The following is a 126,312-nucleotide window of genomic DNA, read 5'->3' as shown; positions in this document are numbered from 1 at the left end:
TCTCTTCAAAAAATGTTATTCAAATATATAAACTTCAATTATGTTTTACCTTTCTTTTTCAAATATATGTTATCTATGTCTCTGGTTATCTGCTCAGATTTTCAACTTTTTATTTCTTTAAATGTATTAAACTTCTTTTATATTGTTTGCTGTCTCCAGTATCTGAAGAAGTCTTTGTGGATCTGTTACCACCTGCCTTGCATTCATTGTTTTTCACCCATGATGTCATCTTGATTTTATGTAACATCTAATTCCTGCCCATTTTCTTTAGAGCTTTATTTGGTTGAGAACATTTGATACCCGACTTAAACTGAATTCTTCCACGGGGCACTTGCATTTGCCTTTACTAGTGTCCTTGAGTGGAGGGGCAAGGGGAGGGGAAGTCTTACCAAGCTGGGACCACTGTAGATTAAATTCTCCACATGTGGATTTATAGACTACACAGGGACACCTTGAGGTTAAGATTCTCATAGATGCTCTCTCCCCACCAGCCCACTCACTCCTACCCAGCTGTTTGAAAGAAAGTATCCTCACTGCCTTCTTCAGTGTGGTGGGTTTATTTATTTATCCATACAAGTGGATTCCTTATTTTGTATCATTTAAGAGATACATCTAGAAAGATTTTATAAATTATATTCAGCATTTTATTTGCCCTTATTGGAGATTTACTCAGGTTATCTAATCTGACATGCTACTAGAAATAGAACTCCTGTTTGGTCATTTACTTCAAATCAGATATTCTTCACTTTTTTCATGTGTTTAGGAATCTCTTTGAAGCATAATGCTTTTTAATATGTAAAATATATAGGATTACGAGTGAAACCAATTATAGGATAAAGTTACCAACATTTTAAAAGACAAATTTGTGATATAGCAATAAGTGTGTTTCCTCGTGCTTTAAGTAACAAAATCTGGTGACAGGTACACAATCATGGTAATTTCACAGTAGTGAAAGTATTTTGAGATATTCATCACAAGTATAATGTGATGGCATATCTGATTTGTACGCATGACAAAATCCCAAGTAAGAGCTAAGACTACTGCAGTTTGTTGTTTATAATTAAAGAAAAGGCTAGTAAAGGGATAGTAACAAAATTTAATATATTTTCCCCATTCAAGTTCATGAAACTCTATTAAAAGGGATTTCCAGTCCAAATCCTACAGTATATTCAGAGTGAAAGTTCCTGATTTTCTTAGATTAAAGGTGAAAATACATGTGGAGTCGTAAGAGGTCTAGCCCCTGCCTCTCCCATTAGCCTTCTCCTGTCTTGCTCTGTGATTCAGCCACTCCAATCATTCAATCCCTTTAGCATGCCATCTACTCCCTCCTCTGGAAGGTTCTCTCTCCTTCTTTGCCTAGTTAACTCCCAGATTTTTTCAGGGTTCAGTGTTGTCATTTCCCCCTCCCTGGTTCTTCCAAGTCCACTTCCTCACACAGGCTGTGCTATAGTGCTGTGATTTAGCATTTCCTGAGAGAAAGTTATCATGTGGACCAGTATCTGACAGACTTCTTTCTCTGTTGCACTGTAATCTCCAGAAAGAGAGCATGATTATCTTTTGCTAATCACTGAATTCCCAGAGCCTAGCACAGAGCCCATCAGAGTAATTGCTCTTCCATGTGGGCTGGATGGAGCCTGACCACATTCTGGAAAGGAGAAGTTGATCTAGTCTCATTTTTACAAATGAGGAAAACAGCCGTAAGTGTTGGACGATAGACACCTCCTAAAATACAAAGTGAGTTAAGGAACAGAATAGGAATTATAACCCAGATTTGGGGGTCCTTCCCATATGGGGTAATCCCTCTCCTTCTTCCCCAGGATAAGGGCCACCTAATTTAGCTTATTCTTGTCTCTACCCCTATTTACCCATGGCAGTGTCCACCTCCTCCCTCCAAAGTGTATCTCATAGGCCTATAGTTTCCTGAACCTGGACTCAGACCGGAAATAACTAACTTTTTCCTCATTTAACTATTGCACTTACAGCCAGCTGCCTTCTGAGCAGAAGCTCAGGTGACCAAGGGTGAGAACTTGGTGAGAAGTTGAGGCCAGTCTGGGTGGGTCAGAGGCCCTTGATCAAGTGCTTTCCACATCATACCACCTAATTCTCTAAATGTCCCTGTTAAGATAAAGAAATACTGTCTTCTTTTATGGATCAGATTTACTCTCCAGGATTTTATAAACCAACTACTTTCTTTCTTTTTTTTTTAAACCAACTATTTTCATATAAAGCTTCAACAAAGGGCAAAAATTGCCATTTTAAAAAGATAAAAAGAATAAAAATGGAAGGATGGCCTGTGCCCAGACATTGCTATCCACCCCCACCCCACCCCATCTTTTTAAAGACTGAGTAGAGGGCATCAGGGGGGAGGATGATCAGGAATCTATGTTGTAGATGAGATGCCTGGAGTGACCAGACTGCTCATTTTCAAACATCTGAAGGGCTATTAGGAGAAAAAAGTCTTTGTCTTGTTCTTGGAGAGCCCCAAGGGCACAACCAGAACCCAATTTTAGCTCAAAATTCCAAACATGGAATGGGTTGCTTCACAAAGTTAAGTGTTTGTGAAGGGTGAGTGAACACTTTGTGAAGACTGTTTATTGAAAATTCTGCACTTGAAGATTAGTTTCTTAAAGTTTGAGATAATGGGATATCCAGTGGTGATTCTTCTACAACACTGACTCACTTTTCCATCCCTGCTGAGCCCTTGTGAGATCTAGCACCTGATTCCTCTGAAACTCTTGACTAAACTTCCTTCTCTCGTAAAACTAATAGCGTATATACAAAAGGAGCATAGGAAAGACTAGATAACAGTAGAAAAGTTAGAACTAAAAGAAATACACCCCATTCAGGCTCAGACCACTAAATAAACTTTCAAGGAAGTCTTGTTACTACTTTTCTAGTAGTATGTGATCTACTCTGCTTCTACAACATATTGTAGTAATTGGAGGGAAAAGCAAATATATCCAGGAAATCTGGATTTATAAAAGCTGTGTCTTTTCCTCGAAAGTCCATTTCTTTTCATGTAAATAAATACCCACCCTACCTAACATAAGACGGCCTGGGGAGAGGACAGAAACACCAAGAGGTGCTACTGCAGTGACCATCAGCATTAAAAAGAGGTGGAGAAGCAGTGGAAGATGCAGATGCAGTAATTCTGAACAAAATGTGTGGAGTCGACTGTTACAAAGGATGTGTGTATGCACTGGATGTAATTCATGGCTAGTTTTTTGTTTTAAATTTAGATCTCTCATCCTATTCCTGATTTCCAGTTCCTTTTCCTTCTTTGCTGAGAAACAAACTTTGTGCAAATAAACCAGGAAATGTGAAATAGAACATTGTAAATAAGCATCCAATACCAAAGAAGCCCAAATGCTGATAGAAACGCTGACAAAGTGTCCTTAAATTGTTCTGAGAACAGGTAAATTTTTCTCCTGCCATTTGATCTGTGAAACTAGGAGTGATGGGCAGCCCCGGTGGTGCAGCAGTTTAGCGCTGCCTGCAGCCCAGGGAATGATCCTGTAGACCCTGGATCGAGTCCCATGTCAGGCTCTCTGCGTGGTGCCTGCTTCTCCCTCTGTGTCTCTGCCTCTCTCTCTCTCTGCGTCTCTATGAATAAATAAATAAAATCTTAAAAAAAAAAAAAAAGAAACTAAGAGTGGTGATTTTGATTAATTGTCCATCCATGACCTTTCCAGCTGGCCAGTTGACTCAGTCATGGTTCTATAGTGGGAAGTATAAACACAATTATCTTCATTTCCTCCTCACATTCCTATATTGTATCACTGCAACCTCACCATCACCTTTAAAATAGGAAAATCAGGTGTTATCACCTTCACTTATATCTTTTCCATATACCTTCAACAAATTTTATTTCATGCATACTTGATTAATGAAATTCCATTTTTAGCTGATTCTTAATCCTTTTCAATGCTTATTAAAATTTTTATTTAAAAGTAATCTTTCAAATTCAAGTTTTGTCAGAAAGATAGCACACGGCATCAGACCATGATATAGCTGGAATACTTAACATCATTGGATTTTTGGCATCATGTAATCATCATGGGATTTTTTTTTCTTCCGCCTTTATAAGCATAATATATTGATCAGGGTTTTCAAATATGGTACCAGCTTTGTTTTCCTGAATAAGTTCCACTTGGTCATGGTACATAGTTCTTTTTATATGTTGTTGAATTTAATTTGCTAACATTTAAAATCTTTGCACTTAAATATTCAATAAAAATTTTGTACCTATATTTGTGAGGGATATTGGTCTATAGTTCTTTTTTTGTACTATCTTTTCCTGGTTCTGATGGCAGGGTAACACTGCCTCATAAATAATTGGGAAGTGTTCCTTCCTCTTCTAGTTTTTGGAAGAGATTGATGTGAATTCTAGAATTGATGTGAATTCTTCAAACATTTGGTAGGATTTTCCAGTGAAACCTTCTAGGCCGGAGGTATTTTAGGAGGTTATTATGAATTTTATGTAATTATTCAAATTATGCATTTCATATTGAATAAATTGTGTTAGTTTGGGGTTTTCCAGGAATTGGTCTAGTTCATCTAAGTTGTCAAATTTATGTACAAAATTGTACCTACTGTTTCCTACATTCTCTTGATGTCTCCTAATTGGTGTCATTGGCCACTTACACTTAATGTAATTATATAATTATCAATGTTAAGGCTTTGCCTTTATTTCTTGTTTTCTGTTTGTTGTGTTTTGTTTCCTTTTCCCCACTTTCTTGTGGGTTTGTTTTACAATTCTATTTGCACATTGGGGTATGTCTCTGTATAACTTTCAGTGGCCACTCTAGATCTTACATTATATATACACATGACTTCTCAAAACCTACTGGTATCAGCTTTTACCAGTTTGAGTGTAATATGGAAACGTTTTATCCTCCAACATTTATATACAGTTGCTTTCTTTAAATGCATTGAAAGCCACAAGAGTGTTAAAATTTTTGCTTCAATAAACAAACATAATTCAGAAAACTTAAGAGAAAGAAAACCTATTACATATACCCATATTTTTGCTCTTTCCATGTTTCTTCCTTCCTGATACTCCATGGTTCCACCTTTTATCATTTCCTTTTTGTTTAAATAATTTTACTTTAGTCATGCTTTTAGCATGAGTCAGCTGTTAAAACTTTCATAGTTTTCCTTCATAAGAGAGGAAGGAATGCTTTCCCCTCCATTTCTAAAGGATATTTTCACTGGATATAGAATTCTGGATTGACAGTTCTTTTCTTCCAGTACTTGGAAAATGTGCCATTTATTCATGGACTCCATGGTTTCTGATGAGGAACTCATGGCCATTCTAATTGTTTTGCCCCTAGAGGCGATGTGTCACTTCCCTTTGCCCTGGAGACTGTTTGCCTTGGGCTTTAGTTTTCAGTTTATTATGTATCTTGGCACGGATTCCTTTAGGTTTATCTTATTTAGGATTCACTTTGCATTTTTAAATCTGTTGGTTTATGTTGCTTTGGAAACTTTAGGAAATTGTGCATTCTTTTTCTTGGAATATTTTTTTCAGTTCCACCTTCCTCTCCTCTTCTGGCCCTCCAATGACATGACCCATTTTTTCGTTATAGTTCCACACACCTTTTTTTCAGTCTACTTCTTCAGACTGGGTAATTTCTATTGTTTCATCTACAAGTTCATAGAGTCTTCCCTTTGTTGTCTCCACTCTGCTGTTGAATTCATCCACAGAGTTTTTTATTTTGGTTATTTTTCACTTCTAAAATTCCATATAATTTTTTTATACTTCCTCTTTGCTGAATTTTTGTTTTTCATGTTTCAAGCAGGTTTATGATTTCTCACTCAAGTGTTTTAATGATGCCTGCTTAAAATATTTGTCAGGTGGGGATGAGAAAGGTACAGCATCCGTAATATAGTCAATGGTACTGAAGTAGCGTCCACTGAATGGTGACACACGGGATGGTAGCTACACTTGTGAGCATAGTGTAATGTACAGAATTGCCAAATCAGGGATCCCTGGGTGGCGCAGCGGTTTGGCGCCTGCCTTTGGCCCAGGGCGCGATCCTGGAGACCCGGGATCGAGTCCCACCTCTGGCTCCCGGTGCATGGAGCCTGCTTCTCCCTCTGCCTATGTCTCTGCCTCTATCATAAATAAATAAAAATTAAAAAAAAAGAATTACCAAATCATTATGCTGTACACCCAAAACTATAGAAGTGTTTCAACAATAATTCAATATAAAAAATTAAAAATAAAGTATTTGTCAGATAATTCTAACATCTGTTGTCTCTTCTTACTCCACTTGAGATCATCTTGGTTCTTAGTATGACATGCAACCTGGCTGAATGTTGTAAGATAAAACTGGGCCTTGGCAGGCCTTGCCTGACATCACTCCTGAGTGAGAGGGAGTACTGCTCTTTATTGTCTGCTGGGGGAAGTCCAGGCTCCTCACTGGGTCACCACTAATGACAATCAGGCTGGAAGGGGATAGAGGCATCTCATTACTACTGCAAAGCAGTCCCCACTGGGGTTGCTTTGTAACTACTGATCAAAGTGCTGAAAGTCCTGACTCTTCACTAGGGTTCCCCTGATACCACCCCAGTGGAAAGTGAAAGGGGCATGTCAATACTGCTGGTGGGGGTGGAGGTCCAGGACCCTCACATGGTCAGACATCATGGAGATGGGGCCATTGCCACTCACTGGAGATGCAAGTCCCAGATCAGGCTGTCTGGTTCCTAGCTCCCGCTTGGTCCTTCCCGGATACTACCAGGGAGAGTGGTGGGGAGGAGGTTGACACATCTTGTTACAGCCAGGCAAGGGGAACTTCAGGCCCCACTTGGCCTTTGCTGGCAGGAAGGGGGGTGGGGTATGCTGTAATTTTTTCACATGGTGTTTGGCTGGAGTAGACCCATTACTGTTGGAAGCCTTCTGCCTTACTAGGCTGCCCCTCTCCTGGTACATTTGCTACAGTGAACAGGTTTCAGGCACATTGGCTGTGCCCATTGGCATTTCTAAATTGCCAGCTTCTCAAATCTGGGATATATGACACAAAAAGAAAACCCAGGGAACTCACCACCACTCAGTTTCCTCAGGCTGCCATAACAAAATACAGGAGACCAGCAGCTAAACAACAGCAACTCATTTTCTCACAGAACCAGAAACTGAAAATCCAAGATCAAGATGTCAGCAGATTTGGTTTCTCATGAGGTCTCTCTCCTCCACTTTCAGATGGCCACCTGCTTGCCGTGTCCTCACATGGTCTTTCCTGTGTGCGTGCACACATACGCTGTCTGAATTTCCACTTTATAAGGACACCAGTCACACGATTAGGGTCCACCCTAAAGGCCGCCTTTTTAACTTAATAAACTCTTTAAAGACCTTATCTCTAAATATAGCCTACATTTCAAGGTGGAGGGTCTTAGGAATCCAACATGTGAATTCTGGGTGGGACACGAGTCCACCCATGACACCACTGTATCCCTCCTCAGGTCCTGAGACACCTAGTCACTTCTCAAGTCCTCCTACATGTGTTTTACATATAATGTCCAGGATTTTAAATTGTACTTAGTGGGAAGAAAAGGGAGTCTGTCTACTCCATCTTCTTGGAAATAGAAGTCTCCTCCTTGCATTTTTCTTTAACTCTATTTCTTTACAAACTGACCTTCCTTGGTTGGTAAATGGTAGAGCCAGCTATTCTGACTCCTGCATCCTGGGTCTTTATGCCACAACATATTGGTTTCACTTCAAATAAAATGTTTAAAAAATACAGAAACACAAAATTCAAAATGCACCCAAACAGCAAGACTTTTAAAAAGCATTAAAGTTCTTGAATGAACCCTTTCGCCAACACTGAAGGAGCTTACAAGTCATCCCTCTGTCCTAACTGCTAAAAAGCAGAACTGAAAAAACCAACATCTCTTCTTAGGTGCAAGAAGAGGCACGGGGCAAACTGCCATCCCTCACATTGAAGACTGATAAGCAAAAATACAGAATTACAACTTACTGGAATAGTCGGCTCTGAGTGAACAAGGGCTGAAGGAGGAAAATCTGAACTGTAATTGTCAAACTGCTGGAGGCTCGGTGCAGACAAGTCTTAGTTGTCTAAAATCCAGGGGGAACCCATCATAGGGGGACCCCACAATTTTGTGAGTTTTATCTTTAGGAACTAAGCCCAGTATTCACAGCAAAGAGCAGAGAAAAATGTCATGCTTAGTATGCTCAGGAGAGAAAACGGAACTGTTTTGAATCACAGCAGGAGTACTCTGTTCTGCCTGCCAACACCTGCCCTCAGGAGGCATGAGTCAACCGGTCTAACCGCTGTGGTTTTATCAGAGCCTAACTAATCTGGGGAGAGGGAAATCATGCCAGTCCTACCAAATGTGTCCCACCCAAAAGCAGAAAAAAAAATTAAGATTTCTGATAATGAAATCCCTACGTTTCCTGCCCACAACACAGCTGTAGATAAAAATGACCCTGGTTCCCCAGTGTGCCTAAGGTACAAACAGGCCACAGTCAAGAATTTTTACTACAGAGAAAATAAGCAGGTTAATCTTGATAATTAGAACAAAGCTCCCCCAGGGTCTTTGAAGCAGTGTGCATCTCCACCTCAGATACTGTGGTCAACAGTTCTCAGGGCAACGCAATGTTTCAATTCCCTATCAAATATAACAATCTGCCACAGAGAGTCTACCTGACACACACAAATCACCTGAAACATTAAACTGAAACATTAAAACTCAGAGCTCCTCTGCCCCAGGAAGTCACTGAGGACTTCCCAGATTTCCCACAGCCTCCCTTATGAGGCCAAATTGTCACTCACTGCCAGGACCAGACCAGCATTTCACTCAATAAAACGTCGACATTGAGAACAAGGTCAGGCTCACAGTACAACTCAGAACCGTGAGAGGGAGCCCATCCAGGGCCATGACTGGAGGCTCCAGCAGGGCCCATGGAGTAGCCAGGCTGCTGCAAGAGTCTCCTCAGGGCCAGTGGGCCGGGCTTTGTACTGAAATCCAGTATGTTCTGACTCTGTCATGTGCACCTTGCTTGAGCTCACTCACGGTCATTGAAGGAAGAGGAGTTGTACCCCCACAGTAACGTCCAGGTCAGGAGCCAATCCTGAAATGCAGGGGGCACTGTCATCTAAGCACTCACCTGCCCATCTCCAGGCTCTTCAATACCACTCTCCTCTCTCCCTGGACAGTTACATGCTCCATCTGAAGCTTACATTACTTCCCTGGATGCATAACCCTTATCCTTAGGGGAAATTAGATATGATCCCTCTTCCCCTTTTCCTTATCCCCGGAAAATCTTTATGAAAACCATGGGGATGAAAGTCAAAAGAATTCCAGAATTCTAGCCATGAGCAAATAACAAGCTAAAAGAATTCTGAACCCCAGGGCTTTTGGGTACCCCCGAAGTGCTCTGCCCAGCCTAGCTCTACAGAAGTTCCCTTCAGGTCTCTGCTCATTTTTCCATTTCTGGGGGTCACCAATAGCATGTCCCAAACTTCTCAGCTCTATTCACCTCTGCCCAGCAAAGTGGTGTATCACACAGTTTAGGCCAAAATAATGACAATTAAAATAAGAAACCTTCCTTGAATCCTCTTTCTCTTTTATACAATGTCTGGTCTAGCAATAATCTTGAGTTCCAGACTCTACTAGGGAATTTAGCATGACAAATCAAACAAAACCACAGCTTCCTTGGCCTGGCCTCAGAGATTCTAATAGGAAAGACATGTCCAATTAAAAAAAAGTAAATCCCCAAGTGATTCTGAAAGGCAGGCAAGTCTGGCTTCCCTTGGTTGGCTATGGAAACAAGCATTTGGCCCAACCACAGAGCTCTCATGGTGGCAGGTCAGCTTTTTGTTGTTATTATGCAACAAAATGGAAAATGTAGCTGCTTTAACTCACTGCATTGCTCTCCCATTTATTATAAAAGGAATGAAAACATACTAACATTAGAGCTTGAATGAATTCTTAATGAAAGCAAAGGCTCTCAAAGTTTTCACTCAATGAGCCTAGTTTATAGATTTTATAAAAAATGGCACTTCTTTTTCTCCATCTGGTCTGTGCTGCCAGAGGAGGACACACATTAATTCAAACCCTGGGTGAGATTTGAAAAATCTCTCCACGCAGCAGTTAATATCGCATGCAGATTCAGCCCCAGTAGCAATGTGTTTAATATCTACTCCTCAAGTTACATCCACCAACCTGGAAGCTTTTGGATTTTTCCTTTAAAATTCTACAGTGCTTTTCTTAGCAATCCAACAACGTACCACGCAAAGCAGAAAGTCAGCCAATCCTTAAAACTGCAAATGTGTTTCAATATTTTATTAAAATAGCATATTTAACCACTGTTAACCAAGAATACGTTAACTTTGTCCCCCCGCCCCCACCCCAAATACGCAGCACAACACAGTAGTGATTTCAAATATCCTTGATCGTGATAACCAACAGAAGTATTTCAAAGTCAAGTTTGCAACTAAAAACTAGACCTTGGAAAAATTCTGAATTAAAAGAAACATAAAGCTCTCAAACAGAATTCTTTTATCCGCCTGAAGATTAGATGCCGGTGTGTCACCCACCTGACAATACTGCTAAGTTCACTTTTTTTTTTTTGTCCTTTATGCATAGTATAAGGTCTCATTTATAAGTACCCACTTTTATAAATAAAATTGGCATATTTCACCCCATTCAATGTTCCTTTTCAGCTTCACAAAGAAACCAGTAAATAAAACTGTCAACGACAGTCACGACATATGCTCTCATAGCAAGATAAAAAACGTGAAAATATGCAAAGATGCATCTACGCTATTTTACATAAAAAGACAAGATTTTAAAAAGTGCAAGGCAAAATTTGCAGTTTTCTGAGGGGAGTTTTTAGGCACATCCATTTCTTTAAAGCAAGCTTCAGAATGAAATTCCAGTTTGTTCTTCATGACACCTGTTTTAAGTCTTTCTTAAAAAAAAGAAAAAAAAAATACATCCCATCAAGTGTGACACAGGGAGTCTCCCGTCGTGAGAAGTGAGGTTTTCAGTTATGGCGTGTCCGTCCTTTTTTTATCCTTGCGGGCTTTGGTTTGGGGATGTACTGATTATTTGCCTGGTACTCAAGTTCTTTACGGAAGTAGTGGATTGCTTTGTTTAAACCTTCTTCTAGTGGGACCTGTTGAAAGAGAAGGTAAGAATAGGAGACCAGGTCAGTGTTGAGAGCAACAGCAGACACTCCTAGGGCTCTGCAGGAAGGAAATGCTGATGATGGGTGGCCTGCTCCATGGGGGTGTGTCAGAGGGCACCAGGGCTGACCAGGAAGAGCAGCAAAAGCTGCTTTCAGAGCGCACTGTGCAATTTGACAAATTACACCCACGACTGACAGAGAATGAGCTCTGATCCCCCAAAGACCCTGGACTCTTGCTGGTCTGGGGTCCACCCTGTTTGAATCAACCACAAAGCACCTGAAAACGACGCACGTGTGCGTCTGTGTGCTTTTCTTTTGGAAGTGTGTGATGGAGGGAGGGTGCCTTGGGAAGCACCTGGGTGTGAGCCACACACTCATTCTCCCATGAGACACTCACTCCCAGTGACCTAACAGGCTGAGTCTGAGGAGAATTCATGACAACACCATGGAAGCAATTTTAATTTAGAGCCTCCCTCCTGCAGCAAACAGAAAACAGAAATCTAACCAGCTGCCCAGGAGTAAAAACGGGCAGAAGTCGGAAAGGAAGCACGGCCAAGGGGCACCGGACACCACTGGGGGAGAAGACTATGCACCTGTTACCTTGACAGCAGTGATGGTTTCAGGGGCATAAAAATACACCAAAACTTACTAAGTTGTACTTCTTAAATACAGGCAGTTTGCTGTCTGCCAATTGTACCTCAACAGCGCTGTCAAAAAAGACACACATGGAGAAATTAAGATGGGTATATGACTAAATGCTTCTTTGGACAAGATCCCTCAAAAATTATTAATGAGATGAAACTAGTATGAAGAGAAACTAGTGGTAGGTACTTCATCTAAATATGTTAGAATATTATCCATTTAAACTCCAGAAAAATAAAAATACCTACATACCTTACCTACTATAAAAGCAAAAGTTACTATGTAGCGAATGTGCATTTAGCTTTTTAAAAAATATTTTAAGACATAGGTTCTACTTACAAAAGACCAATGGCAAATGTCTTCTAAAAACAGAGATCTACACTTGCTGCTTTGTGCAGCAGGAACTCTTATGTATTAAATTTTGTCTGGGCATGACCATATTTTTAGTGCTCTCAACAAATCCCTGTGACCTTCAGATCACTCAGACTTGTAGACCCTGGGATAAAATAAGATCGGACTGGAACTCTCAGGTCCCTTTAAGGCCCAACACTGGAGGATTCTTCTCACTTAGCTCTCTGGAGGGCAGCAGAAAAGGCCACCCCATAACAGGACTGTGGGAGCCCAGGAGCCCATCAGCCCCAAATCCACTACTTTGATACGCTGACCATGCTGAGTTGCAGGCACCTGAGCAAGTAGAGAGCGAGGCTTTCTCTGAACTCCTCCCAGAGCCCAAAGACAGGCCCTCCAACAGAAATTCAGCTGTCCCAAGTCCCCTCCCCAAGGTGTCATCAACCAGGGAGGACTGACTCTCACCACAGGAGAGAGGACTAGACATTGATACCACATAAATTGTCATAAGCTATCGTTATCTCCCAGGGGTTCTTCTAAGGGCCCATTCGCCTTTCTTAAAAATCACTTACTGTCCTCTAAGAGGCCTATGTGCCCCTCTTCTTTCCCTATGAAGATGGTATTTAAGCCTGAATTCTATGGCCGCCTCCTGAGTTCCTTATTTCTCCCCGGGTATCTCCCACATACACCTGTGGGATAGATGCTAACACACTTGCATAGTCCCGCAGGCCACAACGAGTCTCATCTAATCTAGGAACAACAGAAAGGCATGGAGGGTCACCTCTCCCTGGCCTTTGGTTTCTCATGCTTCCAATCTGGGGTTCCGCCTTCCTGGGAACTGAGTGGCTCTGCTCACCCCGATTCACGTAGCAACCTTGTCCAACCCTGCGCATCCAAGGACATCCTGAGCTGAGTGGAGACAGACAGGTCAGCCAGGCCTCCTAGGCCCAGAGTGCACGTGGCCACTGCCCTGGATGCTCCTTTCACAGACTGAGACACATGAAAGGAGAAGCCATGTAACAGCCCGGAACCCTATGTCTTATCCGCCCAAGCTTGCCAGTGCCTACAAGGACCCGCTGCGGGCCTCTGTTGATGGGGCAGCATAGAGCCACACACTCACCACGGGCTCCCATGCCAGCATCATCTTCGCTTTTCTGATATCTGGTTTTCTTTTCTGTGGGTCATCCTGGGCTTCGGAGAGAAACTGAATCTCACTTCCACTACCTGATGATTAAGAAAAAAGGAAGGTAAGAGAATCACAAACCAGTCCAGGTGGGACTTTTATTATACTCCTCAAAGTGAAATCCCCTCTGCATAGTGAATAAGGGTGCATAACATGTGCATGACAGAACACATTTCTCACAGAGTCACTGAGCCACATGGGGGACCGTACCTCTGGCCCCACGAGAACTGCGTGAGAAGCAGTTACCCCGTCTCTACAGGCCTGGGCTACCCCTGAGAGAAAGGACAGGGCCTACCCTAGCTGCTGGCTCCAAGGTGGACCACCTACCATCAGCTAATGCAGCACGGATGTCCACAGAACCAGACTCCAAAGTAAATAAAAGTGGCAAATGTGTGCATCCATCTGTGATGCCAATGGCCCCAGTGAGCCCTCCTGAGGCATTCACACACTACAGGAGACTCCGGCCTAGAAACAGGCTGGCTTTCAACTTGTTTAACCAAGTAGAGTGCAGGAGGAATGACTGTGGGCTAGTTCTGAGCTGATGCCTTAGAAAGACCTAACCATTTATGCACCTACAGGTGTGAGCCCTGCGCCAACACAGATGTCCAGCTACCCTGCTACAGAGACCACATGCAGAAGGACAAAGAGCCTGGCTTGTCTAGCACCCTAGCAGGGCCCAGACACTGGGGATCAACAGAATGAAGTCACATGAGGGGCCATCGGCAAGACTTGCAGAAGAATCATGCCCCCCCCCCCCAGTGGAAGCCAGTTCCAAAGAATCATAAACAAATACAACAGTCGCTGTTGTGAGCTTCCACAGTTTGGGGCAGTGTGCTATTCAGCCCTTCACAGAACCATACTGATTATAATGCCTGAGGATATTGTCAAAATGCAGATTCTGAGTCAGAAGATATGAGTGGGGTGTGTGATTCTGCATTTCTAACAAGCATCTGGACACTGAAGATGCTGGATCATGGGCCCCACTTAGGGTAGAGGTTCTGGATGGCCCAGATCCCAGACAACCTGTTACCTGAGCACATCCCTTCCTTATCTGAGTAGAGACAGGCAGACCTAGAGTCAGAAAGCAGATCTTGGGGAAGCTGCTGGGGCCATGAGATCCTGCAATTTATGACTGAGGAAGGCCAGCCCCCTCTGTCCAAGTATCCACAGTTGATAAGAACATGCTGGTAGATGATAGCTCCAAGTCAGAAAGGACAGCCCTGAAGACAACCCAGCTAAGTATGGGGCCTGGACAGGCACTTCAGAATATCCTACATCATGTTCACCCCAGTCTAGCCAGCCACACTCCATTCTAGTTATGGCCTGACTCAAATTTCTTCATCAACCATGGAAAACAGACCAACCCTCCAAACCCACCCCCACCCAGAGAGCCAGACTTCCCAGAGCTCTAGGAAGCCTGCTGATGTGACAAATGGCTCACCCAGTATACATCTGCAACACAAGGGCTGGCTGAAAATACAGAAGCTTGTAATAACTTTCAGAGCACGCCCCTGATTGGGTTTACTTCCAGTGTCTACACTGCCTCCAACATGTCATGGCCAGGTTGGCCAGAACTGCCAAGAACTCGAAAATCGTCAACAGATTCCATCAGAAACACACAAGCTGGTGTTATTCCTTCTCAGCTCTTCAAAATCCCATTCTCATCACTGTCCATGTTTGGAAATCAAACACTTGTTACCTGTGTGGAGTGATCTACCAGAATCACATCTCAAGCACTGGGAACATATCTCCTCCTCCCACTCCACCCCAACCTGCTGACAGACCTGTGAACAGGACCAACCTCCCTTCCCACCTTCATCTGTATCTTTCTATTACTTAATTAAAGAATCAGAAGACAATTAAGTGTTTCTGATAAAGTTCTGCTTTTTATCCAATTCAATTAGCTTGTATTAATTACACATTTTCTAGTCCGAATGTTATTAACTGATAGGGTAAGTGCAGCCAATTTCACTCAGCAATGTGTTTGTCTTACTTACCAACAAGGTTTTTAATTAACTGAGCAAACTCTAGGATTGTGTGTTCTTCCGGGTTCCCCTAGGGAAGAAACCGTTGCTAGTTATAAGTGTAATTACAACAGCAGAGACCACTTCCACCCAAATCATATACATGTCTTCAAAGTATTCACGGGCTAACTGGCTTCTTGGGAAGTCATGAGGCTCCTGCCTCTTCATGTTTCCTTGGGTGCTTCCCTGATCAGGATGATGACAAGTCCACCTAGCAAAGTGCTAAACTGTATCTGGCGCTGCTTTTGTCTGCTAGACTGACTGTTGACAAGAACGCCCCTCAGCTAGGTCAAGAGCATCTAATACAGACATACGTTACCTAGCCAACCAGGACAATTTCCATATATAAAGTTACTGTAACTGTATGGTCACTGTGCATACAAGTTTGGTTCTATAAAATGAGCTCTCATAAGATAAGACATTTCCCTCTAGGTGCATGGTGATAACAGCATAAGCAATAATGGACTTGCGAACTTGTACATGGAACTGCAATGGAACCAAAATGCACTCACAGATGAGGGCTCTGGGTAGCCAGAGGAAAAGCCTTTAAAAAAAGTGAGCTTGCCTTTAGGGACTGTCAAAGAAAATCATTTTCTCCTTTTCTTCCATCACACAAGACTGCAGGATTCCCTTCTCAATCCTACTACTCTTATTTGCCACCCCCTCCCCATTGTAAGAGACCACCACCAAGTCTGACCATTAGGTGTCCGAAATACCCTGCACTCCCAACTTCCTGGTCTGGCCTGGAGCTGGAAGGAAAGAGAGCAGGAAAGGACCCTAGTCCCACATCTAAGCACAAAGAAAGGGCTGACTAGCAAAGTGGTATGATGGGAACTTGGGAAGGAGAGGGCCCATCTTTGTCAGGGCTACTGGCAGACAGTCTTTAGACTTCAGGGAAGGCAGGTTTCTACAGGGGATGGGAGTTCTCAAACAGCCTGTGTAAAGGCCCCCTCAGAAAGAAAAGAAGGAACCTAGTATCTAAAGACTGTGCTTATGTGGAAAATGGGGGGCATCACCAACATCAGGCACATTTTAAAGTGCCTGGAGCAAAACCCAGGATGAAGGTGGCGTGGCCTTTGAAGTTATTAGGTAGGCAAATACTTGAAAGAAACTGAGGCTCACAAGACTCGTCTCAATCTGTTCTTAATTTCATCATGTTTCTTTAAAAGTGCACAAAAGCAGCCCTAGCTGGGTGCTGGCAGCCACTGGCACCCATGAATCGGTCTACACCCAGACAAGGGAGTGATGTCTCCACCTCTTCCTATGTGGTGAAAACTCCCTCCCAACTCAGTGAAAAATGAAGACAGGATATGCTTCAGATTGCTGGTTACAAAGACAAGCAAAAAGAAATGTTTCTGAATGAAGTAATTTTGAGGAATAGGCAGGCATGGGTACCCCTTTGAACCTTAAAACCTTGGAGGAAGCAGGAGAGGTAGTCTGGGGGAAGCACCTGAAGCAGACTCCAAGACCTGTCAAGGTGAGGCCACGACTACCCATAAACTAATGTCAGCAGCCATTGGCATCAGCAGAACATCCTGAATGACGGACAGTCTATACTGAACACTTCATATTTTAAACAGAATGAGACGGAGTTATCCAGGGGGACAGCAGGTGAGAGGGTAGGAGGACTCAGGACCTGAATGTGAACTCTGGCTGAGAGCTGGGGAGGAGACTCAGTGTGACCCTGCCCCTCAAATCCTTGGAGAGTCACCATGCTGTGGAGGGAGGCATTAGCTAGCTTTAATGGGCCCCACAATGAGAAGTAAGGCTAGTGGGCAACTCACAGAGCATGAGATTCTAGTTCTAAATAGAAGGAAACACTTCCTGCCAGTAAGAACTGGCCAGGGACAGAATGAAGTGCTTTGAAGAGAAGCATGTTCACCCAGTAGTAAAACCGCTTAAAAACATGGAGCAAGGGCACCCCAGGTGGCTCAGTGGTTTAACGCCGCCTGGAGACCCAGGATCGAGTCCCCCCACATCAGGCTCCCTGCATGGAGCCTGTTTCCCCCTCTGCCTGTGTCTCTGCCTCTCTCTCTTTCTCATGAGTAAATAAATAAAATCTTTAAAAAAAATTAAAAAAAAAAACACGGAGTGAGAGAACCTTAGGATCCCTCCAACAAGGAGACTCTGGGGCCATAGGAAGGAATGAAGGAAGAAGCAACAAAGGTGCTCAGTATAGCCAGGTGACCTACAGACATGATCAGAAACTGGGAAACTCCCTTAACCTCCATAATCTATAAAGCTCACTTAATCAAGTCTTACAGGGAGTAAATAATGTCAAATAGAGAAAGAAATGCACACAGAAAACTGTCCATCTACTGCCACCACAGCCTTTCACAACCTTTTAGTCCCAGGCCCTTCAGGATGACAGAGGTAGGTGAGTGCTTATCATACCACTCATACATGCCTTGCAGACATTTTACTCCTTTGCATATTCTTATTTTGTGTTTTTCCTTCCTCTAAAGTGCAGTAAGCAAACACATGCATGCCCTATGCGTGCTCTTGGCAAATAAAGCCATGGCTGCTGCTCTTCATGATTTCCTAAAAGCATGGAACTCTGACCTGTTCTAGGGGGCGTGGAGGAAGTGGACACACTCACCAGGTTGACTGGGCTGCTCACGTTGCTGTTCATGAGAGCCACAAGACCATTCACCAGGTCACTGGAACAGAAAGGAAAGCCAGGTCAGGCGCTGTCTGCTGTAGCGCGATGCCGAGCAGACCCATGTCACCTCCCGAAAGAAAACCAAAACCCAAATGGAAAACCAATGACAAAAAAAAAAAAAAAAAAAAAAAAAAAAAAAAATCCTGCAAAAAAGCAGTGTTGAGAATGCTAAAGTACTTGTGGATAATGATATGATGTCTGGGATTTGCTTTTAGCGCATGGTGTATAGGATGGCTAAACAGGAATGGAAGCGATCGATGGGCTTAAGTGCTCTACTATTGTCTATTTCTGAAACCCTTTAATGACTGAAAAATCAAAAATAGACAAACGCCCCAAAAAGATGGTGTTATTACAGTTTCTGATGGAAAGTGTCCATGTTTAAATGTGAGCCCACATAGCTGGTTCATATGAAAAAGCAATGATTAAAAAAAACACTAAGACCCACTGAAATGAAAGCTCTCCAGTATGTCACTCTCATACTGGCAAATCACAGATAAGCCAAACGACACAGCATTGAAATAGACCGGACCACTGCTCCCTACCCCCTCAGATTTCAATCCCCTCCCCATCCATGGTCCCCCCCCCCCCCCCGCCCAAGACTCTTCGCATGAACGGTCAGGACGATCTGGATGTTTCAGATGGATCGTAATCGACTGGGCCATGAAGGTGAAGAGAAGTAAGCAAACTTTAGCTTACCAAGGTTTGGTTCTTATTTTCAGAGGCTTTAAAGTGTGGCTCTGTTAAAAAAAAGTTACTTCGTAAAAATGACACCTCACTGCTGCACACGAGCACTTTCCTATGTCTACGTTCATCAGGTATACTTCTCAGAAGACTGTTAAAGCTGTTGTGGTGATCCAAATGCAGTCTGTGGTAAAACCTTCCCCTCCGCTGCCTCCTCCTCCATCATTACCAGCAAGGAACAGGTTGCTATGGTCAACTTCAAAACAAAACCTGTTTTTGCTTTCTTTTTCATCAGAAAAAAAATGGCGGGGGGGCGGGTATTTAGCTAAGTATTTTCTGAATTTTTGTTTTCAATGATTAGGTATCTTATGTGAACATGCCTAAGTCCGTTCCATTCTCATAGGTCAAGCATAAATGCAAATAACTGCTGACTTTGGATGACTTTCTAGAAATTGGCAAAAAGTCACTTCATCACGATGGCAGTAATTATTATTATATTACATCATAACACATCTCTCATGGCATAGGTCTCTGCATATTCATAAGAAGACGTTAAAAGCTGCCATTCACGAGCATCCACAATCAATTTTAATACTGAAACGGGGTGGAGGTCCACGTTAAGCTGGAAGACAACGGACTCATGCAATCATCCTCATGGTGGGGGGGGGTGCATCTTTTGTATAATAATCTGGCAACTTTTAAGGTCAAAATTGCATAGATCACACCCATTTAACCTGAAACTCTTTAAAAGTGTCATTTTGACAAAGTGACTTTTTTTTTTTTTTAAAGACAGCATGCCTTTGTTATGTGGATGAGGCCGTAACCGGACCAGGAAAACATCAGACAGTCATGCCAAGGTGTGAATGTGTATGGTATGATCATCTGGACCTCAGAAACCATGAAATGCTACTTCAAGGCAATTGTGGATTTTGGAGACAGTTAATTTAGTACAGTAACTATAGATTCAGACATGGAGCATTTTTAACTACAAAAAAATATTTCTCAAAAAACAGCTTATTAGAACTAGCAAAACTGTAACTCTTCTATCTCAGCTGAGTCTTGAATGCCAAAAATGGGAAATCAGGACAGTTGTTTGCCCTACTTTGGTTCGGTCATGGAAGTGCATCAGGGCAGGCCATACACTGTGGGAATGTATACTCCTGAGCTGGGATGGTATGTGGCATGTGCATTGCTGAATTCTTAACATATTTTAATTACCAGCAGAAAAAGTCTGAGACTCTTTTAAGTGAATTTTGTATGTGTTGCCTTTGAAGTAATGAGCAGTTAAGAAGAATGAGCTCTGACTGCTTTGCCCTTTACTGCTGTCTCCCTGACAGTTCATGCTCTCTCAGCTGGAGAAGTTTGGCGGCCAGTGGTGAGGGGTTCCAGGTCATGCCACATAACTGATGACATACGACTCCCTCCTGATGTGCACAACTGGGAAGTGGGTGGAGGCGAGTGGGATGGAAGGTCAGTTATTATGAAAAGACACTGCTCAATACACAAAGGTCCAATTAAGATGGTCCGGATATAGAAAAGTGGCATGATGCATTTTCTCTGCATGCATTTTCTCACATGGCTCCTGGGATAAGTGTTTTGAAATGAAAACAGTCCTGTAGGCATCTTGCTATTTCCTGGTTAAATCTCATCTCAGGTTATTTGGGCGAAAGTGTGCCAGTTATATTTTACTCCTAAGGTTTTTGTGCCCTGCTTGGCAAGACACTCATGGCTGGGGAGAAAAAGCATGGACTGTGATATGTATTTATTTGTAGCTTTCTTTTAGACTAAATGTGAAAACTGACTGATAGTTTCAGGGGAAAAAAACATCTACAGTGGTTTTTAATTTTTATTAATTTTTATTACTTTTTTTAATGAGCAGTTCTATTTCCCAAAGAGACTTCTACTCAGGATTCTCAAATAATCACACAAAAGTCTATGTGGCTGCTCTCGGTGAGGTGGCCCAGACCTGTACCCTCACTGCCACCCTGCCACCACTTCACTGCTTAGAGCACCCCCAGATGGCCTCAGGACACAACAGGAACAGCATTTCCCAGCTGATAGGCATTCCAGGGTATTTGCATCGCAAAGTGAAAATATATGGTACCAAAATATAGAACTGGATTTTACGATGATTCAGGATATCAGAAACTTAAACAGAATTTATAATAAATGTGTCATGTGTAGAAATATTTTGGTCTATGCAAATGTTTATAGGGTAACTCTTCTCTCAGAACCCAAACTGCATTTTAAAATGTCACCACCCAAACTGACCAACGAGAATACCAGCCTTACACGAATTAACAAGAAAATGGTAATAATTACCACATGCGACTACTTGACAAGGTTCTCGAATATATTTTCATCCGCATTCAGTTCCAATATAAAATTTGACATGAGAACAGTCTATCTTATCTTTCCCTTAATGAGGACAATTTCAACCTCCCCAGAAAGCCACGATTAAAATGGGTCTGATTTCAGCATCTGTAGGGTTTGCTGGATGATTAAGGCCAGCTCTCCAATTGGTATGATCTGAAATCAAGTTGCCCTCAGGAACTGGGTGAGTTTCCTTATGAAACACTAGGTGGCAGTAAAAGATTAGCACATGAGTCATAAATATCAGCCTTATATGTAAAATTTTAACTTTTTTTTTTAAAGATTCTTTAAGTAATGCCTACACCCAACATGGGGCTCAAACTCACAACCCTGAGATCAAGAGTTGCATGCTCCACCTATTGGGCCAGGCAGGCACCTGTAAAATTTTACCTTTTAAATGGAGAAGCTCAAGGGCTTTCCCATCTGAAAATTAAAATACTTTTATCCAAGCCATGTTAGAGATGTGAAAATAATGAACATACAAAACAGACACAGGCTGTTTAGTCTGCACCACTTCTGCTGGAAGCAGCACTAAGGCTGCATTGTGGGCAGCAGGCCCAGCTGCCTTACCTGACATACTGGAATGCCCTTGTCTGCGACCCGGACCCATACACCTAGGAGGAAAGCAACAGTTAGGCCTCCTGAGAAAACCACACTATCATGGGAAAACGGGGTTCCTTAAGCCTCCAGCGGCACAGTCTGACCCTAGATCCAGCACATAAGAGGCAGTGAGACCACAACTTACTCTGTACTTCAAGTTATGTCCCAACGGTGAGAAAGTGCACGCATACATGTATCAAGTCTGTCCTCTAAAGTCAGTAGTGGGAGGAGTCAGCTATTACTGTTTTGTGACGAGTCAGGGATTATGTGAGGCTCCCAGGTCTCTGAGTCCAGCAGGGTGATTGATGGACACATGCACAGGCAGGAGAGGTAGGTAGTGCCTGGGGCCTGCACCCTGGAACATTGTGCACATGCACAGGCAAGAGCGGCAGGTAGTGCCTGGGGGCCGCACATTGGAACAGCTGGGCGTTCAGTCAGACTAGTCCCAGAATCTCTGGGAAGGAGGAGGCGAGCCTCCTGATACTTTTACAGCCAGCTCCCCGGGTGATTCTAACATGCAGCCAAGTTTGGGAACAAACCAGGAAACTCCAGATAGGAGACAGAGGCAGAGGAAAGGAGGAAGGGGGAGGCCCTCGCACTCTTCTGTGCTCCCCATATGTTGCCGCGTCTCCAGGCCCCCACTCAGTTCCTCCCCTCCACCAGCTACAGACCCTCTTGTCCAAATGCTCCCTCTCCTTTTGCTACTTCTCTGGCTCGTTCCCCCAGCCACAATGAACAGCTCTGCCCTTCACGCTCAGCCTTCCTCTCCTATCCCTCTAACCTCTGCCACTCAGCCCACTTTCCCAAGCTATGAACTCCCCAGACACGGCACAGCACCAGCTCCCCTGCGCCCCACCTCAGCTGCAGACCACCAGGGCTCCACAAACATGTACGAACAATAACCTCGTGGGTCCTGCACTTTAGACACTTAGTGAGAATGGAGAGACGCAGGCTCTTTGAGGCAGTCCCTTACCCTACAGTCACAGAGAAGGAGCCACGGGCTTCTGTTTGCTTGCTGGTGGAGAAAGAAAGAGGGTAGCTAGGAGGAGGGACTGACTCCTGGAAAAGCCTGATCTCCGCACCTAAAGGGAACCACACTAGTATCTCCTGCCCTGATGCCAAAAAGGAGCGGAGGCCAACAGCCAACAGCCAACAGCCAACAGCCAACAGCCCACAGCCCACACTAGCTCCACACCAGCCTCATTGGCCTGCTTTTTTCCCAGAGGGCTTCCCTGGGCTCAGGTCACCAGACCTGAGAAGCAGATGGGGAGGACAATGGAAGGGAAGAAAAGCAAGCCTCACAGGCACCCAGTGCCTTTTCCTTTTTTTAAAAGCAGATTTAGAAGGCTGCTTTTGTTATCTTAATAAGTATTTGCATATACCAATGTCAAAAGGGCACCAGATTTACCTACTTAGGCAGAAGCCCTTCCAGTGAGGAAAGGTTAGAGAACCGATTTACAGAGGTTTCTGTCCAAAGGACACAAGTACAACAGCCAAACTCAGTAAAGGAACGTTGAAGAAAGATGAATGGGCCTCTTAGAAGCAGGCTCACCCTTCCTTGGCATCTCTGCCTGAACCCAATTCCCTGGTCCTGCGGACCCATCTGGTACATTTGGGCAATCAGAAAGGAAGCCATGGGCCCAGTAAATAGGAAGTAGGATGGCGAAGTCCATCTACGACTGCATCGCCGGCCCGTCATCCTGGAAATCCACCTGCACCTGAGGAGTCCCACAGGTGGGACACATCTGCATTATTTTTTATGCAACCTCATTACAGATGAGGTCGTGGAAGCTCTGAGCACTGCAGCGACGGGGATCCAGGACAGGAAAATCTACCCTGACTCTAGAAGTCTTTGTTTTACCCCACTGCATCAATAAGTTCAGAACTGCCTGTTAACTCCAGCTGTCAACTATGGGCCACAGTAAGCTGGCACTGAGCCATTCTCCCACATTATAAAGTGAGTATGAGAGTGGGGCAACACCTATCAATCAGAGTCATAGCACCCAGAACACAGAGGTTTGTGTGTTGAGCTGTATGTACAGTTTGTTTGTTTCAGTTGCCTGCATGTACCTACCGTTCCTGGGTTGGCCTAGTCAATGCTGATGGTCCAGACACCACTGCCTACATTCTTTGCACCCTCCCACCCACCTCGGTCAGGTCACTGCAACAGTGGGTCAGCCGGTCTGTTGCCTGCCGTGTGCCGGCAACATTCACAGGAAGCCCACAGCATGTGCAGAGCACCAAGGGCCTTCACCAAGTCTGGCTCAAGGCCTGGTCTTCACTCCCATCAGCCCTCCAAGCTGTGACGTACCAGAGCCGACCCCACAGAAAAACATGCAGGGGCAGGCTTTTGTCCTACCCAATGTGACTCAGCACTGCTGGCTGGCTGAGCCACAGCCAGAGGTTGGTGAAATGGGCCTCCAGGGTTCTGGAGAATCACACCAAACACCTTCTCAACAAAAGGAACAAGAGAATCATGATGGCAATGTTCTGTGGTTTGACAGTCACAAAACGACTTAACCCAAAGGTTTAGAGCCTTGTACTGCGAAGTCCATAAAAGCTCCTGAAGGTTGAAATAAATGGCATCTGCTGAAGTGTTTCACTGCCGCCTCAATCAGAGTGCCCTCCTGGAGGGGGTGCTGTTGCCCAGAATGCCAGGTTATCTTTAGGCACCCCTGCTACCTGACTCATCCCCATAAGGCTGGAGGGGCCTAGAGCTGAGCTGCAGGCACCAGTCAAGGGGCGCTCAGCTTGCTCCCTGAGAGGTTCAGTGACTAAAGCCTGCTCGGCACCACCCCCACGGCAGTCCCACTTGGTGCCCATGTGGGTGGCACCTGGGCCTCTGAGGAAAACTCCTCCTCACGGGGCGGGGCGGGGGGGGGGGGGCTGCACCGGGCTGTGGCAGGAACATGTGGTTCTCGGGGAACCCCATGCAAGACTGTCCTGGGTCCTGTCAATGGTGGAGAGGAGATGTGCTCCAGTGCATGCACACAGTTAAAATGCAATGTAAGTAGTGCCCCTGGACCCTTCTCCCTGGTATTCTGGTAAAGTCCTGTTGGGTTTGAGTTTCTGTAGTGTGTCCTACTGTTCATTTCTATTCTGGTTTAAATCAGCCTCCCTATATATACTACATACATCTTCAGTCTTTACCTTAATTGTTAACTCCTGTGTGTACTATTCATTCTACGCATGTGCGACGATGAATAAGTAAAATAAAAAACACTATGTGTGAGAGAGAAAATGCAATTCCACCTCCCCCTGCAAATATGCCCACCCTGGCCTCAGGAGCACCTGCAACCCCCGCACCCCCCACTCCCCGCCAGATGATAAGGCACACCAGGACAGAGACTGTATCTCACTTACAGACCTGGCCAAAAGTAGATAAGCAACAAATGCCAAAACATGATTAACACAGGGCCTGGTGCTGATGGTGAACACCCTGCAAGGCTCCCATGGCTGCCTTGTTTTCCTCTAAGAGAAGACAGACAGGTTTGTAGCAGCTCTGGTGGCATTTCCCAGAATGAGAGGTGCGAGGACACTCAGGTCTGGGGAACCAGGGCTGTGTGCAGGTCAAAGCAGCACAGTGATTCAGCATTCACCAACAGGGAGAGGCAAATGGGTGTGCAGACAGACAGGCAGCCAAGAGCACAAGGAGTACTATCATAAGGAAGCACTACAGCGGGGAGCACACAGCCCACCACAGGGAAGCCCTGCAGGGGAGGGGGGAGCACATAGACCACCACAGGGGAGCCCTGCAGGGGAGAACAACAAACGGGGGGAGGGGCAAGGGCAGCACCACAGTGGGGTACGAGGGACAGCACAGGGAGCCCTGCAGGGGAGCACAAAGAACATAGAGGGCATCAGGAGCACTGTGGGGCTGCATGGGGAGCACTCCCCATTTCCAATCCACTGCTGTGTCTCATGTGCCTCCATGAACAAAGGTCCAAAGTTAAGCATCACTTCCCGATGTCACACTGTAGATACAAAGGATAAAGAAAATGCAGACTTTGGTCTTAGAAGCATGGTTTCTCCAAAATTTCCCCTTAGAAAAAACAGCATGGCTTTTTAAAAAGATACATACCGGGGCCCAAACCCTAATTTTGCCACATCTGGAAAAATTCATCTCAATCAAGCTGTTCCCCGTCATCTGCAAACTGGAATCAATCACAGTAAGGGGACAAAACAGAATCAAACCCTAATACGAATATGCACATGCTCACAAGTGCAGATGTGCGAGGGCTTTGACTGACCTTCAGAGCAGACAATATGCTTGCTCTACCTGAACCTTACCATCTATTTTCTAAACTTTCTAAATTGAAACACAGTATCTTCTGAGCTTCCATATGCTCAAGCTAGAATTAGAAACAGCTTCTGCATGACTTGTAAAACTCAGCTAAGTCCTCCCTGAGTTACCCTGACAGACCTCTGACTCCAGACATGGGACAGGCCCAAAGAAGGAAATTTGCCCCAAGGTGAGATAACAAAGGGCTGTGGGTGAAAGTAGCTGGAAGGCAAGTGGTAAGGCAGCTCAGAAAAGGGAAGGCCAGACACCGAGCGGTCATGAAAAGAGGTCTTCAGTACTGGAAAGAACTTGTTGGAAATGGAGTAGGAAAGGAAAGGAAAGGATGGATGGGTCTCCTTACTCTGCTCTCTTGATAAATAAAATGTTCTCAAAGATGGGATGGAAGGAGAGCCATGAACCCCTCCAGAACCTCTCCACAGAGCCCTCTGACAAACACAAGAGATGTCGTCTCAATGGACGGCAAAGGATGAAGGGAAACAGAATCCTGCAGGATGAGGGGACCACACACTTCTGAAAGGCCTCCCAGAAGACTCCTGACACTGGAAGTGTCTAGAAAAGACAAACTGCTGCATGCTGGACTCACTGCCGTCGGGCATGGCACCAGCCACCCTGCTCCCCGCCCCAGAGTCCTGGTGGCCAAGCAACAGCACGTGAGTTATCACCTCTGCCCACAACAGGTGCTTCCTCGGGAGGGCCAGGGACTTCTCTCCCACCTGACACTTGGGCCCGAGCCACTGCCTGGGAGGCAATCGTTCAAACTGTTTCTCAGAAGGCTTTTACCAGTTTGCTCTGCAAACAAAGCAGCTCTGATCTCAGGGGTGAGGAGAGTTAGGGCAGGGGCTAAAAAAGCTCCAGGAGTGTCCCTGAGGGCAGCTGGACTAAGGGGTCCCGTCCCCATGGAGGTGCTCTTGGAATGCAAACAGCAGGCAGAAAGGGAGCGCGGATGTGAGGCAGTTTTGCCTGGCAGTAACACTACGATCACTACTTCCATAACAAGGTACAGGGCACGTGTGCTCAGCACAAAAGCAAACAGCCTCTGTAAACACAATCCTTAGCTTGACCAGCATTTATCATGGGCTGCCTAGGCACGGGGCACCCTTCTGGCAGCTGGGGACACAGCCATGAATGGAACCGGCTCCTGATTTCAGAGTTTACACTCGAGGTGGAATTGGGGCCTGGAAAAATAATACTTCAGTCTGTTCAGTGAAAACAACAGGTAGGGACGGGTAGAGAGGTGGCTGGGTGTCATCTCACGTAAAATGGTCCAGCGCTCCCCCAGTGAGAGGATGGCTGAAAAAGAAGATGCCCGGAAGGAATGTGCTCCTGGGACAGGTGGGAGCAAGGGACTGAGCTTGCAGAACAGCAGGGGTAAAGCTGGGGTACACGGCGAGGCCTGTGCATCACACTCTCATATGAAAGCCCCTGAGCTGCTACTTTTCTTGAAAGGCTCTCCTGACAGGGAGAATGAGCGTTAGGAGGCCAGGGCAATAAACAGGGAGTGCAGGGCAGTGAGGACCAGGAACAATGGGAGGAGAGGTGGATGGGGCCCGATTCTGGATCTTCTTAGGGCAAGACCACCAGGCTGTAGCAGCAGAGCACTATGTGTCGACAGGGCTAGAAGAGCAGAGACGTGTGGCAGCCAGGAGGAGGAGGAATGAGAAGAGCAGGACAGAGGAGAGAGAGAGAGCACTAAGGATTCAGCAAAACCAAAGAGAAAACCAACTGAACTGATTCAGCAAACCCCTCTAGAGCAATTGAGGGCCACTCTTCCTTGAGGAGGTGACAGGGGGCAGTGGGGACACATGTGGAATGAGCTGCCTACCTAATGCCCCAGGCACTGGTACTGCACCCTTGAACCACTGACCCTAGACCATCGAGCTCCAGAAGCCTCCCAGGTTGGGTGTGATCAGCAGAGGGCATGCTTCTGGACATCACTAAGGAAACCACTAAGACCTCATTTCTCAGCAACCCTGAGGGGCATCGAGAATACACATGGCCCTGGTTATAGCCTGTAGGCCGGGACAACATCTGGAGGGATCTTTGCAGACAGGCCATGCAGGCAGACACACTCTGAGACTGCGCAGCATGGACCAGGCTGCAGCCCACGCACTAGGCTATCTGTGTGCCTGGGTGTAACAACACCAAGGCTCCTTCATGCTTCTGGATTCAAGCCCCCACACTTCCCTCCTCCTTACTAAGGGCAGCAGGGGGTCCCCAAGGCAAAGGGGCAACCTTGGGAAAGTAATCCCCCAAGGCACGGCTCCTTGGTTGCTTGCTTGCAGATTGCCAGCTCCTTCTGCCACACCCTCACCTGCGACACCCCACCCCAAGGCCGGCACCTACCGTGAGTGGCTCGCCCTGCAGCGCCTGCAGGATGAAGTTGCTGACCACCCGGCCGTCATTCATGTGCATGCGTGGCCCAAAGGTGTTGAAGATCCTGGCCACCCGCACTTCAACGCCTTCCTAGAACAGGAGAAGAGGATATGGGATGCATTTCGCTTTGTGTTTCCAGTGTCTGGCCTATAAAGCAAGTCTGAAAACGTCCAGCTTTTCGCTCCTGTGTGAAAGTGGCTTTCTGGTTGTGTCTCTATAATACATTGACTAACAAGTCTGAAGACTGCACATTGTTCTAACAAACTCCAATGTGACCCCAGTTCCACTGCCATCAGGGCACTGGAATTGACCTTCTGGCAGAGAACCTCTGAGGTAGCAAACAGTACAAGGGGTAAAAATATTTACAGAATACTTTCTTCCCCAGTAAGTAAGTATATTTCCCAAATAGAGCCATGCTATGCCTACTCTTTTATAATCTTCTTCACATAGTATTTCACACAAGTTTATTGCTCAATAGTGATTTAAACGTCAATGAATGACAATGAATGATATGAAGGAAAACAAGCAAGTGCTTTATCCTGGAAAAGGCGGGACACACATGCATCCCTAAACAGGCACACTGCCCTACACCCCCAGTCTGTTCTGGAAGGAAACAGACTTGTTCTAGTGAAAAACCAAAGACAGCGCAGCGCCCCCTAGAGACTATTAGCTACAAGACCTGGACAGACTAGTACCAACATTATTGAGAACAGCTATCCCTACTTGGTGGGGTTACAGGTGTTCATTTTCTTGTTTTTTAAATCTTTCGGTTTGTTACAATGAGTGTGCATTACTTTTGTAACCAGGAAAGGTATATTTTCAAATACTTAATTAGGAAAGTATGCTTACTACTTTTATTTATTTATTTTTTAGATTATTTATTTATCATGAGAGACACAGAGAGAGACAGAGAGAGAGAGAGGGAGGGAGGGAGAGGGAAAGAGAGAGGGAGGCAGAGACACAGGGAGAGGGAGAAGCAGGCTCCATGCAGGGAGCCCGACATGGGACTCGATCCCGGGTCTCCAGCATCAGACCCTGGGCTGAAGGTGGTGCTAAACCGCTGAGCCACCCGGGCTGCCCACCAAGTGTGATTTTTAAACCCCAAGAGCCTTCTCAAATCTATCTCATGCAACTATTAATTTCACAGGCTGCTTCTTCATGAATCAAAAGTTAAAAGTTTTGGGGGCACCTGGGTGGCTCAGCGGTTGAGCGTCTGCCTTCAGCCCAGGGTGTGATCCCAGAGTCCCAGGACTGAGTCCCACGCTGGGCTCCCTGCATGGAGTCTGCTTCTCCCTCTGCCTGTGTCTCTGCCTCTCTCTCTGTGTCTCTCATGAATAAATAAATAAAATCTTTTAAAAAAAAAGTTAAATGTTTTTATCACACCCTGAATTAGCGGACTTTCACAGCGTCTGTGTCCCTCACCTGTTTTGCCCATTAGACTTCAGACCATCTGCGGGCAGTTGTGTGCCGTCCACCTCCACTTAACCTCGCTCAGCCATACTATACCCGGAGGGGGCAGTGCTCACCTTACAGGGGTGTACTAAGGGAAGCCAATCCCCACACAACTCTTGGCACGGGCCTGGAAGCAAAAAGCACAGGTTGCTACTGTTGTCTCTACTTGTCCAGAAGGTTTTCTAATTCTACCACCTTAGGTCTGGCACAGGTTGGGATCCAAAGGACCCTCAACTAACGGGGCTGATTTAGCACCAATTTCTCCAGCAGTGTGATGAGTGGGAGGTAAAGAGGTACAGTGTCCCAGGGGCTCATGTGGCCTCCCTGTGGCCGGAGCTCCCCGGGCTCGCCACCTCTGCCCACGTCTCTGGACCAGTTACTAGACAAACACGAGCAGTTTTTATGTGCACCGAGATTTGAAGCACATGAGAAGCATGGATCCATTCAGCACACAGCTCACTTCTAAAACCAGAGGGCTATATTTTTGCTAGTTCCTCCCAGCAATGCATTATAGCGCCCACACCAGCTACTCAGAGTTTTAGGATTAAGGTACGAGCTATAATCCTAGGTCCAGAAATAAATCAACTCTTTTCTCCACTGAACTAACCAGAGAATATTTCCAAAATGGGGAGTAGAGAAGAAAGCAGCAGAGATGTTGATCTCAATAGAAAAGAACTCAAAAAGTATCAACTTGCATTTAATTAGTAAAATGAAGAAAGAATCAGAAGTGAATCAATGTGGAGTTATTCTAGAAAAAGGCTGGAAAAACCTCATCAAATTTACAAAAGTCAAACCCACATACCCAGCAGGGGGAAGCTCACTGGGCTATGCAAGGTTGCAACAAATCAAATGCTTTCATCCTCTGGACTTCTCTGTCCTTGAGAATAACCTTCCAGAACACAGCCTAATAGAAGCTGTGTTCTGTAGACAGGAACTGGCCAGCACCTACACAGGTCTGTTTGTTTTGATTTTCCATTTCAACTGTAACCTTTGGTGCTACAGGGTAATACCTCTGACCAGGTAAACTTGCTGGGATAGCCACCATGCTTTTCTGGAAACTCCAGGTCTCAAACTCAACGAAAGAAACATAAACCCAAGGGCTCATTCAACTTAAGACCTGCTCTCCTCTCACATGCTGGCATCTTCTGGAGTTTGTGTTCCGCTTCATCACGACACAAAGACCACCTCCAACTCAGTCCATCAGCCCTCATCCCCTGGGATCCTGCCAAGACCCCAAGTGGGAGGGCGGACCTCAGCAGATACTGACACAGCTGTTTATGGTGGCAGTCCAGTTGAGTGTTCACATACACATGTTGGAGGAAAGTATAATTACTCTCCATCTCAGGCCTGTGTCTGATCCACAGCCTACTTCCCTGAATGCAAACCCAGAAGGTGCCCACCAGGCCATGATGCCTCTTCAGGGAGACTCTGCTCTGATGGACCAATGAGCAAACACATGCACAAACTCTAACTCACATTCAACGTTCCACCTGCCAGGGACAGAGTCCTGCCGACTACCGGTGCACCTGAGCTTCCACCATGGCACAAGGCAGGGTCTCTGCACATATGTGCATGCACACACACAACAGTGATTCAGGCAAGGAACTGCCCAGTCACTAAGAATGGCTGGTTTCAGACAGCCCAGGTGGCTCAGCAGTTTAGCGCCGCCTTCGGCCCAGGGCATGATCCTGGAGACCTGGGACTGAGTCCCATGTCGGGCTCCCTGCATGAGCCTGCTTCTCCCTCTGCCTGTGTCTGTGTCTCTGTCTCTGCCCCCCCTCTCTCTGTGTCTCTCGTGAAAAAATAAATAAAATCTTAAAAAAAAAAAAAAAAAGAATGGCTGGTTTCATAGTGTCCATAGTTTTGTCCCAGGTAGGGACCAAGAGTCATTCACTTATAATTCCAACTGTCAGGAAGTTTTTATCAAACATCAGAATGACTCCTCCAAGTTTGAGTTATAACAATATAAAACCAGTAGAAACTTTAGAGAAGGCAATGCTCAGGGCACCACGCAAGTGAGCATATATAAACATAAGCAGGGAAAGAGCACGTGGCTTGCTCTGATAACTGGGCTTTGCAAATAGTGGCCAGGCTACAATAAACATGGGTGAGCTGCCATCAGAATGTCTCCTTCCCTACCTCTACTTCCCGGGAGTGGTGAGTGGCTTGGTAGGCAGGCCTGTCTGATCAACCAGCAGTAACCCCAGAGATAGAGTGAAGGAACAAACCACTCTTCCCTCCTCAAATATCTCCAGAGGACAGAAAGGTTGCCAGGATTAAATGGGCTCTCCCCCAAAAGCTCTTTTTTTAAAATGCACTCATTCCTTGGTGAGTACTATCTCAAGCCACTGAACACAGGATCACAGTCACCGTCTTCACTGATGGCAGGCGCCAGAAGATGGAACACAGAAGCCCTGCGTAGGGAAGAGCAGCTGCTGAACAAGAGCTTTCCCTCTGCCACCCTCTCCATGCTACAGACCGCCTGCCCTGAAGGGGGACCTAGGGCAAGGATGGGAGAAATAGCAAAGTGCTTCCTGGTACCACGGGCCTGACTCTATGAAGCCTCCATGATTTTTCCCATGCTTCTGGGAGAAGTGCTTGCACATCACAAAAGCAACAGGGTCATGAGATGCTTAAACAGTGAACCGTGTAATTCCCCTGTGGCCTCTCCTAAATGCATCCTAATGGGGTCTGCCCCTACCTGGTGAGAGGATGAAGGCCATTACAGAACACAGAGCAATCCTGCGGAGCATGCCTCTCCCAGGTGCTAAGAAGCTGCAATTCACTGTTGATGGTGGCACAGGGACAAGGCCATAGAAAGTCAGGGGATAGCAGTGATGTGTCTGCCTGCCAATCTCCCTCAATAGCCCTGCTTTGGCCTTAACTATCAGTCCAGAGTGTTCTCTGTGCAGGTTAGGCCAATGCTCACAGTGAGGCCAGGAGGGGGCAAATACTACTCTGTTTCTAGATGTGGGAAGGGCTTGGTGAGCAAGCGGCAGAGCCAGGAGCCAAGGTGATGGTGGGCAAGTCCAAGCCCCAGGTCTTCACACCAAAGGGTGAACACTACCTTCAAACATTTGATTTGTTAGCTGCTTGTTGAATATCTATTTTTAAAAATATTTTCTTTATTTATCATGAGAGACACAGAGAGAGAGGCAGAGCCACAGGCAGAGTTGGAGAAGCAGGTTCCCTGCAGGGAGCCTGATGCGGAACTCAATCTCAGGACCCCGGAATAACCTGAGCCAAAGGCAGATGCTCACCCACTGAGCCACCCTGGTGCCCCCTGAGTATCAATTTATTATTATTATTTATTTTTAAAAATATTTTATTTATTTATTCCTGAGAAACACAGAGAGAAGAGAGAGAGAGAGAGGCAGAGACACAGGCAGAGGGAGAAGCAGGCTCCATGCAGGGAGCCTGGTGTGGGACTCGATCCTGGGTCTCGAGGATCACACCCTGGGCCGAAGGCGGTGCTAAACCGCTGAGCCACCCGGGCTGCCCTCAATTTTTTTTTTAAACTAAAATATACATATGAACCCTCTAATTTCTTAAAAGTTTCTGATGCCAGAGAATAAAACCCTCAAGGCTAGTGGACTTGGCCACTGGATGATTTCTGAGCTGCCTTTCTGCTCTGCCAATCTACAGCTTTACAAATGGTGGCTTGTTTTGCAGACCCAGCCCCAGCTGGTGGGCCACGGACTCCAGAGAGTCGTACCTGTGCAGGGCCGTGAGCTCCAATGCACACCAAGCACCAACCACAGCATGCAGACAAGTCCCCACATTTAAAGTCCCCACATTTACAAAAGGACTGCATCCAAGTGCACAAAGAAAATACACTTTAATTCGTCTCTGACAAGTTCAAAGGACAGGTTTCTCCCAGTATTTGAGCAATCCTATGAAACCCTACAGAAGCCAGGATGACGTAAAACAAAGAAGCAATTACCATGAATTTTTGAGCTTTCTCAGACCCCCCAAAATAACTTCTCTTAGGCTCTTCTGATACCCAAGGACACACCTTGCTAACATGAACAGAATAAATCAAGAGTAAGCTCACACGCTCCCACACAGGTCAGAGCCCAGGCATCCAGTGTGATGCTGAGTGTGGCTCCTGGGGAAGGGGCTCAGGGTGAGTACCACCTCTGGGATGCAAAACAAACTTTGAACACTATTTTCATTTTTCCCATATTTTTGTAAAGGTCAAAATCCTCTTTGGGTTCCATCTCATTCCACCTCCTGGAAGGAGACTCACAGGACTTGCATCTTCTCTTTCCCTGAAGGACGTGTTTTGAAATGTGTATGTGGAACAGATTTTTCTGGGAAATCAAGTTCTATTTCCAATACATTAGGGCATTTCCATATGTGAAAATGAACTCATTATTCTGAGAATCCTTTGGAAAAGAGAAAAATCTTCCTTTAGGAGATCCCTGGGTGGCGCAGTGGTTTGGCGCCTGCCTTTGGCCCAGGGCGCGATCCTGGAGACCCGGGATCGAATCCCACGTCGGGCTCCCGGTGCATGGAGCCTGCTTCTCCCTCTGCCTGTGTCTCTGCCTCTCTCTCTCTCTCTGTGACTATCATAAATAAATTAAAAAAATTTAAAAAAAAATCTTCCTTTAGATCTTTAGAAAAGTTCTTTAGGAACAGATCTTTAACATCTTTAGAAAAAGATTATTCATACCTCTATTTACCTTGACTATATTCTCAATCCTTATTCATTGGATTTACTCAGAGTAAGACAAAGCCGCCTACCATATGCAGTCTTCACAATGAAGTGACAATATATACTTAAGAAGGGATGGGTCACGTAAAAAAATAAGAGTTTGGGCAGTGCAGTTTAGTGCCACCTTCTGCCCAGGGCTTGATCCTGGAGACCCAGGATCAAGTCCCACATTGGGCTCCCTGAATAGGGCCTGCTTCTCCCTCTGCCTGTATCTCTGCCTGTCTCTCTCTCTCTCTCTCTCTCTCTCTCTCTCTCTCTCTCTCTTTCTCTCATGAATAAATAAATAAAATCTTTAAAAAAAAAAAGTTTAAGTTATTAAAATAATGAATTAAAAATATGCCAAAGGATGATGGTTTCCCCTTCTTTCTGGTCATTCTTTTCTCATGTCTCCAGAGAGACAGCATAAATTGTACACCTAAAGTCTTGAATCTACCATGCTATCCTGAAAGTCTGAATATTTAGAACTATGAACGGACCATGTCACAACACAGCCCCTTATTGGCTAACCACACTGCTCTAAGGAGCAGCAGGCAATTCCAGAGCAAAGCTGCGTGGACTGCTGGCTCTGGTGTCCTCACTGGGTGTGTGCTTCACCAGAGCACTGAGGCCCTTGGACTTGGAGCTGTATCTTCTTTTGCTGAGCCAAGCTTCCTCACCTGCAATGCCCCCTGCAGGGCCATCAGCAGCCAGGCAGCCAGGTGTGGGTTCAAACTCCACTTACAGGCCAAGGAGCTAAACACAAGTTTTGCAGCCACTTTCCCCTCTGTAAAATGGGCTACTCACCCCTACACCTCAAAGGTGTTAGGAGAATGAAGTGTGATTAAACAAATCTGCCTTACAGGCTGAGCCCTAAGAGAAGCCAACTCACCCCAGGCACTCCTAGCCCACAAGGGCCACCCTCCGACTCCCCCAGACCAGGCTGTGCGCCCAGAGGGGCCACCCCCCGATGCCCCCAGACCAGGCTGTGCCCAGAGAGGCCACCCAACTCTCCAAGACCAGGCCGCTCCCTGAGGGGCCTCTTCCGACTCTCCCAGACCAGGCCACACCCAGAGGGGCCACCTCTGACTCCTGCAGACCAGCCCACGCCCTCAGGGGCCACCCCTGACTCTCTCAGACCAGGCCACACCCAGAGGGGCCACTCCCAACTCCCCCAGACCAGGCCACCCCTGGATGGCCCCTGACCAGGCCGCACCGAGAGGGGCCACCCCTGACTCCCCCAGACCAGGCCACGCCCTGAAGGGCCACCCCCAACTCCCCCAGACCAGGCAGTACCCAGAGGGGCCAAAACCATATGGGCAGGAGGTGCTCTGACCCACTCTTTCTCATCACTACTATAAAATTCTGAGTAAAAGATTTGTTTTAATGTCTTAAATGTTTACATCTTTTACCATTTTCACATGGTGGTATCTATTTCACTTTGTTCTATCCTTATTTTTTCTCTGGATAGGATTATGGGTAACATTTCTTCCTTCATGCTTGTCTGTGTTCTCATAATTTCTGTTCCTGGCCACGCTTCCCACCAGGGCAGGAACACAAACACCTCTGAACTACAGGGTGCACCCATGTTTCTTTCTTCTCAGCATGGATCCTAAGGAGGGAGAGAGAACCCAAGGGGGTCTGGTCTTGGACCTGTGGCTCTCCTTGCAAGGGAGCAGAGTATTTGTAAGACAAGTAGGAGAGGGACGGTGGGAGACCCATGCTGTGCCTTCCTCACAGGCCTCTTAGAACTCCGGCAAGGCCACAGTGACCTCTGTCCCAGCCCACTGCCCTTGGCCACACTGTCCTCACATCAAGAGATATAATGTCCATTTGTCTGCTGTGCAGCCACCAGAACCAGATATGATCTTACCACCCACAGGGGCAGAGGCACAGTCACTTCCTGACCTAATGTCCATCCTGAAGGAGCAGGAGCAGTGCTACGGGAAGGTGGTTGCATCACACAGCTCACAAGTCCCAACTTGCAAAGAGAGGCAGGTGCTATTTCAGGCAGCAGTGACCATAACACCCACCCAGGCAGACAAGAGTCCTTGGGCAAAAGTGTGCTAAATAATGTGATGAGCCTGGATGAATCTACTGACTACTGGGTGCTATTAGCCAAGACCCCAAGCTTCTCAAAAACACAGAGCTTTTCTTCCACAAGGTCTTCTCAAACCTAGTACCAAGAGAGAAAGTAATCCACACACTGTTCCCACACGTAGAACTTGGCTCTACCAAGTATAGCCCTCAGTGTCCCAGGGAGAAGCACATTATTCACTTGACCACCAATGTGACTTTTCCATCCATGCAATAATCATCTGTTAGGGGCTCCTGTGGGTGAAGCACATGCCGGACATTCCATAGTAGAGGTATCACTCAAATAAGTGACTGTCCTTCACAATGACGGCCCCTGCTATGCAAGGGTACCTTCTCATCAGGGCTCTTAGGGACACAGGTACAGACCAACTGTATACACAAAGGGCTTCTAATGGGAAGATGACTTTACAGTTTTCAGAGCAATGCTACCTATGCCATTAACCTCCCAAGACCTATGTGGGCAAAAATGTAAATGCTGACAGATCCAGATTTATCTAGATGTTATATTCCTGAGCTCATGAGCCTGATGACATGTACAGATGCAGCGCTAGTCTGTGTTTGAAATGAATACCCTGGCTAGTGTCTGGATGTGTATCACAGTTCCTGGCATATAGTCAGTGCTCAATAAATGCTGGCTATATTATTACTACAATTATCATGAGGTCACATCTTGAGAAAATAGGTATCTCCTATAGACTCACCAGACTCATTTACAACATAACACAAGAATGAAAATACAAGAAAATAGTCCAGAAACTCAATAGTCTCTATACTTATTATGCAGTAAAATGTAACATGTACCCTCTAAGCACTCAGGTTAGTTTTCTCAAGTACCAACATACCCATCCAGAGGTTGTTCTTTGTATCTGGGAGACCATCTTAAATTGTGGGGCGAAGGTACTCTGGATTCAAGAATAAAGATGTCTTTTCTAGAATTGATTTATGTTTCTTAAGATAAATGGATAATGTCAGCCAATTGCCCAAAGTAGTTCAGAAAGCAATTAGTTTTTCCTCTGGCTGAGAAAGGAGAGAATAAATAAATACCTCTATCAGCACAGTATTCTATGAGTCTTTAATGTTAGTATTTCATTAGAAATATGAGGAAAAAAGCTCCTGACAACTCTCCACTGGAAAAAAAAAGGTGTTCAGGGATACTCTGCCAGACACGTTGACAAACCTCTTCTGTCATGCAAAAGCACATGGCCATTTGAGCTCAACTGCAGACGGGACCCTTGGCCTCAGAATGCTGCTCCCAGGAACAGATACTCAAGTCTCTAAGTCCTGGGAGCATGGGCCACACCATCTAACTCTAGTCTGCAACAATCTGCCCCCACATACCACCCCTTACCAGAGGGTACATCTGTGAGGATGTCAGAAAACTGGTCCAAATTCAGGGACAGCAACCGAGGAAAGGATGGACTAGACTGGGCCCTTGCCTGGAGACAGACAGTGCTGTGACGGATAGGTCACAGTCCAGGGCACAAGGAGGCAGAGCCAGGGTGGGAACACAGACCCTCCACCTCTCGGTCTCGTGGGCTCCTTCTGCCGTAGCACATGGGTGAACGGATCTGCCACATGACGTCATCCAAGGGAGAAGCCCCCAGTGCAGCAATATTGAATAATTAAGAGATCAGGAAACAATAGTAAATATATATAAGTAACAATTCCTAAAAAGGTTCAAATTACAGCAATCACAAATTCACTTTTATACCTATTAAATAACTCAAAGAAAACTAAAAAAGATATTTTGGATTTGGAGGCTTCAGGAAAACAGAGGCCTTTACCAACTGCTAGCAGGCAATCAAGCAATGGAGAAATGTACCATTCATAGCCATGTGGTAGCACTCCACACTGAAGAATTTATCTCCAGAAAATCATTTTTAAAAAAGGACATACACAGGAAAAGCTGCTGATAATACTATGAAGTTACAGTAGTGAGAAAACTAAGCTTCCCCAGTGGCCACTGTCAGGCAAACTTCATTATGGTGTTTCATTCCTGTATGGTGCTCTGCATTTGATGGAACAGGTGTTCCGAATGTCTACACCACAGCCCCCAGAACATGGTTTGATACCTGCTTCATGTAGGCATAGCACATGGTCTCAGCAACGCGCTTCCCTTCATCGTAGCAGGCTCGCGGTCCTATGGGGTTCACGTGGCCCCAGTAATCCTCACTCTGAGGGTGGACTTCAGGATCTAGGAGTATGGGAAAGTAAGACCGTGTGTTCATTCAGTCATTCGCATTCTGAATAATGAGTATTTATGATGTCCAAGGCTGCTCTAGAAAAACCAAGGTAAACATTTACAAATGGGGAGATACCTATCAACGTGGCACAGGCCATTCTCCAAGTTTCAGAAGGATGCACTGCTCTTATCTCTCATATTAAGTAAGGACAGTACTTTACAGGGATAAAAAATAAAAGACCAAGGTATCTCAACTACAAGTGTCCCTTCTCTTCCATAAATTGTTCTTAACACTTATTATACAGACTATAGTTAAATGTAGTCTATGTGAAGGGATATATGGCTCCACTTTATATTTACAAAATACATAATTATAGTAAAGCATGTACTTATTGAAATGATTTTAAGAGCATCTCTGTGCAACAGGAGGATTTTCCCATGTGCCAACAAGACGAGAACAAACTTGAGAATCTCAGTGAGACTATTACTTCCCCCTTCTGTGTAGGGTGGAAGGATGGAGTGTCAGGCAAATGACTGCTTGTTCCTTTAGCACACATTTTACACTTCCCAATTCCTGTTTTTCTGACGTGTAAATCAATCACATTTTAAGATGTGCCAAGGGAACGGATTATTTAAAGAACTCTAGCAACAAATTACTTTTTAACACAAGTGTTATTTTTGGAAAGTGAATTAATACCTAATGTATATGGTACATACAGTCATGGTATAGAATGTATAAATCTTTGCCAAGAAATCTGGACAATACACAGGAACTCTGTATTATAAATTCATTTCTTGCTTATCTTTTTTTTTTTTTTAAGATTTTATTTGTTTGAAAGAGAGAGAGAAAGAGTGGGGTACGGAGCAGAGAGAGAGAAGCAGGCTGCCCGAGGAGCAGGGAACCCAATGTGGGGCTTGATCCAGGACTCTAAGATCATGACCTGAGCTGAAGGCAGATGCTTAATCAACTAAGCCACTCAGGCGCCCCTTTTTGCTTATCTTAAAGCCAAAATCTGACTTCAAGCTCATGGGAACAATAGGACCTTTGCAGGACAAACACATGAATGCACAGGCACCCAAGCTGACTGGCCCCCTTCAGGAGGCCGGCACCCCTTCTACAGCATGGCGAAATCAAGGCAAAGATCCAGACCTCTCTAGCCACTGCTGTGGTTTAAAATTCTCTTAAGAAGGGAGCACAGTTTTACTGCAGGATGAGAGAAGAGGTCTATGGCGAATACTCCCTGAGAGAAGAAAGCCAGTGACTTAATTTCACACAGATGTAACAGATGATTGATAGCAGACCTTTTTTGGGGATATGTGACAAGAGTTGGGCCACCTAGACTCCAAAGAGACCATCATAAATTTGGCAAATGCAAGAAAGAGAAGATCGGGCACACTTGTGTGTCTGCCTCTCGATGGGCACCCTGGGCTGAGGTGTCCAGATGCCTGAGGTTCAAGACGAGGCTTTACAAAATCCTCACATGTTGTTGCTATAAAAGGTCTGGAGTTGAAACTCATTTCCAATTAATCTCCCTTTCTCAGCACGTTGAAGGCTAAGACATCAAACACCCACCCCATGAAGCATCAGTTTACTGCACTGATCAAACACAGGAGCTGAACTGTTACATCTCAATGTTATTTAAGAACCCTAAGGGACACAAGCTGTCATCAGACACGCAGATAATGAAGAAGGCGACAGGAAGATGATTGGACAGGGGCCCTTGTTAAGAAGAAGGGGTCCAGTAAGAAGAGTACTTTTATATTTGGGACATTTAGAAAGAGCCCTTTGAACTGTATCAACACCCTCCTCTTGTGACACATGAAGCCAGCAGAGGAAGCCGAGGGGAATCTTCTCTCTAAAGGGAAATTTACTGATCCCTTGTAAGTCTTGCTACAGAAACAACAGGGAGGGGAAACGTAAGTCTACTCAATGCCTGCTCCAAAAGCATCGTGGTAAATGGGTTGGGGGTGGATCCTTTTAACTGCCGAGATTCAAGGTGGATGGTGCTCTCTACCTTTTCACAGGGAGTACAAAGAACAGAACTGCAGTTAGTAGAATTTCCTTGTTTCTGTAATTATTTTTTTCACTTGGTTCCCTTATTTAAAAAAAAACAAACACACACCTCTTCCTATTTTGCCCTTCACTTCCTCATTTTTCCATCCCAAATAGTAACGTGCAGTAGACAGATTACACCATGTCAGAGCCTCGCTTCTGTTGCTTCAACTACACAGTTCTCCACAACCCCACACCAGCTGGCTGAGCACCAAATGGTAATCAGCGTGCACTGAACATGCAGCCTTCACCCTGCTCCAAACACTGGCTTCCTTAACAGGCCTCGGGGGTGGTGAAAGTTGATAAAACAGGCTCAAGAGTTTTCTGGCGCTATCTACTTAAGATTCTTCCAGAAATCATTGTATAACAGGTGAGGCAATCAGCACCTATCTCTTCACCAAGTGAGCAAAGGCCAACCTCCGAGTTCCCAGTGTGTCATGCTCACCGCTCCCGCTGCTAACACCCAATAATGACCCGCACCAGCTAGACTGGCAAGAGAAATCCCTGATGAAGGATTTCCAGGGTCCTTTCAGAGCTGAATGGAAAAAACACTCTGTGGGTTCGTAAGTGGTAGGGCCTTCCTGGAAAGGTGACAGGAACACAGTCCTCTGAGAGCGTTCTGGGGCAGGAGGAAGAGGGGTTCAGCCCCGAGAGCAGACCACGGAGGGCTCAGATGGTAGGCCTCTCTGCTGCCTTGCACACGAACAGAGACAGTAGGCTGGGCCTTCTTACAATGGAATCCCGACTCATTTTTGACTTCTTCTTCACCTAATACAGTCCCCTGGGCCCAGAGCAAGTGCCCCTGTGGGAGTCCCGCTACTCACCTCCATACACCTCTGAGGTGGAAGCCAGCAGCAGGCGAGCGCCAACTCGTTTTGCCAGTCCTACAGAAAGCAAACATCTGATCAGAGAGGTAGTCGGCTACAGGGCAACAGGGAGATTACATATGCACATGTGTGTAGCCAATTTATGTCATTTTTTAGCATCAATCATATCTGATCGTTTGTGCACTGTGAACCATCGGCTCATAGCGCATCTACGTTGGAACCAAAATAAAAACAAGAGCAGTAAGAAAAATACAAATGAACCGTCAGACACACAGTATTTAGTCAGATACTGCTAAACGGAGGCAGGGCCAAATGGAGAATCTGTGAGTTTGGGAAGGTGCGGGCTTGGGGTTACTGCTGGTAGGCAGAAGCCAAGGCTGTTTGCACCTTCACTTCCACTATCCTGCCCACAAACTGGTCCAGCTGCCACCTCCTCAACACACCATGTGTCACTGTGTGTGTACCCGAGGCAGTCTCCCTGGCTGGGCCCCTCCACCCCATTCTCCTGTCTCCTTCAATGCTCTACTTCTCCAAAGTGAGCTGCCACATTTCCTGTGACCAGCTCTGAACCATTTCCTGTATAAATCCCCCCACAGGTAGAACAGCCTAGAACATCAGGCTCTATGGTGGTCATGAAAGTATGAAAGTCCTCCAGACACTCTCAGATTCCCAATGTTAAGCAGTTCATCAGAGGCTCAGAGCCCTAAGGCAAAGAAACTCTTGCCCTTCAGTTAACCTGAAGGTACTCCCCCACGGTGCCTCCATGCACAGATGCCACCAGGCCCAAGGGCTGGCTGTGCTAGCGCTGTGCTTGGGGCAGAGGTCCAGCAAGGCACCCGTGAAGTGCTGGGGAAGGAGCTGGGTGGGCACACACAAGCTGTAGGCACTTCTACAGAAGCTGGGTGACTAGAAATGCCCTAGCATGAGGGGCCCCAGGGGTGTGGGTGAGGTAGCACCAGGAGGAAGGAAGCAGGGAGCCATGAAGAGTGAAGATGTGCATCAAGAGCAAGAGAACAGGGCTGAAGAACAGTAAGGAACTAGAAATCGTCTGTGCCGATGCCACGATGCAATGCAACACAGGACAGAGCAGGACATGGAATTTATAGGCTTTATACTTTATCCCATAGTAGCTCTAGTTTCAAAAGGAAGGATCCTGAGGTGTTTTTTATGGTCAACTTTTGAAGTAACTGTAGATTCAAATGCAGTCGTACAAACTAACAGAGAGGGATCCTGTCAACCCTTTACCGAATTCCCTCAACAGTAAAACCCTGCAAAATTAGAGTATGATGTCACAAGCAAGACAGTGACATAGATACACTCAGGACACGGAGCATCTCCATCGTCACATGGACCCCTCGGCAGGGGAGCCAGGGGAGCCCATGGGCACTGCTCCAGTGCCTGGTTTATGCAGACTGGACAAAGGAGTCTCATCTTGAAGAAGCCGAGCACGGGCCCAGAGAAATAGGGAGGCACAGCAAGGGAAGAGCCCCACTGGGAAGGGCCCAGGTGGGGTTCGTTGCACCTTATCTCAAGTGCAAAATGATTAAAGACAGCACTTCTCTCCATTCAGCATAAGAAGTCTTACTTGGGTCTTTGTGGCCTAGCAACTGCCCGTAACCTCCCTGCCCCGCCACCCCCCCTATTTCAGCTTTTTGTCCCTGTAGCCCTGGAAAGCAGTTTACCATTCTTCTTCAAGACTTCCAGACTTCAAGACTTGGGCCATGGCTCAAGAGTCCTCTCCACCTAACACTTCACTGGTACCTCCCTTCTGGAAGGGTCCCTTCCTCACTGGTATGACTGGTGCCCAGGACCGTATGTCACCTCCTGCAGGAAACACCAAGTTCCCCAGCAGAAGAGCCTGAGATGATCCTTATCTGAGGACAAGAAGGTGTCCTGGGCACAGTGATTAGTATTCATTATCATTATAAACACCTGTCTTAGAGGCTTTTCCTCTGCTGCATCTAGCTCGGGTACAAAGGAGGTGGCTGGGGAAGCAAAGGAGGTGTGTGGGCAGGTGGCAGGAATGGGTAGCAAGCAGCTCTACCAATGTCTTACCTCTGAGCAGAAATGGGGACTCTGTTTTGTCTGGAGGCCAGGGCAGGGGTTGCAACAAAGAGAACAAATGCCCTTTCTAGACTAGAAGAATGAATCATTTTACTTCACACAGAGCTTGACCCCCTAGAGTGTTTAGTCTGAGAGATTTGAAAACCAATCTCTGGCTGCCCTTTCAATCCCCTGTCTCTGTGCTTCCTCAATTAAAATTTAGTGCTGTGTTTCCCAAATCCATTTATAGAAGCTGTTTTAAATGTGCCCAAAATCAAAACCATTTTTCACTTGACATTTTAAAAAGTGGTTCCTTTTTTCTATTTTGCAACTAATCAAGCCCCTAGCTTTCGAAACCCATGTCAAACTTCAGATGTCTCTAATGCAAGCATTAATATGCACATGTCACCCACAGCTATAAATCTAAGGGGTCTTGTTTGTGAACGTGCATGGGTGGCCACTTTTAACGGTGCTCATGCCATCACTTTCACTTCCAAAGTGAATACTGCAGTTCAGTCTAGCCTCGGACACTCAGCTTGGACAACCCCATCAGGTATGCCGGTCTCCTGCTCCTCCCAGGAGTGCTCCAGTAACCCCCGTGTGTGTAGTTCACACCAACCCAACCTCGGAGCAGAGTCACCAGTGCCTCTTCTAGCCCAGAGGCACACACACCAGGTGTGAGGAGAAAGTGAGCAAAGGATGTGTGGTCACAGTGTTGGGTGGTCACTCCTCCTGGGAATTTAACTGAGGAATACAGATTGGTTACTATGATGGCTGTGTTCCCCTGTGACAACTGATGGCTCATAAGGTCACTCTGAAAGAGCACAAACAGGGGATGAAGGAGACCAAGATCTAAAGACCAAGATCAAACTCTTAACAGAACTTTAATGACCTATGCTTGGAATTGTCTGGCGTATCCCTAGCAACAGCTGCAAAATAAGGAAAGGACAACTTACCCAGCATGTTTAATGTCCCAATCGTATTGGTCTTCAGGGTCTTGATGGGGTTATACATGTAGTTTGGAGGGGAGGCTGGGGAGGCCAGGTGGTATATCTGGTCAACTAAAGGAGACAAAAATGGAAGTAGGTGATTCCGGAGGAAAACATTAGAAACATTCTGAACTCCTAAGAATCACACTGTATGATAAAGGCATCTCTGCATCTTTCACTTAAGTCCCAGTTGTTACTGTTTTATTCTTCATAAGAACTAATTTGCTTTTGCAATTAGAACTTTAAACAAAAACAAAGTCTAATTGTCTGCAACAGAAATACATGGGGGCCTGGTTATCTAGGCCTGTTCTCTAATGAGAGGAAATCTGATTACAGAGTTGACTGTTTCTGAGATCTATCCCAGATATAGTTCGCAAATCAAAATGAAGACTGATTTTTCAGACACTGAATTAAGCATGAATATTAATTTAAAGCAAATGAGGTTTCTGATTTGTAAAACCAATCTGACATAAAAGCACTAAAATATGCTTTTGTTGCTTTGTTTTCACATATTTTGTGTACATAAAACCAGACCCTGAGATGACAGTTGGAGGGTCATTTTTGTTTTTGTTGACTGATTATTTATTGAGCATCTGCTCAGTGGCTCAATAATCAGTCAATGAAAACAAACAAAAATGACCCCCCTGACACACTGGAAACCAACATTAATAATGAAACTTCAGTCATCAAATGCCTATTTCAGGAAGGACACAGGACAAGGGTGGAGATACAGTGACAAATCACCAGCTCTGGAGGATCCTGGTCTGATGAAGGAAACCAGGCGAGGAGTCTGGCCTCTAGGTGGACCTGCCTGTACAGAGAGATGGGCCAGGAGCTCATTCACACTCGGGTTACTTGGGAGTAAGGGTACTGTGAACCATGGAGGAGAAAGAACAAAATTTCTGTTGAGGCTCTGAAAAGTCTAAGTGACAAGTTTGGTATGGTGACAGTGTACGAGACTTTAAATACTAGGATAGAGGCTGGACTTGCACTGACAATGAAGATTGTTGAGTTTTAAGCCGGAGGCATTTTAAGAACATAGATTTTGACACCAATCACTAAGCAGCTGAAAACACATTATAATTATTATCATAATTTTGAGGGTAAAGTACTGTTATTCCTGTTTTACACTAGAGATTAAGAAGCTTGCAGATGAGGCAGCTAAAATAATGACAAAGCCAGGATTTGAACCCAGTTTAATACAAATCCAAACCTAGAGCTTTTTGAGCACTATATGGTACTACCATCAGTAAAGCTGCAGTAGGAGGGTGGTTTTTAAAACCATGAATGGCAAAACGAGTGGGTTCTACACAACTCCCCTCACGCACAGGCATGCACTGTGACATTGCCACCCCCAACCCTTGCTCTCTTGGGTTGCACTGGCCACAAAACAGAGAGGCCCCTGGGAAACAACATCTCCCTGTGAAATAGCAGCGATGAATAAGGATGTTTAGGAAGCCATCCCTACAGACAAGTCTGGGCTGCGCCATTCCACTTCAGCTCCAAGTGAGAGAAAACATCACCACCATCACAGCAAGCCAAGGAACAGGTGGTCTGAAACACCCCTGCCAACAAGAATCCTCCCTGTACATGGCTTCAGCACTCATATAAGAGGGCCCACAGGTACTCCCCTGGTCTCCCACCCTCTTCCCATCCAGGGACCACTGCTCTTTTAGGTAACAGCACATTAGGGGCTAGGTTTCAGAAATGACAGGCAAAGATAAACTGGGAAAAACAGTCCTCATGGTAAATTCTCCAAAACAACTTTTTCAGAAAATATCCCCTCCCACCAGAAAGTGCCCTACCTCCCCACCCACATCCACTCACCAGCTGTCCCATGCCGAAAATCTCCTGTCATGCCCAGGATGGCATGGGAATCACTGCAGTGCCTTCTGGGGGCTGGGGTTACTCTGGAACATGCTCTCCCACCAGGGGTGAGAGCTGAACAAGTTTCTTATCTTCCAACAAAGGGCGAAAGTGGTGGCTCCGTACAAGAGCATGATATTCTAGACTGTGAGCTTGGTCTCCACTCAATTCACCCTAATTATCTCAGTCTTTCAAGCCCAAGCACATGTGGGAGGCTCAATACACAAGTACCACCAAGATGAGGAGAAAGGGAAGCAGATGGTTATATGGAGATAGTATCTTTGGAAAGGGGTTCTAGTTACTACACAGGCTCACAGAACATTCTGGTAAATGATGTGTTTCTCCTATACTATGACCATACCTCAAGGGAGGCAAGAACAACATGTATAAGACTGTAGGTCTCATCTGCTGGATATTTATTTGTGAGGCTTCCCTCTTGCTAAGACTTCCAGCAAATTTCTGATGAGATTTTTAAAGAAGTCTTCTTATTTTAAAAATACTTCTGCAATACCATCTCTATCAAAATCTCAACAGTGATTTTCACAGAAACAGAAAAAAAAAAATCATCTTGAAATTCATATGGAATTTCAAGGGACCCTGACTAGCCAAAACAATTTTGAAAAAGAACAAAGTGGGAAGACTTACATTTCCTGATTTCAAAACAATACAAAGCTACAGTAATCAAAGCAGTGTGTTACTGGCATAAAGACAGACACAGAGACCAATGGAACAGGATATGGAGTCTAGAAATAAATCCTTGTGTACACAGTTCAGTGATATTCGACAGGATACCAAGCCACTCAGTGAAGAAAGGACAATCTCTTTAACAAACAGTGCTGGGAAAATGAGTATTTTTTTTAAGACGGATTTATTTATTTATTCATGATAGAGAGAGAGAGAGAGAGAGAGAGAGAGAGAGAGGCAGAGACACAGGAGGAGGGAGAAGCAGGCTCCATGCCGGGAGCCCGACGCGGGACTCGATCCCAGGACTCCAGGATTGCGCCCTGGGCCAAAGGCAGGTGCTAAACCGCTGAGCCATCCAGGGATCCCTGGAAAATGAGTATCTATACACAGAAGAATAAAGTTGTATCCTTGTCTTACACTACATACAAAAATTAACTTAAAATGGACAAAAGACCTAAACCTAATACCTAAAACAATAAAACTCTTAGAAGAAAACAGGGAAAAAGCTGCAGGACGTTGGATTTGGCAAAGATTTCTTGGATATGACACCAAAGCAAAGGCAACAGAAGCAAAAATAGAAAAATGGCATCACATCAACTTTAAAAACTTTTCTGACAATATCAAAGGACACAATCACCATTAAAAGGACAAACTACACAATAGGAGAAAATATGTACAAGTCATATATATGATAAGGTGTTAATATCCAGAATATATAAAGAGTTCCTATAAATCAACAATACTCAAATAACTCAAAAAAATGGCAAAACACTTGAATAATTTTTCCAAAGATGACACACAATTGCCAACAAGTACATGAAAAGAAGTTCAACATCACTAACCATTAGAGAAATGTAAATCAAAATCATAATGAGGTAAGGTATCACTTCACACCCATTAGGATGGCTACTATTAAAAAAAAAAAAGAAAACCAAAAATAACAGGTATTATTGAGGATAAAAGAGCAAGAATCCCACTTCTGAGACCCTGAATGCAGGGTCTCAAAGAGATATTTGCACACCCATGTTCACAGCAGCACTATCCACAATAGCCACGTGGTGGAAGCAACTCAAGTGTCCATGGACAAATGAACAGATAGACAAAAATAGTGTATACACATACACACAGTGAAATACTATTCAACCTTAAAATGAAAAAAATTCTGTCACATACTACAATAGAACAAAGATGTACTTTGAGGACATCACCTTAAAGTGAAACAATCGAGTCACAAAAAGACAAATCCTGTAGGATTCCACTTATACGAGGTACCTAGAGTTGTCAAACTCAGAGACAGAAGGTAGGTCAGTGGTTCCCAGGGCCTGTGGGAGGAGTGCTACTGTTCATGGCTATAGAGTTCTAGTTTTGCAGATGAAAAAGTTAAATTCTGGAGATCTGGTCTAACACAGTGTATTTAACACTACCGGCTGATACACTTGAAAAATGGTTAAGATGGCAAAAAGCAAAGTAAGATACTTATAAGCAGTAAAAGATGAAAAGAGTATTAGTGGGAAAAGGGTTTAACTTTTACTAAAGCTGAAGTCAAGATGAATGGTTTGGGTTTATCTATTTGTTCTCCCTGTCTCTCCCCTAGGAATATAAGAGCTAAAAGTCAGGTTCCTGACCACTGCTCATTCAAGATTCTCAACCAATCCTTGCCAGATACATGAGCTACCCAGTGAAGCTTCTGAATGAGAGATGCCTGCACCCCTGGCATCCAGATGCAGACACTCCAGGTGGAGAGACTCTGGACACACATATACACACATGCATACTTTTAAAGCCACATTTGAAAACTACTTATTTAAAAATAGAACCCACACTTTTAAAGACCAATCTTTCTTCAAGAAAACCAAGAAAACTCAAAACCTTTTGATATTGTTTATAATCTTAACATGCAAATTCATTAAGAGTAAAGGAAAATCCTGTGACTGCTTTCTGACCCCCACCCTGGAGTTATTCTGAGTTGATAAACAGCTAAAAATAAAAAGCAAACATAAACACTTACAAAGTTTAAGTTAACAAGTCAGGTCTCATGGAATGCTGTCCTTCTTAGGTTGTTTTATCCTTTGTAGCTTACAGACAGACCAGTAAGAGCATGGGTCAGTCCGTCCCTGCTCACCTGCTTCAGAGCTCAAAGATGGCAGGTGTATAGGCAGCAGACCACCAACTCCACATACACGTGTTGTATCTCCTCTGTGCAAAACACCTCAGCACACTCCGCTGCCGCTCTTGAGCAGGAGTGGGCCAGATCCACAACAGAATTCATCTGGCCAGGCCTTCAGACCTGTGCACCACACCGGAGAGCACATAACTGTGTGCCTGGACCTGGAGCCTGCTCCCTTGGATTTCTGCTCATGCAGGTGCAGCCGTCACGTGCTTCCCAAAGACCATGTCAACCAGGTGTATGGGTTGTGATCTCACAGAACAAATCATGTAGCAGTTTTTACTCTTGAGGTGACAACATCTGCAGCGAAGAAGTCTTATAGCGCATCAAAGACTAGAAAAGAGGGTGCCCTGAGAGCCTGTGCCTTGTAAGTCAGACACCAAATAAAACACATGAACATTTCCAACCTGCTCCTTGTCTCCTGTGCATATGCACCAGTTTATGTGCAAAGCCCTCCCACGGGCCCTGTCAGAGATAATCACTCTCACCGCCGGCTGCCCGTGGCACTAACTGCACCCCGCCTTGTCTGGGCCTTTCTACACATCCTCTTCACCAGATGAAGAGTCACTGAGAACAAGACAGCCTTGTTCCTCCTTAGGTGCTCCATACAGCTTTGCTCTCTGCAGGAGGGTGCCCCCTACTTGTTACTTGCACACACAAATGCAGATACCCGGGCAGATCTAATGCATCAGAAGGGCTAGACAGGCTTATAATGAAACACCAATTCCCCCTACGTGGCTCTGGAGCCAGGGCCAGTTTGGGAGCAGAGCTCACTAAAGCGAGCTGAGTAAGGAGATGAGCCATAGACTGGTCTCTTTATCCAAAAAGCTATTCCATCTGGTTTGTTGATGTTTTCATACCTTGTAGTTCAGCCTAACCACAGCTCCCTGGTCATCCCACCGGGAAAGGCTAAGGTGGGCCCTAAAAACTGTCACTTTTAAGTAGCACCACAGATGCATCATGTTTAAAAAGAATCTGAAATCCTATGAAAATCAATATATCCAACAGTCCCTCCCCTTCCCATGAGAATGTGTTCTGTCTGGAGCTTTAATGATAGTAACTCTGGTCCCTGTCCTACAAAGGACCAAGCAATGGAGGCTGTTGAGCAATTACTTGGGTAAGGAATTCTGAAGAGGAGAGAAGGGGGGGGGGATTTTAGAACAAACATAAATAATCAGAAGAATGAGAAGTGTTATAAAAGTACTGAGCAATATTAATAATAACAGCAAAGTGAACCCTCACAGCCCGGGGGGGGGGGGGAGTCCTCAAAAGATGTCAACTGCACTGCAAAAACATACACCAAAAATGAACATGATGTTCAAACATCTAAGTTGAGGGGAGGGAGAGAAGAGGAGAAAGCAGGGCATGCCCATTAATTCACTGGAGCTGAGCCTCTCCATTTGACCAAGTGACCTTGTGACCCTGTCACATTTGCAAGGGCTATGAGCTGTAATCATGGCCAGAAAAATAGGAGCCTAAACAATTAGCCCTAAAAGAGCTCAAATTAATGATCAAAGAAGGGAAACAGTAAAGCAAACTAGTGTTTACTTTTTCACAGAATTTCCTTAAATAGGTCCACAGCAGAACTCCTGCCAGAACACAGGACGTTATTTTTATGCTGGGAAGAGGATGGCCAAGGGGTGGGGTCCAACTGAGGCACACTCGGCCCCACCATCAATCCCAAAAACAACAGTCCTGCAACTATACTGACCACAAACCAACATCCTATGGATTTTCAGGATGAATATCACTGTGCCTGGAAAATACACAGATGATATATAAGTATGAAAGGGAAAAGGTGTCAAAATTGAACAACTTGAGATCACCCAGAATTGTTCAGGCTCCACGAAAAAAATCAAGTATAGTTTTCTACCAAAGGGGAAATCCACATAAAAACCAACTGAATGTTTACATCTCCCAGTGATTTTCGTGGCCTGTGTCTGACTGCTTCCCTGTACCAGAGCCACACCTTACTAAACTGGTAAGGTACACCCATTAAGGAGTTGTACCCTGAAGCTTTGAATAAAACAAAAAGTTGGTTGGTGCTGTGAATTGGTGCGATTATTTAGCATACAGTAAAATTCCAGCATAAAGTTACTCCCATTGATACACTTTCTTTCCCTGTAGTCTAGGCCAGAGCCCTGCCATAAATGCTGCACAAGATGTTCCAGTCTGCCACGTGGAACATAAGGCCTTCACCCTGGTTCCCCAATACCAGCATTTATGATGGAAAACAGGATTTTAGAAGATATAGAACTTTTCAGTGTAAAGACCAAATTTCTCTTGGCACAAAGAATTGAGAGTGGGATTTTTGCCTTGATTTCATATCAAATAATACTGATTTAATGCAAAGGGAAGACTGTACATGCCAGAGGTCTGCCTCAGCCCCAGCATCAAAAGTTACACTCAGTGCTGCCACCTGTCCATTTCCTGCGGCCGGCAGCTGCCCTCACCTCCCTCGGAATCTCCCCCAAGTGCTAAGGGGTCACCATGATAACACGGTGGTGAGAAAGCACCCATGGTGCCCGAGCTTCCCTGCAGAAATCCTCCCCTCCCCCCGCCCCAAGTTTAACAGAGGGGGAATCTTGGATCTGCAGCCTTTGTACTTTATGTTTACATTTGCAACAAAAACTGAAAGGGAGAAAAAAATGTCTAAATTATAATTCAACAAAAATCTTCTCATCAGAATAGCACTCCTCAATTATCTACATCAACACAGACCCAATGCTCTTGGCAAATGCAGTTTCCATCCATCACTCGTGGTCAACTCTGGGGCATCTGGGTATGCCAGTCCAGCCTCTCCTGTCTTCCCTGTCTTGGTACCCACCCCTCCTGGCCTTGCACAGGATCGATCCCCACACCTAGGTACGAGGTGCGATATGGGACTCCAGGTACTGGTTCCTGACTTGCACATGAGAACAATACCTATCTACCTCCGGAGCATAGTCAGTATTCATAGAGTGTTTATGATGGTCATTTTCTGCTTTCATTTTCCAGGACTTCTTACAGGTCAGGTAACTGCATGTTCCAGAAGCAGGCTCCCCATGATGCAATGGCTGTCTCTTCTTCTGTCCTCTATAGAAATGTCAATTTCAAGATTCCTGCTTATGCAGACAGTGGACAAGTAAATTGGGACAGCATCTGGAGGGTCACAGGCTGTATACATCAGGAGCCTGGACATGAGTCTAAGGCAATAACAAAAGTGACTTTTGATGTGTATGCGGGGCAGCTTTCTCAAGCAGGGTTCATCATGGCCCCGTATCTGCAAACATCCTAGATATCGAACACCACCAATAATAAAACTATACTACATTCAAATGATGAGGAAGTCCTGAACACATAGCTTAGCCTCACCTGTACCACATGTGTTCAGAACACTTGTATTAGCCCACAGTTGGGCAAAATCCTCTAACACAAAGCCTACTTTGTAATACGTACAGGTTGCTGACCCTTGTGATCGCTGGCGGACTGGGAGCTGTGGCTGCCACTGTCCAGCATCACAAGAGGATGGGACGGCATGTTCCTAGCCCAGAAGATACAAATGAAAAATCTGAAGTGTGGTTTCTACTGAATGTGTACTGTTATCACACCATTATTAAGGTCATGAAATCTTTAAGTTGATCATTATAAGTTGGGGACCGTCTATACCTCCATCGTCCTTCAGCAGAGTTAGCTCTCTCTGAAAAGTCTCTGGGGTCAGTGCTCCATGTCTCATGCATCCCAAATCATCCTTGCCCCCATGATCACAGGGATCTTTCTCCAGACATCCTCCCTTCTCACGGAGCCCCCTGTGGCCCAAAACTGCCCGCCAGGCCTCCAGGCTGGAATGAGGGGCTGTCCCAGTGCACGCCTCCTTTCACAATCTCCATGCCCGGCATCACCCTCACAAAACTCGAACACACCTGCTACTTCCCAAATCTGGCTTGTTGGAACCTTCCCCAGACCCTTAATAGACGGGTTGCAAGAATTAACCTTACTCCTTCCACAGCTCAGTATTTGCAGGATGGATTCACTATCTGAAACTTCAATGTCTCATCTGGTAAAATCCAGAGTTCTTTTAAAGCAATATGAAACCAGATTCAGTTATTTCAGTATCACAATTCCTTCCAAAGCAGTGATACTCCTCTATATAACATAGCCCAGACAACGTGGAGGCCTCTAACAGAACCCCCATGACAACAGCACCGCCAGTCTTAACAGTTTACAATTCATGATCACATGGCGATCCCCGAATTCCATGGTACCCACTCTCAGCCCTGACCCCGGGCGTGTGGCAATCACTTTCTCCCCTCCCAATCTCACCACGCTTAAGTGCATCCAACAGTTAATTTCCCACAACAGTTAAATCGCTTAAAAAAATTTTTATAAATATAAATATAAAATTTTATAAATATAAAATTAAAAATTTTATAAATTTTTAGAAATTAAATTTTTTTTACTTAAATCGCTTTTAAATTTTTTTTTAAATGCCTCTGCTTCTGAGGCATAATGGTTACACTTTGAAAATAACAAGAGGAAATCTGTGAAGGAAAAGTAATGAAGCTCCACCACGACACTGCCAAATTAAGTGACACCATTGTTACCCCATTAGAATCCAAACAACTTGCCAGCCCCAGAAAAACCAACCAAAACAAGTTCCATAAAATGCTTTTCAGAGCTGAAGAACATTCCTGCTATGGTATAAACATCACATCAAATGGAATTTCTTTTACTAGGAAAAAGGTACTCAAAAGCAGAGTTATGAGAACACTAGGTGTACATACTTTGTAATACACTCTACTGCACATAGGAGAATAATTTTATCCCATCAATGGGACACATTAACTTGTTCATCACTGCTCAAAGACTGGCTACTCAAAGACACTACCCTAAATGGCAATCCCACCTAGGACAAGCACCGGCTGTAAAATTCAATCAGAGGAAAAACTTCAGTGTAAGTGAACTATGGCAAGCAATGCAAACTCAAGGAGATGACAGGTCACACAAGGGTGCCTTGAATTATGTCATCCTCCATGGACAATGCAACACCGAGCGGAGGCAGCAAATCAAGCTAAGTTCATCCGGTTAAATTCATGCTGTGTCTGGCTTGGTGGGGGAAGGATTACTGCCCATGAAATGCACAACTGTACCCACACATGGGATCCAATGATGGGTGCTCTTTTACCCATATGGGTGCAGACTCAGGTGGGCCTGTGGGGGCAGAAGGAGTGAGGAGATGGGGAGGTGGTGGGGGGACTGACTCTGTGCTAAGGTTGGAGAAAGTGGAAAACAGGCTTTAGACTATGGAGGTGGGGAAATGTTCTATGCGTTCCTGCACAGGTGCCACTCCCACAGCAAAGGGCAAGGAGTATGAACCTTTTCTTGTGCGAGTCCACTTGGTGCACTCATGGTTGTCCTCTACACGGAGTCTACTGCCTGAAGCAGGAGAAATGTCTCAAATAGTTCTGGTGTCAAGGCTCTGAGGCAAAGCAGATAATTTACTTACCAACATACTGTGTTTACTAAATTTCAGCTTCTTGGTAGTACTTAAATTATGTGATCAATAGTTTCATTTCACAAATGTTTACTGCCATGTGCGGAAATAGAGCAATAATAACAGCAGCTACTATTTGGGGGAACACTTACTAGGGGCCAGCCCCTATGCTAAGCCCTGCAGTTTTCTCCTGATGCCCTAACAAACTTAGAAGCTAAAAAAATGCCCATTTATAATCTACTGCATTGCAGGTCAGAAGCCACACAGTGTGGCTCAGCTGGTTCTCATCTCTGCCCTCACAGGCTGAAATCAGGTGTCAGCAGGGCTGCATGCATTCCTGCCATCAGCGGGTGAGTCAAGCTGTTGACAAAATTCAGTTCCATGAGGCTGCAGCACTGAGGTCCCCGTCTTCATGCTGGCTGTGGGCCGCCGGCACGCTCTGGCTCCAGGCCACCTTCAAAGCCAATAGCCGTGGGTCGAGTCCTCCTCATACCCGGAATCCCCCCGACCTCCCTCATGCCTATCTCTCGGTGGCATCCCTCCTACCAAATCTCTCCAACTAGCTCCTCCACCTTCTGCCGCCACTGCTTTGCAACACCGGCATGATCACGTGGGCCCACCCACACAATCCCAGGTAATCTCAGTATCTTAGAGCCAGCTGATTCATGACCTTAATTGCGTGAGGGAGTACTTTCACTGCAGCATGCTATCGCCCACACTTTGCAATTCCACCTGTAAGCGCCCCATCACATGCATTACCTCAATTAACCCTCACAGCAAACCCACAATCAAGTCCAGGGTGAAGGGGAGCTAATTTATCTACTACCTAGGCTCACTTCACTAACTACAGCCTAACCCTAAAATATTTCCCTGATAAATTAAATAATCACATGTTTAAAAAAAAATCACACAAAGGACACCGTGACTAAATATTTCTCTATTCTTGGAGAATAAAATTTACAGCATAAAAGAACTTACAGCATAAAAGAAATAGAACAGCACAGAGGGAAAATAAACAGATGAGACTGTAATTATAAAATTTCAATTAAATAAAAGCCAGATTCGGGGGGAGGGGGAGGCAGTACTAAATATATACTAAATGATTAATATCCCTATTATGAAGAACTATGAAAAGCAAAATTTTTTTAAAAGGTAAAAGAAAGTATTTAGGTTTCTTTTATGAAACTTAACATGTTAGAAATTCTAACTTTTTGTTAGTCACCAAAGAACCATGTGTTTTCGATCAAGTTAGCAATTATTTTGTTAGTAGTTTTTGAAGATAATGCTCAGTGCTATTCAGGAGTTAGTGAAACAGACAACACCAAACAATGAAGACATTATCAGCATTTGGCCAAATTCACATTCAAACTCTTCATTAAGGAAATAAAACTCAGACAAAGATACTTGTAATAAAACACTGGAGAACTTTCAAGGATAGGAGTAAATGAAACATAGTATACCCACAGTAAGCCTGCTCAGTAATTACAGGGACTCTCCAAGATACCTGCTATTGACAAGGGAATATACGCAGGACTGGTTAACACCTGAAGGCAGAAGACCACACTACCCACACAGGAGGAGGGGCGGGTGATGATCCCAGCCTGAAATCCGAGGCTGAGTTCTGGCCTGACCACTTCACAGCCGCAGGACTTTGGGCAGACCACGACCCAATTCCAGTTTTCCATTATACATTCAAGAGAGGATGATACCATTTACCTCTCAGGGTTCTGGTCAGATTTAAATGAGAACAAACGTGAAGTCTGGTGACCTCAAGGCCCTTAGAAGCCTGCTAACCAAGCACCTCAGACAATCTCAATAAAAGTCCACCAGAGGCCCCCATATTCAGCTCCTGTGGCTGTTGTAGCTAAAGTGCCACATATCAGGCAAACTAAAACACCAGAAATTTCTTTTCCCACAGTTGTAGAAAACAGGGGCTGCTGGCAAGGCCACACTTCCCCCGAACGCTTTAGAGGAGAATCCCTCCTTGGCTTTTAGGTAGTCCTCAGCTTAGGGCTACGTGGCCTCAATCTCTGCCTCGGTCTCCAAGAGACCTGCTCTTCTCACCATGCATCTGTGTCCTCTCCATTCCGTCTCTTACAAAGACACTTGCCATTGGAAATCCAGACTGATCTCATCTTGAGATATGAACTTCATTACACCAGCAAAGACCTTTTCCCCATATAAGATCACATTCACAGGTTCCAGGGGTTAAGGCATCGATATATTCTTTGGGGGACCACCATCCAACTCACATAGCCCCCAACCCCCAACTCCTTTAGAATAACAAAGTTGCTGAGGCTTTAAACTCTTAGATGTGGAATTTCACTATTAATCAGCATTCCATACCAGCTAGCACCCTGCAGGGAGCTAGAAGTACTTTCACATGAGTGGGATGGGCAACTGATGTGTGATGCAGTGAGGAGGATTACACAAGCCCTTCTTGAACAGACGACAACACTCAAAGCCAGGAGTGCTCAAAACAGTGAAGTCAAATACCCACACTGCCGTAATCCTTATCTTATCACAGAAACTAGGATAGTGCCTAGTACCCAGTAAGACCGTTTCAGGAAGGAGGCACAGCTCAAACTCACTGTGGCCAGGTCAGAAGGTTCAGCTGGGGGCCAGCTGCTCTGGGGAGCCCACCCACCGGGCTCAATGTGCTGTTAATGTGCACTTTCACTCACCTTCGATGTAGAGTGGCTCCACCACGTCGTGGTTTATCAGCTCGAAGTTCTCGTGGCCGATCCAGTGCTCCACGTTCCTCTTCCTGCCGGTGAAGAAGTTGTCCACCACAGTCACTTCGTGGCCATCCATCATGAGCTTGTCGGTGAGGTGGGAACCCACGAACCCTGCTCCTCCGGTTATCTGCACCAGGACACGGTGTCCAATGTCCCCAGAGAAAGCACAAGAGGACACAGTGACAACCAACTTCAAGGGGATATGCCTATGGTGCAGCCTCAACTTAAAGCTTGGTAGGAGAGCAAGGAAGAAGACACTGTTTACAGGCAGCATCTTCACTTTTCCTCCAGAACAAGTCATTATACTACTGTCAACTTCTAAGCAGCCTGAGAACTTAAGCTACCACCCAGTGGACAGTACAGAAAGTTACAAGTTTCCAAATGTCTCCTCTTACAGAGAATTTTCTATTAAAAGGTTCTTGTTTTATAATGGAGAGGACACTGAACATCAGTTGTATAACTCTACCACTACTCCTGGAGAGTTTCAGAATGACTCTCTTTTAAAAAATGATTAGCAACGTGCAGAGGTTCAGTGAACTACCAAATAATGTAAGTGCTTTTTAAACTGGACACAAAAAAACCCCTCATAAAACAAAACAAAACAAAAAAAAATGATCTTTCCAACTGTTTACAAGAACAAATGAATAAGCAACAGATACTTTTGCAGACCAAAGCCCTAAGTGATTAGGTTCTACCATTGGGTCAGTGTCTGAGTGGGAGTGCAAACGCTGCATGAGGTGCGCCAACAGGCCCAACAGAGACAAGATGAAGTTGTGGGGGGCAGGGGGCCAGCAATACTGTGCTTCCAAGACCTGAGCCACTACAAATGGAAAGAGGGAACCACGATGGAAAAACATCATTTAAACTAATAGAAAGACTTTATTCAAATTACGTGGTATAAGTGAAGGGGGCCAGATAAAGCATACTGCGTTTTGGGGAGGAAGAAGTGAAAAGAAGAAACTCAGAAAGCAGACAAGGCCGTGAAACTACCCTCTCTGCCCTGTTCTGTTCTCTGCTCCGCCTTCTCTGCCATCAAAACTTGCACTCATCTCACCCTCCTCCTCCAAACTGAAAGAATTCACAGTAGGGAAAAAAAATCCGCCAATTCTTTTACCAAAAAAAAAGCACATAAACCCTTAGGACTATGGGTCTTAAAACATTTAGTTTGCCACCAGGTGCTCTGTTCAGATAAAATCTGATACCTAATTACAGTGTTTACCAGGGGCGTAAGCTAAGCCACCTCTGGTTGAAGGAGGTAGATCTGGGGGACGGGGTGGGGTCCTGCGAGCCATAGAGGAATCCCACCAACACCAACCAGACATTTACATATGCTCTAACGAAAATACAAACACAGCTGAGCTTTGAACAACACAGGTGTGAACTGCATGGCTCCACTTTTACGCAGATTTTTGTTCAATAAACACAGGATGGTACGGTGATTATATTTTCTCTTATGATGTTAATAACATTTTCTTTTCTCCAGTTTAAGAACAAAATACGTAATACACATAACATGCAGAGTATGTGTTGTTCAACTGTTCACATCATGGTGAGGCTGCCAGTCAACAGCAGGCAAAAGGAGTCAAAAGTTACACGTGGATTCTCGACAGCACATGGCAAGGTGGGGGGCGGATGGTCAGTGTCTCTCATCCCTGAGTTATTCAAGGGTCAACTGTATAATGGTTGAGAATGTGGATGGTTGAAAAGTCCTGATGCTCATCAGCTTTCAATCAGGTGCATTCCTTCTTTATGGAGAGCACCATTTCCTAAATCTGCTCTATTTTGGAGACAGGAAACTGACACATAGAGGAAGAGAGGTTTTGACCAAGATCCCCAGATCCCCAGTAATGACAGAATATGGTCAGAGTCTTCAGAATCTCAGTCTTTTTTTTTTTTTTAAAGATTTTATTTATTTATCCACAAGACACACACAGAGATGCAGAGACGCAGAGGGAGAAGCAGGCTCCACGCAGGGAGCCCGATGTGGGACTTGATCCCAGGACTCCAGGATCATGTGCTGAGCTGAAGGCAGACGCTCAACCGCTGAGCCACCTGGGTGCCCCCAGAATTTCATGGTCTTCCTACTACCTGTAGATATGCCTGGTTCATGCTTTATCCTCAGCATGCCTACATCTCCCCTGTACACCTGTACAATGATTTGAAAACAGAATTTTCAGGAAAAATAATTGAATTCCAAATGTAGTGCTTAACTTGAGGGATGAAAATTCACTTTATTGTGCCTTCATTTCATTGCATTTTCCCAAGCCTTCCACAGTTGATAAATCAGAAAAATTACATCTCTTTTCAAAGAAATTTAACCTTCTTTAATGTAACTCTGTATCTATATGCAAATGTTACTTAAACTAAGATGTTCTGTCGCACGCTAACTTTATCTCCACACCTAAAATAACCGAGTGACAGCTCAGAGCTACCAGAAATGCAGTGCACTAAATTATACGTGATTGCCTCCAACATTTTACTAGTTTTAGTGGTGACATAAAATTGCTGGAAGCACCTCAGCCTTGCTTAAAATGTATCTGAACCGTTTTTCTCGAGTATGTCCTTTCTATCAAAAATACTTAAAGATTTATGTAACATAGCTGGGTGGCTCTCCAAGGTCTCTCCCTAATCAATTTCAGCCCATTAGGCAAGCACTTCAAACAGAAACAAACCTGGCAGGATCTCATCTCTTACAAGCTTCCTCAGGAATATGAATCGCCAAGCCCAGGCATACCCTTTGAATAACAAGAGCTAACACCCCAAAAAGATAGTAAGAACAAAGGACAGGACACCTCTTATAGTGGAACTGAAATGGCTCTGCAGCCATGAGCTCATCTCAACTGCTTGTACTTCCTGCTCTTATGGGAGCTCACAGGCAGCCAACCTGGTTCAGTTCAAGGACAGCATTCAAACTCATGCTGCTCAGGAAGTCAGCAAGAAGTATGCCTTTCTGAACAAAACTCTCCTTTGTGCTAAGGCTTCAACAATCACTGAAAAAGCTTTGGGTTTCGGGAACGACATGGCACCAGATGACTCTGAAATGTGGCTGAAGACGGCAGATGAGTAAAGAACACACAGTCCATTTATTGTAGTTATGTGAAAAGGGAAATAAATTCACTAATACTCAGCAACAACGCGAAGATCATCCCATGTGGATACAATGATAACCCTTGCAAGATGTGCAGGACTCATACATGAGTGCAGGGCATCAGATATTCTGATCATTCTGACATGTGGCAGCAGAAAGATTAGAAAAATTAACTCTTCTCTGCTGCTGAAGACATGGATATATATCTCAGTTCATGCTTAAGTGCCTAAGCATTTTTGATATGGTAGAAATAACCCCAAAAGACGGGTATATGTAGAACAGAAGTCAGAGTCTGCTCAGGGTAAGATTTATGTACACCATCTAAAAAGGCAAGAGGTCTTCCACAACTCAGAAGAAAAAAGGAGATTCTGTGGTGTACAAAGTTTAATATTGATTCAAGAGTATTACTTTGGTGTTTGGGATACACAGTCTTACAGCCTAGAGAATGGGCAAAAGAACAAAAAACCTTGCGTACCAACTATTATATATATCAAGATCACAGATAAAACACATCTTACAGAATGGCAACATCAGGTGCTCCACAGACCCATCCCCCAGCAAAAAACAACCATAACTGGTGAAAATTAATTCAAAAACCCAACTGTTTAAAGTCTCTGCAAATTGTCCTAAGGGTATACAGCAAATGAAGAAACATTTATTAAGAAAATCTGAAATTCAAAAAAAAAAGAAGAAAAGAAAATCTAAAATTCAGTAAGAACAAAGAGAATCAGTGACACCTGAGCCATGACCCACACCCACATTTCCACCCCTCACCCTCATAGTTCAGAGTGGGTGGGTATTAGATGTGGCCAAAACAATGGTGCTCCCAGTCAAAAGATAATGGTATCTCACCGGAAAGAGCAGGTCATCCACATTCCTCATTCCCTCCAGTTGTGAGCTGCCCAGACTAAATTCCTGAGATGTTAGCCAAGTGGTTAAGAGACATCTTCCTCCTCCAGTTCCCACACACAGGGCAGAAGCTCTATTCCAGGCATGGCAGGCTCTGATTGAGTAATGGGATTCTGGTCACCTTTGCCCCAGTGAACTCATAGAGTGGACTCCATGCCCAGAGAGGCAAGGCAAGAGGACCTGGGGTACTGTTCCTGCCAGGCCCCTGCTTGTAAGCAAGAATGTCGATCCCTTTTCCAGCTCCATAGTAGTGGCTCAGAGATTTTCTGCAGGGACAGAGGCAGTCAATACAAACACAGAGCTCCAAAGCTCTCCCCAGAGGGACAGACTTAATTTGAAAGAGAAAGTGAGAAAGTTCAAGCATAAAGATTATCTCAAAAACTGGGCAGCCCTGGTGGCTCAGCGGTTTAGTGCAGCCTTCGGCCCAGGGCATGATCCTAAAAACCCAAGCTCGAGTCCCACGTCAGGCTCCCTGCATGGAGCCTGCTTCTCCCTCTGCCTGTGCCTCTGCCCCTCTCTCTGTGTGTCTCTCATGATTAAATAAATAAAATCTTTTAAAAAAAATATCTCGAAAACAATGGAGATTTAAGTGGTAATCAACAGAAAGGAGCCCAGCAGTTCTATAACAACAAGTTTAACCACAGGCCAGCTGATTTAGTAGAGAGAACCAGAAGAAACACCTAAAAGAGCCCTCTTCGGATCAGAACAAACCTCAAAGACTGGCCTAAAAATCTACCCCTGCAAAGGGGCCAGAATTTAACTAGATCAGACTGAGGAACAATTTATAATGCAAAATACTGTTTAAAGCACAGTTGGCTCAACTAGCAATTACTAGAGCCTAACAGTGTGATACCACACAAGGCAGACAGCTTAACAGAGAAATCAGGCTAAGAGATGGTCAACAAGAGCCCTTCTAGAACCACAGCCATCCCAGAGTGACTGTGTCCGTCCCCAAGGCTGCAGCCTCTGAGCAACGACCATCAGAGTCCCACACTCCAAGTGAACAGACATCACTGAAAGAAATCAGCCAAGTCACTAAACAAACAAGTAAACAAGAAAAAATAAAACAAGGCTTGGAGAAAGGGGAGAACAGTACCCAGAGTTGCTACAATATGCTCCCTAAAATATCGAGTTCGCTACAAAAGATTCTGAGACATGCAAAGAAATAGGAATGCACGTGATCTGGACACAGAGAAAAACAGCCAGGCAACAGAAACTGCCTGTGTGAGGGCCCAGCTGTCACATTTAACAGTCTTCAAGTCCGCCAGCACAAATAAGTTCACAAGAGTGGGAGGAAACCATGCTTGAAGAAGTAAATAGAGACTAAAAAGAGAAAAATTATAAAATAGAAACATGGTAATTTGGGAGTTGACAAGTATAGAAAAACTCACTACAGCGAGGCAACAACCGATTGGATCTGGCAGAAGCAAGCACACAAACCTGAAGATAAATCGAGACTGCTTACGCAGCCTGAAGAGCAGAGAGAAGAAAGGAAGGTGCATAGCGCTCAGAGCAGTATGAGACAGCAATAAACACACCAACAGGCTTGTCATGGTAGCACCTGAAGAGACGAGCAGGAAAATAGTCAAAGAAATAATGGCTGAAAAGTCCCCCAAACTCATAAAACACGTGAACCTACATATTCAAGAAGCTTGACAAACTCCATCCAAGCAGGAGAAATGCAAACACAAACAGACGCTTGTAGCCACATCATACTGAAAACGCTGAAAATCAGAGACGAAGATAAAGTTTTGGAAGCAGCAGAAATACTGCCCTACAGAAAATATATCCTTCTTAGAATCTCGGAACATGACGTTATCTGGAAATAGGGTCATCAGTTGAGATGTCATCAGTTGAGATATGATCATTCTGGAGTAGGGTAAACCCTAAATCCAGTATGAGACACACGGGAGAACACCATGTGATGATGGTGGCAAAGACTGGATGGAAGTGTCTACAGGACAAGGAATCAAGCACTAGTGGCAACACCAGAAGCTAAGAGAAAGGCATGAAACAGATTTCGTCCTAGAAACTTCAGAGAGAGCACCGCCCTGCCAATGCCCTGATGTCAGAATTCTAGCTTCCAGTAGGGGGAGATTTTCAGTTTCTGTTATTTTAAGCTACTGAGCTTTAATTTACACGATAGCAGCCCCTGGAAAGTAGACAGGAAACAAAGAAAAATACTCAGGTACAAGGGACCCCAACATGACTAACAGCCTACTCTCTGTCACAAAAGGTGGAAGAAGCAGTAGGGTAACACATTCAAAGTGCAGAAAGGAAACTGCCAGCCAAGAATTTTATATTCAACCCAAACTTCTCAAACTGAAAAGCAAAAATAGAGAAAAAAAAATTAAAGTATTCATTGCCAGCAGCTCTGCCATAAAAGAAATACTAAAGGATCTTCTTCAGGCTGAAAGCAAATGATCCCAGGCAGCATTTCCCACCCAGGAAACAAAAGGGGAGGAACAAATAAAGTAATTAGGTAATTTAAAAGGCAATATAGTGGCACTTTCTCCTTTCTACTCTTAATCAATTTAAAGACCAAATTGTATAGCACAATAATGTGAAAGTACTTAAAGCCAAAGAACTATATACTTAACATGATACAATGATAAATTGTGTTGCGTATATTTTACCACTACCACCGCAAAACAATTGTATAAAATGGTATGTATACTACTGTATTATTTGTCCTGCAAAATATAGAAATATATGTGACAACAACAGCATGAAGAGGATAGGTGGGAGCAAAGTTGTACTGCTGTAAAGCAATGACACCAAAAGTTTACTCAAACCCACAGGATTAAATGAAGGAAACTAGACAGGGTAATGAAAAAGATGATGTACCAAATTCTGTAAATACATCTTTACTCTCTTTTATTCACTCAGCTATTTAAAAGACATAAAGTATAAAATAATTATAACAATGTATTATGGATTTGTAACTTGGACTAAAATAATACATAAAACTTACAGAAATAATGTCACAAGAAGGGGTGGGTAATAGAACTATGTAGGAGTGGCATTTCTATATCTCACTGGAACTCAGTATAAAGCTGAAGTAGAGTATAAGTTAAAACATACATGGTAAGCACTAGAATACTTAGTAACAAAATGAATTTTTAAAATACAGTAAAAAAATAAAGGAATTAAAATATCACATAAGAAAAAAATTACTTAATGCATAAGAAAAGAAAAATGGAAGAATGGAAAACAAAGAAGATATGAGGTATATGGGAAACACAAAATATAGTGGCAGTTATAAATCCAAATATGTCAGTAATAACATTAAATGTGAATGAATTAAGCCAACCACTCAAAAGTCAGTGACTGTCAAGTGGGAGAAAAACAAAACAAAACAAGGTCCAACTATATAAAGTCTTAAGGGAATACACTGAGGACTGGAAGATACAATGTGTTGAATGTAAAAAAGTATAACATCTAGCATAGAAACAGTAAGAAAGCTGGAATGGCTATGATGACATCAGACAAAATAAACGTTACAACAAAAAAAATCTTAGATAAAGAGGGGGCATTTTATAATGATAAAAGGGTCAATCCAATCCAATCCATACCAGTAGATATAACAGGTATAAACATTTATGCACCTAACAACAGAGAATCAAAATATACAAAGCCAAAGTTGAAAGAAGTGAAGGAAGAAATAGAAGATTTCAGCAACAGTTGGAGGCAGCAACACCTCTCTCAATAACGTAAGGAACTAAACAGCAGATTAGCAAGGAAATAGAGGACTTGAAAAACACTGTAATCCAGCTAGACCTAACAGACATATATAGAACACTCAACAACAGCACAACACACAGTCCTTTTCAGAGTACATTGAGGGGTGTCTGCCTGGCTCAGTTAGTGGAGCATGAGACTCCTGAACTCAGGGTTGTGAGTTCAAGCTCCACACTGGGTATAAAGATTGCTTAAAAATAAAATCTTACCAAGAAAAAGAGTACATGAAATATCCTCTAGGACAGACCATATCCTAGGCCATATAATAAGCCTCAATAATTTAAAAGGAATTGAAGCATACAAAGTACAATCTCTGACTACAATGGAATGAAATTAGATCTCAGTAACAAAGAAATTTGAGAAATTCACTAGTACACAGAAATTAACCAGCACACTCCCAGATGACTAAAGGATCAAACAGTGAGTTAAAAAAAATTAGAAAATCCTTTGAAATGGGTGACAATGAAGAAACAGCACACCAAAACTTAGAGTAGGCAGCCAAAGCAATGGAATTTCTAAAAAGATACAAAATACCAAAATAACTCAAGAACAGAAAATCTGAATAGATCTCTAAAAAGAGATTGAATTAGCAATGTTAAAAAAAAAAAAAATCAACAAAAAAAAGCTTAAGCCCAAATAACTACTGTGGTGCATTCCACCAAACACCTCAATAAGAATTAATACCAAATCTTCACAATTCATCTCAAAAAACAGAAGAGGAAGAAACACTTTCCCATTTATCCCATGAGGTCAGTATTACCCTGATACCAAAACCAGAAAAAGAGATCATAGGAAATGAAAATTATAGAGACACCTGGGTGGCTCAGTGGTTGAGCATCTGCCTTTGGCTCAGGTCCTGATTCCAGAGTCCTGGGATCGAGGCCCGCATTGGGCTCCCTGCATGGAGCCTGCTTCTCCCTCTGCCTGTGTCTCTGCCTCTCTCACTCTCTCTGTGTGACTATCATAAATAAATAAAAATCTAAAAAATAAATAAATACATATATATATATAAAAGATTTTATAAATAAAATATTTTTTAAAAAAGATTTTATTTATTCATGAGAGACACACGGAAAGAGAGAAAGAGAGAAGCAGGGCACAGGCAGAGGGAGAAGGAGGCTCCATGTTGGGAATGTGACGCAGGACTCCATCCCGGGTCTCCAGGATCATGCCCTGGGCGGAAGGCAGCGCTAAATTGCTAAGCCACCCAGGCTACCTGAATAAATAAAATCTTAAAAATAAATAAATAAAAAATAAAAAGGAAAATTATAGACCAAAATCTCCCATAAATACAAACATAAGAATACTCAACAAAATGCTAGCAAATCAAATCCACCAGTATATAAAAAAAGGATTATACATTAACCAATAGAAATTTATCCCAGGTATGCAAGATCGGTTGTAAACTGAACAAAGCAGGGGTAGAAGAGAATCAACCTGTTTAAAAAGGCATCCATGACAAGCCCTCAGCTAACATCCTATTTCACCGTGAAAGACTAACAGCTTTTCCCTAAGATGAGGAACAAGACAACAATGTCTGCTCTTCCCACTCTAGTCAACACTGTAGGAGGTTCTAGGCAGGACCACTAGGAAACAAAGTATCCAAATTGTTAAGGCAGAAGTCAACCACCTATAATTGCAGACAACATGATCTTGTATAGTATATAAAAAATCCTCAGGAATCTATTTGAAACTATTAGAACCCAATGATTTCAGCAAAGTTGCAGGATATAAGAAAATATGAAAATCTATTGTATTTCTAGTTACTTGCAATACAAAATATAAAAATGAAACTAAAAAAAATTCCATTTATGCTAACATCAAGAAGGATAAAACGCTATAAAATAAGTCCAACGTAAGTATAAAACTTATACTCTGAAAACTACAAAAAGGATGTTAAAAAGAAATAATGAAGACTAAATAAATAGAAAGATACCCCCTGTTCAAGGATTGGAAGACAATACTGTTAAGGTGACACCACCACCCAAATTCATCCACAGATTCACTGTGATCTGTTATCAAACCCTCAGGTGGCTTCTGTAAAGAAACTTGATGAGTTAATCTTAAAATTCACCAGGAACTGCAAGGAATCCAGAATAGTCAAAAACTGTCTTGAAAAAGACAAAGTGGGAGGATTCACACTTCCCAATTTCAAAACTTACTATGAAATTACAGTAACCAAGACAGTGGCACTGGCCCAAGGACAGCCAGGATCAATGGAATGGAACCAAGAGTGTAGAGAAAGATATTTTCGTTTCTGGTCACCTGTTTTCTGACAAGGGGCCAAGACGATTCAATGGGACACAATTAGTCCCATCAGCCAGTGGCACTAGGTATACACCCAAGAGACCCAAAAAACTACCTCTGTGCACAAACTTGTGCACCCACGGTTCACAGCAGTATTATTCACAATGGCCTCAAAGCAGAAACCGCCCCAAACGTCCATCAACAGATAAACAGAGAAACAAAATGTGGTACATCCATAATATGGAATGTTACAGCCACAGAAAGGACCGGGCAGCGATCTGTGCTACAGCTTACGTGGACGTTAGAAACATCACTCTGAGTTTAAGGAAGCAGACACTAAGGACCCCACGTATTTCACTCGCGGGAAATGTCCAGAATTGGCAGAGACAGAAGCTGGCCTCAGTGGTTGCCAGGAGCGGGGAGGAGCACGGCTGACAACAGGGATGGGGTTTCCTTCTGCGGGATGGAAACGCTGCAGAATTAGAAGGCAATGCTGTCCTGTGACTGTGGGAACCTGCTGGAAACCAGCCAGCGTACTGGCCGCGCGGTGACTCACAGTACGGCGGTCACGCCTCTACTTAAAAAGCAAGTTTCTTGATATGACAAATATTCATCAGGTATGCAAACTTACCAAAATTCTTTTACGGTCCTTTTCTGATAAAAATTTTACTGGCGGGTATTTCTGGGTGAAGCTGTAGAACACGAAGAGATGAGAAAAGAAAAGTCAAACATCTCCTGTGAGGATTTGCTCGACTATCATCAAAACAAAGGCCAGACCGTGGCACGGTTATTGCCTCCTCCCTTTATCCGTCTCCAAGCAAGGGCTGTGGGGACCGGGCGACTGCTTGGTCATTTGAATTCAAGAAATATGCAACCTGCCCCTTGTGCAGACTCAAGCTGGGGCCACAGAGTCCATCCTGGACGAGGGAAAATTTCCCCAGGTACAGGCTACGCGTAGCCAGAGCTAAACACAAAATGGGGGAGGTGGCGGCCTCCTCACAGTGAGGAGGCCTGGAAGGGACAAAGCAGCTGCGTGAAGTGACAGACCCAAAGCAGGCCACTGTGTCTTGCAAGGGGAAGAAGACACGAAAACCGAGCCCGTCCCCTTATTCTGGGTGATGACACAATGGCAGCACCCGCCCCCACCCTGCCCCCACCCGTGCCCCGGGACAGATGACTGGGCACCAGCACTTCCTGCCTCCCGGGGGCTGCTCCGAACCCACCTTCGGTCTCCCCTCCTTGCCCCCCTGAGGAGCTCCCGGGACTCCCCGGCCCACACTGACGGGTCGGGAGCAGGGCAATGCGAGCCGACAAATGCAGATGTGAAAAACCTATTCTGGAAGTAGGCCCGTTAGGAACAAAAGTGCGTTCAGGAGACTCAGGGCGATCAACTTGAGGTCACTATTTAATTGGAGAGGCGCCAGGGGCACGGCCTCATCCCCTCCACGTGCCCAGCCGGCTACAGAAGGCACTTCCTTAATGGCCGCCCGACTGAACGGAATACGGCAGGTCGTTAGACAGAAGACCTTGCACCGAGTGTTTCTCATCTCCCGACAGAGCGGAAACACGCTTAGATCGGAGCTTGGGCAGGAGGGCTTCTCTCACAGGGCAGATGAACTGCCCGATGAAGAGCTTCCAGATTCTCAGGTCAAGCTCCCCTTGCAGACTACAAAACCAGAGGCAGGCAGGTGGGAGAATCTGAGGGAATGGGTGAGAATCCCGGCCGTCCCCCTGCGTCGTCCTGTGACCCAGAGCAAGAGCCCCGAGAGCTCTGTCCACCTCGGGGCTTCCTGCTGTCAGCGGGTAATCACAGCATCCTCCCAGAGGGCTGCCCCGGCAGGAGCCGCCTTAGCACAGGCCCCACGGTAACGGCCAAGTGAATGTCCTCACAGCGGCTGTGGGGCAGGCACGTTCCGCCTGCTGGACACTGGAAGCCTTCAGGGAACCTGACAGATGCCTTGTTTGCACAGTGACACTTGTCATTCCAAATACTTCCTCCATCAGTCAGCCGGAGGGTGGCCGGGCGAACCACAGCACCGGATGTGTGCACCCCTCACACGGGCCCGACGTCCCCTCTCTTCTCTGAGCGCCCCACATCCACCACTCCAGCCCCAATCCCAAATTCTGCAGCCGGCCCCGTGGTGCACCTGCAGTGCCTCTCTCCTTCCGTGCCTACCCTCTCCTCACCTGCCCACTGTTGCCCACTGGTACCAGAAAGAAAAACAGCAGTTTTCTTCCAGGAAATACAGTTAAATAAAACTGAAGCAGAAACAGAACAGCTGGACGTGTGGTCACATGTAGAACTCGGACGATAAGCCTACCTCAAACACTGTGTGCCAAAACCTTTAAAAAAAAAAATGAAAATACTGGCTGGATTTCTTACTTCGTTTTTCTTCAACGTGTAGCAAGTATCAGATTTCATATGTGATCAAGTTATTAACTGTTGGGAGAACTCCCTCATAATCCTCGTTTCTTCCTTTGAGAAGTCAGGTGCACAAAGTCAGAAGTAAGGCCAGGGTTAAGCTCCTTCAGGGTCCTCAGTCTGCACTTCACACTGCTTGCCTTCTTGCAGTCACAGATGACAGAGTTAGGAGGCTGCATGAGGGGACTGTGTGAGGTGACTTTCTGAGGTGAGTACGTGAGGTGACTCAGAAGTGACTGTGTGAGGGGACTGTATGAGGTGACTGCGTGAGGGGACCGTGTGAGGTGACTAAGGGGACTGCATGAGGAGACTATGTGAGGGGATTGTATGAGGTGACTGTGTGAGGGACTGTGTGAGGTGACTGAGGGGACTGGGTGAGGTGACACTGAGGCAACTGTGTGAGGTGATGCTGAGGTGACTGCGTGAAAGGACTGTGTGAGGTGACTGAGGGGACTGGGTGAGGTGACACTGAGGCAACTGTGTGAGGTGATGCTGAGGTGACTGCGTGAAAGGACTGTGTGAAGTGACTGAGGTATGACTCTGAGGTGACTGCATGAGGGGACTGTGTGAAGTGACTGAGGGACTGTGTGAGGTGACCATGAGGGGACTGTGTGAAGTGACTGAGGGAACTGTGAGGGGACACTGAGGCGACTGTGTGAGGAGACTGAGGTGACACTGAAGTGACTGCGTAAGGGGACTGTGAGGTGACTGAGGGGACTGCATGAGGGGACACTGAGGTGACTGTGTGAGGAGACTGAGGTGACACTGAAGTGACTGCGTAAGGGGACTGTGAGGTGACTGAGGGGACTGCATGAGGGGACTGTGTGAAGTGACTGAGGGGACTGTATGAGGTGACTCTGAGGGAACTGCGTGAGGAGACTATGTGAGGGGACTTAATGTGACTGCATGAGGGACTGTGTGAAGTGACTGAAGGGACTGTATGAGGTGACTCTGAGGGAACTGTATGAGGTGACGCTGACGTGACTGCATGAGGGGACTGTGTGAGGTGTCACTGAGGTGACTCTGTGTGTGACACTGAGGCGACTATGTGAGTGGAATGTGTGAGAGGACTTTGACGGGACTATGTGAGGTGACTGAGGGGATTGTGTGAGTGAACTGTGTGAAGTGACGCTGAGGTGATTGTGTGAGGGGACTGTGTGAGGTGACACTGATGTGATTGTGTGATGTGACTCTGAGGGGACTGCGTGAGCAGACGTATGAAGTGACACTGAGGTAACACCAAGGGGACTTTGTGAGGTAACTCTGACATGGTGCTCGCTGGGCCACTCCTTCAGCATGCCACTCAGCCCTTCCCTCCTGCACTTTCCCAGCATTAGGCAAAGTGGGCAAGGGAGAGATATAAGCTTCTTTAAAGGCCTAAAGTAGGTCAAAACCCTATGCAGCAGCATCCTGGCTCATCCATATATTTATTCGGCAACTTTTTATTGGGCACCTATTCTGTGCCACACGCTGAGAACACAGAAGCAAACAACGTACAAAGGCAAGGTCCTGCCCACATGAAGCCTGCATTCTGCATTTCTGAGTGTGAGAGAGAGAAGCAAGGGAGGTGAATGAAGCAGGAACTGAATAATGGAATTTTTCTTACCCCCCCCCAATTAATCCTTTAATAACTATTTCACACCATTCCAGACTCTAACCCTATTTGTTAAGGTAGCCAGTAAGAAGCAATTTTACTAAGAATTTAAATTCTTATCACTACTTTCTGTCTATTTACAGAACATTTAAAGATACTGAAATGAAATTAAACAAATGGCAAACTGTTAAGAAATGGGGGGTGTGGTAAAGAGGGGAAAAAACATAACCCATTTATTCAGGCTTCTAGAATGGCATTACCCCCATTTCTTTCCTCACATACATATAATCCTTACCTTTCAAAATGTTTTATTCTTATTTCCTGGGGGTCACTTTACCCCCAAGTGACAAACATATCAAGACAACATGGTCCAGTTACATCCTTATCTTGTTCACGTCAAGATGGTTTTATTTGATCATTCTTATCACACAAATCAGTCAGGAAAAATAAAACCAGACAGAGCTCCATCAATTTCTACCACAGTCATGTCTCTACTTGACTTTCTAGCTAACAACAACCCCGGGCTCATCTGTCGCCTGACCTGCTCACCAACCTGGAGACCAAAACCATTTTAGGATGAGTAACTAGTAAAGCAGTCCTAAGTAGAAAACACTTAACCTCTGTATTTATCTTAAAGGTAACTCTCACAGTTTGACAAGAATGAGTCACTGGTACATTCTTTAAGATTATGTTCACACTTGTGCTTCACTTTCCAATTCAAAAAGCACAAAGAACATCAACAAAGTATCAAAAGGAATCATAAAATGCTCCTATATCAAGAGATTGTGTATATAAACCATTGTCTTAGGGAAGTTATCTAATTCACTTTTCACAAATATTCCTCTCTAAAAAAATATCAGTGGTGGGTAATTTTTTTTTGGGGGGGGGCAATATAAAACCTGATGGGGCAGCGTGGGTGGCTCAGCGGTTTAGCGCCACCTTCAGCCCAGGGCATGATCCTGGAGACCCGGTATCATGCCCAACATCAGGCTCCCTGCATGCAGCCTGCTTCTCTCTCTGCCTGTGTCTCTGCCTCTCTCTCTTTCTCTCTCTGTGTCTCTCATAAATAAAATCTTTAAAAAAAAAAAAAAACTGATGAGTTATTCTTACCATAAACATATATATATATATTTTTAAGTTTCCATTAAAATCTTTCAAATCATTCCTGTCTTACCGAAGGCAGAATTTCTGGCTCCCACCCAATGAAACGTTACAAGCAGTATTAATTTCAGCCCAGATCACAGTGAGAAAAATGTAAAATACAAATGACAAATTTATGCCACTTAACTTGATGTTAAAAAATAACTTTTAGTCCAGTGAGAGCTGACATTAACAGTTTGCCTCACTGCAAATAAGCCATCAGTAGAGGATAAGAAGAAAATGAATGAACACATTTTGTTTGATGGCTCTTCTCCACCCTTATTTCTCTTTGACTAAATTATTTACTGAAAACACCAAAATCAAAGAAAAATCTGCTCTCCATTTCTTCCTTTTTAATCTGGGCTTGACAAAAGGCTCACACAATGCCGATGCACAACATCAAACTCGTCCCAAGAAAAGACAAAAAACAAAAGAAAAACATTATGTAAACTTGAACGAATGTTTTGACTTTTCTTTTTCAAGCTTCTAAAGACTCAACTGTCACTCTGGATACCCAGCTTTCCAGATTAACTCAAGGGAAAAGTTCCAGCGCCCAGAGCTCAACTGTTTGAGAGACAGAGAGAGAATGTGGGTGTGGCAGAGCTACACAGGGCAGGTAGAGGGCCGGCAGGAACGCCAGAGGAAAAGGTGAGGAGCAACTTGCCTTGGGATCTGATTCAAGGAAGTTCCCACCCTATTATACAATTCTTCCCTCGCAGCCACTTTACTTGGACTCCATTTTGGAACCTTCCTGATGCCTGGTGACAAGCAAATAACTGACCCTAATTTCTCAGAGTCTTACATACAATACTAGGTTTCAGGCCCTCCAGCTTTATTTTCTTGTTCTGGAATTCTCTCAGCCCAATCAATATATGCCATAAACCACCTCAACACCCTGCATAACTTGAAAGAAGGTAAGGCTTTGCCTCAACCTGTATGCCACGAATTTGCAGGAATGGAGAAATTCACAGGGTTTGGAAAAGGAAGGTTTCCACACACCTGTATCTTCTCTTCCTTTAATGTTTGGCCTATTTGAGTGTCATATTCAAAGAGGAGTTAAAAAAATGTATGTGGACATTTGTTGAGATCATTATTGTTTGTAGAAATCAAACTGACAGAAGATAACAGAGGAAGGACTTTTAATGTAGGATCTGTGTGGCTGGGCTTCAGGAAGACTCCTGAAAAAAGTAACTTTATTAAAATTAAGAAATAAGTTTTCTTCTAGGAAGAATTCATAGCTTTCATCAGAAATAGTTCATAACAACAAAAGGAAAAAAAATGTTGTAAAACACTATGCCCAAATTTGACAGTATATATCTACCTTCTTATAAAAAAGTTCCTGTGTTGGAAGTGCCTGATATCTTTCATACTATAGAATTAATTTAAAAAATGAATTAATTACACAGTTGGAATAAATTTATATTAGATACTGACCTTCTAAAGTCATAAGATAGAAGCATTTTCCAAAACAAAAACAAAAACAAAAAACAAAAAGTGCACATACCTTTTTTCCAAATCTCTGATTTTCTCTCTTAGTGGTTCAACGATCTAAAACAAAAATAACCTAAATCAGTTCTGCAGCCAAGACAGTCCTCCACCACTTCCACCCTCTGAGGTTCTACACAGGCATGACATTATGCAAAACAGATTTTCATTGCTTCTACTATCCACTTCCAGTCTGATATTCAGTTATACCACGCGAATCAAATCACAAGTCAAGAATTAAGATGCTAAACTGCATGCTGGAGCTCTTTCTCCAAGGATACTTAAGTCTCTGGGAAAATTAACCTCTTAATTTCCTTACTACACGCAAAGTGGTTGAGGCTCACAGAAGTAGGCAGACCAACACCACCCTCTTCTTTTCAGGAATGAAAGAATCCCCAAAATGCTGCCACAGAGCTTAGCCTTTTGTTTCTGCACATCATCTCTACGTCCTGTCACCTGCTCAGCACACAAACTGAGGGCAGGCTGACCCCTTTCCTGTGTTAACACCAGGAGCAACAATGGAAGGACAAGAGCAATCCAAGGCCTTCCCCATCAACTACAACATTTGGCTTCAGATCAAAATGACTGACTCCCCATCTCCTCCCATGGCCCACCGTGCACTAGTATACCTGTATCTACAATTATTTGACTAAAAACATAAGCAATTCTTTTGAAGTATAAGGTATATAATCAACCAGAGGAGCGAGCTCTCAGCAGGTGAGCGGCTCCCCACCTGTGCATGCGGACGAGTCCCAGTGTCTGAGTTGAGCAGATTTGCCTTCCAGCATCTGCTGGGGCGAGTGGATGCTGGCACTTGCCTCCATCCCTAGTAAAGGTCCTCACTTCCCCTTCTCTAAGAAATTCTGGGAAGGTCACTTGAAAAGTCAGACAAACTTTTATATCCATTCTGCCTCAGAGGTAGAATTTAGTACATCACACCTTGATAGAATGGACAAATACTGACACAGAGGTGCATCCACAGGGGAACAGATAGAAAAGGGAGTCCTTTCTGAAGGGTGGTTTTCAAAATCAGGGGTTAGCATCAGCCTGCCACAATAAAGATATCCCCACAAACAAAGGAACCGAAATTCACAAACCTTAACAAAAAAATAGGAGCAAAATATGGGAAAGGAACTAACCTCCTCAATCTTGCTCTCGATCTTGAGTTCACCATTTTCCTGGATAGACCTGTTGAGTAGAAAGCTGCGAAACTGAGATCCATTGAGAGGCTTGATGACCTCAAGATTTATTTCTGAACAAATGACAACACAAACCAAAGGCTGCAGACCATCTCTCTGCTCCCCTTCCCAAACATCAGTCCCAGGTTCTAATTTCCTCCGGAAAGGGGTGCACCAGAGAAATGGAAGATAATGGAGGAGGGGAAATCTCAAGTTCACCTCACAGGCTCACTTCTACCTTGTAAGAGTTATTTCTATTCCACTAAAATAATCTCATTTTCATGTTACACTCAACATGGGATTTTAAATTAGAGGCAGGAAGTGTGTCTATAGGAGTCCAAGTTTCTCTGCTGGGCTTTCCTGGGAATTTGATGCAAAATGGAGCTTTTCCAGGTAAAAAAACAGAGTTCCTTTAAATGGGATCTGAGCACCCCTCCTAGCCACACACAGAAGTCTTTGTCAGGAGACACACCCTGGTGGTAGGAGTCAGATCAACACGGCCCCACTGGCCTTGCAAAACCTACTCAATATGAAAAGCCTGGTGAGGGCACAGCAACCCTTTACCCTAGTAGCCTAGTGCAGGGACACTCAACTTCCAAGCTCACAGCAAGCACCACAATTGTGATGGCTGCTCTTTTATTTTCACTACCAAGAAATAAAAAGTGTAACGAATTTGTCTTTAAATGCAAAACTGTTCTAACAGCGCCAAATTTGTTATTATAATGAATGCTTATTAAGTATTTTTTTTCTAGAATATCAACACAGGATGTTACTCTTCTGGGTGTCCCTGTTACATTTATTACAAAGCACAAATAATGTACATGCAGGCCAGAAGACTCCTTGTTCTGAATTTGAGATAAACAGGTGGCCTCAGGACTCAGTGGTCTGCTCCCAGGCCAGGGGCCAGCCACGGTTTCCTTAAGACAGCCCCCTTCTCAAAAGGCTTTGGATAGGCATGCCCCCAGCATGTGCTTTTTCAAGCCACCCAGAAACACAAACACATTTTAGCCAGTTAAAAGCTAGGGTCAACCCCTTCCTGTGTACAGAAGGAGGGAAGGGACCCTGCAGTGGGCAATGCAGAAGAACCAGCCAGTAAAGATGGGCTTTACCTGAATAAATAGTAAAATCACCTGTATTCCTTGAGAAAATCCATAAGAAAAAAGACAAGCTTAGATGTGTGAATGGCGAGGAGAAAAAAAAAAACCAAACACTCAGTTTCATTTTTAAAATCCTCAGTTAACCCATACCATCTACAGTCTATATGTAATAACTGAAATATGTCTATAAACCAAAACCACAACATTCAAGTTATTAAAAACAGTTACCTCATATTAACGAAGTTGCCCCAAACGGCTGGAAGGGAAAGAAGAGAAAAAGAGGTCAATATTTAACTTCAAGACATTCAAGGATTCCAAATAATACAATTTTAATATTCAACCAATATTTTCAAGTACTCTACAAAATCTAAATTACAGCTCATGAAGACAACAGAATGCATACTTGTGACGTATTAAGTCCTACTAAAAAATAAGTGAAAAGAGGATCCTATACATCTCTTTAATTTTGGAATACCTCTTTTGGAGGTCTGCAGTTCAGCTGTGCTTGTGTTTCAATAAACAGTATGTCCCCAATCTTTGTTTGAGGAAGAGGCAGTCACAAGCATCAAAGAACTGCATGCCTGAAAGAGATCCTAGGGCTCAGTCCAGTCTTTTCCTTTAAATGTCTATGAAACCAAAACCCAGAGGGGTTAGACAACGACCTGACTCTGTGGCTTAACTTCACCTGGACGCCCAAATGCTTTCTCAGCACTTCCCACATCTCTCTTATAATCCAGTTTCTCGTCTGCTGGCCTGCTTCCTTGATTATAGACACCGGAGGGGGGGTTATCATGTGTACACAGCTGGTGCTCAATGTGCATAACCAGCCCAGCTGCAACAGTGAAGTTTTGCCATGGATGACTGTAAAAACATAATACCAGGCCATGTGCCGCCACGTGAAGTTACCAGACAGAGAAAGAAACCCTTCCCATGAATGAATGTCTCTCTTATTTGTACTCATTCCTATTAGGCCCTTCTGTAGTCATTCCCCAAATAATCAATACCTCCTAAGGGCCAGATGCTCTTAAGAACTAGAAAAAGATGAGAGAGCAAATGCAAAACCCTCCTCCCCACTCCCAACCTGGAGACGGTGATTCTGTGAGCCTGGGAAGGCCTTCAGGTTAGGATCTTTTCCCAGGCATCTTCTTATTGTCAGCATCAGGTACTTAGTAGGGGTTTAACAAATGTTTACTGACTAGGACTCAGTTTCCAAAACCACATATTGCTGATTCCATACAAGCACATTCCTCTCCAAATGGAGTAGTAAGCAACTGATACACAATATAGTAATAAAATAACTGAAAAGTGGCAAATAAGCAAGAAATGGGAGAAATTAAAATAAGTCCATACTATATTCTTTATTCACGAAAATTTTTTTTAAATGTTTATACCTTTAGACCATGTGAGCTTACTTTTGAGTATTATCCTCAGGATAATCCACACACATACACATACACACACACACACACACACATATACACATACATGCATACAGGAAAGCTGTCTTCACAAATCATGGCTTTACTTACAATAAAAAAAAGGGGGGGGGCGAATAAGCCAAAATATCCTACAAGTGGGGAATTGCTATATAAATTATGATAGTCATTCAATTAAATCATAAAGCCATTAAATACCACGATGACTATTACCAAGCAGACGAACTAATAAGCGTTGGCAAGGACGAAGAGAAAAGGGAAGCCTCGTGCACTGCTCCAGGAACGTAGGCTGGGGCAGCCGCTATGTAAAACAGTCAGAAGTTCCTCAAAAATTAAAGACAGAAATGCCACAGGATCCAGCAATTCCATTTCTGATGCTTATCTGAAGGAAACAAAAACACTGATTTGAAAAGGTATCTGCTTCCCATGTTCAGTGCAGCATGACTGTCAACAGCCAAGACACAGACAACCCAAGTGTCTGTCAAGAGATGAATGGGGGAAAAAAAAAGAGAGAGAGAGATGAATGAAATATTATTCCGCTATGAAAAGAAGGAAATCCTGCCACTTGGGTAACATGGATGGACCTCAAGGGCATTATGCTATGTGAAATAAGTCGATAGAGAAAGATAAATACTCTATGATCTATCTCCCTTATCTGTGGAATATTAAAACAGAAAAAAAAAAAAAACAAGTTTAGAGATACAGAGAACTGATTAGAGTTTGCCAGAGGTGAGTGGGTGAAGGTGGTTAAAATAAATAAGTCCTGGAGATATAATGTACAGCATGGTAAGTAAAGCTAACAACAGTGTATTTGCTTATTTGAAAGTTGCTAAGAGCAAATCTTCAAAGTTCTCATCACACATATACATAATGTCTAACTGTGTGGTGAGGGATGGTAATTAGACTTATGTAACATATACCGTGTATTTATACAGCAGTATATAGGGAGATATTAACTATTAACTTATATAAGCTAAAATGTAGTATTATATATTATTAACATAATACTATTTATAACACATGTCAATTATATCTTGCTAATATTGTATATGTTACATGTCAATTATATTTTGTTAAAAAATACGGTTATGAAAATATGCTGTAACATGGTAATGCAGTTATGACAATTCCAGATGAGAAAATATATATGTAGTAGGACTTCTGCTACTAAGAACCACACAGAATTGGAAGACTGTCCGAAGATGCCACAATACTGTTTAAATGGCGACATAATTGTTTATTTTTCCTTCTTTGTTCTTATCTTGCTTTTTAAAAAGGAGGGAAAGATTTTTAAACCCTTGTTGAACTCCATGCCCCCTCAAGACAACCTGGGGACACGTGGGTCGGTGCTCAGCTCAGACAGCTGGCACTGTGGGCAAAGCAGCAGGTGCCAAGCCCCACAGGCCCCACTTCATTGTGTACCTCAAATAAACATAGCGTCTGTTCTTGCTTCAGGGTTCTGTTAAAACACACCAGGAAGTTCTCCCTCTCTGGCTATGGAAGCTCAGGAGGGTAGCTATCCATTCCTGAAGGTGCCTTCAGGGTACATAATGCCTTCTGACACCTTTTCAAATCATTCCATTCTATTTAGTTCCTTTTTAGTCTTTTCTTAAGTCAATTTAAAATGCTGGTCTTGGGCAGCCCCAGTGGCACAGCGGTTTAGCGCCGCCTGCAACCCGGGTGTGATCCTGGAGACCCAGGATGGAGTCCCAGGTCGGGCTCCCTGCATGGAGCCTGCTTCTCCCTCTGCCTGTGTCTCTGCCTCTCTCTTTGTGTGTCTCTCTCATGAATAAATAAATTCTTTAAATAAATAAATAAATAAATAAATAAATAAATAAATAAAATGAAATGAAATGAAATGAAATGAAATGAAATGAAATGAAATGCCTGTCTCAGAGATGTTTCTCAATCCTTCTATCACCCCTTAGACCATCTGAGGGCGAGGGCATGTAAGGCTGCCCCCCTTCTCTGGATGTCTTCTGCCTCCTTGAAGTATAAACACCAGGCCTCTCCCCTTTCCAACTGGTCCTCTGGGCAAGCGTCAATCCCCTGGGAAGCAGGGGAGGCCCTGGCATCTGCCCCAGGGAATGAGGCCTAGGGCCACATCTTTGCCACCTTTTATAAACAGGTAATAATGGCCATACGTGGTTAAAGCCCGAAACTATTCTTGTGGCTCAGACTTCTTTGATTGGCTCCCTGCACTTGCAAACTCATCTTGCTCTTCCAGTTTACCACCACGCCCCATAGCTTCATGAACCCCATCTCCCCTCCTCATCAAACAGACCTCTATGTAGGCTCCCCATCCAGTACCACCAACCCTCCACCCCCTTGCAGCCTCCACCCTTCCTGAAGCAGCTCCATCTCCAGTGCTCTCCTTGGCCAGAAGTGTAGATACCTCACCTAATAAGCATTACATTCCTGGGAAAGCCTTCCCCACAACCCTGCCTGCCCCGGGGGAACCTTAGGAGCCCTGTGTTGTCACAGCACTCACTACAACACTTCTTCATTGGCAGTTTACAGGTGAGTCTCCCTGCAAGATGAGGGGTTTCTGATTCACATCTGCAGCTCCCAACACATGTAGGCCAGCCACCCAAAAATTAGTTGAAAGGAGGAGGTCGAAGAACGTGTTCACTTTATTACTTTTATCCTGTGAGTATCCTGTACTTTTTCTCTTCAGAAGTGTTATGACCAATTCATCTTGAAGATGTTTTTATGTCGAGTGTTTCTGGCCTCATTCTAAACTCTCAAATGCTTGGTCTGTTTTGCTTTGGAGAACAAAAAGGACTAGTACCCAGCACAGACCAAACAGCAGGCAGGAGAACTTCCTGAATTACTGCAGACTCATTCCAAGGGGGAAAACACAAGCAATTCCCAACAATTATGGAGCCCTGCTCCCAGTGCTCTGTGTTGACTGGCCTGCAACCTTGTAGAGCACAGAGTTTACAAGTTCAACATTATTAAAAATTAACATTGCTTTTAGAATTTTGCAACTGCTTAAGTGAATCCGACTCACCTTACAGTGTTACAAGGGGGTCGCTGGGAATTACTAAGAGCTGTGCTCTACAGACACCTGTACTAAATGGAACTAAATGAAGTCAATTATGTGCTATACAAGGACTCGGTATTAAGAGAAGTACTTAAAAAAAAGATAATCATCCACCATCACTGACAAAGGAATTAAAACCAAATTCCCTTACACAGCTTTCAAGATATCTTAATTTATTCTGATTTTTATATTAAAAATATTGACACGCAAAATGAGGCACACTGCTTTCACAATTCTCTGTCTGTATCTAGACTTCATGCTATGCCAGGAAACTCCGTTCCAGGAAAATCTATCACACAGAAATTTTCATTTAGGACAAAAAAATTGAGTGATTTTTTTTAAGGGTATGATTAAAAATGAGTGTCCTCTCCAACAAAGAACATATTAAAATGCTCATTCAACACCTTTGTAGTCTCTATTAGTCTAATGTGATTACTTAAATATTAATCAGACAGCACTAGAGACAAATCCTTGTAGAACATAATTTCTCAACCTGGAACCTGTGGGTCTCCATCAGATTCCTGATGACTTTCAGGAAGTCTAGGGGGGAAAACCTTGAAAGTCCATACAAAACCACACACACAAAGCTTTCAAAAATCCTCCGTAAAAGCTTGACATTTCAGGGGACCATTGGTTTTCGAATGTTTTCAAATGGGGACAGATTATGTGTCCTTGAATACCAGGCTGCACAGAAGATGCAGATTCGTCCCCAGAAAGCCTATTACCCTATTTTAAGGACTATTATGATACTGAATCAAACAAAACTACCATTTCTGTTTCACACCTGTATATTCTAAAAGGCTGCACTGTGCTTTAGCATGTTTTTGTTGGGCATTCTGACCACCATTTTTACCTAGAAAGTACATGTACTTTTTTTATCCTAAGTCATAGGAAGAAGTGTGAGTTAGGGAAAGCATTCCCCAGCCCGACGGGCACACACTTCTATCACACACAGTATACTCGGTGTGCCTGTAGGCAAGCACTGACAACCAGGCATCCTACAAACCAGGAGGCCAAGAGCTCACCAACTCAGCTTGCTGATGTTAGAAAGTGTGACTGCATGGAGATCCCATGCAGGATTTGCCTTCTGTCTTCGATGTTTGCCAAAATCCTTTCGTCGCTCATCCACTAACATGATGGTCAGGGAGGACCCCAAGAGAGGTGGGCCAGAGAAGGTGGCGAGGCTCAGATGACAAGAAGCAGCAGGGGTCCACCTGGAGCCCCAAGGGGAAACAACTTGAGCCCACTCAGGCAGGCACAGGTGGAGTGCCCGCCACTCCTGAGACAATGGGAAACTGACCCACATCATGAACAGTCCTTCCAAGACCGGGCAGTAGGAGAAACGGCAAGCCCATGAAGTCTAGTAGGAGAGGACAGTCACCAACATAAACGCAGGTCTCTTTTTAAAAACACAAACTTTTATATATTGACCCCCTGCTAGGAGCCAAGCACTTTTGGAGGTCTTGCAACAAAAGCTCCTAACTCCATGGTGCCCATTAGACTGAAGTTTCTCCAGGACCTAACAATGACTAGGAATTGGCAGGGGGGCTGTGGGAGAGTACACTGGGTCTGCCTTCTCCAGTCCCAAAGGGATAAAATCTGGGCATCTCAGAGCCTGGGAGGCCCTACAAGGTCTACACTTCAGACCTCCCGAATCAGGATCTCTGCAGAGGAGCCTGGGCATGGCATTTTTCAAGTGACCCAGGTGACTGTGCCCCCTGGGGAAGGGGGAGAGCCTGCATCCTAAGGGATTTGGTGGCAGGCCACAGCCACATCTCACCTGTTGCCCACCTGCCGGGTCACATGGTCCAGGCACAAGGCACTCTGGTCCCTGGTGATATTTCCAACTTGCCTCAGACTCTTCATGCTTACTCTTCACCCAAATACCGCTTTATCTGCCTCCCTCCAGTTCATTCAGGTATCAGCTCAATGAGGTCTTCCTGACCAATCTATCCCTAAAATAGTGCTCCCCCCACCATACACCCTCTTTCCTCCCTACCCACACTCAACCTGCTTTCTTTTGCTTCACACTACTTACCACCACATACTATATCCACATATCTATCTATCTATTATCTATCTATCTATCTGTCTATCTATCTATCTCTGCTTGTATGTTTCCAGCCAAGAAAATGGAAGCCCCAACACAGCAAAGACTATTTTGTTTATGGCTGTTCTCTATGACGTTGAGATACTTCCACACAATATTCAGTGGTCACTCAGTATTTGCTGAAAGAATCAATGCATGAATAAAACGCTCTCTCAAATGACTGTGAATCACGGCTCTAAGGCAGGAGTCAGCAAACTTTTTCTGTAATGGGCAAAGAGTAAATACTTTAGGCTTTGTGGGCCATAAGATCTCTGGAGCCACTACTCAACATCGCCACTGAAGTAGGAACAGAGTCATAGATAATTCTAAAAGCGTGACCAACTCCCATGCCACTTCATTCAAAGATATAGAAATTTGAATTTCATGTGTTATGAAGCAGCATTTCTTTCTTGACTTTCAACCATGTAAAAATTGTTAAAACTTTCTTAGCTCAAGGGTGGGCTGGATTTGGCTCATGGGCCACAGTTGCTTATCAATTCCTTCTCTAAGGGATACCAGAATGACTAGGTGCCATCCTAGTACAGGAAGTCTTGTCCTTACAGGCAGAACTGCCAAAAGCCACCTATATGTAATACACATCAGAGAAGTAAAGGCTGCATTCGACCAGGCCTGGGGAGCAGAGAGGAGGCAGCAGGTCACGGACCTGGGGAGAGGGGGGTGCAGGCTTCACATACGCAGGGGGTGTCTCCTGGCCTGTGATGATGTACTCAGAGGAGAAGGGTGGGGAGGCCAATGGTAGCAGAAATACCCCAGGGAGGGAAGGATGAAGGGATAGGCCCAGATGGACCAAGAGGGTTTCCTTAACAAGCCCCCCATGGGGATTCTGTTGCTGCACCCAATATGAGCACCACCAGTTCCCCTTCCTAGCATTCGTTCCAAGACAGCAGGGCTCTGGGGAGTGGGCAACCAACAATCATCAGTCAGAGTGTGGTTCAGGGCAGCTGTGTTCTGGCCTAACAGGAAGCAGGGGTATGAGGGACAGATGGGTCAAGAATGCAGAGGACAGAAGAGCATGGGCAGTGTACCAGGATGGGGTGGTGAATGGGTGTTCTCAGGAGACGAGAACACCAGAGGTGGAGGGAAGGCAGTGAGGGGAGGGGATAATGGTCTGAGATTAGCACACACTCCCTCAGAGGCAACCTGTCGTGATCCAGGCTGAAGATGTCTACTAGGCAACTAGAAGCAGAGCCTCGGAGCCAGGAAGGCCAGCACCAGCTAGAGGTGTGGGTAGGGCACCTACTTGAGGCAAACATGTCAGAGGTTCAATGGAACATGGCACTGACTGCTGCATCCAGCCAGGCCATGGGGAATCATGTGACAAGGCCAAGGCATGTGAGCAGTAAGCACAACGATGCCAGTACCACTGCCGCTGGTTCCTGCATATTGGCCTTCTTAGCTCCACTCAGTTTCTAGTCACCAGGTTGTGCAATCACCTCCATTTCACAGCTAAAGACCAGATCCAAGAGTAGTCGTGTGGGATTTGCTCAAGATCACACGACCAGTCACCGCCCCATACTCCACCAACACTACAAGTGCAAGGCCTCGTTCCAAAGCCCCAGAGTCACCCCCAACTCCAATGGGAAAAGGCATCTTGGTTTTGTTCCTAAACTTGGCCTCTAAGCCAATCCCCTAACCTCTAAGCCCCATGTGTGGCAGGTGCTCCACCTAAAACTGAGGAACACTGAGGTCATAAAACCCTTCTGGGGACAGCAAAGCCTCTATGCATGCTGCAGATGTTCCCTGTCTTGAAAGAGTGAACAGCAATTCCAATCCCGACTTGCTCAGGTCAAGAACACTTCAATTCAGGGATCCCTGGGTGGTGCAGCGGTTTAGCGCCTGCCTTTGGCCCAGGGCACGATCCTGGAGACCCGGGATTGAATCCCACGTCGGGCTCCCGGTGCATGGAGCCTGCTTCTCCCTCTGCCTATGTCTCTGTCTCTCTCTATCTGTGTGACTATCATAAATAAATAAAAGCTTAAAAAAAAATTCTCTTAAAAAAAAAAAAAAACACTTCAATTCAGAGAAACATTCAGATCAGGAACCCCGTACAAAGACTGGGCACCTGGAGCTCATTTAAAAGGAGTATTACTGGCAGAGTAAGTTCCAGCAACGCTAAAGCACAGCAACACTGACGCACGCATTCTGCTGTGACTCTGTTTACTGTTCTTCTCCAGGTTTTCTGAGCGTGTTAACTACAACAGAACGCCTCGTCTAAGCTATGACTCACTTTGTGCCAAGTGCTCACTGCAGAGATGTATGGTGTCATTGTGTTTTTCACACAGTGCCTCCCTGGTGGCACTATAAAACCTGTCCCCAAATTCTTTGACATGCCTCCTGCCAGGAGGTGGGATCAGTGTGGACTCATGTGACCATCTCCACCAAAGGGGAGGCTGGCAGTGATGCCATGTGGCTTTGGAGCTGGTGACAGAGTGCTATTCCCTCGAGTTTGCTAGCATACTTGCTCTGAGGGGCCTGGGCCGCTGTGGACGAGGTCTGACCACCCCCTGGCTCAACAGGTCACAGCCAGGTGCTGCGCAGGTGCTAACAGCCAGTCCTAGTAGAGCCCGTCCTCAGGGGCCAGATGTGCCAGCAAAGAATCCCCCAGGAAGTAAATTTTCCAGCCTAACTGAAGTCTCAGACATCATCAAACAGATGTCTGGGATATTTCTGTTTCATTTCAAATTCCTGACCCAATGAACTCGTAAACATAATAAAATGGTTGCTATTTCATACCCCTAAATTTTGAAGTAGTGGGTTAAGCAGCAAAAACATAAGCTGAATCAAAACAGATAAGTATGTCTGTGTCCCCAGCCCTTTAACCTAGAGAGGAGGCAGGCCTTAAGTCCTCCCCATCCGACGCACTCCTTACCAAGTGCATAAGCACTCTTCCCTGTGCCCAAAGCACACCTCTGCACAGACCTTGGTAGAAAGCCTGGATGGAGACTGCAACCTGGAGAAACCCTTCCTCCCCCCCACCCAGGCTGCCTGCCTTCACCTGAACTGACTAGTAAATGTGCCAAGGAAAGATGCGCCCTTGCTTAGCGCAAATGAACCTCAACAATCCTCGTACCAGAACATGGCAAATATTTGCCTGCCCTCAGGTAAACTTTGAAGCAGCTAGACTAAAATGTTTTTCAAAGAAGGCAAAAATATACATTATTTTTTTAAAGATTTTATTTATTTGACGAGAGAGAGAGAGAGAGAGAGAGAGCGAGAGCATGAGCAGGAGTGGCAGAGGGAGAAAGTCCCAAGCCTGACTCTGGGCTCAATCCCACGACACTGAGATCACAACCTGAGTCGAAACCAAAGTGGGATGCTTATCTTCATGCACCACCCAGATGTCCCTACTTTTTTTTTTTTTTAAATACACTACTCTTGTAACGAGAAAAGCTTTAAAAGAGTTGTTTCAGTGGAGCAGAAGGTCCAAATTAGGAGCTACTCTTGTTTTTAATTCTTCAAATAAGAAAGGGAGATGTGCTGAAGGAGGGAGATTCAGTCTGGTCTCTGGTTCCCGCTGAAAGAATTAGGTGTTCAAGGTCAGGCAGCATCATATATCAAAGGGCAGCAGTCACCAAACAGGGATCTTTGCCTCCTGCCTAACCTGAAGGAGCCTAGCCCAAAACTTTGCACCCTGCAGCCAGCCAGGCCCCTGACTGTCCTACGCAGTTAGACGTGATGAAAACTGTCCAAGGAAAAGGTCATGAAACCCTTCCAGGGTTGGGGTGGCTGAGCAGACACCAGTAACAAGTAAGCGTCACAAGCCAAACGGAGGGCACCTGCTTGAGACCTCCCTGTGACAGTAGCCCCACTCTGGGCTAAGCTGCAGCGGCAGGCAAGCTCCAGAAGCAGAAAGGACAGCAACACTTTCTAGGCCCTGCCCTGTGTTCCCTGCCATCCCCGCTGGCAGGTCCCAAACTTCAGCTATAAAACACTTTAAGTGACTCATACATTCTCATAGGTTTATCTAATAAAATGTACTGCCATTCCCATGGGAAAAAAATTTTTGTCCCAAGATGTTCCTTTTTTTTTTTTTTTTTTTACAAAGTAGTTAAAAAAGCAAGAAACTATGGGCTTTGCAGCAGACATATGGTCCTCCAAAGAATCTTTATTACATGTAAAACTGCTGATATTTAGAACAGAAATTTAATAGAATCAATTTTTTGCTTTTAAAAACTATATACATGCTTAAAAAACATGAAAGTGTGTGTCTTCACAGAAGAAATCTGAGAGACTTGGGGTAAGATGTCTTTATACCTTCTGCATTATTTTAATTTCTACAACTCACAAAAAGCAAGTATGAAATACAGTTTTTTTAGGTCTGAAGAGGACAGAGTTGCTTCTGTCCATTCCAGGCATGGCAGCTTCATGGCTTACAAAGCACAGGGTGACCTATTAAAATCCCCCAAACTGCTAAGTGAGAAAAACCCAGAATCCAAAACCATTTACTCAACCATCATGTCAAGGAACTCCACCACTCTGGTTTAAAAGCCTGGATAAGACAAACTCTCTTCCACGGGGACCCTCTGATCCACGCACAGGACAAAAGGTTATTTAAAACAGAGCTCCACAAAGTGGGTCCCAGGAGTGGTGGCAGGAGTGTCACAGGGACCTTGTCAGGAATGCAGATACCCTTGCCTGCCGAGGTCGCCTAAATCAGAAACTCCAGGTAGGCAGGAGTCCTCGGGTTTTAATGAGGCCTCTGGGTGACGCCGATTCACCTACAATCCGAGACTGTCTGCAGGAAACCGCCGACCTCTGTTGCTCTGCCATGCTCAAATCCTCCTGGGACACCCCGTGTTTTGTTAAGAGGACGAGAGTTCAACAACGTCCAAGTAAGCCAACTGCGGACACTCCCTCCATCATAGTACACTTCTAGATGTGCCCCCCCTCCCTTCCCAGGCCAGCTCTGACGAGGCCCGACCCTTTGCTTCATGCCCTACTCCAACCCTGGGCTCTGGTCACTGCACCACCAGGACCAGAAGCCCTCCCCCTCTGCCCTCCCATTTCCTCCACCTCCATGTAGCACTCTCACTCACTCACCTGGCAGGCACCAGGTGCCCCGCCTTGAAAGCTGCTGGTTTTGCCATGTTCCTGCTCAAGATTTCCAAGCTCACCAAACCATCCTGACTGCCGGCTACAGTGATCAAAACCCCTGAGCATGCACCCCAGCTCCCCATATATATGGATATACACACTGTAAAGGCTGAGGTAAAAAGTGTGTGTATATATTTATATTCCAGAATTTCTTCCACTGCCCCCATGTGAAGGGTTCCAAGGACACATCCTCCCCCGCCCTAATGCCTAATGCCAGCCCTGCAAGATGCCCTCATCCCCAGCATCCTGGCCCCCACACCTCCATCAACTGTCCCAGCAGGTCAGTGCAGTTCTGAACACAACAAGCAATCCTCCCCAGCCTTCCTACCCCACTGACTGGGCGATTTTTACATCATATTTGTGCTTCCCAACTATGAAGTAATCAGCACCTTATAGATGTTCTCATCTCTGATAGAAAGCAAGATGCTGCTGAGATAAAGCTTGCTTAGGACCGGGTCCCCACGAGCTTGACTCGGCACACCTAAGGACAGAGACTCCGTGTCACTGTCACTCTGTACCACAAAGCCCTGGCATAATCACGGCATCTGACTTTCTCCCCAAAGGTTGTCCAGTGCTCCCCCCTGGCACCCCATGCTCGAGGCCTAGGAGGAGTCCCCTCTCCAAGCAGAAGCCAATCCCAGGGCTCCTCCTATGCTCCTGGGCAGAATGCCCCAGTACCCGTCTGCAGCCCCCTCCAGCCTCACCTCCCATGACTCACTGCCCTCTCTCATGCTCCCCCCCGCCATGTTCAAACACTGAACCCCATGTCAGAGTGCAGTGCGCTTGCTGACTTCAAATCCTGCCCCGTTCTTCGCCTTTTCACAGAGGCCTTCCCTACCCCTCCACCTCTCTGGGCCAAGTGGCTCTGTTCTATGGTCTTTCCAAGCCCTACATGTGCCTTCCCATTCCTCAGATGCCCTGTCTGACCCTTCACACCACTGCAGAGCCTTATTCCTGCTTCTGTCTGCCCCTCCCCAACTAGGTCTCTGAGGTCAAGGTCAAGATCTTCTGTTCTTTCTATCCCATGTATTTGCTCTGCAACATAAACACTATAGCAGAATGAAAATTCCAACAGAAATTCCACACACTGACCTTGAAAACCCAAAACAGTCTTTCAGGTAAAGGTTTAAAATTCTAAACATTGAGTTATCCTTAATAGGTTCACTTTTATTCAAAAAGGCTCTAGGAACAAATTTGAAGGAAAAGAGCTCTCCCATTGAGGGATGCCTAGGTGGCTCAGTGGTTGAGCATCTGCCTTCTCAGGGCGCGATCCCAGGGTCTCAGGATTGAGTCCCACATCCTGCTCCCCACAGGGAGCCTGCTTCTTCCTCTGTCTGTGTCTCTGCCTCTGTGTCTCTCATGAATAAATAAATAAAATCTTAAAAAAAAAAAAAAAACCCTCTCCCATTGAAAGCTTCGGCCATGCAAAATCTTCCCATGTTATACATGATATAACCCATGATATACCCATGATATACATCTACCCATGATATACATCTACCATTCTTCTCCATATATTAAGTACAAAAGCAAATCACAGAAAAATTTGTGGTATAAAACCATTCACATTTTAAAAGTATATTTCATGAACACATAATGCAGAGGAAACCATACAGACTCATTCATATATACTAAAATGTCAACCAGTGACTGACAGGAAGGGAAACAGGGTTAGCTGGAAGGAGGAAGAAGAGGGAAAGGCATCTTCCAAATGCTTCCATATTGTTAAACTGTTAAAACTGTGATGTAAAACTCAGTCCCCAAACACATAAAAGATATGAATGTCCTCTGCACCTTAGTATGCAAACTGTAACTTACTCCTAACCACAAAGCTTGGTTTCCTCCGGGTTCTTCAATTTAAGGCAGTACTCAGAGGCAACCATCTACCAACAGAAAGCTACCAAGCTATTTACCCTATGTCATAACGTCTATGTGTGTCTGTTTCTTGCAGCTGGAATTAAGATGCATTCTGTCTCCAAATCTTCACCTGAGAAAATCACTTCTGCATTTTCACAATAGGACACCAATACATCTGTAAGCATGTTCCACTCAAACATATTCTCAAGTTCTACTGCACAGTACTACTATTTAATTAAACATTCAAAAGCTGCTTAATCTGTACTAGACAGTAGTATCAAGTTTAGAGAAACAGGTACGAAAAAGATAGAAAATGCCAGACCACCCCAGAAGGCAAACATGAGATTCTTCAAATCACAAGAGACAGAAGTGACAAGAAGTGGACTCTCCTTTCTCCCCTTCTCCTCTCCTGCAACTTCACAGATACCAACAGATGTATATAGGCGTATATAGGCATAGATGTATACCTAGCAAGAATAGAAGTTGCCACATTATTTTTTTCGCTTTTTTTCGCCCACTTAAAGAGACAGTAGGCCCAACCTAAGCAAGTGCGGCAGTAGAAAATGAAATAGACGTCCCCCGAGGCTACCAAATAAAGGCATCTTCTTAGTTTTCTGACAAGAAGAAACATTCACTAAAGAAAAAGGAGAGCAACAAAGGGCGAATCCTGTCCAGCCCAGCCCAGCCCAGCCCCACCTCAGGCTGCAGGGATTAAAGCATCGCCTGTACCACCTCTACCACCTGGGTTACAGCCCAGGAAGCTTACAGCACAATCAGGGACTTCACTTCCCTTGGATTCACTCTGAAATTGACTCTGTCGGTGCTCTTCCCTTCTGACCACTTTCCTCTTCCTGGTGGAAACAGAAGTCAGGAGAAAGCACACATTTTCAGATCTCAGAACAGAGCAGGCCACTCAATAAACATCTGCTGCCAAGTGGATGATGAATCTGCTGAAAACTGACAGGGCAACAGCTCTGTACATGCACTTCCTTTTTCAACTAAATTCCAATGGACACCACTAATAAAGTCTGAGAGTAAATGCTCATAAATCTATTTTCAGAATGCTGAAGGCAAAGAACAGCAGAAAAAAGAATTTTTTTTAAAGTAGGTAGGAAGAAAAGGAAAATTCAGACTGCACAGCACAACTTCTAAATGAAGAAAGCCATCGTATGACCAAATCCAGAATGTGAAGATATGACGTAACACACAAAGGTGTAGTAACCTTTTTTGGAAAGTAGAACACTATGATTAAGAGCAAGACAGAAAGAGAATGTGTGTATATATAAGGATTCGTGCAAAGCACAAAGGAGAAATATTTTTAAAATTGAATACTGTTTTGGGGGTAACTTTTCAGCCTGATGTTAAAAGTTGCTTTGTTAATGACGTATTTGCTATTGGATCAGAATGCTACAGAGAAACCTGATAAAACTTCACAAATATAAAAGCTGTATAAAAGAAATTACAAAACTTTACTATAAAAAGAAAGCCCTCATTAAAAATGAAGAGACATCACTATTTCTGTATGGGAAGGCAGTTTAATATGCTAAAACTGTGAGAACTAGGATTTTATTTTTATATTTCATTCTCTAGTTTTTCCACACTGAGTACACTATTTTCCTATTTACAAATTATTTAGTTTTAAATGGGAACTTTAAAAATCTTGATGATGCTTTTAAGTTGGCCTTTTCATTTTGTATTTGAAAGGGTGGAGAGGGAAAAAAGGTACACGACGGATTGAGGAGGGACATCTCCCAGCACAGTGCCCACGGGCATCACCAAGACTGCAGCCAGGTGCTTGAGATGTGTGCGCTGGTTTTCCATTGCTGGGGTGGCTGCCCAACGGCTGTGTCCGCATGTCACCCTAACAGGCTGGAAAATGCCAGGCTTCTGTCCACAGCCTTTGTCAGGGATGGCACAGTCCCGGAGAACAAGATAAAAGGCGCATATGTGGGGAGCCAGACCAGGGGGGGTGTGTGTGTGTGTGTGTGTGTGTGTGTGTGTGTGTGTGTAGGGGGTATTGCACACGGTGAGAGCAGGGAGGGAGGGAGGGAAAGAGATGGGAGTAGGAGGGACTGGATGGGGGAGTGGGGAGGAAAGCAGGAAAGGAGATAAGGGGATAGGAGGATAGTGAGGAGGTGTTCCTTAGACAAAGCAGTTAGATGGGGGGGGGGGGGAGGAGGCAGAGAGGAAGAGGGAAGTGAGCAGACAGTGAGGGGAGTACCAGGACTAATAGTGAGGTGGGAGTATGGGAAGGGGGAAGGGTAAGAGTGAGTGGCAGGTGTGTGGGGTGGGGGGAGGAAGTGTTTGGAGCACATGGGGGACAGGTGCCCTAGAGGCTCAGAAGGCCTCAGGTGCTCAGTAGTGGGGGGATTGGGCAGGTGAGCCAGGCAGGTGCAGGTACAAGACTTGCCACTCTGGCTCAGAAGGGCTGCAGGCATTGCCAACTCAGCACCTGGCCTGGACAGGACATTGCTGCTAGGACAGAAGGACCTGCCTTCCAACTACCCAAGCCAGGGCATCAAGGCTGAAGAGCTCCAGGGCAGACAAGCTGCCCAGTAGCCACCTGGGCCCACCATGCTCACCAGCCAGGTTAGAGTCATAAAGAAAAAGGGGTTTTGCACAGCAGGGTCAAAGGGGAGAACCAGAAGCCAGTCGACCATCCACTAAGACAAGGGCAATGCCAGGAGTGGGGTCCCCTAAAATAGTTTCCTGCTCCCTCCACCTTGGAGGTACCCCGTTGGGACTGCTTCAAAGTGAAACGTTCTTTCAGGACAAATGTCACTAAAAGTCAACACAGAAGCTACGAAATGAGGTAGGTGCAGCCTTCGGGTTCCTTTGGGTCTCTCCACACCACCATGGAGTACCAGATTAAGAGCCAGGGCAAGTCACGTAACCATTCTCTGCCTCAGTTTCCCCATCTACAAAGTGGGGAGATTATCCTCCCCCCATGCCTCATTGCAAGACAGTAGCATTATCAAAGTCAGTCACTCCTCAACCTGAATTTCAGCACCTGCATCAGTGGCAGAGGCAGGGAGAGGGGGGCTTTTCATTGCTTTGAGAGTCTAGGATAGAAATTATTTCTTTTAAATAATTAAGGTGTATTGGGACTAAGGAGAGCAAAGAATCAGAATAGAATTCTTTAGAAAAAATAAAAAATTAAGAAAAAAAACAAAACCTAAGAGGCAGACGAGATCTAAGATCCTGATTTGGCTGCATGCAAGTTACAAGGAGAACCACCATTTACGGCCCTTATCATTCACGGCTAGTAACCATTTCTACAAGGCCTGTCACTGGCCCCTGAGAGCATCAGATTAATGTGATTCTTTCACTTGATTCCAACGGAGCCATCCTACCCCTTCAATCTTCTGTTGCTGATATAAGACGGCTGTCTGCTCACCCTTCAAAAAATAAATAAAGAGGGGTGCCTGGGTAGCTTAGTCGGTTAAACATCGGACTCCTGGTTTGGGCTCAGGTCATGATCTCAAAGTTGTGAGATCGAGCCCCATGTCAGGCTCCCCACTCAGTGGAGAGTCAACTTGGGATTCTCTCTCCAGCCTCTCCCTCTGCCCCTCCCACCCCTAAGTGAGCACTCCCTCCCGAAATGAAATAAATAAGATCTTTAAAAATAAATAGATAAATAAACAAAACTCAGATCACTTATATTACATATGTCAACTGAATTTTAACTTAGAAACAGCATATTTGTTTTCAGAAAGAGTATAAAAATGTTCAAAGATATTAAGAATAAAATTCCAAGGTCTCACTACCCTAACAAAATTGTTTTCATTTTCCAAGATGTTTAGATTCTGAAAAAGATACAATAAAAGGATTCAACTGTTTGCTGGTGCTGCTATAAAGGCACTAGTTTCTTTTGGTTAGAAAAATAGAAAGCTTAACTAAAAACTCAAAGAAACTCATGGATTATTACCTTGAAATTCACTCCTTGCCCTTCTGAATCAAAGGAAGGGAAAGAACACCTTGCCCCACCTCCAGGGTGCACCTGTTTGTCCACTGTCACTGCCCTTCCTCCGTGAGGACAATCCCTCCCCAGAGGTCACTTTCTCACACTCACACCTGGAAACATCTGTTCTTCCAGGTGGCTCATCAACTGAAGCTACTATCTCTTGAAAGAAATTCTTTCAATTCCTCATAGCTGTTTTTTTTTTAAGAGGGATTTTTTTTTAATTTTTATTTATTTATGATAGTCACAGAGAGAGAGAGAGAGAGAGAGGCAGAGACACAGGCAGAGGGAGAAGCAGGCTCCATGCACCGGGAGCCCGACGTGGGATTCGATCCCGGGTCTCCAGGATCGCGCCCTGGGCCAAAGGCAGGCGCTAAACCGCTGCGCCACCCAGGGTTCCCCCTCATAGCTGTTTTTAAAAAGTATTATTACCTGCCAAGTATAAAAGAACACAGCATTCCATGTTATAAGTGCATAAAAATGAAGCAGCAGGGTTAGATGACTGTCCCCAAGGCACAGAATGAGCTGAATGAAGGCAAGTGAAACCGCCCTTCTCCAAAAAGGGCCAATCCTGAATCATTCTCCCCACTTGTATCCTTCAGGAGCTCCTAAGATCCAAACATGTGCAGAACATAAAGCAAGAAAACAAAAAGGGGGAAGCAGGCATTAATGTGCATTCAACACTCATGGAGAATCTGGCAACCGGGCCTGCGTGTTAAACATCTACTCATGAAAGCTCTTCGACATCACAACAACCAAGCTCTTGACTTCCTGGCCTACTCAGCAGTACCACACACCAGGCCGAAAACCCGGCAGTTCATCTACACAAAACAGGGGGATGCACCTGGCACAGTGCAACATCCAGGCTAGATGGGCTGCCCCAAATGCAAAACTGTTTCTTTTTGGCCCTGCCCTAATGTTTGTGTGTTCTGAAATATATTCATCAAAATCTCTACCTTCTCAGCTGCATGAATTTTGATCAAAAGTTTACGCATCTCACTGAATAAAGTTTATGTGGAGGCAGACTTCAAATACTGCCTTTAAGCACCAGAAGGGCCTGCTCCGTGCACCCTGTCACCTCCATGCCCATAGTCATGCTGGCACCTGTGCCTTCAACTCTACTGTCCAAATCCTATCCATCCTCTAAAGTACCAACCCCTGGGCCTTGAGGGGATTCCCATTCCTTCCCAATCCCTGCTTGCATTTCTCAGGGCAAGGTACAGGGAGGGGCCTGGAGCTTCTATGAGCATTCTGGCATACCACTCTCTCAGTACCCCCTTGTGTTCAACAACTGGGGAGCTCAACAAATCCCACTGCTCAGGTTTCTGTAGAGCTCAACCTCCAGCACTGCATTTTCTTCCTGAAGATTGGTGGATGGGGGGCCAAAGTGCCAACCCTCTAAGCAGACGGCTGGTCCTTCTCATGACCAGCCCCATCCTGGCTACCCAGGGGACCCTGCGCCAAGAATAGGGGACAGAGACCAAATATATTTTTCTCCACACCATACCAGGCATGAGAGTAATCACCGTTCACTTCACACAGGACAGCTAACATATACATAAAAAATTCTTAAAAAGCAGTGGAAAAGAGAGGTGCCTAGCAGGCTCAGACAGAGGAAGATGTGATTCTTGATCTCCCGGTCATGAGTTCAAGACCCATGATACTTGCGGAGTCTATTTGAAATAAAAAATGAGTGGAAAAGAGAACCAGCAACTCAACAGAAAAATGAGGAAATCCATCAACAGTTCTCCGAAGAAGAGATATTAATAGCTCTTGGATATTTCAAAAGATGCTTCATGACACAATAAGAGAAACGCAAATTAAAACAAGGAGATACCATTTTTCAGCCTGGTGAAAATGCAAATGTTTGCCCAAAGCTCTGCTGGGGAGGCTGAGGTGAACCAGCTGCTTGTGACCCTGGTGGGAACATGAGCACAAGTTTCCCTGCTGTGGCGGTCCTTGTGACAGCAACATATCTGAAATCACTGAAATGCCTTCTGTAGGAGACAGGTGCATGCACACAGGAGTACTACAGCTGTACAACAGCACAGGGGCATCTGTTTGCACACACACAGCACGCTAGCTCTCCAGGAAGGGAGGCAAGGAGTCTGCACAGGATGCTACCTGCTGAGTAAAACCCACAGAAAGGGCGAGCATCCACAGACTAAGGCCAACATTTGCAGTAAGATGGACAAAATATATCGAAAGGGTGCAGAAGGCTCCAGATTTCCCCAAAAGGCTGCTAATTTTTTAGGTGCTTTGACTTTTGAACCAGGTATATGGTTTAAATACTTTATCAGAAAGAAGAAAATTGACACCTACCAAGAAATGAGTCTGACTTGTATCAGGCATTAAAAAAAAATTATTACAAGGAGCTTTTGGACACAATAACTGCACATCCTCAGTGGGGCATATTTTCTGAGGATAAAAAAGAACTACAAAGAAATCTTGAATTCGGTGAAGTCTGTTGTCAGTAGTGGTACTGACATACTAATTCCCATACCATTCTGTCTGTACAGTAGTAGAGAGCTAACGATTTTTTTACTGATGTCAGAAATGAGATTGTCACGGTGGGAAAAAGAACACAACAATATGGAATGGGGGAAGGTAAGGAAGAAACCTGTTAGGATTTAAACTGGGTGCATGTGTATAAACTCATGATTGGAAAAATGTGTATGTTTCCTGGCTCTGTCCCCTAAAAGAGATGGGAGCAAGGACACCTCAATGGCAATGTGCACAACCAAGGCACAGGCTCTGATTCCTTAACAACGTCTCCCAGTGAAAGAAGCAGGACTTCCTCAAGAAATGGCTACTTCAAAGTCTGGGGCAGGGAAAGAACAAGAGCCCAGAACATTTGGAGACCAGGGAAGTGCTCAGACGCAGAGAATCTATGAGCCCACAAAGATTTTTTTTAAAGGGGGGTGGGGGTAGGTGAGACATACCTCCAAAATATGTTCACAGCCTAATCCCTGGAACCCTGAATGTGATCTTGCTTAGAAAAGGATTCCTGGTGGATGTAATTAAGGATCCTGAGACCAAAAGAGCATCCTAGATTACCCAGTTGGGCCCTAAGTCCAGGACCAAGTGTCCTCATAAAGGACACAGAGATGTGACAGACAGGAGGCAATGTGGCCACCCACAGAGGCAGATGGAGGGATGCATCCACAAGCCAAGACATCTGGAGGCTCAAAGGAGCCTACAGAGGGACACTGGCCTCAGAAGCACATTGATTTCAGACTTCTGGCCTCTGAATTGTGAGAGAGTAACCTTCTCTCATGTGAAAGCCACCTAGTTTGTGGCAATTACTTACAGCAGGCAAAGGAAACTACTACAGAAAGTGAGAGATGAATGAGAGAGGCAAGTTCTTTCCAGAAGAACACACGTTAATAAACACAGAAGGGCTTATAGGATCAGAAAACCAGCATTTTGGATTTCCCAATGTTAAAACTGATCCAAGCAAGGACTGCCAATGGACGCTGAATGCACTGGCTGGACAAGAAGATACTCCAAGCCCCCAAGAACTGCCCCCAGGACTGTGTGCAGGGAAAAGACACCTTTAAAATAAAGCCAGCCCTTCCAGGCATCCAGCATATGATGAAGGGTGCGATAACCGTGACAGGATGCGAATCAACAAGCACTAGTATAAAAAAAGCTCAGCTGAATTTAATTGTAAAGAAACACTCAGATGAATCCAGGAAGCAAGCCGTTTTATAGGACAACAGGCCTGGGCTTTTCTTAAAAGGTGAGGGTCATGAATAATCAAACTAAGTTAGAGAACTAACAGCCAAATGCAACATATAAACCTTAACTGATCCTAGAGTTAAAACAACAACAACAGAAAAGGCTGTCAGACATGGATGGTACCATTAGTGGAAACTCAAACATGGACTGTACATTGGACAATATCATTTATGTTAGTTTTTAGAGTATGAGACTCTACAGAAGATGCTTCTAGTCTTAGCAGATCTATATTACTTAAAGGTAAAGCAATATTATGTCTGCAGCTTTCATATATTTCCACCAAATAAAAAAAGTATACATTAAAACAGAGAGAAAGAACAAATGTGGAAAAAAAGAACAGCTGGTAAATCTGGGCAGGGGAGTATTTGGGTGTTTGCCAAAATACTCTTTCACTAGAAAGAATAGAAAACAAGCATGAGAATTCTTAAAATAAAATTTTGAGGGCTCAAAACAATTTTGAGATGCCCCTCCCTAACCCCAAAGGAGGGCTGGAAGGAAGGTCCTCAGGCCCCTGCCTGGTGGGTCTCAGGAGGATCCTGAGAACCTGCATTTAACAAGCGTGAGCTAATCCTCATGCTCAGGTAAATCTGGAACCAGCACCTGGACTGTTTGTTTTTCCCCTACCTTTTTTTTCCAGAAGTCTGCTGGCATCAGGATGCAGTCTAACTGCCCATGTCTCCCAAGCAACAGGCCAGTGGGTGTTTACTGTGTGAATTCTCGAGGACAGTCCCTAGTCACATGAGGTTGATTATCTTAAGGCAAAACTATTCTAAGGGAAGCCCAACTCAGACAAGGTTGAAGTCTGTTCCCACAAATGCAAATACCATGCTTCTAGATGGGTTTCAGTGTTCCATTTAGTGGCTTTCCTCTCCAGTACAAGGGTAACAGGATGGAAAGGTACCACAAGCGTGGCGTCATTACCACATGATGCATGATACACCAAGAAATACCTGAATATTACAAGGTATCACAACTCTAGTTTTCAAAAGCTGAAGAATGGCTCCTAAGCTCACTATAACATCAGAAAGTAGACTTCTTTGTCATTCTTGCTTAGGGTCTAAGCCTAAGTGGACGGGAAAAGGGGAACAGAAGGTGGCTAGAGAGCAAAAGAAGGATGAGCAGGCAGCGGAGAAGTCCGGAATGGTCAGGAGAGTCTGGAATGGTCATGACTGGTGCATGTGGAAACGGGGTGAAAAGGCTACAGAAACAGGGGTCTGACTTTCAAATCTGTCTGAATAGCAGAATGAGTGGCAGCTCCACTCCTCACCCTGGCAGATGCCAGGCAGCTCCATCTCTAGGAAGGGCATCTTGGACGGGGGAGCCCCAGGTTCACCTGGGACGATGGTCAAAGTACTGCTGAGACCCGAAGCCCTGTCCCCACTGGGCCGTCCAGCAGAAACCTGGCAATGCCCTGTCACCAGAGCTCAGAGCCCAGAGGACAGATCTACAGTACTCCTCCGAAACAGGAGCAAACAACCTAGGGCCAGCAGAAAACCAAAGAAAGCCTCGCACAAGAAATGTGGGAAAGGACCTGGAGGGAAGAGACTCTTCAGCGAGAAAGAAAAATGAGCAAACAAAACTACCACAAACATGAAATGAAGACATTTTTAAAATTTCTTTTAAATCCAGAGAAAAAAGAACTCATGAATAATAATAATTTTAAAAGATAGCAAAAATACAATTAAAAAAAAAATCTCTAGAAGTGCTAAAATACAAAGAGGAATTTTCCAGAAAGCAGAGCAAAACTTTTTTAAAGAGGGTGGGGTGGGGGAGAATAGGAAATAAAAGGCCTAGAGCAGGCAATACTACATCAGCATACTGATATTCCAGGGAGAGAGAACACAGAATGGAGGAGATGAAACAAGCAAAGAATTATTTAAGAAAATCCCCGGAACTGAAAAGGAAGAGTCTTTGGGTTGCCAGGGGCCTCTCCAGTACCCAGAACAAGGGGCACAAATGCATGCCAGGCAGGCCATGCCCACCTCTGACAAGGGCACAGGCTGGCCAGGGCAGGCTCTGCTGAGCTGCAGCAACAAGCAAGCCCAGACCCTATGATGCTTAAAAACAATGATGCATTCCTCACAGTATATCACTCTAAGGCGGGGGGGGGGGGGGGGGGGGGGGGGGGGGGTGCTCCGCACTGAGTGTCATCCCCTTGAATGATGCCAGTTATCAACTCAGAGAGAAGGAAACGTTGACAATTACTCACTGGCCCCAGAACTGGAGCAGGGCACCCCGTGCCTCAGCTCCAGGGCATGGTGACTGCATGAGGCCACCGAGCTCTGGGAGGGAGGACAAGGCCAGGGTGGCAGAAAGCTGGAAATGTGTGGTCAACCATGACTATCATGGGCCAAAAGAAGATCCTGCAATCTTCCAGAAAGAAAACACAAGTCCCATGGAAAGGGACGGACCTGAAACAACTTGTCAACATTAGAAGGCAGAGGGATCCCTGGGTGGCGCAGTGGTTTAGCGCCTGCCTTTGGCCCAGGGCACGATCCTGGAGTCCCGGGATCGAATCCCACGTCGGGCTCCCGGTGCATGGAGCCTGCTTCTCCCTCTGCCTATGTCTCTGCCTCTCTCTCTCTCTCTGTGTGACTATCATAAATAAATAAAAATTAAAAAAAAAAAAAAAACATTAGAAGGCAGAAAGCAACGAGACAATCCCTAAAAAGTTCTGAAGGAATCTTTTTCTAGAATTCTGCATTATCAATGTACCAACTAAATGCAAAGAAAGACACTTATGATGGTCTCAAAATTCTCCTCCAATGCATGTCCAAGTGAAAGAAGTGTGAAATAAGTTAGGGGAAGTCAGGGGACAGGACACCTGTGACGGGCAGAGCAGGTCCGAAGGCTCTGGGGGCCCTTCCTCCGGAAGGTGCTAGTCGAAAGGTCCTCTGCCTCTAAACATTTGGGGAAAGATGCAAACAACTGACAAGCATTTGGAGTTGAATCAGAAATAGTATATAGAAAGCAAAAAAAAAAAAAAAAAAGTTATTAGCTGCAGGAAAAACAAAAATTCATGCACAACATGCTCAGTGGCAATAAGAATAGAGTTCAGTCATACACATATATATTAAATGTTGATCTCAAAATTACACCATATCTACATGAGGGATGTAAACATGGAGGAGGAGGGCAGCTTTAGAGAATAAACAATCATCTTCCAAAGAATAAAGGCACTAGGTAACACGGACAAATGACAAATTAGCAAGCTATCATCCTATGACACAAAGACAAATACCAAAATCAGCTAACCGAAGTTAAGTACTTGCCTCTGGGTGGGGAAAAACAAAGGCAGGGACTCAGTTTTACCTAACAAACCATGCAGAGGCTATTTGACTTTTCAAACTATATGCATGTTTAAAAAAAAAAACAACACTAAAGGTAAGTCCAGTTCAGCCTCTGCCTGGGGAGCCTCACCCTAGTAGGTTGGCATGATTTTCAATCAGGCATCGGAGCTCTTCCAAAGAGCTAGTAGCACTGATCCAAGTGCTACAAGGGCTGAAACACTTAAGTGACAATTCCTGTCCTGGAGGATTGGGAATTTTATTGAGAAGAAAACACAGGCATGGAAAAGAGCTCTAGTGCACAATGCAAGGGGCACAAGCTCACTCCCCTAGGCATGGTCCAGAATGTTCACTGATAGGAAGGGAGATTCTGGCACAAGCAGTAAAAAACAAACAAACAAACAAACAAACAAACAAAAACACCCTTTGAGAAATGAGAAAGACTAGCAGAACTTGAGAGGAACAGGCAATGCACTTCCAGAACCGGGACGGGCTAGCCGTGAGGGCGTGTGTTAAGTGGGAGTGTGAACAGTTTTTTCAAAGAGATTTCACTCCTAACAAGGAGGGCAAGATTGTCAATGGGCTGGCTCCCTGTTGACTTACATTTTCAGTGTCCTTGGACACTACCAATCGAAGTCCCGTAACATTTTTCACCCCTTCTGCAATGTCTCGGATATACCATCCCTGCTCATTAGTAACACTGATCCACCCTATTCTTCAGCCCCTCATAACTAAAATCACAAATTTTATAATCTGGCCCAGGGCCTCTTCCAAGCCAGCCAGATATGACCCCCGTCTGCCGGCCAGCCTCAACACTGTACCCTGTTTTCATGTTCTAAGAACACTACCCTTCTTTGCATTCCTAAAGCACTCCCTGCACTTGGCTGCCACAGGACCTCTGCACATGCAGAGGAACAAATTCCCTCCTAGGCCTCTTATTCTATACATCCTTATTCTCAGCTTGAGCCTCAACTCATCATGGAAACAAGTGCCCCTGATTACTGTAACTCAGGAGTCCTTCTCATAAGCTCTCAGGCATTCCTTTCCTTCATACCAGTTTGTAAATTAACCCTCACTTGTATGATTATCTAATTCTTGGTCCCTTTACTGTCTAGGCCAGGGGTTCCTAGACCACAGCAACAGCTTCCCAAGTGAAGTTTATGAAGTGCACATCCCAGACCTATTCAATCAAAAACTTGAGGTGGGAGGTTAAAAACTCTACGTTTTGAAAATCCTCAGGGCGATTCTGATGCACACTCCAGTTTGAGAATCCCTGCTCTAGGGACCAGGATGGCACTTGTCAGCGTCCCCTGACACCAAGCATGGTCACAGACAACAGTTAAGGACTTGGCAGGATTTCCCGGTGGAATGAATGGTGAAAAACTTCCCATGGCTTCCTACATCCCCCTTTATTAATTCTAAACACCTCTGTCCAACTTTAGAAGTCCGATAACCAAAGGTGAGGCTGCTGCAGACATGGGTTCTACCCAGGGCTCCCTGGCCTTTGTGCGTTCAAAATTTGGCTATTATTTGTTATCTGTGTAGATTTCTCTTGGTCTTAATTTCCTCACCTCTAAAATGAGAATGACCACAGTATTTCCTAAGGTTGTTGAGATAACTGAATAAGCCAATGAGACTCATGCCTGCACATACATGTAAACACCCAGCAAATTTAGGTATTATTATTTCATAACAACAATCATGCAATTTTAAATGATCTTCCCCCTGAGTCTCAGCTCTTCGTACCCAAGACTGACTCCAAACACTTAAGAGTAGCTTTCTCCCTTTCAAACTACTCACATCTAACACCCATCCCCGGCTTGAAACTGTCTAGGATCTAAGAGCCCTGCTTGAGCTTTCTCTGCTCCACCTCCTGGAACAGCTGGGCTATGCTGGACAGCCTGCGTCTTAAGAACACACATCCTCCCAGAGCTCTACTGAAGTCACTTTCTAAAGTCCCCTGCCACCTCTGGAATCAGATCTTGGTAACTCAAACAGTTAGCAGGGGGTTTCATTTAAGACTTTGTCTGGTGGCTAGGAACCCAACGGAGCTCACACGGGGAGCTATTTCTAGACCAACAGTGGTAGTTGGTAAAGTATTAATAGCAACAATTAAAATATATTCCCGTCATATAGATTGGAAAAAAAAAAAACAAAAACAAAAAACAAACAACAACAACAACCCAGCAAGCAAGCCCGCACAGGACAGTTCCCGCCTCTAGGATGCCACAGGGTCTACCAGCTGCCTGCGCGGCGCGGGTCCCGCCGGGGTCCGGCCGAGGCTGGGCGTCCTGACAGCCGCGGGAGCCGCGGGAGCCGCGGGAGCCGCGCACACGGCGCACAGCGTGCACCCGGCCGCCCGCCGCGCCTGCCCGGGACCCAGGGCACCCGCACGTCTGGGCGCGGCCGCGGGCCGGCGGGGGCCGCAGCCCTTGGCTCCCCCACAGTTAAATGCTGAGTAATTTTCCTGCGGAGCCAACAGGCGAAGCGGGGGCTCTGCCAACGGCAACAGTATTTTTATCCTCCTTCCCCAACGCGGCGGCGCGCGCGGCGGCGGCGGCGGCGCCCAGGGTGTCCTCGCCGCACGCTCGGGAATCGCCGGCTGCCGGGGCGACGTGGACCGCAGTCCTCCGCGGCGGGGCCGGCGGGCGGGGGGGGGGGGCGGCCGACCCAGAGCCCCGCGGCCGGCACCCCCGCCGGGCCTAGGCGCTCGGGGTCTGCGCCCGAGTTGGCCGGCAGCTGTGCCGCACGAGCGCACCGGGGAGGGCCGGGCCGCAGCCCCCAACGGGCTGAGAGCGGGGTGCGCGGTCCCGCAGGCCGCCCCGGGCCGCGCGCGCCCCCGGCCCCCAACCCCGCCGCCGCCGCGGCGCCGGGGAATGAATGGGGCTCCCCGCCCGCCGAGGGCGCGAACTCACAGGCGACGTAGGCGAGGAGCGCGATGCCCAGCAGCAGCTTCATCCTCCTGCGGTTGACGGCAGACACGAGGCGCAGCAGCGCCTTGCTCACCATGCCCGGGAGCCGCGCCGGTCCAGGGCCCTGCCGCGCGGGGCCGCCTGCTGCACGATGCGCGGCGGCGGGGACGGCGGCGGGGACGGCGGCGGCGGCGGCTGTGGCGGCGGCGGCTGTGGCGGCGGCGGCGGCGGCGGCCGCGGAGAGCCCCGCCCCCTACCTCCGGCGCGCGCGGTCCCGCCCCCGCGCGCCGGGTTTCCTGCTGGGGGGGCCGCCGCGCACGCGCGACCCCGCCCCCGCCCCGCCCCGCCCCCTCGTCCCCTCCACGCCCCGCCCCTCTGCCTCCTCTCCCCGCAGGCGCAATCGCCGCCACAGGCTCCTCCGGTTTCGAAGAATGTGGCCGCGCGCCGGGGGCGGGGCGTGCGCGGCGCATGCGCGTGCCGGCGGGTTTTCCCCGAGGAGCCGGCGGGGTCCGTACCTGAGGGGCGTCCCGACCCCGGGGCGGGCGCGGGGGCGTTGGTTTCCGAGCCCGGCCCAGCGGGCGGCGGGCGCCCCTGGGAGCCACGAGATACTTGTGCGGAATTTGGGCGTGTCTCTGAAGTTCTTTGAACGCGTCTTTCAGAGAGTGGACCGGCCCCGTGGGCTGCTGTGTGGCTTCGGCCACAACGGGGCGGGAAGAGTATGGATCCTCTCGGCCGCGCCGCAGTCAGAGCCCGGTGGTGGGTTCTCGGCCTTGACCCGCTGGGAGGTCCGTCTCAGAAAGTGCTTTGTTATTATTATGAGCACGTGATGCTGGCGGCAAAGAAGTAGGACTAACCGGGGAAGGGGAGGAATGACGGCGCGCCGTCTGTCCCGGAGGAAACGCGGAACGTGTCGGCACACGTGTCCGCTCCGGGTGCCCCGGGCGCCCACCTGTGACCCCGTGGCCGCGGCGGGGTGTGCCCAGGCCACGAGCATCCGGGGACTGCCCGCGGCAAACGCGGAGCCGCGCCAGGCACCCAGGACCAGCAGCCGGCCCCGGTACAGGAGGGGGCACGGTACGCGCAGGCCTGCGGTGCCAAGCCCGTGAGCCCCAGAAAACGCCGGGGAGCTACCGGATGGAAGTGCTGAGAGCGTCGGGGAGAAATCGGAGGAGCACCCGCGTCCCTGGAATGCCAGGCCAATTTGCCAGGGAGATACTTTGTATTAGCTTCCTGAGAAGCCTCCAAGAACAGTCAACGACTAGCAATAAACCCAAAGCAGTAACACGTTACAGCCCTGAAACCACACAGTGCAAACGCTGTGATTGTGTGATGCAATACAACCTTCCCCTATCCCTGGTGTATCCCAGGAACTCTCCGGGAGAATCGGTGAATGGAAGGAAACATGCTGAGCAGCCTTATGGCGGGAAGAGCCACCCTGCTGTCATGCTGCCCACAAATGGAGGGACCCACTTTCAAGATGCCTGGATCCCAGTCTCTGAAAATATGGGAGCAGCCAGGTGGTACTTCCTTCACTTCCTGTGGAGGCAGACAGAGCCCTACGGTGGGAGCCAGAAGCCTGTGTTCCCACACGCAGGGTTCTGGAGTCCGTCCGCCTGTGAGCCTTGAACAAATCGCTTTTTGCCTGTGAATCTTAGTTCACCTGTCATTGACATTTTGGATTTGGATTTGGGTTAGATCTTTGATTGCTGCACGGAAGCGCCTAGGGCAGGCAGGGACCCTGGGCTCCTCTGATTCTGATTCTGTGATTTTTTGATTAAATGTAAGGGGCAGATATGAAAAAAGATTTTGTTGACACTTGCCCTACTGGGAAAATCATACTGAAGCTGTAAGTGGGTTTCAAACATATTCGGTTGAAGGTACGATTTGGTTAATAGATTCCTATCAACTAAATTGATAGGTATCTATCAATTCAAACAGGACAGCAATGAAACACATGCTATTTCTGAACAAAACGGCAGAACCACATTCCTAGTTGAGTGTTTTTCTGCCACCATACACCATTGCCAATTTCTCCAGCCCCACTGGAGTAAGTATATGGAAATGCCATCAGTGGCTACAGGTAAAATGCTGCTGCTGCCATCATTACCACCAGGAAAGCTGTTGGTGGCCCAAGACCCTGATTTCCAGCTCAACCAAAGCCAGAATTGTGAAGTGGGAAACAGCACATCTTGTGCCCAGTGGAGGTGCAAAGGCGCAAGGAAAAGGAGGTACCAAAGAGGTCCTCCAAACTCATCAGGGAATCTGTGGGCTTTGGTCTGTCATTCCCTCTGCCCCCTTCTCTGCTTTCTCTTGCCTTGTTCCAACCAGTCCACCTCCACCTCCCCCAACAGGCCTGTGCTTATGTCCCCACCCCCATGCCTCCTCCTTGCTATCAATGACATAATTCTTTCTGTGGATATGTTAACAAGAATATTTTTTTTAAAGATTTTATTTATTTATTCATGACAACACAGAGCAAGAGAGGCAGAGACACAGGCAGAGGGAGAAGCAGGCTCCATGCAGGGAGCCTGATGTGGGACTCCATCCCGGGTCTCCAGGATCACACCCCGGCCGAAGGCGGCACCAAACCACTGGGCCACTGGGGCTGCCCAACAAGAATATTTTTGAGCAATTACTAGTTACAAGGGGTAATTAAGAATTGAATCGATATGGCTCCTGTCCTAGAGTGTTAAAAATCTACAAAGGGCAGGAAATAACACTTATTACCCCTCTATCACATGCCAGGGCCTGTTCCACAAGATGCTTTGACACGTGATCTCCTGAAATCCTTGTAGCAGCCCTGTGGTATAGGGGCACCATTGCTGCTGCTGTGTTTAATAGAGGGACTGAAACCTTAAGAGTTTAGGCAGTAACTGGAAGCCTGGGGATGGGGTTTTAGTTCATGCCTTGCCCCTAGGTCAGGATGCTTTCTACAGGAGAGTGAAAACATGCACAGAAACAACTGTAATTCCTGGTAGCAGATGGTGAGGGCTGTGGGACAGGCTCTGTGGATGGCTAAGAAATTTCACGAGACAGGAACACTGCTCCCAGGAAGTATGGGGCACCAGGTCTGTGGGTACATGCTCACCAAAGTTGAGAGGCAGCAGCTCCAGCGGGAGTGTTTGTACCACAGAAATAACCTATGGATATAAATCAGGGCTGCTGCTGCTTTTTGTTTGTTTGTTTTCCTTTTAAACTAGCACATCTCTGCTTCCAGGTGAGAACAGGGAGAGGAAGGTTTGGCAGAATAGGGCTACGTCAGCAGGATTCGAAAGAACTGGTAAGATTTTGGGTGGGGGTTTCCCTGGGGAAATAGCAAGGACAGGGGCAAGGGGGAGGGATAGGCTCCCAGAGGGCACGGTGGGATATTTGTCCGGCTGGAGAGACAGGGATTGAGAGGAGAAGGTATAAATGTTGGAAATAAAACATTCTGGAAGGCCTTGAGGGTTAGTACAAACCATGAGTCAGGCCCTGGCCAAGAGTTACTTTCTTTGCTGGCTACTTACCGGTGGCCTCAGCCTCCATCTGTACTTGGGGTCTCTGTTCTTTTTTTTTTTTTTTTTTTAAGATTTATGTATTTGTTTATTCATGAGAGACACAGAGAGAGAGACAGAGACACAGGCAGAGGGAGAAGCAGGCCCCATGCAGGGAGCCCGATGTGAGACTTGATCCTGGGACTCCAGGATCATGCCCTGGGCTGAAGGCAGGTGCTAAACGGCTGAGCCACCCAGGGATCCCCAGAGGCCTCTGTTCTGATCTGCAGGGGCTGGGAGTGCATGCACTGCTTGGTCCAGCTCCTGGCAGGATCTGCCCCTCAGAGGTCCTCCTGGAAGACCAGTGGGAGAGACAAATTCTGCTTCTGGCTCTTCCAGTGTAGCCATTGCTAGTGGTTGCTGCAAGTTGCTAGTGGTTGCATTAGCCATTCACTAGCAAAGGTAGGTGATTCCAAACCCCACCTGTCATCTTGTCATCTTGTCAGAGAATCAGTGCCTCTCTTCTGAGCTGTTCCAGGGCTGAGCACCCATGGGCATTCACTGCTTCTCACCTCTGGGTATTCTTTCTTATTCTTCTAATATCTCTCCTCTTTGTCTTCATAAGCCTCCCAACAGCTTTGTCACCAATCTCCTGTATTACATTTCTAATGTTTGAAATAGTTTTGGATAGTTTTACTGACTAGACCTTGACTAACACATCTTCCACTAAGATACTTGAGAAAGAACTGCCTGTCATGAAGCTGCTTCTCCACACCAGGCCAGCTCTGCCACAGGTCACTGCTGCTTTCTGCTGGGTGCTGACCCTGATGCATGCCCTGGAGTCCCTCTGTAGAGGACATTACTGCCGTGGGTCTCAGAAGAGAACAGACGAAATGTGAGTGCACTGGACCTTCTCTCGGGCTTGGGGACACAGGAGGGTTTAATATGCCAGCCACATGAACAATTTGAAATTCTATATCTAACATTCCCATTCCTAGGAGTCTTTTTTAAAAATAGGCTTTTTTTTTAACAGCTTTCTACTTAAAAAAAAAATAACAGCTTTAGACTTGCAGAAAAATTGAGAAGGTACAGAGAGCATTCTCATGCATCCATTTTCTCCTGTCATTGACATCTTGCATTTACATAGGATCTATGTCCCTTCATGTCAGGGCTTCATACTGTCACCATGATTTGTGACTGCCTGATGTTGGCCTTGATCACCTGGCTTAGGCGTGTTTGTCAGGTTCCTCCACGCACGCACGGCTATACTTTGCCCGTTTCCATTCTGTCTTTGCAAGAAAGCCACTCTGCACAGCCTGCACCTGAGAAGCTGGAAGTTCTGCACCACCTCCTTGAGGGGCGGGTGTATCTATATAAATTATGTGGAATTCTTCATTAAGGGAGTTTTGTCTCATCAAACCTATCATAATATCCAATTATTTAATTATACAATCTATCATCCAGTAGGGATTTAGGGATATTATTTTGCGCCTTCAGTTGCAATGCAATGCTACTTTGTTTATTTCATTGCTCAAATTGTTTCAGCTTGGGTCCCTGGGAGCTCTTTAAGTTGGCTCTTGTGCACCTTTGATCTACCCTCATTCACTGTGGTTGGGTGTTTTGGTTTTGTCTTGTGTTTTGGTTTTTGTTTTTAGCATTTCCTTACTTTCTGCCACTGCAAGTGCTCCAGGTTCATTCATCTTGTATATTTCCTGCCCCAGGCCCAGAATGTGTTCATCCTGATGTCTCCAACTCCAATCCATTGCTACAGAGATCCTTCTAGCCTCTTCCCTTGCTACTCTCAGTGAGAAACCTGGCTCCTGCCCACTATCCACTGTCCGTTTACTTCATCGTCTGATTACAGAACTCATGTACAGCAGTGTCACCTAAGAGATCTTTGACCAATGCACCACTGGGGATGGCCATCTGTGCAATCTTCCATCCCTTCCCTCTGTGCACACACACATATACGTGTACTCCTGTCTTCTCCTCTGCCCTTCCCCCACTCCCAGGCCCTCCATCTGCCCCAACCCTGGAATTCCTGTTTATTTCTATACAGCGCATTTTGTTTCCCCTTGTTTAGTTCATACCCTGGTGGCCTCCCCTTCCTATGTTCCAAAGCAAATACAGTTCCCTTTCTACAAAATACTCTGGTGTCCCCCTTAAAGTACCTTCCCAAGCCCAATTAGGCTCAGAGTCTGGTCTTTAGTCCATAGATGCTGGATGTGACCAGCCCTCCCTGGGCAGCGGCATCCATTGTCAGGCAGGTCTCCTGACCACAGAGGCCAGAGTGGAAAAGGGGTCATGGGAGGGGCACTGGGTATGGTAGGCACAACAGCCCAGGTGGACAGGAGGAGGAACACGCCAGGAGTTGTGGAAAGGGCACAGAGATAAGTTTGAGGGTTATTTCAGAAGCAGAACAATGGAAGTTCTAGTTGATTGTAGCGGTCAAAGGAGAGAAAAATTAATCACGTAAGACTCTCATGTTGCATGGCAGGCTGACAGGTCTTCGTGAGGTGTTACTCAGTGAAGACTGAAAATATTTTCCTCCCAGGTGTTTGCATTTTAATGAGACTCCTGGTCTAGAATTCAGAATTGGCAAAGAGATTTCAAGTGCACAACAACTGCAGGAGCAATGCAGTGGTTGCTTGCAGCAGGAGTTAGGAAGGTCTCCTGCTTCCAGACCCAGCAGGTGACATGCTGTGATGTTAGTAATGCCTGTGTGGTTGGGGAAGACTGGGGCAGGGTCTGGGAGACCCAGGGCACTTTTGGTTGTCCTAGTTCTATCTGCAAGTTTCCTTCTAGTTCAGGGATTTTTCGGTAAATTGTTAAGTACTAAAAACTACCATTGAGCAAAGCCTCCATGTCATATCCTGCAGGCAGCATCCTTCCTTGTCTACTGTAAAGGCAGTCCTATATTCCTGGCTAAAATAACCAAGGAGCTGGAAGGTAGCCTGATAATAATGAGTTCCTTAAAACTGACCTAGGACTTTAGTCAGAGCACTGTCTTATAAGGCAACAGTGAACTGATCAGTACTTCAGTGGATTAGGTATCAGCCACGAAACCATGTTTTTCAGACCTTATAATACTTTATTTTTTAAAGATTGTATTTATTCATGAGAGACACAGAGAGAGAGAGAGGCAGAGACACAGGCAGAAGGAGAAGCAGGCTCCCCACGAGGAGCCCAATGTGGGACTCGATCCTGGGACTCTGGGAATTCAGCCCTAAACTGAAGGCAGGCGCCCAACCACTGAGCCACCCAGGCATCCCAAGACCTTATAATACTTTACATATTAAGGGAGAAAACTTAAAATGAGAATTCTGTGGGCACAAAGAGTGATGAGAAAATTCTGTGTGTGTGTGCACGTGCACACGCATGCACACAGGCATGCACATGTACATGTGTGTAAATAAGCACCTGTATAGGATCTTCAGAAGCAGAGAATGCAAAATATGGCATTTTCATAAGAAACAGAAAAAGGCCCTTCTTTCTCAAAACACCTCACTTTTATCTGGCAGGAAGTTCTCATAGTAAATATATAAATCTATGGTATTATTATGATAATAGTAAATCATAAAATATTATGATATTTTCTATGATATTGTGCCTTTCATTAGTGCATAACCTGTACAACTATATGTGGTATACATGGCCAAGAGTAGAGTGAGATGTAATGACACAGCAAGAAGTCAGGGGAGAAGACAGTCGGAAAATGGCTTCCTGAGGTGCCAGGGTGGCTCAATTGTTGAATGACTGACTCTTGACTTTGGCTCAGGTCATGATCTCCGGGTGGTGGGATTGAGTGCCGCATTGGCCTCCATGCTCAGTGCAGAGTCTCCTTGTCCCTCTCCCTCTGCTCCTCTCTACCTCTTGTGCACGCACATTCTGTCTCAAGTAAATAAATAAATAAAATCTTTTTTTTTTTTAAAGGAAAAAAGTGACTTCCCTGTTAGCATATGAAGCCATGGAATTATAACAATGAGATCTGCTCTGATTGGGTTTTCTGGTGCACAACTAGTTATCATTTAGTAAAGCACTTCAAGCAGGCAAGCATCTGGCACATGCAGAACTGTACATGAAATAGCCCACGTTTTGACATCCTCCACTTGTACTTCGCTGTCTGGACCCACAGTCAATGCCAGCAGTACAGGAAGTTGGGATGGGACAGAATTAAGCTAAATAGGGGACGAGGTAATTAGCCACGGCAGCACCCTGTGATTGTAAAGATAATTCTACAGACATTTCGAAGATCATTGTGAAGGACAATGGATGTTTAGACGCACGTTAAAAGAGCAGTTACTTTATTCGTACTTTATATGCAGCTTTCTGATTGCTTTTAAATTACCAACATCAGGGAAAGGCAAGACCTCGTGAGGGTAGCAGATCGCCATCATAAGGTAGTGTCAGAACTCAAGGCTCAAAGAGTGAATTTTCCAGTATTAATGGGTCAACACTGAAATGTTTGGGCAGAATAAAACCCAGAGAAGGAAGGAAGAACAGGCTCTAGAGTCAGTACAAGTAGGTGTCAGTTTATTCGTTTTAAAGATAGGTAAGCCTTGTTTCCTATGCAGGTTCAAGGGCAAGCATTAAGCAGTGATAACATAGCAGCTCAAGAAATTGCCAGAGGCCTTCCTCCCTTCATAGACCAGGGTCCTGGATGCAGGGTTTGCCTAAGGGAGATTTTCCCTGGAAAACAACTTCAAAAAAGATATCCCTTGGTGAATTTCTAAATAAAATGAAAATAACACTCCCCAGATTTCCATCAGTGAATGAATGGATAAACAAAACATGGTGTGTATGTGGTGGAAGGTTATTCAGCCTTGACAAGGGAGGAGATGCCTGCTACAGCTTGGAGAAACATTGAGGATGTCGTGCTAAGTAGTGAAATAAGCCAGTCGCAAAAGGACAAACATCGTGTGATTCCACGAGTATGAGGAACCTACATTAGACATACTCACAGAGATGGAAAGTAGAATGGTGGCTGCCAGAAACTGAGGAGGAAAAAACAGGGAGTCACACTTAATGGGTCATTAGGACAGATGAAAAGTTCTGGAAACAGATGGTGGTGATGGTTGCACAGGCATATGAAAGCCCTTAGTGCCACCAGACTATATGTTTAAAAATGGTAAATTTCATGTTACATGTATTTTACCACAACTACAAAAAAGGGAATCATTCCTACTTTCTATCCTCACTCTAAAGTGATAAGAATCTGAATTTCATGAGCTTATAATTAAGTAACAGAAATGTGGCTTTTCTGGTTTGGTATTCTCTCCTGGTCCAATAAATGTATTCTTACATTAAAAAAAAAAAAAAAAAAAAAACCACACACCAAAAATACCCACCAAAGCCCTTTCAAAGATGTCTGTCAAAATCCCCCAAAGGAAATCCTTCTGAATTATTTTATCAAATACACATGGTTATTTACTTTGTGCTTTGCTGAAATTAAAGCAATGTCATACTACAAAGAAACAGGGGCCTCGTAGAGTAGGCTGTAACATTCCATACACAATTTGTGTGAGCGGTCACTTAGAAGTTCAATTTAGTTGGCCTAATAAGTTTCTGAAGCTTTATAGAACATAAAGGTATGTGTGTCTGATTACGCTGTGATCACTATTGTGAGCAGTTCAGCATTGGGACCCTTCCTTTATCCTCACTGCAACATCTGTCTTTGAAAAAGAGAGAGAAAAAAATGAAAAAGAGAGAAAGAGAGAGAGAAGTGTCTCATTGTGATTTGTGCATGTTGTTCCAAAATGAAATGAATCATAGGTATCTGTGACAGCTTGTAGCACTCAAGGATTTTTCTGATCCCCATACTCTTATGTCCCCTTCTGTTGAGGAGAGAAGTGTATTTATGCATGGTGTCATGAGAAAGCATGGTAAGCCTTCTCTAGCAATTTAGACTGAGGTTTCCTGTAACAGAGACCTCTGCATTACCCTACCAAAGAATGGCTAGCAGCCACACCGTGGTTGAGGAGGAGAGGGCACGGCATTTAATATTTAAAGTCGAATGATTGCAGATTCCAATTCTGACCCCACAGCTCATATGGCTCTGGACATGGTACTTAGCCTCCATTTGTAAAATGTGTTGAATAGTACACACCTTTCAGGGTTGCTGAGAGGGTTGGAGATAGTATATGTGAGACCATATAGTACCTGGCATAGAAAGGATGCTCCATTAACACCAGTAACTCTTGCTTTTATCAACGCTGTCTTTGTTAGAGTGTTTGCTCAGAAGATCTGGCTCTTATAACAATAGATACGCGTTGGCAAAAAATGTGCTTCCTCAAAACTTTGATAATAATGCTGGATTGAGAATGTCAATAATTAGCAATAGCATTATTGGTTGATTTCAATAAAATCCTTCACATTTGTACTTGTTAACTCTTTGGACTTTTCTGATCATTTTATCCCTGTTTTTCATATTCTCAAGAACAAAAATGTCGTATGGAAAATGTGGTCTTGGGACGCCTGGGTGGCTCAGCAGTTTAACGCCTGCCTTCCGCCCAGGGCATGATCCTGGAGTCCCAGGATTGAGTCCCACATGATCCTGGAGTCCCAGGATTGGGTCCACATGCTCCCTGCATGGAGCCTGCTTCTCCCTCTGCCTATGTCTCTGTCTCTCTTTCTGTGTGTCTCTCATGAATAAATAAATAAAATCTTAAAAAAAATAAAGAAAATGTGGTCTTAAGGCATGCTGACAATTGCCTTCACTAAAAAAAAGGAAATATCTATTTTTACACATATTATATCCCCTTATAAAGATGATCACGAACAGCAGATATTACAAAAAATGCAGATTGTGACTTAGCAGTAGGTGCCATAAGGAAATCAGAGAAGGCAGCCTGGGTGGCTCAGCAGTTTAGCACCGCTTCAGCCCAGGGTGTGATCCTGGAGACCCTGGTTTGAGTCCCATGTCAGGCTCCCTGCATGGAGCCTGCTTCTCCCTCTGCATCTCCCTCTGCCTGTGTCTCTGCCTCTCTCTCTCTCTGTCTCTCATGAATAAATAAATAAATTTTTTTTTTAAAAAAGGAAATCAGTCAGAGAAGTGTCATACTAACCATCCTTATCCCTGAAGCAGTCTTTCATCAGATCAGTAGAATGGAGCCCTCAGGTATTGTGTATTGTGTTATTACTCTTACAGCTCTGTCTCTCTTAGCATTTGCAAAGCAAATGTTTTTATCCAGTCTAAGGTTGCTGGCAATCGATAACTTCAGTAGTACTGGTAGAAGAGTTACAGTTGCAAATGACAAAATTGAACTTTGTCCTCAAAGGAAGGAGGCTGGAATTATTCACAAAAGCGAAGGAAGGACAATAGAAACTGGAGTCTTTGGGTCTAGAATTGGGAACCCAATAACTGTCTGTCTATATGTCTCTACCACACATATGCACACACACTCAGATTCTCTTATCCTGGATAGAATTGCCCTTAAACAAAAGAAATATGGTTCCAAGGAGTTCTAGGATTACTATTCAAGGTCAACAAGTTACAGTTGGCTGACCTCTTGCTTTTGTATAGCCTACATGTCAAGAGTGGTTTTACATTTCTTAAAATTTATTTTTATTGTTTTAAAATATTTTATTTATTTGAGAGAGCGAGAGAGAGAGAGAACACAGTGGGGTGAGGGGCAGAGGAAGAAGCAGACTCCCTGCTGAGCAGGGAGCTCAATGTGGGTCTCCATCCAGAGACCCCAGGATCATGACCTGAGCTGAAGGCAGACACTTAACCCACTGAGCCACCCAAGCTCTGGTTTTACATTTTAAGTGGCTAAGGACAATCAAAAAGAGAATACTGTTTTGTGACATGAAAATGATATGAAATGTACACTTCCATGTCTATCAAGTTCTATTGAAACATAGAAACACACTCATTCATTTGGTTGCACTGGCAATGCAAGGGTAGGGTTGAGTAGGCACCACAGAGAGCATCTGTGACACTCATCACTTTAAATGTTGCCCAGCACACCACACAGGGCAGTGACACGGCTGTGACTCGACAGCATTCAATTGTCATAGATACCAGTAGATCACAACATCTTAAGTTTTATTACCAGTGCATACTCATGATGCCAGAATGTAAAAAAGAAAAGTGGGCTTCAAATGTGTCTGCTTTTAAGGCACAGGAGAATGCAGATTATTGGAATCGATGGTAAAGCATTTTTTTAATCATGTAGTAACGCTGCAGCATGCTAAGTGAATATGACATAGGCTGGCATTACCAGACTTAGCGCCCAATTCACAGGAAAGCAGCAGTCAGAAAAATTAGAGCACTTAAAAAAGAAAGTCTCATCAAGCAGAATTCCTGCACGAAAGTGAAATATGAAAATAAGGCTGCAAAGTATATTTCCTAATGGCTCATTTGTTAGCTAAGCAAGGACAACTATTTACCAATGGTGAGTTAATTAAAATGTATTTTACAGCAGTAGCCAAGGAAGTGTGTTCAGAGAAAATAGATCCATTTAAACCTATTGCCATTTGGTGAGAAACACTTCCTCGCAGAGTTGAAGACTTTTTTTTTTAAACAGAGAAGTGATTTTGGGGCGCCTGGGTGGCTCAGTCAGTTAGGAGTCTGACTCTTGATTTTATTTCAGGTCATGATCTCAGGGTTAAGGGATCAAGCCCCACATCAGGCTCTCGGCTGAGCATGGAACCTGCTTAAGATTCTGTCTCTCATTTTTCCTCTGTCCCTCCCTGGTACAATCTCTCTCTCTCTCTCTCTTAAAAATGAAATATAATAAAATAAGATAAAATAAAATAGTGATTTCAAGTGCTTTTCCTTTGCTCTTGACAAATCAACAACTGTTGATGAATCTACTCAGCTCTTATTTATTTAAGAAATCCATGGCGAGCTTGAAGTAACCAAAAAATTAGTGCCTATAGTCTGCATGAAAGAACTATAGGTAAGACTATTTCCAAAGAGGCTGAGAAAATACTAATTCAGTCCAACTTGAAGTGGAATCTGCTAAGATGTGTTACTCTGATACTGATCTAAGTGTGTGAAGTAGATAAAAGGTTTAGCTGGACAAATTTACTATAATAATTACTCATTGTAGTATTCATCAGTAGGTATAGGTACATGGTGGAAAATATTTCAATATCTCGTGTGCTGTTGAACAAACAGCATCAACAGTGGACATTATTCACTCTAATGGGCTTAGCCAGTGTCAGTTTCATGAGTATTTTGTCAGATGGAAACTGAAAATCCTGAATTGCCTGACCATGTGGGATTCAATGGCTCAGCAGGGGCAGGGCTGTACTGCCTTGTTCAGTACTGTACTGCCCTTGTTTCAGTACTGGGCTTAGGTGGAATTTCTGAGCAAAAAGAACTGCACTTAACCCCTATTATCACACATCGAATAGCTTTAGAAATTCACCTCTGCTGCAGACTTGATAATGTTTCTCAGTGAATTCATCCAGAAACTAGAAGGCAAGACAACACTAACATGCCAACACTTAAACCGTGGAAAACCATTTCAGCAAAAACTAACGTTTATATCAGACACTGTGTCAAGCAGCTTTATACACTTCACACGCTGTCAAGTTAAGAACTGTTATCTGCATTCCCACACAAATGTGCAGAGGATATATATATATGTATGTATATACATATACATATATATGTGTGTGTATTCTTTTTTATAGAATATATATAAATATATATATATATACATTCTCTTTTAGTTCAACCTGCAGTTTCAGCAATGTTTGTTAAATCTTGATGCAAGCAAAAAGCAAATTTCCATATTGCAGAAACTATTGAACTATGGAATTGAGGAGCTTCAGCCAACCTTTCTTTCACTGGAAGTAGTTGATTTTAAATGCAATGGCATACTAAATGCAAATATCAAAAGAATCATATAATTGTAACAGTGACTTCCAAAGAATGAATAATCTCAATAAAATTATGAATTTATATCAGTATTTGACAGCACTTACCTGTATTGAAAGATATTCAGTAATGAAATACATACTGTCTCAGCATTAACATGTGAACATTTGTAATTGATTTTTTTAAAAGATTTTATTTATTTATTCATGAGAGACACACACAGAGAGAGAGAGGTAGAGACATAGGCAGAGAGAGAAGCAGGCTCCATGCAGGGAGCCTGATGTAGGACTCGATCCCGGGATTCCAGGACCACGCCCTGGGCGGAAGGCAGGCACTGAACCACTGAGCCATCCAGGGATCCCCTGTAATTGATTTTTAAAAAAAGATTGTATTTATTTACTCATGAGAGACACAAAGAGAGGCAGAGACATAGGAAGAGGGAGGAGAAGCAGGCTCCATGCAGGAAGCCTTATGCGGGACTTGATCTGGGGACTCTGGGATCACACCCTGAGCCAAAGGCAGACACTCAGCTGCTAAGCTACCCAGGTGATCCTGTAATTGATTTTAATAGGAATACTTACATTGAACACCAATTCAACCAATCATCCTTTCTTGTGAATACTGTTTTCACAATGGTATTCACGAGAAAGGATTCTATTATTCTTATTAATAGACTTGGATTATAGAAAACAACACTCAATCATTATTACACTTAGAATTTTGTCAATAAAATTCTTGTAGAAATGTGTTTTCTCTCTTGACATATAAATACCTATACCATTATCCTTACTTTGCCTCTTGATCTGCAAAACCTAAAGTATTTGCTAGCTGGTTCTTTAAAGAAAAATTCTGCCAACACTTGCCCAAGAAGAAGGGAAACTTTTACCACTCATCCCACTTAGAAAAGTGAAAAATTAGCCAAGCTCTCATCGTGAACCAATTACTATCCCTGAACAATTACTGTTGCCAGCAGGATTAGGATCTGTGACAGGATGGGCCTGGGCCACAGGCCAGTCCCTGCACCAGAGAGATAGGACATAGAGCCTGAACAGCCCCCACTTAACTGCAGGGTGGAATGAGAAAAGAGAATGAGAAAATGTTGGAAAATTGTCGCTGGGTGGTCTAAAAGGAGTGTATTAGTTTAAAAGTCATGGAAAAGCAGACTAGGACCACATTACAAGTGGCATTGATGTCATGACAGCCCATTTCCCAATACATATATTCTAGAAATAAGAACATTTTAGACATTACAATTTTTTAAGAATATTACTGGATTTTGATCTGATGAGAGCTAGAGTTGACACCAGGAAGAATATAACACAGAGGTTTGGAAAATAACGGACGGGAGATAAAACACATGGAATCAAGAATGAGAGATTCAACATATGGCTAAGAGTCCAAAAGGAGGGAATAGACAGAAAGGGATAGAATTAGTGTTTGAAGGATTCATGCCTTATAACTTTTCTGAGTGGAAAGGAATAATGAGTCCTCATATGTTAACAAACAAATCCATACCAAGACACTCCCGCTAGAGAAACTGCAAATTATCAAACTCAAAGAGAAGCTTCTAGAAGCTACCAAAGGGAAAAGACATATCAACTTTAAAACAATAACAACTACATTAAGAGTAAACATCTCAACTACCAAAAATAGAATCCAAAAGACAATGGGACAACTTCAAAGTACAGAGGGAAAAATAATCTCAACCATGAAGTCGGTACACAAACTATCATTCAAGAGGGAAAGAAAGAGAAACGAAGACATTTCTAACATACGAACACTGCGTTTGCTGCTTGTAGACAGACACCAAGATTAGTTTGAAAAAGGATAAACAGTTTGTCTAGGAGGAAAGAACACATTTTATTTTGGACACATTGAGATGTGTACCGGGCTGAAGATGTCCAGTAGAAAGATAAATATTTGTACCTGGGGCTCAGAAGAACTGAACTGAGAGTGATGTCAAAGTCATGGGCCCACAGTAATTGTTTCAGGGAGAAAAAAGGAAGGCAAGTGACAGGAAGGAGTAGAGAGAGCAGAGAACAGAATGGTAGAAACCCAGGGAAGAGTGAGTAGTAGGACAGAAACTGTGGTCTGCAACATGGGATGATTCTTCAGACAAGAAACATCAGAAGAGGTTTGGGATTCAAAGCATGAAGTTCATACTGGTAGAGTTATTCTTGAAACCAGATTCTCATGCAAACTTCCTGTTCTTTTTTTAAGATTTTATTTATGTATTCACAAGAGACACAGAGAGAGGGACAGAGACATAGGCAGAAGGAGAAGCCGGCTCCCTGCGGGAAGCCTGATTCGAGACTCTATCCCAGGACCCCAGGATCACTCCCTGAGCCAAAGGCAGATGCTCAACCACTGAGCCACCCAGGTGTCCCAAATAAAATATTTTTAAAAAGGGACTTAAAATGCTCGTTTTGGATATTGGTAGAGGTGACCTAAGGGATTATAAATTGAAAAAAAAAGGAAGTATTTGGCACAGGTTTAATCATTAGCCATTAGCCTGAAGGTATGACCTTAGCTTTAAACTACTGAATGTCACAGCACACAGGCTTTATAAAGATCAATTTAAAAAGGAATAGAGTGATTATTCAAGTTACGGAGAGATCGTGTACAAGTTGCATGAAAAGTCAGCTATCTCAGTGTGTTGGCGTAGCCCAGTGGACTCTAAGCTTGGAGTCTACATGCAGCCGACTTTGATAGTGTAGCAACTAGCTCAGCAACTATCTGTATGTAGCTTTTTCCTCCTTGCTGCTAGTGTTCCCAAAAGATGAGGCCTGGCACAGGGACATTCTTAGTTACAAAGCAGATACTCTGTGTTGGCCACACTCTGAGCCCCTGACCTTGAAAGCTGAAGAACACATTCTTCTACATATTCTACTTGATGGAAATACAGAAGGGAGGACAGGATCTGTATGTTCTCAAGATAGTGATTACCAGTGGCATTCAGGGTATGCTTGTACAGACCAGCCTTCAGCACATACCATGCATTTAATTAATTATGAGAATGGATATTTGTGATTCGAGTGGAATTTCCATTGGCAACATAATACAATGTTCAAAAAGTTCTATATCTCTGGGTGTCTTGGTGGCATAGTTGGTTAAACAGCAGGGTCTTGGTTTCGGCTCAGGTCATGATCTCAGGGTCTTAGGATGGAGCCCTATGGAGCCTGACATAGCCCTATGGAGGCTCCATAGTCAGCACAGTGACTCCTTAAGATTCTCTGCCCCTCTCCCACCTTCTCTAAAATAAATAAATAAACAAATCTTTTTAAAAAACATTCTAGGGATCCCTGGGTGGCGCAGCGGTTTGGCGCCTGCCTTTGGCCCAGGGCGCGATCCTGGAGACCCGGGATCGAATCCCACGTCGGGCTCCCGGTGCATGGAGCCTGCTTCTCCCTCTGCCTGTGTCTCTGCCTCTCTCTCTCTCTCTCTCTCTCTCTCTCTCTGTGACTATCATAAATTTAAAAAAAAATAAAATAAAAAAAAAAAAACATTCTATATCTCAACTTGGTCAAGAACTAAAAATTGTGTGCTTTAGAAAATTATTTTAGAGCCTCAAAATTAGCTCTGGTGATGAGAGATACACAGCACCACATAAAGAGTTTGAATAAAACTGAAGAAATAAGAGCGCGGAAAAAGTAATATTTCTACATTCATGTATTGTTGAATATAGTTTGTAACATGTATTACAGTTAATAAGTTAAGTATTGCAAGTAAATATTTGATCAGATCTACATTTACACTGATCAAAGCTTCCATGCTCAAATTGTCTACAAAACAAAACAAAAGCTTCTGGGTAAATATTGAAAGCGTTGAACGTAGGATCCAGTTCTTAACAGGTAGGAATGTTTTCCAGTTTTGGATAGAAATCTTACTTCATCAGGCCCACATACACCCTGGTCCTTAAAAAAAAAAAACAAACAAGAATGGACACCTGCTTCTTGCCTTTCTGAGTCAGCGTTGTCTGTGGCTGCCGTCTAAAGCTTGAGGGCAGTGGTCTCACGCCTACTACTCACGCCTACTACTCACTACTGTGAGTTACAGTTTGCAGAGAGGATAGGGAGATGGTCAGCTTTTTAACAATCAGCAAATAGGCTAAATGCCTGTGTGATCACCTCCACCAGATAGCCTCCCAGGAGATGTCTGCAGGAAGAACTGGAGGAAACAAACAAACAAGAAACCAAAAAGCAAAGAGGAGATTTTGCCTCTCTTCTCCAGGCCCTCTTCCCAGTGAGCGGAGGCCAGGCCCGGGTTGAATGTCTGAAGAGTGACGCTGGGGGCTGCGGGAGGACTCCTTGATCCTCTGTGCCACTCCTGTAGGACCACATGCAGATCTGGCATTCATGGGTCCTGTCCTAGCATTGTCTCACCGTGGTCTTGCGCTCAGAGGAGTAACCAATGGATACGTTGTCATTGGAGAATTGTTGAAAAAGTGACAATTTGGGGAATATACTCAGGGGGTGCAGCCAGACTCCCCTTCCCACCTCATGCCTATAAGTCCCTTATTGAAGGGGCATGGTGGGTGCTGGAAGTGAGCTGCCAGGAGCCAGTGTTGGCTGTGAAGCAGGCTGTTTCACTCCAGACAATGAGGACGTACAAAATATCCGAGGGATTAAGCAAGGTGTAGAGCCAGCAAGCTGGGACACTCACAAGCCACACAAGGAATCCAGCGATGGTCGAAACCACAGAGAACAAGGGGGAAGCTGGTAACAGAGCCAGAGAGGGCCAGCCCCTTAGGTAAGTGTGTTATGGGGTACCGGGGTCAGTTCTGGGGTGCTTGCTCCTATTCCCTGCCGGTGTTGGAGGTTGCTTCTATGGGGCAGGCAGAGTCTCTGGAGGGTGCTGGCGGAGTGAGGCATATGCACGAGTCAAGGACCTTCAGGGCTCTGGCAGATCTCACAGGAGAGCTTTTCACCTCCTTGGTCCCCGTCACTGGCAAGCCCCAGAGCATCGGAACAGAGGATCTCACCGGTAATCGGCTAAGTCCAAGTTCAGAAGTAGATGGCTCTGGTGTGACTGGCAATTTTTGAAGTGCTGAATTCCAAGCTTCTGTAGAACTTGAAAGATTTCCAAGAAGAAAAAACAAAGCCCTGGGCGCTGAACTATTTCTGAGGAAAGGAGTGGGAAAAAAAAAAAAAAAGAAGAGGCTTCCTTCACTCTATCCTTAAGGCTTCCCCTCTTTTGTCCTTTTAAGAGAGGAAAGGGTGAACTGTCATTTGTATATCTGACGGGTAACATGGTCCCTCTGCTAGGGGGAGGTTTCTGATGAGCAGGCAATAAATTCTGGTGGGTAATCGGCGTGCCAGCTGTAGCTGTGAATGCTCAGTGAATACTTATTGACCAACTGACTCCAGGGACGTGCATTAGACAGGTGAATTATGTTTTCAATTTGTTATTTTGTGAAGTTTGCATTAGCCATTAAAGAACATGATTCCTCTGGGGTGTGCTGAGTAATTAACTTCCCATCAGCGGAGAAAAAAGCAGCCGTCAGAGACACAACACAACGATTCACAAAGTCTGCTTTTGAAAATGGTTGTTTTCAAGTTTAGAGGCAGACTCCTCACCTTTTAAATAGTCACCTTCATCACCTGTAAATCTGGCCATTATTAAAAGTCCAATTAATTTTAAGCACTCTAATTACACTGTTATATAGTGATACCAGATTTTAAGAGTGAAAATGCAAAAGGCTTGCAAAGAAAAAAGTGTTAATAGTCCATCTTTGATCCTTCCTTTCCCAGGAGGAGAGGTGAAACCTGTTTGAGATGGAAAGGAAGGCTTTGGAACTGTTTGGAAAAGATGGTCCATTACATAGCTGCTTTAATTAGCATGTAAATTGCAAATCAGTATATCTATTACCCTTCATGTGGGAGGACAGCCTAATAAAATATGCTCAGTCAAGTGGCTTTGCATAGTGTCTCCCTCTCTTCTTTCCTTTAGCCAAATACAAATTATGTTCAGACTGGGCTACGGAAAATGTGTTTCAGAACTTAACTTAGGCTCACCTAGAAACAATTTTGCTATTATTATTTATTTATTTATTTATTTATTATTATTATTTAAGATTTTATTAATTTATTCATGAGAGAGAGAGAGGCAGAGACATAGGCAGAGGAAGAAGCAGACTCCCCACGAAAAGCCTGATGCAGGACTCGATTCTGGAGCCCCAGGATCATGACCCGAGCCAAAGGCAGATGCTCAACCACTGAGCCACCCAGGTGCCCCCAATTTTGCTTTTTATTTTATTTTTTTTAATTTTTTAAAAATTATTTATTTATTTATGATAGTCACACAGAATGAGAGAGAGAGAGAGAGGCAGAGACATAGGCAGAGGGAGAAGCAGGCTCCATGCACCGGGAGCCCGACAGGGGATTCGATCCCGAGTCTCCAGGATCGCGCCCTGGGCCAAAGGCAGGCGCTAAACCGCTGCGCCACCCAGGGATCCCCAATTTTGCTTTTTAAATTAAAAACAGGTATAGCTCTGTTAAAAAAAAATAAGCAGAAAAGCTGTTAAGAGCTTTACTGTGCGTAGTGCAACTCTTTCCTCAAGATTAGTTAGGAAAAACACTGTTTTCTTTAAGGATCGCTCATCATTTTAAAGCAATGTATAGCACTTTGATGAGCAAGCAGATATCATGCATTTGTTGGTGAGCTGTTCAAAGTGCTGGATGAAACGTCCCCAGTTGCCCACAATTATTCAGGAATTGGCATTAGAATTGCCTTCCAGTTGTTTGCTACTTAATATCCTAGACACAGTGGGGTATGTAGACAAAACAGCCTCCTCTCCAGGAATGTCTCATCTTATTGGACAGGCTCAATTGGAAAAGGCACAAAACCTCAACCCAAGGAAATTTATTCAGTGGAAACTAGGCATTTGAGAACTAGAGGGGGTCATTCTGAGTCATCCTGGAGAAGTGGTTAATCTGGAAGGATCAATCCTAGAAGTCTTTTCTTCAGGAGACGAGTTTTGAGTTGGTATTTTAATTTTTTTTTTAATGATAGTCACACAGAGACAGAGAAAGAGAGGCAGAGACATAGGCAGAGGGAGAAGCAGGCTCCATGCACCGGGAGCCTGACGTGGGATTCGACCCCGGGTCTCCAGGATCGCGCCCTGGGCCAAAGGCAGGCGCCAAACCGCTGCACCACCCAGGGATCCCTGAGTTGGTATTTTAAAAATGACAGGACACAATCTGGCTGAAAGAATAAGGGGAAGAAGGTGGAGTCACTATTCAAATGTGACACAAAGTTGTGAGGAGGTAGAGTGTATGTTGGTTTTATTTTTTTAAGTATCTTTGTTTTAAAAATACCCTGCATTCCAAAGGGTAAGGACAAAGGCAAATAATTTTAGACTTTGAATCAAAAACTTTGAAATAATTGGAGTCAAGTCAGGACGTCATCACCACCCTGGAGGAATTTGGTGTGCATGCTCAGTGAGCTTCCCACTGCTTTTTTCTGCACAGAAGCTGACACTCCCAAGCACGTTTTCTGGCAGTTGATGGTTTATCCCTACCCCTTTGTATTTTGGAGGCTCATAAAAATACCTCCCCCTATAGTTTTGTTGCAATTGTTTTCCATGGATTTCTTGTTTTGCTTTTTAGATTTGGAAAGATGTACCAACTATGCAGCAATGCCACTGCCACATTCCCAGATCTGTCCCAAATGTGTGTCTGTGTGTTCTGATGATTTTTTAAAAACAACTTTATTGAGCTGTAATTTACATAGCATAAAATTGACCTACTTAAAGTATATAATTCAATGATTTTAGTATATTCACAGACATGCACAACCATCACCACAAGTTTAGAACATTTTCATCGTCCCCCTAATACCCTTTGGCTACCAACCCCTATGACCATCCCTGCCCTCCAAACCTAGGCAACCACTAGTCTACTTTCTGTCTCTGGAGATTTCCATATTCTGGACATTTTATATGAATGAAATAATATACTATGTAGTCTTCTGAGACTAGCATAATGTTCTCAAGCTTCATCCATGTTGTAGCATATTGGAAAGTGTTTGACTCTATGGCCATACCACATTTTGTTTATCCATTTGTCAGTTGATGGCAATGTGGTGTTTCCATCTTTTGGTTATTACTAGTAACGCTGCTGCAGACATATGTGTACAGATTTTTCATTTCTTTCTTTTTTTTTTTTTTAGATTTTTCATTTCTTAAGGGAAAAGACCTGGGAATATATACCTACAAATGGAATTGCTGAGTCAAATGGTAACCTGGTGTTTAATCCTTTGGTGAGATGTCAAACTTTTCTGAAGTAGCTGTACCATTTTCTATGTGCCGGCAGTGTATGAGGGATCCAATTTCCTCACATCCTGCCAACATTTATCATCTCACTTTTAGATTCTAGCCATTTGAGTGGGTGCAAGGTGGTATCTCACTGTCATTTTGATGCACATTTCTCTGATGACCAAATGATGTTGAGCATTTTTTCATGCATTTATTGGCCATTTCTACATCTTCCTTGGAAAAAAATGATAATTCAGATCTTTTGCCCATTTATTGAGTTATTTGTGGTGTGTTTTTTTTTAAATTACTGAGTTGTAAGGGTTTTTTTAATGTATGTGTATTCAGGATACAAGTTCCTTATCAAATACATGATTTTCAAATATTTTATCCTATTCCATGAGTTGCCTTTTTGCTATTTTGATGGTGTCCTTTGAGACACCAAAGTTTAAATTTTGATGAAGTCTAATTTACCTTTTTTTCTTTTGTTCTTGTGTTCTTGCTGTCATATCTAAGAATCTTTTGCTAAATCCACAAAAATGAATGTTTATGCCCATGCTTTCTTTTCTTTTTTTTTCTTTTTTAAAACTTTATTTATTTACTTGAGAGAGAGAGAGAGAGAGAGCAAGAGTAGGTTGAGGGGCAGAGGGAGAAGCAGACTCCCCACTGAGCAGGGAGCCTGATTTGGGCTTGATTCAGGGACTCCAGAATCATGACCTGAGCAGAAAGCAGACATACCCAACCATGCCCAACCAACTGAGCCATCCAGGCACTCCACCCATATTTTCTTCAAAGAGTTTTAGCTC

At 44.8% G+C, this 126,312-nt stretch overlaps 1 protein-coding gene across 2 annotated transcripts; it reads right to left on the bottom strand.

Moving 5' to 3' along the window:
* Nucleotides 1-10,344: 10,344 nt before the first annotated feature.
* UXS1 (UDP-glucuronate decarboxylase 1) lies at nt 10,345-104,159 on the bottom strand. Of its 2 annotated transcripts, none has more exons than XM_055328787.1 (15): nt 103,954-104,159; nt 76,735-76,762; nt 75,371-75,434; nt 74,251-74,294; nt 68,222-68,282; nt 57,552-57,732; nt 44,645-44,749; nt 41,643-41,702; nt 38,656-38,777; nt 28,312-28,431; nt 21,636-21,679; nt 17,949-18,009; nt 15,323-15,380; nt 13,263-13,366; nt 10,345-11,140 (listed from the first exon to the last, which is right to left on the bottom strand). In XM_055328787.1, exons 1-15 carry the CDS (start codon nt 104,045-104,047, stop codon nt 11,009-11,011), a joined length of 1,278 nt encoding a protein of 425 aa, XP_055184762.1. In that variant the 5' UTR covers nt 104,048-104,159; the 3' UTR covers nt 10,345-11,008. The 2 variants fall into 2 exon arrangements, with proteins under 2 accessions (XP_055184762.1, XP_055184763.1); XM_055328788.1 differs by having other exon boundaries at nt 75,371-75,419.
* Between the last annotated feature and the right edge of the window lie 22,153 nt (nt 104,160-126,312).

The sequence above is a fragment of the Nyctereutes procyonoides genome, unplaced genomic scaffold, assembly GCF_905146905.1.
Source record: "Nyctereutes procyonoides isolate TBG_1078 unplaced genomic scaffold, NYPRO_anot_genome, whole genome shotgun sequence".
In the NCBI taxonomy this organism is placed as follows: Eukaryota; Metazoa; Chordata; class Mammalia; order Carnivora; family Canidae; genus Nyctereutes; species Nyctereutes procyonoides.
Note: the sequence above shows the minus strand (reverse complement) of the source record. Positions and strands in the feature narration are given on the sequence as shown.

Coding starts and splice junctions, on each gene's coding strand:
- UXS1 (XM_055328787.1), bottom strand. CDS start 104,047: ATGGTGAGCAAGGCGCTGCTGCGCCTCGTGTCTGCCGTCAACCGCAGG. Junction 57,733..68,221: donor AGGACCGTAAAAGAATTTTG/GTAAGTTTGCAT, acceptor GTCCTGGTGCAG/ATAACCGGAGGAGCAGGGTT. Junction 11,141..13,262: donor TGCTGGCATGGGAGCCCGTG/GTGAGTGTGTGG, acceptor CTCTTTCAACAG/GTCCCACTAGAAGAAGGTTT.